Source organism: Rattus norvegicus, chromosome 18 (assembly GCF_021556685.1).
Source record: "Rattus norvegicus strain SHRSP/BbbUtx chromosome 18, alternate assembly SHRSP_T2T, whole genome shotgun sequence".
NCBI classification, from domain to species: Eukaryota; Metazoa; Chordata; class Mammalia; order Rodentia; family Muridae; genus Rattus; species Rattus norvegicus.
Window position 1 is genome coordinate 50,473,489 of NC_141551.1, and position 144,179 is coordinate 50,617,667.

At 41.5% G+C, this 144,179-nt stretch overlaps 2 long non-coding RNA genes across 6 annotated transcripts; one reads left to right on the top strand and one right to left on the bottom strand.

Annotated features, from left to right (window-relative positions):
- Positions 1–5,841: 5,841 nt before the first annotated feature.
- LOC134483025 (uncharacterized) lies at positions 5,842–82,019 on the bottom strand. Of its 5 annotated transcripts, XR_015642552.1 has the most exons (7): positions 27,842–27,860; positions 23,600–24,060; positions 17,135–17,327; positions 12,472–12,583; positions 8,717–8,920; positions 7,081–7,437; positions 5,842–6,995 (listed from the first exon to the last, which is right to left on the bottom strand). It is a non-coding gene; the product is annotated as an uncharacterized LOC134483025 (long non-coding RNA). The 5 variants fall into 5 exon arrangements; XR_015642555.1 differs by lacking the exons at positions 8,717–8,920; positions 23,600–24,060; positions 27,842–27,860 and adding exons at positions 81,216–81,299; positions 81,750–82,019; XR_015642554.1 differs by lacking the exons at positions 8,717–8,920; positions 17,135–17,327; positions 27,842–27,860 and adding exons at positions 81,216–81,299; positions 81,750–81,988.
- Positions 82,020–82,129: 110 nt separating this feature from the next.
- Positions 82,130–99,878, top strand: LOC147999797 (uncharacterized). Its single transcript, XR_015642556.1, has 3 exons — positions 82,130–82,241; positions 82,518–83,071; positions 99,497–99,878. It is a non-coding gene; the product is annotated as an uncharacterized LOC147999797 (long non-coding RNA).
- The last annotated feature ends 44,301 nt before the right edge of the window (positions 99,879–144,179 follow it).

Consider the following 144,179-nt stretch of genomic DNA (forward strand, 5'->3'; position numbering starts at 1 on the left):
TAGAAGCTGTAGCATTTCCTTTTGACCTATTACCCAACTGTCAAACCACTAGGACACTCAGTAATTACTTCCTACCCCTGCTCTGACACCTCGTGCAACTGGACAGAATCACGCAGGCATTTAAAACCCTGTTCTCTGAAAATCCTTTAACCAAATGATGTCTTTGGGTTGCACATTGCTGGGATAAAAATTCAAGGAGAAACAGGAAGTCATGTTAAAATACCTGCCTGGCAGGTTTTCAGCAAGACTGAAAGGAGGTGAAAAGTTTCCAAACATTAATTAAAATGTCCATTTCTACTTCTTTTCTAAACTGTTGAGAAAATAGGATGCATCAAGCTTATTTCTGATATTGCAAAATGTAAAAGTCTTTCATTTAACAATGCTATTAGGTCAGAAGTTATTGGCTCGTAATGACTTATGTGGCTTGAGAATGGAAGCAACATACTATTTTTCAGTGGAAAGAAGAAAGTTCACGTAGAAGCTGATTAAAATCCCCACAACCGTCATCAATGAAATCCTAAAGGGCAGAAGACAAGTGCTGCTGATGTTGGAAGCCTTTCGTATTGCAGACAAAGATGCAATTTTTAACAAATATCCACTCACATATATTCACAAACGCTGATCTTGTTGATAGTTTTATCTTTAAGCTTATACTCCCTTTCCTTTTGTTCTTTGTGTTCTGACACTATAATATTCTGATAATTGCTACCTATATTGTTAAGGTTGCTCCCCCTTCTGAGGATAGGGGAAATTAAATGATCCCCCAGAGAGAGACTTTGGAGACTAGATAGAGATCTGATGTTTTAAACTCCAGTCACCTTCATGCTCTTCATTTATCTGTGCTCATATGTGGTTTTCCTTCTTACTGAGTCAGAAACTGGCAGAGTGGGTCTTAAACGAAGGATACTCTTTGACCTCTGAACTGACTGCTCAGAGGTTGACTTGCGAACGAAAGTAATCCACTCTGCTCAGTTAATTTGAAAATTTCAGAAACAGAGGCATTATTTTAGTAAAACAGTGTCTCTCATTTGTATGTACTGGATTTGCACTGAAATTGTCTCCAAATTAGATCCAAGTGGGTGCCCTTGTTTTGCTTCGTTTGTGAACCCCGAAAGACCATCAAGGAGCCAATTCCGATGCCATCGCACTAGGGTTATTCATTTACAAGCCGGAGCTTGGGCTACGCCGCCATCTCTGGCGCAGCAGAATGGGAGGCTGAAGCCCCAAGCTCTCGGCCGGACAATGTTTTATAGAAAATGGTAAGCAATCGAGGGGGGTTCTAGCCTGGCACATATCTGACTGGGGGGCCACTATGGAGTTTTATTGACCTTTAACATAATTGACTGGTGCTGGGAGCCAAATCAGAAACTTAACTACCGTTTTCCTCCGGATTGGTGGTTGCTAGGAAGTGAAGTGTCAGGGGCAGGCTTGCAACCTGGAAGTGTTTTGAGTAACCCAGAAACTGGCGCTAGACAGTGACTGGTTGAGGAGTCTCCTAGAACTGGTGTTAGATGCCAGCTCGTTAGTTAATTCGAGTTCAGTCTTAGGTCAGGTTTTCTAAGAAGGAATCCGAACCCAAGATCTGGTCTCTTGCTATATATTTTCACTTTCTTGTAAGCCCCCCAAAAGCATCTGGCTTTGTTTGCCTTCGTCCCTGGATTGTTAACCATGTTTCAGGGATGTTCACAAAGCAGCTTGTGTGAGGAGAAGTTGAGACATCCTCAGCTGTAACATCATCCGGCTGTCTGTAAGAGAAAGCAACCTTGCAGCGCTCTAAGTCCTTAGTTTACTTCTTTGCATATTCAAATGAGCCTCATTCATCTTTACATATTCAAATGAGCCTCGTTCATCTTCCCTTGTATGCTTGGTCTTGTTCTTAGCGGTTCCTCTCCACAGGTTTCACGAGCACAGCACCCACCACGATGCCCAAGTACCCTCACTGTACAACTCCTAAGACTTGACTCATTTCCCATCCTCACTCACTATGTATATTTTTCCCTCTTTCTGTTTTTGACATAGGATCTCTGGCTGGAACTTGCAATGTAGACCAGGCTGGCTTCAAACTCAGAGATCCACCTGCATCTGCGTACCAAGTGCTGGGATTAAAGGCGCGTCCCCTGGTATCTGACTCCTTTTCCTTTAAAAAGAAAAAAAAAGTTGTGTGTGTGTTGTGTGTGCTGTGTGTATATGGGCATAAGTATGAGCCATTGTTGTTGGAAAAGCTCACCCCTAAGTCCACTTTCAGTTACTTAGGGACAGCAGGCCATGTCCTCATCAGTCTTGAAAATGCAACACACTTTTTCAGTCTCCATGAGTCTGGTGTTCTCTCTGTGTAGACACTCTTCTAAAGAGCCAGTAGCTTCTCATTTCCACCCTCTTTACCTTCCACCCTGGGTCAGAGTCAACCTCTAAGTACCCCTCTCGTCGAGTAATCCACTCACGTGAAACACCATGCAGGGTGTGCCTCTGCAGTGTTCCTTAGTCCCCATCTGCCAAGGAACTTTCTGCTGCTTAAATCATATCCATAGTGGGCTTGTGGAGACTGGAGGACAACTTTTAGAATTTGTTTACACATTTTACTGTTTGCCTGTGTGGAGGCAGACTCTTATCTCTGCAGCATACTCAAGGCTATCTGTCCCTTGACCTTCTAGGTCCTTGTTCTAGCTCTGCCCCCAAGTCTTGGTAGGAGTGCTGGAATTAGAGTGTCACAATATCCAGCCTTTAATGTGGATTCTTGGGACCACATCCGGGTTTCCAGACTTGGATGGCAGGTTCTGTGCCATCATCTTAGCCCCAGCCCCAGCCCCAGCCCCAGCCCCAGCCTTCTTTGGTCTCAATTCATGATTCCCCTGCTTCAGCCTCCCACGTACTGGAGTCATAGACCTAAGCCTCATGCCTGGTTCTGTACTGGCCTTCATCCGTAAAACAGTTTAAAATGGTTCCTATCTCGTAGGGTTGGTGCGGAAGCATAAATGAGTTAAGAGGTTCAGAAATGCGCCAGTTCATGGGAGGAGCGCAGTGCGTGGAGGAAGAGCCTTCATTAGCTCAGTGATTAGCTTGCATGAGAATCAGCTGGAAGCATGGCTAACACTCTGATTACTGGGCCCTGTCGCCCCCTAAGTTTCTGATTAAATAAGTCTAGATGTGGCCAAGTGCTGCTGCTGCCGCTGTTGCTAATTCTGGGATTGAGCGCGGCCTTCACTTAATGCTTTCAATGGCTGTGGCCTTGCTGGGAGAATGCTTTCTCATTTCTGTTTATAGATGATTGGTGTTGGCTGGGTGCAGCTCTCAGCCCGGGCAGAGCTGTCAAGAGTGGGAAGTCTGATTTCTCTTAACTCAAGCAGGCACAGAAGTTTCTGATTTATTTCTGGCTATAATCAATACCTCGAGGCAAGGGGGTGCTCTTAGCCAGCAGGAAGTCTAGAAGAGTAGAAAGACAGAAGCTTCTGTTCTAAATTCAGAAGCAATCTCTATTCCACTACAGGCATTCTCCGATATCCGGGGAGGTGGGGAGTGGGAGGGGACCGGTTCCAGGAACCGCCCCCATTTCTCTGGTGCCCACATCTGCTGATGTTCAAGTTCCTTCTACAAAACAGCAGTGTTTGTATACAATGCACACACATCCTCCCTGATACTTTAAATCACTTCTAAATTATTTAAATACCTTACACAATGCAAATACTGTATACACTGTTATCTCACTCCGTTGTATTTTGACAGAAAGAGTTCGGGCTTGTTCAACAGAGATGCGATTCTTCTTCTGAGTGTTTTCCATCTCTGCTGGCTTGAGTCTGTGCATGGCAAAGAAGGCAGCGCAGAGCTGAACACCGGCCTCCTGGACCCTTCAGTGCAACCCTCATGAAATGCTAAGAATTCGGGTAGAGAATGAAATGCTAATATTCAGTTAGAGACCCCACTTATTCTTGCATGGGAGGTGGATTTAATATAAATCATACTATATGCGTTAGAAGCAAGCAATTTTTTTTGGGGGGGTTCTCTTTATTGGACCAGGTTTGTGTTAAGTGAATGTGTTAAATGTTTAAATACCCAAAATTGTTTTCTGTCCTTTGTCCCTTTTGTAAATCATGCACTAATCCTAAAGTAGCATAGGAGAGGTAAAACTGTATTCTTTTCTTCCTTTCTTTCTTTCTTTCTCTCTTCTTCTTTCTTTCTTTCTTTTTTTTTCTTTCTTTTTTCCAATGCACGGTTTCTCTGCATAGTCCTTTCTGTCCTGGAATTCGCTTGTAGACTGGGCTGGCCTCGGACTCCCAGAGATCTGCCTGCTTCTGCCTCCTGTGTACTGGAATTAAAAGCATGCACCACCACACCCAGCTAAACCTCCCCCTTCAAGATAACTGGAAATTAACTGACAAATGGCAAACAATCAAGTAAAAGGAGACTTGCGGAATCGAGCACAAGGTCTTCACGGAACAGCTGTGAAAATCAAGCCATGCATGACAAAGGCTAACAAATCAACCCCTTAAAGTCTGAAAACTTGTTCAGAAAGGATGAAATGGTGCTTTGAGTTCCTGAAGGGAGTACATGGGGTGGGGTGGGGGGGTTGACTTGGAAATATATGCAGTCAAGTTTGTGTCTCAAGCGTTGTTTCTAGTCCTAAGAGGTTGCCCCTTCCAGGTAAGGAGACGGAACCGTCTTTACAAAGGTAAAGATATTCTCTCTGTTTTAGGCAGCAGAGAGAACACCAAGGTATACTTCCTGTTCCAGTAGCTTCTCAACTTCTTCTTTTTTTTTTTTTTTTTTGGTTCTTTTTTTCGGAGCTGGGGACCGAACCCAGGGCCTTGCGCTTCCTAGGTAAGCGCTCTACCACTGAGCTAAATCCCCAGCCCCGCTTCTCAACTTCTATCAGCTAAAAATAATCCTGCTGGATGGCATTTGTGGGACAATTCTCTGTTGCCTTCAACAAGTTTTGTTTTTTTGTTAAATTTTAAATCAGACACATTTCGGTGTGTTTGCAAGACCACCTGGGCATTTTGTTTCAAGGTGGGCTCTGATTCAGCAGGTCTGGATTGGAGACTTGACATCCCCAACTTCTAAGCCAGGATCATATCTGGGAATCTCTGGAAATCGTATTGGGGGAACTGGTTGTTAGATCCCACAGCTCAGAGATATTAACTCTGACACATTCTTACCTTCCAGGTAACCCTAAGCTTGGGTCAACTTTTGTGTATTTTTTTTTTTTTTTTGGAGCCCAGGATAAATAAGAGCTTTCTCTGACATGCACCAGTTTTCAATTCAAGTAAACATTATTCTCAGGAGAATAAAGTTCTGCACAGACTCTTGGAAATAAAGGGGGTCTTTTCTTGTTGAGCTCCTTAGCAAAAATCACAGAACAAACCTTTGGAAGTGAGAATGTGATGTCATCCACTAACATTTATGGAACGGTGTCTCTGCTTCAAGGACTGAGCGCACAGCTATTATTTCATTTAAATATTTAACTTAAGCTGTAATGGCTTTACTAAATACCATTTTTGAAGCCCAGGTTTAACAGCTTGTGATTCTTGGCTTTAAATACGGTGTGCCTAATTTCTAATGTACCAAATAATGTCAATTTCACTTCATCTCCCTCACTTTCCGCCTCCCCTCCAAGGAATGAGGGTTAGAAATGAACATCTTTGTTCATGAAAATGACTGCTTGAAGAAAAACAATTAAGATCTTACACATGGGAAGCAAAAGCGCATCTGATGAAAGTGAAGAGAAATTTGAATTATGATTTACTGCTTATGAAAATGACTTTGTTTATGAAATGGAGTTTGGCAATCGCGCTCAATGAATATAGTAATTTAAGCCAATTTTGCATTAAGAATGAGTCATAATAAGAATTCTCTATTGTGACATTGTGAGAGTTTAATGGCCATTTGTTTTACAGCAAGTTTCTGAAAGAATTGGTCAAGTACCAGAAGCTCAGTGATGACACATGGCTCACGAGGAATTGCTTTGAACGAAAACACTCCTTTTTGTTTTTGAAACAAATTTGTGTAAACACGAGATCTATTCCAGTATCTGTAAGTCACACTCTTTGACCAGAAACTTCAAAGGGCCAGCTATGCCTTTTAGGTCATTCTTTTTTTTTTTTTTTTTTTTTTTCCGGAGCTGGGGACCGAACCCAGGGCCTTGCGCTCGCTAGGCAAGCGCTCTACCGCTGAGCTAAATCCCCAACCCTAGGTCATTCTTTAACTAAGTTAAATCACTTCCTGTGTACTTATTGCGTGTGTGCATGGATGCACAGGTGTGTGCACACGTCAGAAGACAGCTTCTAGGAGTCACTTCTGGAAGTCAGGGCTTGGGGCTCGATGATAGGCACCTTTACCCGCTACCCCACCGTCAGTCTCATTTCTAAGCTGTATCCGTGTGTCTTCTAGGGCAGCAGAGTTAGACAGTGCGTTATTGCTGCATCTTGAGCTCCATGTTTTTCTTAAGCCAACAGTGAGATGTGGGTTGGTTCAGGATTTGTAGCTCTTCAGTCCAGTCATAAAAATATGAGCTTTTTCTTTCTGTGAGTCCTTCTTTAATGATGTGGAGTTGTCTAAATGTTTCTCGTAGATCCTCCTCAGAGTTTTACTGCAGTTCTTCCAATAAATGGAAGACCTTCATCTCAAACAATCAGAAATCCACATTGATTTACAAATGTTACTGCTATTGTAATTGTCCTGGCCTAGTTTCAAGAAATGTTATCTATGACCCGAATCACAAAAAATCAATGAACACACAAACTGATGTTGCCCATTTTCAGGAAAGAGTAAGATGGCAGTCAATTTTTCAATTGTAAGGCGTGTGTCTTCATTTGATTAAATAGTTCTAGAGTTGCGTTTCCGGATTAAAAAAGCAATCAGCTGGGGAAGGGCACTCATTCATTTCTGAGTTTGTCACTCTTCTGACTCGGCTGCCTAACTTGTTTTACGTAGATAAACATGCATCATCTCTAGGGCTTGATCCAAATCACACAGGACTGGATGTTCACACAGTTTTGTAGGCTCTGTTAAAAAAAAGATACATTTATTTATTTATTTATTTATTTATTTATTTATTTATTTATTTATTTTTACTCTTCTAAGACTTACAAAGAGAGATGGCCAAAGAAGCTTGGCGTTGGGGATACTCTGTAGTTGAGATGTAGATGATGAGTCTGATGGACTCTGATGGTAAATCCACCTCTGGACATAGCAAAACAGGGGCAGGAAGCTCAAGTAACCCACACGCTCATCTGAGTCTGACTGACTTGCGTGTGGCTTATGGAATTCATTTTGTTGTATGGAGCAAGCCCCGTGCTGTGGAAAGCTTTCAACTCCTCCGGATGTGCTGGTAAAAGGTCTTTCCTCAGCACTCAGCAGAGAATCTTGTGGACTCATCCACCACACGGTCAATTCGATGCTTCCCAAAGCACTACCACAGCAATCTGATTCCTTGAGTAATCATTCCTAGGGTTTTCCAAAACAGCATCCAAAATAAGTTTTAAAACAGTTATCTTGCTGTTTAATCTATTAGCCAAGATGAAGATTTTTTTTAAAAAAACCGAATTGTTCACATTTATGAATAATTAAGCAATAATACAGGTAAGCATATACACAAGCAAATTCATAGCAAGAAAAAAAATCAATCAAACAAACACACAAAAAAGCAAGGGATGGGGGAAATCCAAAGGCCTTATAGGACGCTCCACAAAGGAAAAAAAACCCCGAGGTCCTTTAGGATGTTCCACAGCATGGAGAAGGTGTGGGTGTGCAGTTTCAGCAGCAGACACCATCTCAGTAGAGAGAAGACATCCCTAAGAAAGCGAAGAGAAGATTTCCACCTTCAGAGTAGGTTCTCAGGAAGGGCCACACAGGGAGGCTCAGTCAGAGCAGCAGGTGAAGGCTACAGCATTAAAAGCAAGGTCTTCAGCATCAAAATCAAACTGTGGTCTCTAGACTGGGCAGTCTCACCCAGAACCCATTAGATAAGCAAATTATCAGGCTCCACCTTGCCCTCCCACCTGAGGCGCAGGCTGTTTCCAGAAACCAATACTAACGCTCCTGGTCTCAATTAACCTAAACCATGCATTTCCCGAAAGAATGGGAAGGCAGGTTAAGATTAAGAAGGGAACTCTAAGTTAGCTAGGACGGCTAGAAAATAAACGGGAAGCTGGGAAGTCTGTCTGTGTAGCACAGTGTCTTAATCGGCGTGGCCTATATAAATTATAACATTGGCTGCTGCATTCTAAAGCTGCTCATGATTAGACATTTGGCATCTTCATTTTTATGCTACGGCCTATTAATTTGCACCAATATGCCATGGTGAGCCCACCTTAAATTGTTTAATAATCAACTTAATGCTTTCATTTTATCGTAGTGAAAGCTAATTTAATGATTATTAGTTAGTAATAGTCAGAGGAAAACCCCAACTTTCAGTTACAGGAAATCCAATGCAAACCCAGCCACGTTATGAACACCCATCAGATATAAGGAGAGTCCTTCCGTGTGAATGGATGTGGCTGTTTGTAGAAAGTTGTCAGTGGGAGTACCCTTTCTCAGACATCATTTCAAACAAATCCACCAGCTTGCAGTGGAGTTAGTTAACAGAGAGGAAGGGACCCAAAGGAGGGGGCAGTGAAGGAGAAAAGAGTGGCTCTTGTGAAGGATGAGTGACGGAGCGGGAAGACAAAGTGATGAGGAGAGACAGAAGGAAGAAATACGCAGCTGGGAAGTATAAAAAACACACCTCAAAAGTCGGACAGCGGAGAGGTTAGCGCTGCCACTGGGCTGCCCGGCTCAGTAGGTAATGAGTGTCACCCAGCAGGTCCTGCTACGATCTGCTCTGTGCCTCTGGGCACAAGCTGACTGTAATACCACTGGACGGCTGCCCTGTAAGTGTTTTCTTAAGTCTGAAATCTTGGCACTTTTTACATGCCCATCCATAAGAAACCTGCAGAGTGAGAAACACACAGCAACATGGACTTGTGGAACCCCGTGTGTGAAGCGAGAGTGTTTACATAAGTCTTACACAATTTGACAATAACGCAATTTGACAGAAGAGACAGGTTTGATGAAATGTCTGAGCCTTTTTTCCCCCCCCCTTTTTGGCATTATTGTTGAGTGGGTAGAACAGAACCATGGGAAAGCCGAGAGCTGGCTCCGGTTCCTGGCTCTGTGGCTGAAATCCTGTGATTCAGGGCAAGAGACATGGCTTCAGCCCGAAATTATTACGGAACCGACTGGGGGAAGAGTGGTGCGAGGGTTTGCAGGAGCTCCAGTCTTCTGGGGTTTCAGACAGCAGCCAAGCCACACGCGCCTCAGCCAGTCTCCTCAGGTCAGGTTGTAAAAAGAGAGCTTTTGATGCCCAAACCTTAAATGGTGTTAGTGTTGGAGCCATGCTGGGCAGCTGGACAAGGAAGTAGGACAGAGGTTTGGGAGAATGTGATAAGAAAGGGCGGTGCTCCCTTTGGAAATCCGTCAGACTGTGGAATCAGTGCCTGAATGCATTAGGCAAGCTTCAAGGGCCTGGAGCCAGGAAAGAGGTTCAGAATTAGAAGGGACACGAGAGTTCTATCATCAGCAGAGGTAGTGGGGGTAAGCTCTGACAGAGGGTCAGGGTCAAGGGTGCAGAGGACAAAATGGCAGTCATCACCGACAGCTTCCCAGTGCTCTTGGTGGGCCACTTACACAGCCAGCGATGTCACTGTCTTCTTACAGGATGCACAAAGGCACTGGTGAAACAAGACTCTCTGGTTACAGAGGAGGGAACCGAGACACGGAAGTTAAGAAGATATCCCCAGGCCACGGCTCAAAAACTGAACATGATGCCACACCATGGACATTTTGCAGGAATGGAAGCAGAAAGGGATGGGTAGTGTTATGCTTTAGATGAAAAAAAGTGCAGGTGTTGGCTTATGGGTAACCACTGCAACCAGAACCGTTCCTCCCTGCATCCTTCCCGGCATCACAAAATGTAGACGGCTACAGGAGTTGCCATAACTTTCATTCTGGAGAAACACAGTTTCACTCTCTATTTCCCTGCTCTAGGGAGAGTAGAACCTGGGTGTTCCTCCAGGGGCTAAAGGCATAGGACAACTGGCTTTGATCCCTGAATGGGACGTTGGCTTGGGTAACATTATAGAATGACAGACATAAATAAACTCTGTTTTATTTACAGAAAACAAAGAGGAAAGTAATTATTAATATACGTGAACCAAGTAGTCTTCCAAATTTGGTAAAATCAACAAGTTGAAGCTATTTATTACAAAATGTAGATACCAACATTATCACACTTGCTCTTCTCTCTCTCTCTCTCTCTCTCTCTCTCTCTCTGACACACACACACACTCACACACACACACACACCACACACACACACACAGAGAGAGAGAGAGAGAGAGAGAGAGAGAGAGAAACACACATCCTAAAAGTCTAAGATTAAATTTGAAAAACCTCATTTCAATAATGTAATGTTCTTTTAGTTAAACTTTATTTAAATGTATAGAATGTATTCTTAAGTGTGTATGTGTGTGCCCACTTGTATTTTGTGCACCTTGCACATGTGTGCTGCCTATAGAAGCCAGAAGAGGACATTGGGTCCCTTGGGGCTAGAGTTATTATAGTCAGTTATGAGCCACCAAGTGGATGCTGGGAATCCACTCTGATTTCGAATCCATCCCTCTGACTCTGTCAAGCTCTATTTTAAGAAGAACAAGGTGGTGGTTAATCTTGAGGACTAGCACTTCAGTGTACAGATGAATGTCTTTCTTCTTCCAGAAAGCTTACTACCTGAGATGAATTGATGAATTGGTGCCCTAATTTTCTTCTCAACTGTGTCAGTTGGAAAACCTTAAGGCTTTTAAAAATAAATCTTAATTTCTCCTTAAATTTTCTTTAACTGGGTTAAATTTTCTTTAACCACACCTTGAAGAGTGAACTTTAAAAACAGTGCTTCTAATTTTGGATTTGGTCCTGAAGCAGCATAAACACCATAGTGTAAGCTTTGCAAACCACAGTTCTCAGCTGCTCGGTGCTTAGACTTGATAATCGCATCCTTAGTGCCCTCGTTTCACAGATGAGGAAACTGGAAAGTAATCCAGTCTCATAGGATAGAAATCTGGGAAGCCAGAGACAAAGCTATATTTTATATTGCCCAACACTCTCGCTCTGTTCTTTTTAGTTGTGGGAAGTTTTCCTGACTATTCCTGGAGTTTTCCCCCCTTGTGTACAAAATGAACACCCACATTCAGCTTTCTTCCAAAAAAAAAAAAAAATAACAGGAAGCAGAAGAGTTGAAAACAAGGATTCAAAGAGGTATTTGTGCACAGTTGCTCTTAGCAACAAGATTTCCCAAAGTCAAAAAAGAGAAGCAACTCAAGTACTTATAGATACACAGTGAACAAACAAAGTAGGGTGGGCACACACTGTGGGACGTTCAGCTTTTAAAAGAAAGGGCTTTCTAATGCACACCACAACACACATGAACCTTGAAGGCAAACCTAGTTCAATAAATCAATCAGGAGAGGATAAATACCAGCCATGTGATTCCACTTACAGACTAGTCCGCCTCACAGAGACAGGAAGTAAAAGTGTAGCCTGGGGAGAAGGCAGGGGCGCCAAGTCCAAGTTGCTATTTAGCGAGTAGAGAAGGTGAAGACTGTCTAGTGGTTTGGAGGTAGGTGGCGGTGCTGGGTGATAGTTAAAGAGGACACATTTGTTAATTTTGCTCACTTCTTCAATAAAAACAGCATGTAAAAATAACTTAGGAAAAGAAGGGTTTATTTCTGTCACAGTCTGAAGACCTAGAGCATCATGGTAGGGAAGGAGGATGGACGGACAGACAGACAGACACACAGACACACTTGCTTGTTCATACCTGCTCAGACCAGGAAACAGCGGTAAATTTTTACAAGCAACTTTTCCCCTTGGTATTCACTCCAGGACTCTACCTGACCTACTTTCAAGCCTGGGTTTTCCTTCATTGATTAAGCCACTCTCGAGATGCCCTCCTAGTGCTACATCTAGGCAATTCCAAACCCCCTTAACTTGACAACCAAGATTGGCCGGTGAAGATGGTAAATTGTATGCTATGTTTATTTTACCACTGCGCTGTTCTGTTTTGGTTTTGAACATGGGGGGAAAAAATCTGTTTTCCCTGAAGGTTTGAAGACTAATTGTCTCATTGTTCTTTTTTTCTTTTTGTATGTGAGTATGCTGTCTTCAGACACAGCATCAGATCTCATTACAGATAATTGTGGGCTACTATGTGGTTGCTGCGAATTGAACTCAGAACCTCTGGAAGAGCAGTCAGTGTTCTCTTACACGGAGCTATCTCTTCAGGCCCCTTCCTATGCTTTATAGCAGGCTTTCACGGAAACGATGGTTTTAGCATATGAGGTAACCTAAAGGTAGAACACACTCTTGCTCCATCCTGTAATTTTACATTTCAGATTTATCAATCTACTTGATAAAAAAGCAGAAGTCAGTAGAGTATTTACTTACTTCAGAGGACTGATGATGTGAGAGATAAGAACACAAGATCTTATCGGATCGAGAAGCATTCTCTAAATCCATTTTGGACAAAGACCGTTAAGATGCCTGTTAACGTCCCCAGCTCCGAAAAAAAGAACCAAAAAAAAAAAAAAAAAAAAAGATGCCTGTTAACAATGACTCAAAGCAAAGAACGGTGAACCCTGGTGCTTACAGTGGAGAATAAGCATTTTGGAATCCTAGCAGGAAGACTGGAGTCTAAACTCTCAAACTTAAAACTGTATTCTGCTGAGAGAATCATTTTTTATGATATGCTTACTGCCTTGGCCTATCAATCTATAAGCATGGGTGATTCATTTTTATACAAAAAAAGCAGTAAAAGCTATTAAACCAGTATTTCTATTTATGTTAAAAACTGGATAACTTCTGTCTGGAGTTACTGAGAGGATCACTGTGAATATCAATAAGTTGTCATTTTTATTTTGGGTGGAATAACTTATAGACATTTTCTTTCTTTTTAAATTAAAACAGTTATTTTATTTATGCATATTAGTGTTTCATTTGCACATTTGTCTGTGTGCTATGTGTGTGCCTGGTGCCTGTGGAGGCCAGAATTAGGTATCAGATCCTTTGGAGTTGGGGTTACAGAGAGTTGTGAGTGGCTTTGTGGGTACTGGAAACAAATCTGTGTCCTCTGGAAGAGCAGTCAGTGTTTTTAACTTCTGAGTCATTCCTCCTACCTCTGAAATTTTTCTAATGATTAACAATATTTTGAGAAATTTCATATTAATCAAATGTTTAGATTTTCACAATTTGGTTTTATATGTTAAGACTCCATCAACTCTTTCCACAAACGTTAAGAACGTATGACCGGGGGTTGGAGAGATGGCTCAGCGGTTAAGAGCACTGCTCTTCCAAAAGTCCTGAGTTCAATTCCCAGCAACCACATGGTGGCTTACAGCCATCTGTAACGGGATCTGATGCCCTCTTCTGGTGTGTCTAAAGATAGCTACAGTGTACTCATATAAATAAAGTAAATTAAAAAAAAAAAGAACTTATGACCTATCTAAAAGTCTTATCTTGGGCTTAAACAATTTTTAACTGTTGCTGGCCCTGGAGATAATCTGTGTGTTTTTTGGAAGAAGGGGTTGTTCCTCACTCATAAACATTATCCTCAAAAGTGACGACAAACTGCTAATTCCAGGATTGTTGTCCTTGTTAATGTGGGAGTTGGGAATTGCCTGATTGTCAGATGTCAAACCATGTTTGATATCTAAATAACCCCTATAATACCCTTATAAAGAAGGTCTGTACTGGACAGAGTAGTGGAGGCCCTGACAAGATAGGAGAAATATGTTACTGGGTTATCTTTGTTAGAACTCTTTTTTTTTAAATCATAAGATCTGGGCAAAACAGAAGGTTAAATAAAACGAACAATGGTACTATAGGGATAAACAAGGAACAAAACAATTTAAAACAGTAGAAACCACCTTTCAACTCTCTTTCATCTTTTACAGGACCCTTGTCCTCACCCCATTAGATTGCTTCAGGCAGCTGTCTGTTTTTCAGGTTCATCTGTGTCTACCTTGTGCTTCTTTACAGACATGGATACTTGTGTCTGCATTGGTCGACTGTTGCCAAGCATGTGTCTTTATGTTCACGTCATTTTCAAATAGGCATTGATGACCTTAGTTGGAGAATTGAGTGCAGATTTTTAAAAAGCAACTTCTAGAATTTGTCAATGATAGTCCTTCTTTACCCTTCTGCACTCAGGGAGATAGAAGATGGTGCTGACGGCTTGCCTGCCTTTTCATTTCTACTTTTCGGCCTCTTTGCTCTAAAAACTCTACAGCCTCTACAATCTTTTGCAACTGGAAGTAACCCAGGACACTTAGGATCACTATTATAGAACTGAAAAGTGCTAGTAGAGATTGTTGACACATTGGAAAGTGTCTCAACTTGTTACTCCCTCTGCTCCCAGTCTTTCCCTTTTCCTCCCTCAAGATTGAACTATGGAGTGGCCATCTTGGAGTCCCAAGGAGATGAACCCACCTAAAGGCCACACACAGCAGAGAGATAAAAAGCCTACCCAGTTCTTGGGAGGCATAGCAGTCACTCTAGTCAGCTTACCCCTAGACTCCTTGTTATAACTATGATAATAGATTAATAATAGCCTAAAGTTGTTTAAAACTTCTCTTCTTGGCTTCCCATTCATAGGAATGTTTGAAAGCAGAAATTTCAGAAGCAAAGAAACACTAGAGCCTGTAATGAATGGTATATCCCTGGGCTAACTTGCTTAATTATGAGGATGTTTAGTTAATATACAAATTATGAAGCTTGAAATAATTGGCTCTGATCACCATCCTCATTATTCTCATTAAAGAGATTTTTATTCAGTATTCATTTGCACAAGGAAATCTGCTCAGCTGTTTACCTGGTGAATGGCTTTCTACGCAGGGAAGGTTCTCCCAGGCTGGGAGATCATTGAGGAAATGAATGAGTTTTCTCCAAGCTGCTACTAAATATTGGAGTTATTTGCATCAGTATCATAACAAATTCTCCAAATAAGAAGTTATTTATGAAGATTCAGTATTATTTAATATCCATGTAAAACAAACTTAAAGCTGTCACCTCATTACATCTTTTATAGTAATGTCATTTTTACTCTAAGTCCTGTGTAATTTCTTGAGGGAGGATAGAAAATGACACAGTTGTGGTTAGCAAGCTGGGGAATTTCTTCTCACTGTGGGCAAGCCCATGGGTGGTTCTCATTGTAGGTATCATCTGTTCCATTTGTTGAAACAGAAAAAAGAGACTGACAGCAGCTTTGTACACAAAGAACAGAGCCCCTTCGTGTATACCCACAGCACCTGGGCAGCTGCAGGAGTTCACGTCTATTTAGTCTCAGTGAGTATAGCATTGAGGGAGTTGACTGTCCACTCTTTGCAATGTATCCCTGTCTCAAGGACAAGGGCTTGAAGCCTTTTCTGTATTTATCAGAAGAAGCATATAGTAAAAGATTATTATTATTATTGTTATTATTATTATTATTATTAGTAGTAGTAGTAGTAGTAGTAGTAGTAGTTGTAACTTTTTCTTTTTTGCTGAAATTTCAAGCATTAAGCCACAGAACTGATAGTGATGACATGAGTTGTCTCTGTTTGCATAGTTTCTGGAATCTGTGTTCAGGCTCACTGGAGGGAGAGAGATGTGATTGCTCTCATGGCCTTCTGCTTGGCATTCCTTGTCCCCAGCCTTTTTCTTTTGCTGACTTACTCATTTAATTTTGGGCACCATTTTTCATTAGTTTGTGTAAATGTTGACTGATCAATACATCTGGGGCATTATATAAATCTGTCTTTGTTCTTAGTCTGCATTAGTTCAGATTAGTTTCCTTGTAAACAGCACTGAACTCTCAGATAACAGTTGTATAAATGATAAAAAATTGTTTATTTCTTCATTAAGTAAACTAGCCACAGAGGTCAGAAATAAAGGACTAGCAGGAATCTTTCGAGTTTCCTGATTTTTCTGATCCACTGTCTCTAAGAGAGGGTCTTTGTTTTCATGTTCGAAGTCCGAGGCGAAAAGGGGAGCTCATTTCCAGCCTTGTAAGGAACTGTTCAGTAAATACTACAAACAATTTGGTTCTGTGTCATTAACCAGATCTTCACATGGTCACATCTAACTTCAAGAGAGGCTGAAAAATACAGTCCCGTGTCTGGGCTCCTGGACCAGACTCTAGACAAGAAGAGAGTGACTATGGGGCCCAAATTAACTGTCCCTGCTGTCATTTGCAAAGAACTGTAAAAGAGGGTATAGCTACTTGTGAATGTGCTGGTTTCTGACATATGGGCTATAACTTTTGTCCCATTTAGCACCTGAAATGCTTTCTCCTCTTCCTGGAGGCTATATGGGAGCCAGATGGTGGCTAGTTATCAGCCACAGGGGTTTATAATTTCTCTCCTGCTTTGCTTGTTTGTTTGTTTTTTGTTTTTGATTCTATGGACAAAGGACAGGCTCCTGTTTACCTTATTTTGCTTCTAGACTCCATTTTTTGCAGTGAAATGGCTTTCCAGTAGGACTTGCCTGGCTTTCCTTGTTTATTGTTGAAGAATAGGGTGTGTTTCAAGTGTAAAGCCCACCTTAGGACAAAAACCAATTGCCTGATCATACCACATGTTAAAGAACTTTGATTTCCATTTGGAGATAGAATTTTAAAAGTCTCACAGCTGTGAAAGCAGTTAGAAAAAAATCAAAAAGTTCTTCTCAAACCTTCTGCTTCTGTAAACAATGTTACTTCAGGGCTTATCATGGCAGTGATTGGGCACTGGACCCTGTTTTGTGTTACTTGGAACAATGCTATCCTTTTGTACTCTACCCAAGAACGAGAATAACAAAAGATTGTCATGATGCCCAAGAACTCATTAGTGAGAAGTCATAAAAGCTTAACCATTAGATAATTTTAGTTGTAACTTCTTGAGGTCTCCTAACAGGAGATTTTTTTTAATATATTTGAAATATTTATTAGCAGAAGTTCCATTCGTAGGAAGGCTTTGGGCACAGATTACGATGTGATTTTCAAAATAAAAACAGTATCTACCTATCATATGAAAAAAAGGAGATCCTTTGCTCTGATTTACGTTTCAGGAGAATTGTGGCAGCATAATTTGTTTACCTTGGACATTTAGATGAAATAACACCACAATGGTCAGAGTGGATTTGTTGTCTCCAATGATTGTAAGTCCTTCTGCTCCACTGTAAAGACCACAGAATACTGAAGACAGCACAGTACCACAGAATAGAGAGATGTTAGCAACTGCTCAGTGATTCCCATATGACTCTTCTTTAATTCAACTCAATTTAGCACACTGCAATAAATCAATGGAATTCAATTTAATTAAACCCTGATCAATTATATGGTGGAAGCATAAGGAGAAGCTGCTTCTACTGGGGAAAGTATATATGGATGCTCACAAGAGAGGCGCGTGAGTCACACTGTTTAAATGCCAAGGTGCTTGACATGAGACGCAGTTAAACCTGCATCCTAGTGTTTGCCTGACTTTAATTGGATTTGCAGAAGGTGTTCCCGAAACACCCTCAGGAGATGATGCCTGGCACCTACACATCATCCTCCACGAAGGTGAAATCTGAGATGATTATTTACAGGGAAAAAAGTATGACATCAAAACTTTATCTGTGCACTTCAAATATGAGATATAAATTAATGTTTCTGTCATTGGGGAGGGAATTTTCTTTCCTCCTCCTCCTCCTCCTCCTCCCTTCTTTTCTTTTTCTTCTTGTATCTCATGTTTTTCTGTATCCCTGGAGTAATTTATAATGACTGTATTATTTAATCTATTATAAAACTACAAGCACAGCGAATGACATTTGGCCTTTGATGAATCTGGGCATTGAATTAACAATGTCTTAGAAGTTGTTCATGGCTCCTTCTTAATGTTTTACCTTGTTCATTTTTTCCCTCTTTATTCAATTTTCTTTGAAAACTAAAAAGTCCCATTAAGTATAATGGATGTAATAAAATTTGGGGTTTAGTCCCAAAGTAAGAAGAGTTGAATTTATTATGATTTTTAGACAAAATGTCACCCTGGGCCACTGGATTCCCTCAAGACTGCTGACGTGAGGTACCTGCAACTTGTCCCTTGCTTGGGATTTTGGGATGATGACACTTGGTATGGCCTTGAAAAATTTTTTCAGTCTTGTTCATTTCAGTGGTTACTTTGGGTGGAGAGAGTGACTTAAGGAAACCTTTCTGTTGTGATAGAAAGAATATCGCAAGGGCTCAGCGAGGGGGAGTGGGGAATGAAGGCAGGCTTTCTGACTGTTGATGCTATTGCGGGATAAAGAAGCAGGGTGGCAGTAGCTTTGAGTTGGTGAGAGTTGCTAAGTAGCTCTCTTAGCCTCAGGTGACATATCTGCAAATAACAGGGTTGGGATTGTCTCTCAGGAAAAAAAAATGCTATGAGGATAAATTGAGGCAATGGATGAAAGTGTTTTTGCATAATACTGAGCTCAAAAGAGGCAGCAGCAGAGGTCAGCTAAAGACGATTGTTAATTACAACTTTTCATTCAATAGCAGTGGAGTCCTTTGCATGTGTTGTGTATATCTGTGTGTGTCTTCTGTATGTGCCTATGCTCTTGTATGCATGTGTGGGGCAGTCAACACTGAATGCCTTCCTCTACTACAATTTTATTTTACATTTTCCAAATAAGTGCTTCCCTTAAACTTGAGGCTCACAAATTGTGCCAGACTGACTGGCCAGCAATTCCCAGGGATCTTCCTGTCTCCCATCTCCCCATGGATTACAGGCCTCTACCACTACTCCTTATTTGTAACTGCTAGGGATCTGAACATAGGTTCTAATGCTCGTTCAGTAAACACTTTACCAACTGAGCTATCTCCCCATGCCCTACGAGAGATCATTAAGGTCAATATTTTCCTTGGCCCCCTCTCATCTGCTTTAATATTTTCCTGTTGAAAACTATGAACATACCAGATAAAAAATGTTGTGGTGGGTAGAGACAAGGGACAAAAGAATTTTACACATGCTGAGTTCCAAGTAGAGAGTCAGTGGATGTCAGCTAAGGACACTAAACTAAGACACTAACTATTGTACAATAGTTCAAAAACTGGTTTAAAAGTGCATATTAACTTGCTTATATTTTTCGGATAACAGAGTCAACCTGGGTCCGGGTCTCAGACATCAAGTGTTGAGAGGAAACATCACAGAGACACAGCTAATGAAGGAATACCAGTTCCTCAACAATCCTCCTCCCACAGGCTGTATGTTTCATGTAGCTAGTTACACCTTTTCCTGAGCCTGTTTACTGTGCAGGTTGTAATTGCTCTCAAAATTATAAAATATAATTAACATTTATTCAGCCAATAAAGAATCAAGTTGAAAATGAACTGGTTTCGATGAAAACTAAGTTAAAAGTGTTAGAAATACATGACGGCACAGCTCTGTTATAAAGAAATTTGACCAAGTACAGAGGATTCAACTATGAATATTGGAAGAGAATCTCCTCGACATCTAGAAGGGTTTTTGTTCTCAGACGCGAGGTGGAGTTTGAGTGTAATTTCATAGATGGTATTCTGGCTGAGCTGTAGCTCAGTGGTAGAGCACTTGCCTAGGTTAGGCAAGGCTATCAGTCCTATCCTCAGCACTTCAAAGAAAAGAGTCAGTGTAGAAGTCCATGATTTTAGCTCTACATAGCACCACCACCACCCTCCCCACGAAGGGAAAATAACTCTACAAACCCATGGAATAACTATGCTGCATTTGGGGGTGATTTTCTGACCTGAGTTTTAAAACAACCTGAGGCTTCACTGACAGGGCTTGGCTTCCCATTTCCGGGCCTTAAAGTCTTCAGTCCGGCATCGCTCTTGTCCTTGATCCCACTTCAAGACTTGGGAAATGTTGGTACTTTTAAATTTGATTCTGCTTGTATTTCAGGTAGTATTTACCTAGTGGAATTGAATAAGCCACCAGTTTTACTGTCTATGGTTTGGCACACTTAAGTTTGTCCTGTTTCTGGAATTCCCAGATGTCGTTCTCTCTGCTTAACCTTTTTGCAGAGGGTCAGCTCCGCTAAAGCTGAGCATTTAGTTCTCACGAATACGGATGTGAATGGAGATGAATGTGCGCGTTTTCACATGCATGACTGTGAATGGAGAAAACCATGTGTGTTTGTTACTTTTTGTCACTGTGACCAAAATATCTGAAAGAAACAAGGAAGGCAAACACTATTTTGGCTCCCGATTTGGTCCCTGGTCATTTGTCCCAGTCTGCTGAGGCAGGTGTCATGGGCTTGGGAGAACTGCTCACTTTCTGGCCAATGGAAACCATAAAGGAGAAGGCAGGCACACCATTGACACTTTTTGGCTGTCTCCATTTTGTCCTGTGCAGGTCACTAACCCCTGAAACAGTGCCAGACACTTTCATGCTGGTTTCCTTTCTTAGTTAATCCTCTCTGGAATCCACTCCACAGACACACCCAGAGGTGTGCCTCATCCTTTCCTAAGCACTCCTAACTCCAATCGAGTTGACAACTAGGATTAACTATCACAATAGTCAACACGCAAATATGTCCTGTGACAGGAGATAATAAACATCCTTGGGAAAGGATAAAGCTCCGAAAAATAAGATAAAAATAAATAAATCAATAAAGAGACCAGAGTGCACGGAGAGTAACTTGTTAGGAAGAGTGGTTTAGACAAAGTGACGTTTCAGTGTAGTCTACACTGAGAAATGGGCACTCCAGACCTCTGAGCAAGAGCTCTCTAGAAAGTATCCCATAGACTGGGAAGCTTGAAGGGAGGTCAGCCTTTGTCTCTGGAGGACAGGCTGAGAGATGAGTGTGGCTGAGGTTCAGAAGTGAGAGCAGGGGCTAGAACTTTGACAGCGCAAGGGACTTTATAGTCTTTCACCAGAATATTTGGAAGTGCCAGCGAAGTCGGTGTATGTATGTATGTATGTATGTATGTATGTATGTATGTATACACACACAACCCATATATAGATATATAGATATAGATGTAGATATAGATATAGATATAGACATAGATATAGATATTCCAGGCTGACCTTGAACTTCTGACCTTCCCATCTCTACCTCTTTAGTGCTGGGATAACAGCCATGCATCACCATACCTGGTTTATGAACAACAGGGGTTTGAACCCAGTTCCCTGTGCATATATTAAGAAAGCATAATGCCAACTGAGCTAACTCCATCCTGAGTCCACTTTGCTTGCATTTTGAACTCCTTCTTCCTTTTGTGTAGAGATTAGCTAGCAGGGAAATCAGGATAGGAATCAAAATGTTTACTTATTTTTTTTAACATAAATTTTAAGTGGCACATGGTTGATATCTCTTACTCTTCCCCTACAAGTAAATATTAATAACGTAAGGGCAAGGTTCATGTTTACTTTGTAGTCACTTTTTTCCCAAAGCACCTACCCGCTGGGCACATGAGAGTGGTTAGTAAATATCTGTTTATGACAGGAAACAGAGGTACACCATTGTGAGGGGTTTGAGTCTGTGTGTGAAGGGAGCGGGTGTCAGGAAACTGTTGTGTGGAGGAAAAGGAGAGGTTGAGAGCCCTTACCACTCACTGAGGATCTGGACTGAGTGTCTGGCTCCTGGTGGATACAAGTTTTGCACTATGACTGGTTCCTGGTAGATGTGAGACTTGCACCAGGCCTTGGATTCAGCCTGAAATAAATCGGAAGCTAGTTTGATATTTTTCCAGTGACTGTAAAAATGCCAGTGCTGGATGGGAACTCTCTGTGTCTGGCATCCTTTAAACTTGGGCTGTCCCAGTGTTTTTGGCAGGGTGTGACTCTGGGGGCTTCCCTAATTTCAACACTGCAAGCTCTTGGGGAAAAGAGAGCTGAGGTATTAAAGGAAAGGGTTCTTCAGCATAAGAAACAGATGTAGTAGCCTTTGCTCTGGCTTCTTCCTGTGGGTCATTTTCCTGTTAACACAGAGTTTGTGGACATTCTCATTTCTGATAAGAACAAAATAAAATGTTGCTTACAGACCTATTTCCTCTCCTCGCCTCCAGATCCCCAAGTTTTGCTTATCATGAAACCTTGCAGCTGCTTCTCGATTGGTCTCACGTGGTGCGTATTGCTGGGGCTCTGTGTGTTGCTACCAGCATAGTGGAAGCGTCAGCTCTGTCCTCCCAAGGGTAGCTCCAGTCACAGCATTGTTACCATCCCTCCTGCTACCACTGCTGTGATCCTCGTGGTTGTGTGCTTGATGCTTATAGAAGCAATTTGCATCATGCTGTGCTATGGGGAAGCCTCTTACATATGCATTATTTAATAGTAACCCCCACCCCATGCTGGAGTCCAGCAGCCTCCAGCACAGGTTACCTGAGCAGACACACATGTCATGCTCAGAAGTAAAGATGCACTCCTGGTCCAAAGACCTGTGTGCAGGGAGGAGAGAGAGGGGAAACTGTGATCAGGATGTAATATATGAGAGAAGAATAAAGAATGAAATAAAACAAAATAAAATAAAAACGAGGGAAAGCCCTGTATGATCTGAGCTCTTCGTTAGAAAAGACTTTTGTATAGTAGTTAATTAAGAGCACAAACATAAGAATGAAAACATCCCCATCTGGTCCTTGGAAGGCTCCCTTCCCCAGTGTAGGAGAATGCTAGGGCGTTGAGGTGGGAGTGGGTGGGCAGAAGTGGGAGCATCCTCATAGAAGCAGGGAGCACGGGGAGGGAGTTTGGGGGGGAAGGGGGATAACATTTGAAATGTAAATACATAAAAGATCCAAGAAAAATAAAATTAAAAAAAGAAAAATCCCCATTGTTCTCCGAATCCACTATGCCCATAGAAGTCCAAGCGCTTAACGTGTGTGGATTGATCATCAGAACTATGGGCTCAGAAAAATGGCAAGCCATGCTTTCTTCCAGCCTCTTTATAGCTCATGTTTAGTCTCGAGAAAGCTCGGACAGCTTTGGCAAAATGGTGACTTAAGTGGATTTTAGGAATATGTTCATGCTGCCTTCTCGTTGCACACGTAACCCGGCTTCACCACTCACGGACCAAGAGGTTAATGGGATCTGACTGAAAATTGACTGCACTATGCTGTCTAAGTTACACGTGAAATCGGCCACACTACCTCACCCAGGCACGGTGCTCAGGCTGAGTGAAACATTCTCTGATAATTAAGAGGATTAAGGTGGTGATGATGGCGAAGCTAGGCATATCAGGTCAGCGGACATCATTAACCGGAATTGGAGAAAATCTCAGAAATTTCAGGACAAAAAGAAAATTCTAAACTAGATAAATAAAAGACTCACTGGAGATATGTATAAAACACGGAATTTGTTGCACCATAGTTAATGACTTGAGTCCTGCCCAGTACCCCTGAGGCCACTAGCATCAACTGTAATTATCTTTGAATTTCTCTCCAGCTCCTGCTGCGTGTGGTGCGACTGTACTGACTTCGGTGCTTTCTATTGCTCAAAATCCTGGCTTATTTAGAGCTTGTTAATGGCATCATCTAGTTTTTAATTGGTCAGCTGTCAAAAAGTTCGAAAATATGAATAATCTCTCCCTGAGCAAAATCGGAACCTCTTCGGATCCAACCTGAATTTACCGTGCAAAGGAGACAGAAGCCGTCCAATGAATGGGAGGCACCCGGGCCTCGACAACTCAAAGGCATCCATCCTCCGTCTACCCAGTTCTTCATCATCGGGGTGATCAGCCTGTCACTGTCCATATGCTGCCTGAGGCAAAGGGTTAGTGCTGCTGAGGGTGACATACCCCGCAGCTGCAGCTGTGGCCGTTATCGGTGAGTCACATTGCATTTGTGCTTTGTCTTGGGTAGATGGATGGAAGGGACAACAGGCCACCATTAAGCCTCTTGGTGAGACTTGCTGAATACAGCGATGAAAATCTGACCAGCGTGGCCATTAAAATCTGAGCTGTTACAATCTTCCATCTGTGCACCCTTGACTGCATCCTTCTGTTTCCCAAGTCTTCATGCATAGAACTACTCATGGGGTTATGTTCCACATAAGTCTTCCCTTTCTCTGGGTGAGGCAGACGTTGCTGAAGCTTAAGGACAGAGAAAGAGAAAGGCATTATAAAACGTATGTAACAAAAGCTACCAAAGAAAAGGACTTAGGGGGATTTCATTTAAATGATAATATAATAAAGAGAAACACAAGAAGACGAGAAACATGAAAAAGAATACCAAACAGCCAGGAACAAAACTGGCAGAGCAATTCACACCAGGCAGAAAGTGGAAAAACATGAGGAGGTCAAGCTCAATAGGCTGACTCCTCCCATGAGGCCCAGCAATTCAGGCTTTAGGTTTATTCCCAACGGAACTAGATACGTGGTGAGACAGGGATTGACTCTACACAGGCAATAAGGACAAGGGACCCTGGTAAATCACAAGCCAGTTATGTAGCCTAGAAACTAGAAAGAGAAGTGATGTCATTAGCAGTCTACGAAACATCTAAAAGGGGTTGGGGGAGAGTGGACAAACATGACCACTCCCCTGATTGGAGAATGAATACATGATCACCTCTCTTGTTGAGTCAAGGTGAATAGCAAAGGGTGTGCAAGTCACTCACTGGGTCAGCCAGTGATATGTTGGCCTCCATTGGATTCCCATCCTAAGACTTACAAAGGCCAGTGGCAGGAAACGAACCAGAATCCCTTGTCTTGGGACAATTTTCCCTCAGGAGCTTTTCCTGAATAAAAATAACATCCTCTATACTTGCTTACTTACCCACCTTTCTTATTCATATTGATCCTGAGACAATAAACTGAGAAGCCAGTGACTCAGGGTGACTTTGGTGACATTTGATTATCTGATACCTTAAGCTCCCTCAGTTAAGCTCACTAGAACCAAGCGATTCTCCATCATTCTAAGAAAAAAACCCACCTCAGTGTCCAGGAAAGAACTGCATGGGGATGGAGAGATGGCCTACTCATTGAGTGCACACTGTTTTTCCCACATTAGGTGGCTCACAAATGTTCTGTGTTCCCATGTCCCGGCCTCTGGACAGCTCTACCCTGCTCCTTAAACACACATGTACACTTTAAAATAAATATATTTTGTTGTGATGTTTTGGAGACAGGGTTTCTCTGTATAGTTTTATAGACCAATCTGGTCTTGAATTCAGAGATCTGCCTGCTTCTGCCTCTTAAGTGCTGGGGCTAAAGGCGTGTGACACTACACCCAGCTTAACCGTGCATTTCAAATATAAAATGTGATGCCTGGAACCCGTTCTGACAGAGCTGCTACATAGAAGTACTATATTATTCCCGTGAGCTTTTCCAGATCTTCAATATGGATGGGTCCATCACTGTGTCTGAGACATAGGCCCGTGGTAAAGGAAAAGGGAAACTCAGAAGTACAGGCAAGGATATTGGAGGCAGAAGATGTAGGAGAAAAAGCAACAGGAAGGCCTCTCAGTTTTAAAAGGTTCGGGGAGCTGGAAGATCAGCTCACTAATCAAAGTATCATTTGCTCTTTCAGAGGACCTAGGTTTGGCTCCCAACAGGATGTCTGGGAAACTTCAGTTCCAGGGCATCCGACACTCTCTTCTGACCTCAGAGGGCCCTGGGTACATACATTTTCCACATTCATACATTTATGCAAAACCTCTATACACATAACACATCTAAAATAATTTAAAACAAAAAAGCTTGAGATGTAATTAAGGAGATAGAGTGCTGCCTTATGTCCCAGCATGACCTAAAGCCAGGGGAGGAGACACATGCTCTTTCTGTCAGCACTGGGGAGGTGGGGCAGAAGATCACAAGTTCAAGGTCATCCTCAGCGGAGTGCTAAGTTCTCTGCCAGTTTCCAGGGTATGAGAGCAAGGCAGTGTGTGGGGGTGGGAGGGCAGGGAACAAAATGGCTCAGGGAACAGGTACAGAATTCAGGCAACCCAACTCAGTGTCTATTGGTGTAGAAACTTACTGGGAGATCTTGAAATGGTACTAGCAACACAGGCAGCTCTTCCCAACAGATCTGTAACTCACACAGAGTCTGTACCAGTCCCTGTGAGGGGACTATCTTACTATCTTACTGTCGTACTATCGATTTTATTGTCTTCTTTGCTACCTTTCTCTTTTCCTTCAAAACTTTAGCATTGTGTGATTTTTAAATGACATGTCCCCTCTAAACCTAACATCTTAATAAAGTCATTTCTCTTTGCTTCAGAGTTTATTCCATCTAAATTCCCATGTTTGGGCATGGTTCAGCGTGCAAAAACACGTCTACCAAGCCTGAGGACCTGAGCTCAATGCCTTGGATCTGCATGGTTGAAGGAGAAGAACCAAGTCCTCTAAGTTGCCTCGTGACCTCTGCATAGTTTTTGAGACAGTATCTCTCGCTGGTTTTGAACTTTCCAAATGAGCTAGGTGACTGGGCAACCAGACCCAAAGGTTTACCTAGCTTTGACTCCCTTGTATACCACCCAGAAAGGCTTTTTTAAAAATGTGGAGTTTGGGGACTGCACTCTGATTAAAATAAGACAAATTAGAATAAATAAACAAAAACTCAATAATTTTCTCCAAGTGTTCAAATAACTCAATGACAATAAGAAAAAGATATCTTAGAGTGGAATGAAAATGAAATTAATTCTCAATATTTTCTAAGTAAAATATCTTTTTAACTCTTATATCACACAACCCATGTGTGCTGTGCTACCGATCACAATAAGTTGTGCATAAAAAACAAGGGCTTAGTAATTGCCCTTCTATGTACATACACCAAGGCATTGAAAGCAGAGATGCAAACAGCCCGGTGTCCTCCGGCAATCCTAAAACCGCTCTTCATGATAACTGAGTGAAAACGGGACAAACTCCCACGAGCCGATGAGGAGATAACACACCGTGGGAGGATAGCCAACCTCAGAGAAGAAATGGAGTTTCAGTACAGGCTACAACACAGCTCAATCTCGGTAACAACGAGCTAAGTGAAAGGGAGGCACAGAACGACTAACCAACATCGATTTCATTTCTATGTGGGCCTACTTTGGAGTCTGTAGAGACAGGAAGTAGAACAGAGATGAGTGGCACCTAGAGGGACGGGTTCACAGGGAGTGTTTACCTGGTGTTTAGGCTACACACGTTACAGATATGTGAAGATAAACATATCCATATCTAGTTTTTATGGAATCATGGGAAAGTTGTCCCCACTGGGTCTTCTTATAGCTTTGCTACAGTAAAGAAAGCATGCTGTTCCGTTCCTAGGTCTCTCTGTCTCTGTGTCTCTCTCTCTCTCTCTCTCTCTCTCTCTCTGTCTCTGTCTCTCTCTCTCTCTCTCTGTCTGTCTCTTTCTCTTTCTCTTTCTCTCTCTCTCTGTCTCTTTCTCTCCCCTAGACCAAAGATCAGGTCCATATGGTGTCTTGATAACCCCATCACTGTGAAGTGTCTGAGCTGTTCTAGGCAGCGCCATATTTCCTTCCAGCGGGGGTAGTGGGGTGGTTGGGGGTGGGGATACATTGCTCAGCCATTCCAATGTTTTTTCTGTTTTCCTTTCCACATAACATAAAGTTTGATTGACTCACATGAAATTGTACAAGTTATTAAAAATCAAGAAGCTACGACCATCAGGCAGAGGCAAGATTTCCTGGTCACCCCCGCCCCAGCCGCCATTCTCCGGTATTACTTTCCTTTGAAAGATGAGGTTCCCTTATAATAAAAATGAAATGTAACTCTCTCAACCCTGCTTTTAAAGAAACGATTTCTGGCTATGGCTAAAGAGGCTACACATAACCACAAAATAGCAGCAGCTCAGAAACTTCAGAAGGGGGAAGGGTAGAGGCCAAACTTTTCCTTACAAGGCGCCCCTTCCCCAACCATGAGCACTGACCCACAGTTGCCGTTATCTCGCGTGTACAGACAGAACTGCTCTGAACGTTGTTGCAGTCAAGGATCTAAGGCTTCTCAGCATGGTAGACTTTTAATATTTTAAATTTGCTTTTAATTTTTACCGTGATGATTTTTTTATTATTACCATCCTAGCATTTTGTTGTTGTTGGTTTATTGTTTCTGGGTGGAATCCTTTGAAGTGAAGTGAAATTGTAGTCATCAGACACCCTTTAATCTTTCCCTTTCTCTCCTGCTCACTCTGGCAGCTTCTCTTTTCTTTCCATCATGCCCAAAGCCAGATAACACTTTCCTGCTGAGAAAATTTTAAAGCCACCACCCAGCTCTAGCAAATGAGGGCTGTCATGGTTTGGGGATGAGAAAATCTACTGCAGCTCTCCCAGATCTAGAGTTGATAGCGGGTAATTGACAGCCGGAAGGACTTGGTCTCCTGGCAGAGTCAGAAGGAGGGTGAGCCCTGTGGGCTTCATTTGGGCAGAGATAAAACAGGTTTTCATTTGGTACTCACAGAGAGAGCATAATTAACCTTTTAGAAGTTTAAGGATGATCAAATTGTTATTCATTTTGCAAATGAGAAGAGAGAGCTTTCTTTCCTGCCAACAAAATGCCAGCGCAGATTTCAAGGTCACTGGATGATCTCTTTGAGGAAAAGAAAGACACACAGACACACAGACACACAGACACACACACACACACAGAGAGAGAGAGAGAGAGAGAGAGAGAGAGAGAGAGAGAGAAAGAGAGAGATCACATTAAAGCACTCAGGGATGGAACAGAACAAATGGTTTCTTTTCCTTTGCTCCACACTAACAATCAGTGCTAATGCTTAGCACACATCTACTTGGGCATTCTGAAGAACAATGGCACTAACCTGTCAGAAAACGAGTATAAGCCTCCAAGCGGCACTGGCAATGTGTTGGTATGTTGATGTTTTTTTATAGGTTAGAAGGTAGGGCATTTTTTGATATAAACACATTTGTATGATGGCCGGTATAACATTGCTACCATTCGAGAACTCGGCCTTGCCAACGGCAAAGGGCCAGGGCTTTAAATGTTTGTTTGTTTGTTTGTTTTGTTTTGTTAGCTGTTAAGTCAGTGCTGGGCAGGACTAGATGAGGCTCTCTTGAGATGGCTGTGGGCTATGCAATGGTTGTTAGGTGAACGACCTTGCTTTGTAGCTGTGTTCTTTCCCATATCACATACACTTCATCTACTGAACTCAGTATGGGGAAGAAACGTTCAATGGCTATTTCCATTAAAAGGAAGGAAGGAAGGAGGAAAGAAAGAAAGAAAGAAAGAAAGAGAAAGAAAGAAAGAGAAATGCACTCACAAAACACATACATGCACTATAAAATCTATGATAATTTAAAAAAAACTGTACTAAAATACGAAGAATTATTATATGTGATGTCACAGAGCTGTATCGGCATTATTTATGTTTTGACTCATTTGTCTCAGTATTCTATGCATTCCTTTATCAGTTTATCCTTCCACCCACATATGCATCCACCCATCTATCTTTCTTCTGTATCAGCGTTTTCTCTGAGTCCTAGTGAGCACGGGGTATGATATGTCCACATCTCCATCTCTATAGGATTATTATATTATTGTAGTTATAAATCACTTAAGAATAAATGTGGACGTATTTACTTTCTATTGGCTGGGTGTGTATGTCCTAAGCTACTGATACCCACTCAGAACAGCAATAACCACGAGACAATGAAAAGACTGAAATTCAAACAGTCCACGGTAAACTTTCATTCCTATTTTACCAATGCTCCACAATCATGCACTTCGGAGCAAATGTACTGCGGTTAAGAGAGAATTCGAAATTATATTTGATTTTTACTCTTTATGAAAACTAATGGATAAGATTCTCAACCTTAACGTTTGTCTTTCACAATATGTTTTCAAGAGATTGTGCCCTTCATTCTATAGCGACTTCCTCAGTTTGACATTTGATTATAACATGATTCAAGATGCATGTTCTCCCCGCTCAATCACACAAGGTTGGTAGTGTTTGTGTCCTTGTCACTGTGTGAAACTAGGGTCCTTGAGCTAGGGAGGGTGGAGAGCTACACAGGTAAGCTCTTGGCTGCTCCCTTATATTTAATGAGTGCATTTTAAGAGACACCTTTTATTGTATTGTTATCTTTGGCCTCAGATGAGCATTCAGAAGCACATTGTAGACAACACCGATGTCTTTCCCTTTCTACTTTTTTTTTTTTTAATTTTTTCCAATGCTGGGGCCATTGAGCTCGGGGTCCCACACTTGGTAAGCCAGTATTCTACCCCGGAGCAACATTCCTGCATTCAGGATTCCTTACATAGTTAAAATTAAAAAGAAATCTTGACCAAACTAAACATAGCAGAGTTATAGCTTTCCCACACTGTGTATCGTTCAGTCCTGGGCAGAATCAAGCAGAGCCTTTCTCCTCTACCAGCCTATCCAAAATGGAATTATTTCCTGACAAAGCAAGCAAGGAATAGTCTTCACACATAGGCTGACTGTGAGAGAAGATGACTGGCAGGCAAAGAAATGTTAAAGGGGATAAGGAACGAAATAGAAATAAGGAAATTGAATAGCAAGAACTCCGGATGGCAGTTTACAGGGCCTCAGTATGGCGCAGCTTGGATTTCCCTTTCCAGCCTTCACCAGCTCCTCCAGCGTTAGTTCCCTCCCCCGCAGTTATTTCCCACTTCCGCCTATTGTTGTCCTTCTTAGCAGGAGGTGGTGTCTTCCTGCAGGAAACACGCTTAATTAATTTGAGACAGAGTTTATTATCGGCTTCCTTAAATTGTCTAGTCATGCCATTACCAAGAATATGTTAAAAAGTCAGTATTATCCCAGATAGACTGAGAGATGACAAACCAGGGAAAATAAAGCCAGACTGCTTGCTAGCTATAGGCTTCAGCCACGAAACGAACCCAGTGCTCAGGGAAAACATAACTCTCCTTGGCACCAAGACAGGAGGGAAATTCTCCAGCATGGAGAAGACACTTTGCCACGAAATAAATCGTGCTCCTGACCACATCCTTCCAGGAAAGTAGTAAATGTACGACGGGGCTGATTCCTTGTCACTGTGGTCCATTGCCTCATGCCAAGGACAAAAGGAGCCAGCCAGTTAGTGACAACTCTTTTGAACAGTCTTGTTTATTCCAAGGTTAACTTGGAGGATACTGAAGGCATTATTTTCAAATGTGCTCTTAATCTCCTCAAGTCGTGTCCTCAGTTCTGTCAGATGGGAATGACAGAGCTTCCTCCCTGATGGCAGGCAGGGCTGAATGAGGTGAACCCACTGAAACCACACAGCAGTGCTGGAAGAAGAGGAGAGCAGGTGGGAGTTGTTCGCTTTTCATTTTCAGGGAGAAATTATAATTGAATGTTTAATCAAAGCTCCAAATAGATCATGTTCACAATAATTTACTTGCGAAAATTTTTAAGCAGTTTTGCTAGGCTGCCACCTTGGCACATCACTGCAAAACTGCCTGGCTTTGTATAATTCCTCTCTCTCTCTCTCTCTCTCTCTCTCTCTCTCTCTCGTGTGTGTGTGTGTGTGTGTGTGTGTGTGTGTGTGTGTGTGTGGTCTTTCTACTAAACTAAGCAAAGGAAGACGTAAAATTCATACCTGGGAACCATAGTGAGTTTTCCACTTAGGGTTAACTCTAACCCGGTTAACTGTTGGCACTGGTAATAGAAAACAGACTTCCTGAGCAGCTGCCAAAGGCTGGGCTATGAAAGCCCAGAACCATCTGGGAACTTGCTAGAAATGCTCACCCTTGGTGCTCCCCTAGATCTTCCCAGCCAGGAGCTCTGGAGTGGAGACTCTATACTCAGTGTCACTGCAGGTGACTGGTCCTTTCTAGCATTTGAAAGCCACTGCTCTGTTCCAACTGAGTAACAAGGTCAATCATCAGCAATTGTCCCTTTTGACAAAACGTCTTGTGTTCATGGAAAGAAAGGAGGCCACCATACCTACTGGGTCACACCATTTTAAATTAAGAAAAAAATGAGATCACCCTATTTGCATCTCTAATATATCTTAGTTTCAACATTAGACTTGGCCAATAGTATCCCTCCCTGGACTGCTTTTAATATCAGTTTGGCTTAATACTGGTTTCAATTTGCAAGATGGAAGAAAACTACAAATGGTTCTTCGAAAGCACCCTCCATTATCGTCAGCCAATAGTGCTCAACCCCTTCCTTTTGTCTGCTGCCCAGAGTAAAGAATAAAAATTCAAACAAGAATATTCATGTTCGCCTGGCTGGCTCATTGGGTATACTTAAAACTTCTTCTTTATTCTTGAAAATTTCAGTCATGCATACAATGACATATGATCTTATCTACTCCTACTTTCTTCTTTAAATTTTCCCCTTGTTCTCCCAACATATCATCCTCCCAACCTAATGACATACATACATAAATGCATACATATACACATGCTAAATTAAGTATGTACACTTATATTTATATATTCTGCTAAGTCTATGTGATGTCCCTATTGCACGGATGTGGAAGCATCCACACAAGCAAAAGAAACCTGCCAGTGGCAAATAGCTTTAATAATGAACAGTTCTCCCATCCTCAGCAGGTATCCACTGCCAATAAGGTTTAGTGTTGGGTAGACCCTGGAAATCATCTACTACATGTAGGTTGGATTTGGGCTGGCTTGATCTTCTCTAGATATCATACAGGTAACCATAGCTGCTATGAGTTCATGTTTAAATTAGCCATGCCATATCCAGAGAACAGCATTTCAAAGCACTCCTGCCTATCTGTTGCCTCTTACATTCTTTCTGCCTTTTCTCCTACCATGTTTCCTGAGCTCTGATGGCAGAAAGGCTAATAACGATTTCCCAGCCATAACAAATACTCTGTCCCTTATTTTCGCCCATTGACTAGCTCATCGGGTACACTTAAAAAAGATGGACATTGGCTCATAATCTTGCATGAAGTAGCAAGAAGCAGAGAACTGTAGGGAGCCATGAAAGTCTTGAGTGAACGTTTGACACGGGCAAAAGCCCCCAATGCCTCAGACCCATGGGAGTGGCTTCACTGGGGGAGGATCAAATGAAATTAGCAAAGCCTTCTTCTGGTCTGAGTGTGAAGGTTGACAGTGTGTGCAAACAATAGCATCCACAGCTCCCTAGTTCTGGGTGACTCCAACCCAAGACTCTTCCTCCATAGCAGTGACTCTCAACTTTCCTCATGCTGAGACCCTTGGATACAGTTCTACATATTATGCTGACCCCCAACCATACCGTTATTTTCGTTGTTACTTCACAACTGTAATTTTGCTTCTGTTATAAATTGTATTGTAAGGTTCTGATATGCAGGTTATCTAACAGGTGAACCCTGTATAAAGGCCATTTGGCTCTCAAAGGGGTTGAGACAAGTTGAGAGCTATTGCTCCACAGAGAATCTTCTACAATGCTTTATAAGCCCTTCTTCCTCTGCTGTATATACGAAATGTGAGGAGGTTCTGTTACTGCTTACTTGGTACAGCTTCAGCAGAGAGAGCATAGCCCACCTGACCTCAGCTTTTCTGTGTGTGTTTCAGTTTTCTACAGCCCCAGTCAGAATGAGGTTTCTAGACTCAAGTATAGCCGGACAGGGCAGAGAAATACAAATTCTTTTCAGTTAGCCATCAATGTCCAATAGTAAATTTTAGGACAAACAGATTACTTTTAATTTTAAATTTGCCTCATTTAGTCAAATGTCATATCCATTTCAAGAAGGAAGAGTGAACTCGCTAGTATTTTCTGGCTTGCAGCAAGCTTTTAGGGCTTTCCATTTTGAAAAACTTAGTTTTTACAATATGAAAATTATAGCCGGAGTGACATTTAAACCTTTGCTTTTCATAGCATTTCACACTTACACCATTTTAAAAGACAGCTATTAACATTTACAAAAATCTTTCAGAAACCAAATGTTCTAACATGCAGAATTCCAATTATACTGTGTAAGAGGGTTATCAACCATTCTTCTACAAGAATCCTTTGAAGTGTCTGGTATTAAACCAAGAGCTAAAATGTCAGTTGCACATAGACAATAAATTAGGGTTTATAAAATCTTGTAAGATTTATTTAATATTACAATTTTGACCTTTAGGTTGCCTTTACCATAGCTTACGTCTGTCTCCCTCCCTATCACCATCTCTCTCTCTCTCTCTCTCTCTCTCTCTCTCTCTTTCTCCCTCCCTCTCTCTCTGCTACCCTGCTGTCTCTTTCTCATCTTGCATGTATGCTATACACAATTATGTGACCTTTTCATGCTGTGAGAATTCTGTCCATGTCACCTATCTCTCTAGTTCCTGAACTCCTCCTATTTAGAGAAACAAAACCGTGGTATATGGTGCCCACGTCTATACAGAGCACACTAATGGGGTCATCAGTAACATGCTACCCTTCTTTTGCTGGAGCAGGAAGTCCTTCCTTTGGGATGGATCTTGAAGACAAACTAGATAGAGGCTATACAGACACCTCTCAGAACTCTTAGCTAATGAGCAAGAAGGATGGAAGGTGGGGTTATCTCACACACAAAACTGCAATTTCGAATGAGATTGACTAAAATGGTAAGCAAAAACAGAAACAAAACAAAACAAAACAAAAAACCCCCATCAGATAAAATTGTCATTATCCCCATTGAGGAAAACAAAAACGGAAGTTTCCTTAAAGAACTCTCATCAGTGTTGGGTGCCATGTTTCCCACATCTTATAGGAGATGTCTGCAAAGTGTGTACATCACTAAGGACTTTTTCCAGAAGTGTAGAAAATGTAGAAGAGAGACAGGAGATATTAGAATGCAGGCGTCAAGAGGCAATCATCTTGATCTTTTCTAGTTGTTGGTAACTGGGAATTACATTCTGTCTTCCACATACTACAAAGTAGCTTGGATTTGAGTAGTTCATTTGTAAGAATGCTTCTAATTCAACCTAATTACCTCTCCTCCCCTCCCCTCCCCTCCCCTCCCCTCCCCTCCCCTCCCCTCCCCTCTCCTCCCCCTTCCCCTCCCTCTCCTCCCCCTCCCTCTCCTCCCCTCCCCTCCCTGCTTCCTCCCCTCCTTCTTTCTTTACTTTAGTGAAGATAGGATCTCACATAGTCCAGGCCTCACACTTACCATGTAGCCTAGGCTGAAGCTGGTCTTGAACTCCTGACCCTTCTGCCTTTACTTCCCATGTGCCTGAGTGCTATGCTTACAAGGTTTGCCGCTATGCTCGGATTTTTTTCCTTTTAAAAGAGTTGCTTTCTTTTTAATTGTGTCTGTGTCCGCATGTGGTATGGCAGGTGAGTGCTGGTGCCTCAGAGGCCCTGGAACTAGAATTACAGGTACTTTTGAACTGTATGAGTACTGGAACTTAATTCGAATATTCTGCATCTCTTGGCCCAAATTTTAAATTAATTAATTAATTAATTTCTGTAAGTAAGTTTTAATAATGTCAGAAAATACTTATATAGACCAGACTTCACTCTAAATGCTTTATGTATCCAGTGCTCAGAAGGACTGAGATTTACAGGTGAGTAACCAAGTATGGGAAAGCATATGGAATTTGCTTACAACCAAACAATAGAGACATAATTTGTAGCACAGCAGTGTGTCTCTGCAGTCCTTGTACTACTAATGTTTTCCTTCTGAGAGATGCCCCTAGTCAGGAAGATCGAGGATACTAAGCAAGTCTATTAACTTTGTAAAGTGTTTTTTAAAAAACAGAAATGGGAAGTTACAAATGACCCGAAGGACAGCCTCATACTCAAAACTTTATAGCTGTCACTTTGTCACCTGCTTTCGAAGGCGACTATGTGTTGGAGCCAAGAGCAACAAGCCAACTCTAACAGTGAGGTATTGCCTCAGTAAGTGGTTTTCTTCACCCAACTGCCAAGTCAGAAGCCTGGGACCAACATGCCGTTAGTTGATACATGATTCACTTTTGCGGCAGATCGGACCCTTTTCTATAATTTTGTCAAAAAACACATTGCAATGCATGGTGAGAGCGCATTTATCTAGGATAAATTGATGCACACAGGACATCAGCCCGAAGGAGGGTGACTTGTGCTGTTTAGAATATTGTGACAATTTTGGTACAAATCCATTCTTATTTACCGGAAACAACTGCATGGTGGAAAGACTTTTTTTTTTTAATTAACTTGAGTATTTCTTATTTACATTTCGAATGTTATTCTCTTTCCCGGTTTTTGGGCAAACATCCCCCTAATCCCTCCCCCTCCCCTTCATTATGGGTGTTCCCCTCCCCGCTCCCTCCCTTGCCGTCCTCCCCCCAACAATCACGTTCACTGGGGGTTCAAGACTTCCTATTCTCAGGGAATGGATTTCTTCTGTGAAGTCACATCCCATATAATCAAATTTTAGCATAACTAAAGAATTGGGTCATGTTCTTGGAGTTCATCGCAGGACACTTGGCACACAACCGCAAGATGTGCACAACACACATAGCTACCATCTGTCTGTTGTACACACTGAGATCTGCAGAGCAGGTCTGCCGTCATAGACTCTCATATGCCTCCACCTGGGTCTCCTATACATTTCACACACTGGTAACAAATACTTCACGCATGAATGGGGCAGCTTTGTGAAAGCCACCCATTGTATGTTGTCATGGCAGCTGAAGGGGATCAGATATACTACGTTGAGATATGTCCCTTTAAACAAAGATTCTTTTGAACTGGAGATGCTTTGTAAACTGAAGCAAACACAGGGAATTCTTGGCACCGCCCTGGTCTGCATAAAAGCAGGACATAGGTTTCCCTTTTATTAAAGAAAGTCTGGTTTTGTGCTAGGATTGTTCACTTGTAAATGGATCCTTCAGTGCTGTGAAGAAAGAGTTACTCAGGAGATAACACATCACTCAAGAGGACGCAATTCTGTATAACAAGGCTTACTACGCAATGCATTCCCTACATGTATACTCCTCACACTCTGTACCGGCTGGTTTTGTGTGTCAACTTGACACAAGCAGGAGTTAGCACAGAGAAAGGAGCCTCAGTGGAGGAAATGCCTCCATGAGATTCAGCTCTAAGACATTTTCTCTATTAGTGATGAAGTGGGGAGGGCCCATTGTGGGTGGTGCTGTCCCTGGGTTGGTGGTCTTGGGTTCTACAAGAGAGCAAGCTGAGCAAACCAGGGGAAGCAAGCCAGTAAGACCACCTCCAGTAAGACCACCTCTGTGGTCTCTGCATCAGCTCCTGCTTCCTGATCTGTTTGAGTTCCAGTCCTGACTTTCTTTGATAATGAACAGCATTGTGGAAGTGTAAGCTGAGTAAACCCTTTCCTCCCCAACTTGCTTCTTGGTGGTGATGTTTATGCAGGAATAGAAACCCTGACTAAGACACCGCCCTATAATTTCCTGAACAAAACACCAATGGCTTATGCTCTAAGATCAAGAATCGACAAATGGGATCTCATAAAACTGCAAAGCTTCTGTAAGGCAAAGGACACTGTGGTTAGGACAAAACGGCAACCAACAGATTGGGAAAAGATCTTTACCAATCCTATAACAGATAGAGGCCTTATATCCAAAATATACAAAGAACTCAAGAAGTTAGACCGCAGGGAAACAAATAACCCTATTAAAAAATGGGGTTCAGAGCTAAACAAAGAATTCACAGCTGAGGAATGCCGAATGGCTGAGAAACACCTAAAGAAATGTTCAACATCTTTAGTCATAAGGGAAATGCAAATCAAAACAACCCTGAGATTTCACCTCACACCAGTGAGAATGGCTAAGATCAAAAACTCAGGGGACAGCAGATGCTGGCGAGGATGTGGAGAAAGAGGAACACTCCTCCATTGTTGGTGGGATTGCAGACTGGTAAAACCATTCTGGAAATCAGTCTGGAGGTCCCTCAGAAAATTGGACATTGAACTGCCTGAGGATCCAGCCATACCTCTCTTGGGCATATACCCAAAAGATGCCTCAACATATAAAAGAGACACGTGCTCCACTATGTTCATCGCAGCCTTATTTATAATAGCCAGAAACTGGAAAGAACCCAGATGCCCTTCAACAGAGGAATGGATACAGAAAATGTGGTACATCTACACAATGGAATATTACTCAGCTATCAAAAACAACGAGTTTATGAAATTCGTAGGCAAATGGTTGGAACTGGAAAATATCATCCTGAGTGAGCTAACCCACTCACAGAAAGACATACATGGTATGCACTCATTGATAAGTGGCTATTAGCCCAAATGCTTGAATTACCCTAGATCCCTAGAACAAAGGAAACTCAAGACGGATGATCAAAATGTGAATGCTTCACTCCTTCTTTAAATGAGGAAAAAGAATACCCTTGGCAGGGAAGGGAGAGGCAAAGATTAAAACAGAGACTGAAGGAACACCCATTCAGAGCCTGCCCCACAGGTGGCCCATACATATACAGCCACCCAATTAGACAAGATGGATGAAGCAAAGAAGTGCAGACCGACAGGAGCCGGATGTAGATCGCTCCTGAGAGACACAGCCAGAATACAGCAAATACAGAGGCGAATGCCAGCAGCAAACCACTGAACTGAGAATAGGATCCCCGTTGAAGGAATCAGAGAAAGAACTGGAAGAGCTTGAAGGTGCTCGAGACCCCAAAAGTACAACAATGTCAAGCAACCAGAGCTTCCAGGGACTAAGCCACTACCTAAAGACTATACATGGACTGACCCTGGACTCTGACCTCATAGGTAGCAATGAATATCCTAGTAAGAGCACCAGTGGAAGGGGAAGCCCTGGGTCCTGCTAAGACTGAACCCCCAGTGAACTAGACTATGCGGGGAGGGTGGCAATGGGGGGAGGTTTGGGAGGGGAACACCCATAAGGAAGGGGAGGGGGGAGGGTGATGTTTGTCCGGAAACCGGGAAAGGGAATAACACTTGAAATGTATATAAGAAATACTCAAGTTAATAAAAAAAAAAAAAAAGAAAAAAAAAGAAAAAAAAAATTCCCAAGCAAAAAAAAAAAAAGACACCGCCCTATAACTTAGCATTCACTGAAGCCCAGCCCTCTGCCCTTGCTTTGTCTTTTTTCCACATTTTATTGCTCTCTGTTTACCACGTGGTATAGGATCCTCCAGGTCTAAGGGCCTCTTTGGAGCTTTTCACTGTTCCCTCACATTAGCCTCATCCATGCGCTTATGAAATCAACATTTCCCCCCCAGTGACTCTGTCACTTATCCATTTAATTCACAGCCTTCAGTCACAGAGTGGAAGAGGACTCCCCTTAAGGGTAAATTCCATCATGTTCTAGAAACTTCTACCTGTGCAGCTGAGTACCTTCCATCCTTCGATAAGAGCAGTAGCAGCTGTCTGTCGTATTCTGCAGCTTCTCTGAGGAAACCATTCACAAAGAAATGAAGATGGATTAAGTATATGTCACATAAATATGAACAACACTCGGAAGAGTTAACCCCTTAATGACTCTAGGGATGTTTCAGCCAGTTCGAAGGTTCAGAGGAGAGTTTTTTTTATAGTTTTGTTTATGTATTAGAAACACTAAAACTAAGGAGGAGATGGTGGCCAAACTGGTCATTTTCACAATGGGAAAGACAGTCAACTGAACTAACTGCTGCTGTACAGGATCGCACACCAACAGACAGAAACAGTTTCGCAATGTTACCACTTCTGGGGACTCTTCAGAATTATTAAATAGTACAGGGAGTGAGAAATGAGAATCAGATATCCCAGAGAGGTATCTGGGCATGCCTTCCACCCCAGTCTCCTCCTTCCGTCACACTTTACCATATCACTTCCCACCTGTATTGGTACAAAAGCTTCCTCCCTAGTCTGTCTGCTTCTGGAATCATCTCCCTCCAGTCGGAGCTGTGTGCTGTTACCAGTTTAATCTTCTTTTAGTTCCGAGATTATTACAATCCCTTTTAAAAACCACTAACGGCTTCCTGCTGCCTGTAGATAATATTTGGAAGCTCTAATCTGGTCCACTAGGATTTAGCCACAGATTGTCAGGGTTTCCAGTTTGCAAATTACAAAGCACAAAACAAAACAATAACAACAACAGTAAAACCTCTTGTTGGTTTAAAGAAAAAAAATGGATTTGAGAAGGTGATATTATACAAATCACAGACTTGCAAGGAGGGCAACAGAAACAGGCTGGGAAGCTTGTCAATAGAGCTAGTACTCAAAAACAGGCCATCAACTAGTTGGACAAGGACCTCAGTGCTTCTGCCCCAGGTAGCTAGCACTGAAGCAGTCACCATAGCTACTGCCTTGTGCTGGAGGCATGGTGCTAGTGTCACGTGTACTCAGTTCTGTAAATGGTACCTGTACCACACAGTTCAAGGGATGCTTTCTGCCTGGTTTCTTGCATCAGGGGCTTCCTATTGAAACTCAAGGTAATGGAATTTCAGATCATTGCCCATGACCTACTGCAAGGAATGTTGGGAAGGTAATTGGCTCCATCTTTAAGAATTTCATGGGATATTTTTTTTATACATGTATCATGTTTTTATTTCACCTGTCACTACCTTCCATTATCCCCCCCCCCCACCATCCCCTGTTGCTGGTAGCCCTTCCCCCACTTGCCCCCTTCTCCTTTTGTGACACTTAAGCTCCTTCACTTTCTCCTGTTCCTTTCTCTGGTTCAAAGGTGAAAGGAATCTGGGAAGTCCTTACAGTCAAAGGGAAGAGATTGAAGATGCACAGTAAATGATAAATATTCAGGAGAGCCATCCTAACTTAATATTTTGCTGGTAACAACCTGTCATACAAAAAAAAAAAGCAAAAACAAAAATCCTTAATACTAAAAGAAATGAACAAAATTAAATAAATAGACAACCTCCCCCCACCCCGCCCCAACAAACTGTCAGTCTTTGTTTAGTTTAGCAAACATGTAATGGTTCCCATATGCTAAGCTCTCTACTAGGCAGTGAAAATAGAGCATGAGTCAGTATTCCTATGAGATTTTAGCCTGGGTTGGACAGTCACAAAGTGTGTGCTACAGCAGTGTAAGCATAGCTAGCTTTGGGAATGCCTGCATTAGCTGGGTGGTGACAGACAGTGCTTCTGCCATCACAGGGGCAGGTTCCCCTTCTAGGTGTATCTCCTATTCTGCTCATCTATGTAACCATGTGGTGTGTGCTTTCCACCCACACTGTATTTTTTACACCTTTCTACTGGCATGTCCCCTGCCTACCTGGCTTGTGGACCTACCTTTAGACTCTGCCTGGATCTTTCTTTGTGACTTTGTGCAAGTGGGGTGTTCTCTTCCTGGAGCCCATCTCCTCCGGCAAGGCCTCTGCTGACCTACTGCTCGGCTGCAGCTCTGATCAGTGATGTTTAGCTGCCTCTGCTACTAGCTTCATTTCCGATGTGCAGTCTGAGCAACCTGTAAGTGGCATTGACCTGTCTCTGGCCTCTAGCCATTGTGTGTGTGTGTGTGTGTGTGTGTGTGTGTGTGTGTTTACTGATCTTCTGTTTCCTTCCTACATATTTTGGTAGTTTTATTTGACTGTCTTGGTCAAATAATAAATGATAGCTATTTTTTTTTTCTGGCCACAATTGGGTGTGCACAGGAGCATACATCGATGTACAAGTGCATGACATTTCAAGTTCTTAAAGCATCATCTGGGTGAAGCCTAAACTATGCATATTGTCATGGACCAGCAGAACAGCTACATGCTGGCCCAGAAATAGATTTTTCTTTTCCTGTCCACTTCTGAACCTACCAGTAGGGAAACCACAAAGCATGGATGGACAGTTTGAGCTTTGGCATTGCAGAATTGGTGTTGCATGGCTAGCCTTGTGTCTTTCTCTCCTGTAACTTGTGAGTTCCCAGAGGCAAGTGTCTCTGATTCATTATGGAAGGACTCAAAATCTCCATCAAACGGTCTCCAGCTCAACAAACAGATGTCGAATACATAAATAATTGAAATAAATGGTCTTCTTACTAATAAAGCAGTTGGCAGCTTGGCTTTCACAGGACGACTTGACCTACTTAGTACTTTCATGACATACACGGTCTCAACAGCTATCTGACTGCCTTCCAAGGGCGGAAGTGGATGGCAGGTGTGGGTTCTGGCCTGTTGGTTTGCTGGCAGGTAATAGTAAAGAGTGCTGGTGTGGGGAAGAGAGACTCAGCAGCACACTGGCTTCCATGCCTTATTTATGTGGGTTTTTATGAGACTAGTTTACCCAGTAGAAATACAACTATGACTTCATAATGGTTGCTTCTTTTTTTTCTTTTTCTTTCTTTCTTTTTTTTTTTTTTTGGAGCTGGGGACTGAACCCAGGGTCTTGTGCTTGCTAGGCAAACGCTCTACCACTGAGCTAAATCCCCAACCCCATGGTTGCTTCTTGAAATGTGCTGTCACTGCCTCAATCCATAGGAAGATGTGCCTTCCACCCACTGTTTAAACACAAAGTATTCACCTATTCATGTTCATAGAGCAAGCATGTTAGTTGTAGTAGAAATTTGATTTATTTCTGCATCCTCAATATCTGTAAAGGTATTAATTCCAAGAACCCATGCTGATACCAGAATCAGAGACTATCTAAAGGTCTTGTATAAAATGGTATGATATTTATATTAACTTATACATACCTTCTTTAAACCACCTATAACCACTTAAAACATGACACATATGTAATTGCTACCTGAATCATTGTTACACAGTATTGTCTGGGGAATTATGAGCAAAAAAATACTATATCTGTTTAGTACCAATACTTCCCCCTGCCTAATTTTTTTTTTTTCGGAGCTGAGGACCAAACCCAGGGCCTTGCGCTTGCTAGGCAAGCGCTCTACCACTGAGCTAAATCCCCAACCCCACCCCCCACCCTCCCCCGCCTAATTTTAATCTGAGGTTGATGGAAGCACAAACCAGATAATAGAAACAGAACCTATAAAATGGAGTAGAAGCAATGGAGGTGGAAGTGAAGAGAGTTGACTCCTCCGTTATGGTGATAGTGACCGTTGGGGGCCACAGGCCTACATATTTCAACAAATTGAACTTTGCGGTTTCAATAGAGCTTGCCCTGCTGCTCTTGGCTCTCCTTTGCCCAATGCTGTGGTTTGAATGAGAATAGCTTCTGAGACCAATGTGTTTGAATACTTGGTCCCCAGTTGGTGGGACTGTTTAGGAAGGATTGGTGTTGCCAAGTCACCTGGGGCCAGTTTTGAGGTTTCAAATAACATTCCCAGTGTGCTCTCTGCCTCTTCCTCATGAATAGAAGTGTGAGCCCCTGCTGGTCCAGCTGCCCTGCTCCTGTCACCTGCTTCCCACTATCTCTTCCCTGCCATCAAGGACTCTAACCCTTTGGGAGTAGAAGCCACATTAAATGCTTTCATTCATAAGTTGCCCTGGTTTGGGTGTTTTATCACAGAAATAGAAAAGTGTCGCCTCGAGTGTCAGTTTTCTGATTCATTCTGTGTGGAACTTTCTACCTTAAACATGTATCTAAGAGTGCTGTCAGATTGCCTGTTAGAATCATTTATTAGTCCTTAGTCTTCAACACCAACATTGTTTAAGTCATGGGAAGCATTCAATCAACTTTTAGTGAATCGGTCAAAGTGAAAACCACCACAAATTGGTGTCATAATAGAATCAGAAGGTCAAACGTCCCCCCAGTACTGCTCTTATTCCCTTTCCTCAAAGACCGATGCTTTCCTCTTCATCACTGCACAGGGAATGTCTGGAGCTTCTGATTTATTTATTCTGACCCAGAGGCTCACACTGTAGCCCAGGTTGGTCTCGAACTCGGTCTCCCTGCCTCCATCCCACAGGAACAGCACTACTAACGCACACCAGTGCAACCAGTCTCCTCAAACTCCTCCTTCTGCCCGGCAACTCCTTCCCAAAGCAGCTCACTTATTTACATTAAGAAGTGTAACTTTTTGGCTTGCTCGTTCCTTCTCTCCTCTTTACACACGCGAGCCTGTCTTCCACATGAGATTCTGAGCCCATTCCTTATCTCGGAAGAGACACTGCTTCTTACATTATCCATTCTGCTGTATCTGCAGTTTCCAGCCGGCCCACATCCTCTCCAGCTATGGCACCTTCTGTTTCCTTCCTCCCGTTGGTTGTCACATTCTTTGATGAATGGCTGCACTCTCTTGCCTTATGGTTGTTTGCAACTCTCTATGGTAGGGACTGCGTCTGTTTTTGCCAATGTAGCAGCAAACAGCTCCATGGCTAAACTCAGCAGATATCTTCTCGTCCTTATTTCCATCCCCCTTTCTGACACATTTCAGCCTCTGCAGAACTGTCTCCAGTCTTTGATTCTCAGCACCATCGTCTCTCTTACCCTGTCATCGCTCTTCCTGTCTCTCCAAATCTCTGCCTTTGTCTAGATTACTTTTTGTTTAACTGCGTACCAGTTGGTACCCTTCATCTTTTGCCTCTTTTCCTTTCTCCCCATAACATATGCTCCCTAGAAAAATCACAGCATGTGAAGCTCTCACAGTTTAACTCCGGACTTTCCTACCTGACTCAGTCAGAAGGTTTTTTTTCCATATTAAAGTCCATCTACCAAAGTGGCAAACCATAGGGTGGCAGTTCAGAGTACACGCGTTTTTCTGTTCCCCAAGAACATGCTACCTATTGCCTGCAATGTCAATTTCTGTTTACTTATCTTCCCCCAAATAGAATGGAAGATTTTGCCAGTTCTTGTGCCCTGGCAAGTGCCTGGCACAGAAGAGGTATTTCAGTGTTTGGTGAAAGAAGGAAAATATGAGCTCTCTACTTGAACTAGTCTGGAGATTGACAGTAGATCTTGTTCATCCAGGTTTGTGCTGTTGATTTGAGATTCTGGCCCACTTCCTCCACCCCACCAGCTCCATTCTGCTAGCTAAGGCTGCCCTAGTTCTCGGGAACACCTGTACCGTGTTTCCAGCTGTTTTCCCCAGTGCTCCCTCTTCCTGCCATTCATCAAACACACGTTCATGTGCCACTAAGTACACCTGTGAGACATACGGTTCTATTTTCTTGTTCCTGTAGTCTACTGCTCAGATTCGATTATAACACAAACAACATACTCAAAGATGCATGTGTCTCATATGTATACATCTAAAGTGGTTTTTGTAATAGTTAGACACCAAGATGACCCAAATGTTCTCACAACACCCTGTGTGTCTCCATGGTGCAAGAAGATTGGTCTCTGAGACCAGAATTTGACAGATGCAATGAGGAACTGCTGCCAGCCTCAGGTTATAAAAACAAGGCAGCTCTCTCTTTTCTCTCCCTCTGCACCGAATGCCCCCCTCATTTGTAGGTGAAGTTTCCTTCCATGGAGAGACTCACACGAGAGTAAACTGGGGTCTTTGACTGACAGCTCCTTGAGTTTAGAAGTAGATCCACAGCCTCACACCCCTGCCAACCAGTCTTAGAGAAAAACTTTGACAGTAGACCTATGAGAAAATGGGAAGACCCACAAAATCGCAACAGGATGGCTGTCCGTCAGACACTGCCACAAAATGACGATTTTTTGTTGTCTGAAGCTGTTAGGCTATGGGTAATATTGTATACAATAGTAGTATACAATGCTCAGAACCTGTGCACTTCTCCACATCTCCTCGTATCCTGTCGTATGTCTGAGCCTCACCTGATCTGTCCTCACACAGCACCAGAGGACACGAATATTGACATCCGCCATTTTCCTCAGGATGTCCTCCCATCCTAACCACCCTTTCTACCTGTATCCTCTAGTCAGCATCTTCACTTCCGTAAAGCCTAGCTGGCCACACCTCCTAGTTGGGGGAGGGCCTTCTTGTCTGAAGAACTTACACAGCTACATTTGCTCTTTTTCTGCATGTAGCTGCTCTTGTCTGGGATGTCTCCATCTGAGTGGTTGTCTCACTCTGGGAACTGATTCACCCGGTGTAGAGAACATAGAAATGTCTGTTGAATGACATCATTATTCTTAGACACTGTATTGCTATCCCTTAGCAGGTTGGCTTTTGTCCTTATGCTTTCTCCCTTATGCTGAACAGGGGAAGCATCTGGATTTCACCATCTGTGCCTAGTTGTTGGCCTTCTCATCTGCTTCAGGGTCCTGTCTTCAGTGATGAGGCTTCCAAGATTGGTTCCTGGACAGTAATGGCTTCCACAGTTCTTTGATTTCCTTGACCACTCTGAAGAAGTGGGACACCTTGTGATTCCATGGTCTCATCATTTCCACAGTCACACATGAAGAATAGAGCTTTCCTACTGAGCCTTAGACTTGGGTTTTAATTTTTCAAACTATTTGAAAGTCTAAATAAACTTCCCCCTGCAAGCTTCCCTTTCATCAACTTCCACGACTCACTTCTTAACAGGAAGATGCTAATACTTGAAAATGATTATACGAATGAGCAAACGAATTCGCTTTGCTTTTGGCTCCAGCACTGTATTTGAAGTGAAAGCAACTGCATCCAATTCTTTTTCCACCTCAGTTGTGAAATTAAGGTACATATTTTATTTTATAGTTCTGCAGGGGAATGGGGAAACTGCCAGAGTAAATGGGAAATCGGATCAAGAAAAGGACATTAAAAAAAAGACCATATACATGGGAATGGGTGAGGAGATTTCTTCAGTGTTTGCGTCAGGCATTTGGTGCTTAAAGAGCAGCATATAACAAGCCTATTTTTCAAGAAAAATCTACTTAGCCAGACTTGTAAAGAGGTGAGTGTGAAAATCACTCTCGGTACTTTGAAGGAATTAAATTTGAGGTACCAGATGGTGACTGGGACTCGCATGGCTTCAATTAATATGGAGGGGATAAAGCACATTTTATGGCAAAATATTTAAATTTTCCTATTTGTGTGTCATGTCAGTGGACCAATGCCTCAAGCTTAAAAAAAATGAAAAACTACAAAGAGAGCGGGAAAAGAAAACAGACTGTAAGGCCATGTTTGCAAAAGACAAACCTGACAAAGGCCATCTCAAACACACCTATAATTACCAACCTAAAGATTGCTTAGAACTTAGCAACTAGAATACAAAACATACAGCAAAATGGGCAACAGATGTGAACATATGTCATCCCAAAATACGTATAATGAGAGCATGAATATGTATATGCAACAGACACACACAGTTATATATACTGTAGACCTACATATGAGTCAACCAACAATAATCTATCAGCATACACCCAGGAGAGTGGCCAAAACCTAACTGATAGTACCAACAGGGAGACCTCTTAGAGCTCATGAACTGGCGTGAGCTCTTCTGCCGATAGGAAGGCAAAGTGGTAGGTCCCTTGGAAAATGCAGCACTTGGAGGCTAGTGTGGTCATTTTGTTCAAAGCTAGTGATGTTCTAGTTGGAGGAGCCAGCAGTCATATTCTTTGATATTTAATGAAAACTTGAGTCTAATAACAAACCTGCATACAGGTATTGTAGGAGTTCATAATTGTCAATACTTGGAAGGACCTAAAAGGTCCTTCAATAAATGCATAAAGATGAAGGTCATGCCTTTATATTACAAGGTGTTTTGGGCATGAAAAGAAGGAGATTAAGCTATAAGGTAGAACATTAACTTCTTCTAGGGATGAGCCTCCTTATTTGGTTGTCTGGTGCTGGCCGCAAATACACCACAAATAAGAGAGATTCACCAGGTTATACTTACATGGTTTTGTATATATGCATCCATACATATGCATATGCATAACAATGATAATCAAAGAAAAGGCAGCTATCGATTTTAGTGTGAAGGGACATAGGAGTTGTTCAAGCGATGGTAGCTGGGATTGGAGGGACAAGAGAAAGTGATATAATTATTTCAATTAAAAGCATAGTTTAAAAGTCTCTGAAAAAAGAAGGTAGAGTAATGTTAATTACTAATCTAAACAGGTGTACAATGCACAATTCCAATACGTGGCATGCTGGAGAAGGCAAAACTATTGAGGAAATTTACAAGAAAAATCTATCAGTGCTTGTCATAGGCTGGGATGAGGTATTCTCCATGATAGAGCACAGAAGATATTTTAGTGGTAGGATAATATTCTGTATGATAATAAAATAGCTTTTAGACATTAGTACACCTATCAAAAGTCAGAGAAAAATCTGGGTTGGGTAATGTTGGTGTAATCCCAGAACTTGGAAGGCTGATGCACAAGGATCTGGAACTTGAAGCCTACCTTGACTATGTAACAAGTCTCAGGTCAGTGTGACTCTGTCTCAAAAATCCCTAAACCCAAACCTAAATAAAAACAGAATATTCAATATCAAGAATGAACCCTGGTGAGGTTGTGGATTTCTGGTATAAGTTCATCAGTGGTAACAAAAGTGCTACATTGAGTGGTTTATTGATACCCAATATTGATTTAATATTATTGATTGATTGATTGATGCTAAAAGCACTACTGAGGGTTAGGCTGGTGAGATGTAAAGAATCTTTCCACCAAGGTTGATGAGATTGACAGCCGGAGTTCAACCTCTTGGATTCATTTGGCGAAAGAAGAGAACTGATTCCTGCAAGTTGTTGGATGAAGGCATAGTGCAAGCTACACCCCACCCTGATCTCCCCATAACAGATATATAAATGAAAAGAGATTAAAGCAAGAAAAGGGAAAAAATGGAGCTGGCATAGAGACCAGTGATATATGGAATGCTTGCCTAGCAAGTACAAGGCTCTTGATTTGATCCCCAGCATGGTCACTGCTCCTTTGAAGAAAAGAAGAAAACAAGTCGAACACACCAGAAACAAGAAAACACACCAGAAAAGAGGGTAAAGGATTGATTTTCATTCGCTTGAAAGTTGTCAGAATATGGAGCTGGACAGCCAGTTTGCTTCTCAGCACTCACATGAGGGCTCACAAGTGCCTGTAACTCCAACTCCAGGGGAGCCAACATTCTTTTCTGGATGCTTTGAGCACTTCCACTCACTTGCACATGCACACAAACAGAGACCGATAGACAGACAGACAGACAGACAGACAGACACACACACACACACACACTTTAATAATTGTGCCAATGTGGTAGTGCACCCAGGAGGGAGAATCAGGAGGATTTTTGTGAGTTTGAGGCCAGTCTAGTCGACATAGCAAGTTCCATGCCAGTCAAGCCTACAGAGTGAAATTTTGTCTCACATAAAAGAAAATAAGCATTTTCCTCTTAATTTGCTTTTATTTTTTTAAGGAAACACTAATATAATCTAGTCTCATTTATTGAGAACACAAGTGTTTGGGTCATGGACTTTCCATTTGTTAGGTTATATTTCCTGCTTCCGTTTTACTTGTCTTTTTTTTTTTTTAACCTCTGTATTTATCAAGTCTTTACCTCACCTTGCCCTTTCCCCAAATAATTTGTTTCTCTGAATATATTTAAATTGTGTATCAAGTACATTACTATTTTATTTTTATTCATCATCATATTTATTTGTTTTTTTGTTTATTTATTTATATTTTTATATTTTGAGACAGGGTTTATATGTCTGTGTAGTCCTGGCTGTCTTAGAATTAGCTCAATAGATCAGGCTATCTCTTAAACTCAGAGATCTGCCTCCTGAGTTTTGAGATTAAAGATATATGTCACCACTGCCTGGGTCTTACTTTATTTCAGGTTTTTGAGACAGAGTTTCTCTGTGTAACAGCCCTGGAGGTTACCAGACTCTGCCTCCTGAGTGCTGGGACTAAACTAAAAGCACCACCATTCCTGGCTATGTTATTATATTTTACATATAAAAATTTTGATAATTTTATACATGGTACTGTACTTTCATCATTCCTATCTCTCTTTCTCTCCAATTCCTCTTGTGCCCTCTATCTCCATGAATTTCTGACATTTTTCCTTTTATATATATATATATTACTAATAGTATTATTTAGTATTTTTATATATTACTATACTAAATAGTACTAATATTAATAAATGCATATATACTAAATATGTAAAATAAAGGAATTAATATTATATATATTTGAGTTCATTTAGTAATGCTCATATGTATATGTGCAAATATGTATATATATTTCCATATGTGTATATATATAAAGAGAGATTGAGCACTTGGTATTGTATAATCTATCAAGGGGGCTCATGCCTGGAGAAGACTAATTCCCCCTCTATCAACAGACATTAATCACCGCACCCTATTAATCTTAGACTGAGGCTCCATGAACTGTGCTCTGTCGGCTTGGGCATGTCTACTGCTCAAGTCTTGTTTACACAACCATACTGTTGAGATTTCATTAGCGCAGCTCCCCTTTTATGTCTGGAAGACACAGTCTAGTAGCAGTTATCTTGGTTCTTTGGCTCTTACAATTTTTCTGTCCCGTTTTCTACGATTTTGCCTTACAGTGGTGTAGCCACTGTATTGTGAGTGTATCAATCGCCATTGAAAACGCCACTATCAGTTGTTCTTGGCATGTTGACCAATTGTGCTGTTCTGTAATTATTCTATATCTAAAGCCAGCATCTTCGCTGAAGGATGAGAGCTACACTTACCTGTGCATAAAAGGATAGACATTTAGGATGAAGTTGGGAACTACACTGGCTAGCGAGAATAGCAATAATGGGTATTCTTTTCGGGTCTATGACCTTACCAGCCACTGGTAATTGGCTAGGTTTACCGTATTAAGCATAATTCTTTTCTAATTGACTAAGTTTACCATACAAGGCATAACTTTCTCCCTGAGTTGTTCATAAATCCAATTAGATAGCTGTTGGCTATTGCCAAGATATGAGTCCACTACTGTACCCTGTTGTATATTTCCTGTGCTTGTCATTGCCATAGTTCAAGTCCTTAAATACTGGGTAGGATTATTGACTGCTTTCCTCCCTTGGCAGTGATTGGATTTCTTTTGGAGTAGGTATTTTTCAGGTATGTGTGTGTATTTTATTTTATTATCATATAATTTTTGGTGTAATTTACCCCATCAGTTTTATCTCTCCTCCATTTTTATAAAAGTTATTTTTATTTAGTTTTCATTTTATGTATTGAAGTATTTAGTCTGCATGCATGACGAGCACTATGTGGGTGTCTGGTACTTGTAGAGATTAGAAGACAATGTCAGTTTTCCTGAAATTGGAGTTAAAAGTAGCTATCAACAGTCACATGGATGCTAGAAACTGGACCTGGCTCCTCTTCTTAAACCCTGAGCTATCTCGTTAGTCCTGCCTTCCATCCTTTCCCCCAGCCCCAAACCTAGGAAGTCTCTCAGTAAAGGATGAAAGCAGGAGTTGAGTGATCCAGTTCATTTCTGACACTTTTGCTGTATTTTTGGTTCAGATCCTGAGGGTGTGTTTTCGTCTCACTTCCCCACCTCCGTATGACCCAGCAGGAGGTATGATCCTTTTAAATAAAAATCGTAGCTGCAGGGTTTTGCTATGACCTCTCCGCTAGCATCTCATCTTACTCCAGATAAAATACAGTTCTAACTGAGGGGTGTTGCGTCTCATGACTGTAACCCTAGCACTTGAGAGGCAGACACAGGAAGATCAGGAATGCTAATCCAGCATTAGCGCCACAGTGAGACTGATATCATCCAGGTCTACAGGAGAGAAGAAAGAAAACAAAAACAGCACAACCAAGAATACCCAGAGTCCTCAAAACAGTCTTTACATCATACACTGGAGTCAACTCAGCTCCCTGGAAACACCCTCGCTGACCTTGTTTGTGGGACTGTATGGCACCTTTTTGCCCTGTAGTTTTATTTATAGCACCTATACCCTGCCCCCAATATACTAGAACCCCTTCTAGAAGGTAAACACTATGAGAACAGGAACTACATATCCTTATAAAAATACCAGCCTTATGATACAAATCATATGTCAGAATTCACAGTTAAATGCCCTATACGATAAATTAAAGTATGATACAGAGTTGTATAGCCATGGCTACAGTCTAACTTTATAGTTCTGTCATTGTGTACAAGAGAAATTCTGCCAAAAGTGTAACACAGGACAATCAGGAGTTAGAGGACTGACTGGGTTACACACCTAGACAATCTACACACACACACACACACACACACACACACACACACAGAGACATGGAGGGTAGAGACAGAGACAGAGAGAGACAAAGACACAGAGAGACAGAGACAGAGACAGAGAGAAGCACTTCTTCGCCATCACCTCCCATGTCCCTGTTCTCTCTAGCCTTTGGCAACACTCATCTTTGTATCTATTTATTCTTGCCCGTCACTTACACATTTACTGTAAATGGAATAGCACAGCATGTGGTCTTTGTCACCTTTCATTTCTTGTTATGCTTCAGGGTTCATCTGTACTATAGTAGTGTGCGTTGATATTTTGTCACCGCAATATCCCATAATAGCTTATGCCATATTTTGTTTATTCACCACTTTATAGGCCCTGCATTGATTTCCGTTCCTTTGGCTACTATGAATAATATTGCCATGAACATTCATGTACAAGTCCCTGTGTGGGTGATTCTTTTCAATTCTCATAGGTAGACACATTGATGGCAATTTCTGGGTTATATAGCCATCCTATTCTTAATCAGTTGACAAACCAGAACATCATTTTTCATAGTGGTTATAAGAATTTAAGTTTCTAGTCTGGAGTATAGCTAAATGGTATACTATCTACCATGCATGTGACCATGAGGTGACTCCCACAATATTTCCTTTCTTTCCCAGTAACATGCTGACTGAGGGTTCCACGTTCTCTACAACCCTAGCAACATTTAAAATTTTCTAGCAATCCTAATACCCCACTGGTGTAAAATAGTGGTATTTCACTGTGGGCTTGTTTTCCATTCCTCTGCTAAATAAGCATACCAAGATATCTTTTCTCCTGCTTATGGGCCATTTGTATTTCTTTGCTGGAGAAACACCTATTCCAATCTTTATCTGATGTTTGCACTAGGTCATTTTCCCATTTATCATTGATTTGTACGATGTCTTTATACATTCTAGGCATGTTACTTCTCAGGTATATGATTTACATCATTTTCCTCCCTTTCTTTTTCTTTTAGAAGCAGGGTTTTATCTGTGGTTCTGATGCCTAGAACTTGCTGTATAGACCAGGCTGCCCTTCAGCTCACAGAGAACAAATCACTTGTCTCTGTCTCCTGAGTACTGGAATTAGAGGCTTATGACACCATACCTAGCTTCCCCCCTCCCCCTCTCCCTCACCTTCTCCCCCTTCTTCTTCCTCTTCCTCCTCTTCTTCTTTGTTTGTATTTTTTTCTTTGTTTATATTTTGAGACCAAATTTCTCCATGTAGTTATAGCTGTCCTGGAACTATGTAGACCAGGTTGGCCTTGAAGTTACAGAGATCCATCTGTCTTTGCCTCCCAAGTGCTGGGATTAAAGACATGCATTATCACCACCTGGCTCTTTAGGTTTTTGTGGAACATTTTATATATTTCACTTATATTATATACAAGTTTTAAATTTTGACTGTATATAGTATTCTTTTTTTGTCTCTGATATATATGAAATACACACACACACACACACACACACACACACACACACACACACAGATACACACCTGAAACCATCAACTAATCCAGGATCAGAAAGTTTCACATGTATGTTTTCTACTAAGTTTCATACTTTAGCCTTAGAATTCGCTTGTTTAGTTTGTTTTCAGATAAGATGCTTCTGTATCCTTGGATCTTCCCAAACTCCTGGGCTTGTATGCACGCTTTGCAGTTGTTGGAATTATAAGCATGTACCACCATAGTTTTCTCTCTGGTCTGCTTTCGAATAGTTTTTGCATGTGATATGGATTCATTCTTTCTTTTTATATTGCATATCTAGTTGTCCAGTACTGAATTGGACAGTGCTGAAAAGACTGCTCTCTCATCACAGAATATTTTGGGTGCCTTTTTGGAAGTAACTGGCTTTAACTGTGAGGGCTAACCTCTTCAGCACCTCTAACCATATGTCCATGTCTGTCCTACCCTTTTAAAAAAAATTATGTGCTCATGTGAGTCTTGCTATATATTTATGTTTAGTACCTGAGGGCTTGTGTCTCTGCAGGTCTGAAGAGGGAGGGAGGACATCAGATTGCCTAAAACTGGAACTACAAGTGGTTGTTATATACCCAGTGTGGGTGCTGGGACCTGAACTGGGGTACTCTGCAAGAGCCACATGTGTTTGTAACTGCTGAACCATCTCTCCAACCTTTCTATCTTGTCTTCATGACTAAGCTTTGTAGTAGGTTTTGACACTGAGAAGAAATCTTCTAACTTTGTTCTCTCCAAAGATTATTTTTTTTTGTCCTAAAGTCTCTTGAGTTTCCATATGAATTTTGTGACTTGCTTGTCAGTTTCTGCAAGATGTCAGCTGAGATTTTTCTGGGGTGTATAGCTCATTTTAACAAGTTCAGTTGTGAGCAGGTATTTGCGGAATAAATGAATCTAAGCAAAGACACAAGTGACAACCACACATGGAGATGAAGGCAGGGATCAAGAATGGATCTCGATTGCTCTTTCATGAGAACTTGCTCTCTTTTGTGATACATGTTTTAGATTTACAGTTATTTAAAGTTTTTTCCCAATGGAATTTTGTCCCAAGATTCTCACAGATAACTATAATAGTGTCATCTTCACGACATTCAGAATTATAGAGACCTGTAGGTATCACTATGAAGAATTTTCTAGATTGGCTTAGTTGAGGTGGGAAAATCAACCCTTGATGTGTTCAGCATCATTCTAAGGGCCAGGGTTTTGTATGAAGAAAAAGCCAGCTGACTGCTACCATTTCTCTCTCTCTCTCTCTCTCTCTCTCTCTCTCTCTCTCTCTCTCTCTCTCTCCTTTTCTCCCTCACTGTGATCAGCCACCCATGTTCCTGTTGCCATGTTACTTTCTCCCCATGATGAACTGTATACCCTGGAACTATGAGTCATAATAAACTTGTTCTCCCTTAAGTTGCAAAACTAAATCGTTCTAAAACAGTTCTAAAACAGCCCTGCAGTTACCTTCTCTGCTTGTGTTGCATAGATGACGTCACAGTGCTATCTTGGCTTGGTTAGGACTCAACAATTGTGAAGATCTCATCTTTAATTTAGTACATGGAATAAAAACAAGCAATAGTTGAATCTGAAAATTGGCACTATTATCAATATTACCTTTCAGATAGACATTTGCTTATGAATGAACGAATCCATCTTCTGCAGGAATCAGAATGTGGACATTGTTACGTTTTTAATTAATTAATTGTGTCCGTTGTTTGAAGGTCCATGTTCTGTGTGCCAAATGAGAATGTTAGATGTCCTGCTCACTCTGCCACTCTCTGCTTTATTTCTTTGAGACAGGGTCTCTCACTGAACTTAGAACTAGGCTAGAGGCCAGTCATTTACAGTGATCCTTCTGTGTCTGACCCTTTTCCTCCCTCAGGGCTGGGGTTACATGTGTATGTGATCACATGCACCATTTTTACCTATTTTATGGAGACTCACACTTGGGTCCTAATGCATGTGCAGCAGGCACTCTTACACCAGAGCTATCTCCCAGCCCCTAGACTGTTACTTTATCTCATAGGTTGTATTATAACAAGGAAATCTTGAAATGGGTAAATATCTACGGCACATTGAATGAACTCACTCTTGTTTCATTGGTTCGCAAACTCCCTGCTCAACATCTCTTAGGAAGGAGAAAGAGGTAGTTAGTGGAATAAACAAGTGTGTAACCTCCAAGCTGACATACTCTGGGTTTAAGACTCAACTCTGTTTCCTGACTGTAGGTTTGTGATTACCTTGAGTACAGGGATATGTGAATATGTCTGTAATTCTGTGTAAAGTGTCTAGAATTGTTAAAGTACTCTATTTTTGTCTTAAGTAAACTAGGGGAAATCTAATTAAAACCTGTAACGACATGTGTCTTGCCATTACCCGAATGCTCAATTCCCTAACTTGATCTCCTGGCTCTGTCTTTTCTCAGTCTCAGTCAGTACCACCTTGTAACCACATTTCCACCACTGATGCCAAAGAAAATCAGCCCATCAAATACTCAAGGGTCAATAAAACCTGAAAAAAAATGAGTTTACTTACCTCACAGTATTGGACCATATTTCCAACATCTGGCTCTAGTGAGGGTTGCCTTGCTGCCTGACACTCACGTAGGATAGCACCATGGCAGAAGTTTATGTAACACACACACACACACACACACACACACACACACACACACACACACTCGGATAAGAACTCAGCGGACAGGAATGGAGCAGGTTTGCTCTTTTATAACAACTTCATTCCTGAAGAACAATTGGGGTCCCCTAAGAGTTACATTAATCCCTTCCAATGTACAGTCCCGTACCTAATGACGCCCCATCTATATCCGGCATCTTAAAGGTCTTAACACATTGTTAATGTCAGCACACTGGGAGCCAATCTTCCAGTTCATGAACCCTCTGTAAGGGTCTCCTTAGAGTCAGTACAGAACACACCCAGACACCAAGTTCTCAGCACAAAGGAGATTTATAACCCAAGAGGGTCAAGGAAAAGGCAGCGCTACCTTTGGGTTAGGCAAAGGCAGACAACAGGTGTTTTCAGGAGTGAGTTTTTTAAGGAGCAAAACGTAGAGGTCTGTATCAGGATGAGTTGGTAAGTTCTAATTGAATTGCTGGATCTCAGTGTTTCCACGGTGATCAGTCTCTTGATTGAGTCAGCAGTCAAAATAAGGACATGGACATTGGGGGTGGGGGGTGGACTTTAGGAATGGAGTGTAATGTTTTATCAGGGGGGAGGGAAAGGGCAAAATCTGTGGGAACCAGCTTTGCCATACTTGGGCCTGTTAAAGAAGCTTTCATTTTTCAACCAAACAATATCACAAGCACTAAATACATTACTGTTGAAAAACTGACAGAGCAGTGACAATATATGTCACTTAGACAACATCTCTGTGCAAGAAACACTTATAAGCAACCGCAATTTGGTGTATCTCAGTTTGGTGCCACCACCACCACCGCCAACAACAACAACAACAACAACAACTCAGGAATTTGGGGCTCAAGAGATAAGTGATTAAGAGTACTTGCTGCTCCTACAAATGACCCAGCTTCACTACTCATGCCCACATGACAGCTTCTGTCAGACTAAACGTCTTTTTCCAGGGCATCTGAAATCTTGTTCTAGTTTCCCTGGGCATCAGGCATGCATCTGGTGCACATACATGCATGCAGGCAAAGAACACTCAGACATTTAAAGTTAAATCTTTAAAAAAAAAAATCAGGAGTGCTTTGCTTTGGTTTGCAATTTATAGACCCCGGTGAATAAGTCAATGAGCTACAGCTGACAGCAACTACTCAAGGAACATGGAGTGCTAAAAAGTTCGTAGAATTTGATTCTTTTCAGTCCAGTAACCAGAAGCATTTGATCTTTTATTACTGAATATGGTTGCTGTAAAAAGAATTGAAATGTCCTAAGTATTCAGGGTTGAATGACCACCAGTGCTTTCTATTTTCCCTGTTCAAACAGCCTTAACTTTATGTTGTGTATAATAATCTCTTAGCACGTTCAGGTTTTATAAAGAAAACGCGTATTTTTTTTCCCTTACTGTGTGAAAATGGTCCTTTTAAAGTGCCTATTTCAACAGAATGAACTTCTCTTCACATCATAGCTCTTTTTTATTAACAATTTTTTTAAGATTGGTCTTCTGTTTTGCATAGGTTAAATAAGTCAGACAAAAGTAACACAGAGGAATTTATTATTATTATTGTTATTATTATTATTATTATTATTATTATTAAGAACAGAAAATGTGGTTTTCTTCCAAACTCTGACTCTCATTGACAGATGTCCTGAAACCAGATTCTGTGGGCTCCCCAGAGCACCCTTGGGATCAGTGCTTAGCCATGCCTTAGAAACAGTCCCACTGGGTTAGAACAGCAACTCCATAATTCAGCAGGATGAGTCCACCCCATCCCCGTAATTAGCACAGTGTGGAGGTTAAATTGCAGTGTCTCCTCCTACTTCCTATCATTAGATTACTTCAGGACATTTCCTTAGACTATCACAGAATCAAGGGCACCGAGTTATAAAAACAAAACTCCCTCAGAAGTAAGAGAGACTGTTCTAGGGGGAAAGCAGTCTGGGTCAGGACGCCATTGATTTACACTCAGGAAAAATTAGTTCCAGTTTTATTTTCAAATATCTTGGAATCTGTTCCTTTGAGGGGAAAAAAGTTGCTTTATGGAGAGCAAATTAATGCTTTGAAAAATTACTTCCATTTGCTATGTCGTGGTTAACTGGGAAAATACATTTAGTTACCAGTGAGTCCCAGTAAAATGTGTGTCGTCAATGTCTTTGGCTATAAAGAGAAAAGTAGAGACAGAGGTGTGACTGCTGTTGTACTGAGCCAGATGGGTCTTGAAGTTCATAGTGGGAAATAATATTTATTTGATTTTTAAAAAAATTTGATGGAAGTGTCTCGAAGAAGGTGGGAATTAGAGAAATATAGAGCAGAGAATCTGCTTTTCCTCTCCTGCCCCAGAGAAACTGATCCCACGATGGCTAATCTTTCACTAGGAAACTCTTCCCTGACTAGGTAACTGGGCAACATGTTTATAATGTCTTAGCTACCAGAGTTGATCCAACAGACTAATTTCCACAGTGAACTTGAGACCTGGAAAAGGCTTAACCTAAGTATAGATCTGCCCATGAGTCTCTCGGGTAGTGGTTTCCCCTTGCCTCTGAGACTTTATTACCCTACATGGATTTTAGGAGAGGCACAGTGAGAACCAGTGCCTTAGCCCAGTATACCTGAGAGGGAGACAAAAGGGCATTCTTAACAGTGACAGGAATAATATGGCAAGCCTGGATTTGGAGAAAATTGTATATGAAAGGCTGACCACTATGAGATCATTTATCTTGTGTTAGTAGGAAATGAATGGCTTACTTTACATGATCTTTTCAAAATCTCTCCCCCAGATCAAGATTGATCCCAGAGACCCTAACATGCTTGGCAAGTGCTCCTGCACTGGGATATGTCACCAGCCTCTTAAGAATGAATCTGAAGTCCAGGTTACAACGCAACCTGGTATCCATTCTCTGAGGGGAGTGGAGGTGTGGATCTTTAGGGATAAGACTCTTTCTTTCTGTCCTTCTCTAACCATTTTAGTCACCGTTCAGTTGCTGTCATGTAAACACCATGACTGAGCCTTCAAGTGGGGGTATGCACACTTTTCATGTAAGTAGCTCTAACCTTAGTTTCAGAAGGTTAGTCATCATGAGCATGACAGAAGGCATGGCCCTGGAGAAGTAACTAAGAGCTAAGAACCCAAACCCCAGACAGGAGATAGTAAGAAAGTGCGACAAGGTGTGGCCTGGGCTTCTGATCCCTCCAAGCTTACTCCCAGTGACATATCTCCTTCAACAAGGATACAAGTCTCATTCCTTCTCAGTCTACTGACTGAGACATTCAAGCTCATGAGCTCATAGGGGCCATTCTCATCCCAGTCACCACAGTAACACTTTAGACTGACAGATGGACAGACAGACTCAGGGACCCATTCCCATACATGTATGCGTATAAAAGCTGAACTACCAAAAGAGCTAAAGTTACCTTTTGGGGGTGTTTTAGTTTGTAGGTGACAGTGATAAGTTAAATTACATGTTAGTCCAATACTTTATGGAAGGCAAGAAGACTGTGTACTAACTGTATTATGAAACTACCTAATGGTAGAATAAAGCCTTGGGGTTTTGTTTTGTTTTGTTTTGTTTTTTAAACTTCATATTCTTCACTTTTATGGTCTTCCAACTACCCACTTTCTCAAGCGATAAATACTAAGATGGTTTCAAATCCATAATGGTCAGAGCCAACCTCTTTATTTGGGCAAGAAACCATTTCCTTACACTGCATTTCAAGGAAGTCCAGTGAAGCTCTGGCTCGTTTGGGAGTGTCTGGGGAGATGTGTGAATATGAACAGGGCATCTCTGATTCAATCCTGGCATCTCTGGCATCTATTTAGATGCCGCACACAAACAGAGTCTGTCTTGCCCCATGCAGCCCCTCTATGGCTCTAGGAATATGCGACAGCCCTTGTGTTTAATATGCAGGCTTAGTAGAAGAACAGATTCGATGCAGTTCAACTTTCATAACCTCCAGTTTACTGCTGAACACTGTGACTTTTTAGAGCTGACAAGGAAATCAGATTGGACGGCTCAGGGCATACAGCTTCACAATGTGTATAATCCTGGCTTTGCAACTGAGGAAAATCAATGAGGGGAGCATTGATCTCCTTGCAAACTCAGTTAGCTCAGAATCTCTCTGCCAGGGATTTGGGTATTCAAGTCACTCAGTGGCACAACATGTTTTCAAACCCAGCTCTTATGGGGTAGCGGCGTTCTAGACTCACCTCTCTCCTCTTACACAGGCATAACCGTGTCCTCTGGATAGAAATAGGACTCAGCACACCCACAGCTCAGTCTCTGTTTGCTCAAGGCAAAGTGAAATAGCCTGCATATCAGTGACATTGCACTGTGTCACCCAGTGCAGAATAATGGGAGTATGAGTCACTTCAGGAAAATATTTCCTTCAGCTAGATGGATTGGATCTGGGTTCTTTGGCCAATTTGTTCTTGATTTTATTCTTTCATCAAGGAAGCAAATGTGATCAAGAAATTACCTGAAAGCCCCGCAACAGACAAACACTTCAGTGCAGATACACACCGAAATGAAAAATATCACATAGCCAAATATAGTGTGTATAAAAATATGTATTTCAATATTTCATGCTTGTTAGTGGAAATATTTTTACAACATGTCTCCCAAGTGCAGAAAATAAATCAAGCCTTTAAAAAGAGACTGCAGATGATTCATTTAGTGCTGTCATAATATGGTGTTTTCTTTAATGAAAATTTATATCATTTTTCCTGGACTCGGTGGAATAAATTTATACTGAAAGGTGGGGGAGAGTGATAAGTTCAGAATGAAACACAACCAACATTTGACAAGCCAGGAATGGACTGACACCTCTGTTTTTCTAGGAGCCTCCATGTTCAAGCTGTCGTTAATGATGTAGATATAGAACTGGTGGCCTTTGGCAGAGACACAGCACTTTCAGATGAGCCTCACAGACACCACAGCCACAAGGAGCCACATCCAGATAACTGGGACAGAAGCAAGCTCAGCCATGAGCGGCATCAGGAGGAGGGAACTGGAGCTAACAACTGGCTAAGTGATATAGTTGCTGCTTGTCAAGCGTGAAGGTATTAGGGAGGACCCCAGAACCCATTCAAAAAGCCTAAGGTAACAGCCGACTTCTGTAACTCTAGTGGGGGTGGGAGGTGGCAGTGGAGGTAGGAGAATTCTAGACATTCTTTGGCTGGTCATCCTGGTCAAGTCTATGAACTTCTAGATCATTGAGAGCTAGTCTCAATAAATAAAGGTGGAGAGGCTGGAGATTTGGCCGGGTAGTTAAGAGCATGAACCCAGAGGAGTTGGGTTCAATTCCTAGCACCTACATTAGTTGGGGCACAATCACTTGTAACTCTGGCTCCAGGGAAGTCTGACTTTTGCAATCATCCACTTGAACATGCCCTCGAACAGATCACTCACCCCCATATAAACACGCTCGTGTGTACACACACACACACACACACACACACACACACACACATACTTAAAAATAATAAAAAGAAAATAAAATAAGATAGAAACATGCTAAGGAACTTTGGATCTCCATACTCTTCTGCATACATACATAAACACCACACACACACACACACACACACACACACACACACACACACACATGCACATATCACACATACCAACCCCCACACACACATCATGCACACAGATATATACACAGACACATATATCATACATATAGATACACAATGAATGTATAGCTCTACATATATGTATGTAGTGTTTGTGTGATTTACAGTCCTAGAATATGAAGCAACAGCCCATAATAAACGAAGAATGAGAACACTAGTTAGGACTAGAAAGACGATAGACCTCATGGCACAGGCCGGTAAACTTGGGAGACTAAGGCAGGAAAATCACAAGTTCAAGGTCTGCCTGGGCCACTGTGTGAGATACCAGCCAGGATGATTTCAGGAGAGCCTGTCTCAAAATAAAAAGTAAAACTAGGGCTGAGGTATAGCTCAGTATTCAAGTGCTCTGTTAGTACGCTCAGCCCCTAAAATTATAATTGTGGGGAGATGTCGCGCCCACCTCGTCCGGCAAGGAAGACGCAACATGGTCGAATTCTTCTCAACATCCTTTATTGCAGGACCACCTCATTGCTGATACGGGGACCTCGAGCGGTAAAAAAAAGCGCTCTCCTTATATACTCAGCAGACTGAGGCTATGCTAATTGTCCTTCAGGGATTGGCGGAGCATGAATCCCTCATTAGCATATTAACATGAAGATCAGCCTAAATCTCAAGGATAAAGGCTGAGGAAGCAAAAGGCAGAAGTAAATTGACCACTGCCCAGGTGTGGCCCAGGTGTGGCCCAGGTGTGGCCCAGGTGTGGCCCAGGTGTGGCCCAGGTGTGGCCCAGGTGTGGCCCAGGTGTGGCCCAGGTGTGGCCCAGGTGTGGCCCAGGTGTGGCCCAGGTGTGGCCCAGGTGTGGCGGTTCCACATGCATCAGCCGGGCTCAGCAGAGGACATGCAGTGTTACTACTTGGTCTTTTCTTCCTGTGCTGTCAATACATGGGAGAGGCCTCCGTCCATCAATCCCATGACTTTATGGCAGTAATCTTAATTGTATCCAATATGGTTCCCTACTGGGAGAGGGTGGGTTTTTAATGGGTTTGAAGTGAAGAGCTATGTCAAAGTATGATGTTTGACTTTTCAAAAAATCTACTTTGGAACACCAAATAAAATCTTAAATTATTTAGTGTTCTATCACCCAAGGTTCAAGAGGAAGAAAAGAAGTCCAGTAATTTGAACATGGAACATTAATTATCAAGTATCCCTAATTATGGAAGGAGCAGGACTTATATGTGTGGGCAGGCAGAACAAAAGAATATTCTAAGGAAGTGTGTGTGGTGGTGCACACTGGGAATCTTAGCATTTAGGAATGGGAAAGCCAGCGAAGAATGCTTATGAGTTTAAGGACAGCCTTGGCTATGAGACCCTGTGACCCTGTTTGTTTTTTTTTTTTTTTTATCAAATCATTCTCTCTTTAAGAAGTAGCGATTCCATGCATAAAAGGCTGGATATGTGGTTCAGTAGCAAATCCCTTGCTGACCATGCATTTGGCCCTCAGTTTGATCCCAGAACCATGTTTAAAAAAAGGAAAGAAGAAAGAAAGGAAGGAAGGAAGGAAGGAAGGAAGGAAGGAAGAAAGAAAGAAAGAAAGAAAGAAAGAAAGAAAGAAAGAAAGAAAGGAAGAAAGACATGCCTGATTGTCACTGCCCCCAAGAAGAGTTGAGAAAGTAAGATTTCTGGCAAGGCATGGCCTTAGTGGCTGATGGAACTTGCTAGGAATCTATTCTATACTAAGCTGCCTCATTGGGGATTCTTGTATGCAAAATCTCCAGAGGTGAGTTCTGGGAAGCTGCCACAGGAGACTCGCCTGGAGAATCTGTCATCCTAAGGGCTGGAGAAGGTGCTTTTGCTGTAGTCGATAAAGACTGGAGAAAACAGAATACTCAAAAGCAGCAAGAACTCCTGAACTAAGACCCAGAGCCATTCTCCTGCTGTGTACCCAGTGCCTTCTCCAAAGTTAGTCACCATTTTTTTTTTTTTATTTAAGAAGAGGGAAAATAAAGGGCTCAGATCCATTATCAATGAGCAAGCAAAAAAGCTGAGGTTGAAAAGTGAGTTCCTTAGCTGACTCAAGGATAGATTTAGAAACCATTACAACTCTTGTGTTGAGACTTTGAACGATTGAGTTATGCTTTGTGTTCATACACATGCATACTCTCGTGTGTGCAGTCATGTGTGTGTGGTGTGTTTGTACGGTGTGTGTGTGTGTGTGTTATCTGTGGTGTGTGTGTGTGTGGTGTGTGTTTGAATGTGTTTGGTGTTATCTGTGGTGTGTGTGTGCATGTGTATGTGTGTGTGGTGTGTTTGTATGGTGTGTGTGTATGTTATCTGTGGTGTGTGTGTGTGTATGTGTGTGTGTGTGGTGTGTTTGAATGTGTTTGGTGTTATCTGTGGTGTGTGTGTGTATGTGTATGTGTGTGTGGTGTGTTTGTATGGTGTGTGTGTGTGTTGTGTTTGTATGGTGTGTGTTATCTGTGGGGTGTGTGTGTGTGTGCATGTGTGTGTGTGTGTGTGTGTTGGGGTGCATTTTAATTTCTGTAAAATCTTTGTGAGAAACTACTTAGAATCACACATGTGATTTTAAATGTCTACATCAGCCCAAGATTGTAATATGCCTGCTATGCTGAGCTTCTTTGGGAGGTTGAGTCAAGATGGTCACCATCAAGGGAAGCCTGGGTTACATAGTGAGTCCCTGTGTTAAATCAGAACCACAAAACAGTTGTCATAAAACATTTCTCAGAATATATGACTCTATTCTGCCATACCCAGAGGGAAAACTCTTGGCATCGTAGAATTCAGTTATAAACAGTGGGTAACTGTTATTAGCTTCCAGAATACTTAGGTTCAAATTCTAAGCCAGCCCCATGCTGTGAAATCCTGGGCAGTTCATCTCCCACCTAGACCTTCACTTGGGTCTTCTACTTCACAAGTCCATTGTGCAAACTAAATCGCTAACATGGTAAAACATTTCGAACCCTTTCATGGAATGTGCTAAGAGCTGGGATGTTAGCTATTAATGGTCTTTGAATTGTCATTTGCACACTTTATTATAAACACATAATTACTACTTTTCAAAGGACATGCTTTCTTTCAGTGTAAGGAAAACAGAGCACACAAAGAAACAATTACAGAATAAAACCTTTTTTCCCCCTCAAGACCTTTCCTTTTGCTGCTTCCTGCCTCCCAGTCTGCATTGCTGTTTTCTGGGATGCTCTGCCCAGAAGGTACCCTCTCAGAGGCCTTTTTTGGCCCCTCTGTTTAAGGCTAATGGTGACTTTTGTTGTGTAACTATGGACTTATCTTTTCTTCTCTTGTCCTAAACACATTCTGAAGCTCTTATTTATCTTTGGATTTGTTCTCTGTCTCCTCCACCATAACATAAACTGTATTTCTCATCCGAGTTTCTGGTGTCTGAAAACATGGCACATTGAAGACAGCTGGTTGTGTTTGAATGGCTCAAGGGCAAAGTAGTGTAGCGCACTATGTTGAGGACAGCGGAGGGTGCACAAAAGTGTGGTGCTGTGAACACAGGAAATGGCATAAATAGAAGACCTTGGAATGGAGAGGGAAATATGCTCACACACTTTGGAATTATATCATTCATGAACACAATTATTTTTTAATCAGCGAAAAGTCCCCTGGGCCCCCCCACCCAGGACATTGGTACTTGTGTTACTAGAACACTAAGTGGATATCTAAAAAAATCAGCACCTATACCTGTGAACAGAGAGTTGGAACTCCCTTGGCAATCCTTGTGACTTGTTGAAAATGGCCTGAAACTGAGCAAGTAATGACCTCTCTACTTCTTTCCTACCCAAGTCACTCTGGTGCATCTGATCAGATCCAGGGTAATGGCAGACTTCAAAAGAGGTTAGGGTCAGCTCTGCAGGGCACAGAGAAAGAAGAGGGAAAGTGCCTGTGAGCACAAAGGCCATCGAATCTGAATACACATCCCTCTGAAGCCACAAAGCCTGCGAAATGTGACAGCGATTAGTTTTGGGTTAGGATTGCTCTGGTAGGCCTGCACTGTCAGGCAGGCATTTAAATGACCAGAACTTGTAGCAAAGAATATGCAAGTAAAAGTACACTGCACCCATGCACCTTCTCCCAAGAAGTTTAAGTGCAATGGTTCAAACCTCGAGTTATCACGATGATTTGGAGCAGGGAACCTGCAGCTTGTGTAAGTTGCTTTCGGTGAGCACCTTGTCTATGTTGTCTATGTTCGGTGAGCACCTTGTTCCATGTTCAATCCGTATCTAATCACACTGGGGGAAACTTAAACTTAATCCTGAATTTGATACCATACCTTCGTAATGCTTTTCAGACAGAAAGTATGATAATAGGCATATGCTAATACGGCAAATCATCCACCCCACCCTTAAGAATCAACCTTAAAGGAAGTAACACGAGTCATCAGCAATTAGTACCCCAATCTTGGCTCAACTAAGTTGAGGAGTCTAGCGTAGAATGGGACCCTCAACAGGATCAGTGGACAGGGAGGGAGGGAGGGAAGAAGAGAGAGAGAGAGAGAGAGAGAGAGAGAGAGAGAGATATTTTAACTTGTAATCACTGCTAAACAATATCTACCTGAACTATACCCTCTTGCCTTCAAGGCTACATTTAGAGTTTCCAGAAGTCATAACATCCCATTCTGTAAAGTCTATTTTTATAATAATAAGGTTTTATAATCATGGAAACATGGTAACAGGCTCTCTGAAAAAAAAATTAAATGTGAGATGTAGCATTTCCAATTATACCCACAATGCAATGTGCAGGAAGTCTCTAGGACTTACTTGTACAACTGAATGTTTACACTAATTGTAATTCCCCTGCTCTTTCAAGAATAAAAGTGCTGGGAGGACTTGTTCAAAACCAGTCCCAGCAATGTTTGCTGTTTGTCAAAGAAAAACAATAGAATCTCTGGTGAGGCTGCAAATTCTAGAGAATTGTTGGCCATCTCCTGTCAGTGTCTAATCGTGTAAGGAGTCAGTGGTTAGGGGTATTTGGCTGAGTTTAAAACTAACAAATTCTTTGGAGATCTTTGACCTTGGATGTATTAGTTACAGGGAAAAATACTTTTCCCTGTTTTCTAGAAAAAAAAGGAAATTATTCGAGTCCCAAAATGTTCATCTTGGCTTTCCCTCACAGGCAATGTAAAAAGTCAACAACTTTATAACAACCAGAACATGGGGCTATTCTTATTGTAGGAAGATAAAATTTATCAGTATGAAAACATACATATGTATAACCCTACCCCACTCCTATCTGTGCTGGAGAGTGAACCCAGGACCCGGTACATGCCAGCTACTCTGTCACTGACTAACTCCCACATATGAATACATTTTTTTCATACAAACTGATACTGTAGTGAGAGCACTGCTCCCCCTGACCCCGAAGCATGCATATATATGGGCAGTATACTTTGATCACCCACACTGATTTCGAGCAACTTACAAAGTATGAAGTCAGTACACAGTCATTAAGAGCAGTGAATTGGTTTCTTTTATTTCTTCCTTTTAGTACACACCAGAGTGTGTTTTAACCTTCCATTACTGTTCACTTAATTAGGAAAAATGACCCCGAATTCCTTTTACATACTGTACTATTCATCAGCAAATGTAAGAAGGTCCTTGGCATACAAGGGTTGGGTTTGGCTTTTCACAAATCTTGCCTGAACAGAGCCATATGAATTCCAATTATTTTTATCCACTGAGAAGTTTAAATTAGGGCCTTTATGCATAGGGCAACACAAGGCTTTCAGACCCTCTGAAGAAACTGAATGTGTTATTTAAATAACCGACCTTAGAGATGCAGCCAGGGTATTGCTACCATCATTTTCATCAGCTGCTGCTGTTTCCAGTCTTTAAAACAACACCAGCTTCTAATGAGGGAGAGAAGAACCTCCCTAGACTCCAATCAATGTCCAGTTTCGAACTTTCTCTGAGTTTCTTGTGTGGTCACCTGTTACTGCTGTCCGAAGACCCACAGGGCAGGTTTCGAAGCCCTGAATGGATGCCTGCTACAGTTTGACACTCCAAGGTGCTGTAAAAACAGAGCTCCATTTCTTAGGAGAAAACAATCTGCTACAGCACAGCCCCTTGAAACCATCCAATTTGATCTCTGATTCCTGTTGAGATCCGTATTACATCATGCTCTATTTTTGGCTTCTTACATTAATCAAGAACCTATGCCATTTATTAAACAGCTTCCTGGAGCAGAGGCATTTACCATGCAGAGAGGGCAGCAAGCAGCTGACAAACTCCAGGAGGGTAGACTCCATCTGAGTAATTTCAAGAGGGATTTCAAGTGACTGTTGGCTTCTTTATCTCTTGGTGACCTGACCGTGGAATGGAGTTGTCTTCTTGGGGAAATAAAATCGGGAGCCTTGGTTCGGCTACAGAGTGGGTACTGTGTCCCAGGCCAGTAGTCTTTCCGGAGCTGTTGATGAGTTTGACCTTTGCAAGAACTGCACAGAGCCCTGATTTTTACAGTTAACCTTTGCAAGTCGGAACCCCTCTGTGAAACTTCCCCACAGCCCAGGGAAGCTCAAATCCAGACACATACACATTTCATGAAAGAACAATTTCAAGCAGGCACATGCACACGCATTCTCAGAGGATGAAGACATCGAAGCCGCTTCCAATTATTTGCCAACTGTGTTTTTCCAAGCATTTATAGCCATCTTCCTCTGGAGCGAGAAAAGGGAGAGTCCTCAGCACTCGATACCCCTGGATTTAAATGCACGAGTTACTCTCTAGTACCCCTTTTATAGAAATGGGTGGCAGGAAAGGAAATTATATGTATTCAGCATTTGCGAAGAGTCACTGAAGCCATTTTCCTACTGTTAAGTAACAGTCAAGTGTATGTGTTGGGGAAAAGGGTAGCTATGACATTAATAGCTTCAATTTTTGCCAGAAATAAAAAAGGAAAGTCATTTTGATGTGATGCTGTCTCAGATGTGTCCTTTCCCCCAAACCTACTGAATCTTCACTACAAATGTAGGAAACTTAGAAGATTATGAAATAACTCTGGTAGTATTCATTTTAATGTTGTTGTCACAAATTCACTGTACACAGTGATAGTTTTCTTTCTTTTAAAATATTTATGAACTTATTTAGGCATACGTATGTGTACCACATCTGTACGGAAGCTTGTGGGAGGTCAAAAGAGGGCATCAGATCCCCTGGAAATGAAATTATAAGAAGCTGAGCGCTGCCAGGTTGGTGTCAAGAACCAACCTGCACAATAGCAGCAAATGTACTTAACCCCTCAGCCATCTCCTCGGGGCCTGTTGGAGTTTCTCCGCACCCACCCCTCATCTCACAGGCTTACTAACCAAGCGAGCAGCAGCGTATGTTGTCACTAGGGTAAGTTCACTTGTTACTATGGATAGAAAACCAAATTCCAAAGAGCTTAAAGAGGATGTCAGTGGTGGTATGGTCATCAGTAGTTGAAGCATGTTAACCCTTTCCTTTCTGTGATGGCAGTGAGGGCTCTGACAACAGAGTTAAGGAAAACTAACTTCCAAAGGCACTTGATCTGTCTTTACAGCCCCTAGTCCTGCAGCTGCCTGCTTTCTGTATTCATTTAGAATCCCTGTCAATGTGTAGGACAACCCTGATGAACAACCCCCACCTTAGAAATGACCCAGCCGTTCAGAAACATTTTTGCCTGCCAACTGATCTCCTATGGGGAGATGGGGAGGAAGAGCAGGAGGTGGAGGAGGAGGAGGAGGAGGAGGAGGAGGAGGAGGAGGAGGAGGAGGAAGAGAGGGTACTTCTAGATCCTCCTTTTAGAGGTGAGAATTGGGAAAGGAGGATACACCACAAAATATTGAACAAAGAACTAATAACTGCCAAGGTCATTCATGGACCCATCTGCTCACCTCCCCATGGATGAGACAGAGAAACTACATAGGAGCAGTTAGTGAGATGCACCAGCCTGGGGTGAGCATGCGCACTGGGGACATTGCAGCAAGTGCTGAGAATACAAATTCCAGGTCTGGCTACAAATAACTCTGAGCAGAGACCGGGTGTGAAGAACTGTATGAGAAATGTACAAGGCAAATGGGAATTCAGGAATTGGAGGGGTTATTTCTGGCTGAGGCGGCAGGGACGGCTTTGTGTCCCGGTGATGGGGCCCGTGATGGATGAGCAGAACTCAGCCAAAGTTCCAGTTCTCAGAAGTGAGGCTAATATATCACTGCCCCTTTGATTCCAGCTTTAGGATCGAAAGGTTTTGGAGAGGCATTTAAGATTCCAGTCACGTTTGTAAAGTGAGGTCAAATGTACAAAGCTTTGCTACTGTGTACAGCTGCCTCACAACTAGTGTATCCTGAGCCATTCTATTACATCATGGCTCCTTTAAAAAAATGAATATTCTACAAAAGAGATGTACAATATCACTCTCCATTTGAGGAAATACATTCAGAAAAGACAGTCTCTTGCTCTCATGAGTAAAGGAGAAACTAATTCAGCATCTTCCAACAGAGTGCTAAAAGAATGCTCAGCAAGACTGTGTTTAGAGAGCTCCATTGATTATCGGGGCAGGCAAATGTGGAGAATCTTCTACATTAGGAAGAAGCTATTTTCGGAATGTGAACCAATCAATCAGTATATTTAGCCCCTCCCGCCCTGCCACCACCACACACACTCAGAGTTTTCATACATAAAAAAATACTTTGGGGTGAGGGCTACCGGGACCCTTCTTTTGTTTCAGCCAACTATGGTTGGCTTTGTGTTCAAGTAAGGGGACAGCTGCCCAAACGACAGAATGTAGCCTGGTTTGACATGGCAGAAAGGGGGGAAAGATGCGTGTAGATGGTGAAGACTGGTCTTATGGAATGGGAATTGATCCGCCTCAGAGAAAGCCAGAGGATCATCCCTTCTGTTTCCTGGCCAACCGTGGACTAGCTCTTCAGAGCGCCTTGGGTCCTTAGAATAGTAATTGTTCAGATTTTTGGTTACCACAGGAGATTATTCCTTAAAGCCTGATGCATTGTTTTCGCCTTAAATGACGACTTCTAAGAAGTTGGTATGAGCAACTTTTTTTTTTCCTTCAAAGCAAAGCTAATGCTTGGACCTCAGCGGGAAAGTGACTTTAATTAATTCGAGAAGACCTTTCCATTGAGAAGCAAAGCACCGCCCTAGGCGCCTTAGTCCCTTTCCCCTCTGCTCTTCAGGAGGTGTAAAAGTTGCCTACATTCTCGACAGTGAGTGTGGTTTTTAAGCAAAGAAGAACAAAACAAACAAGGGAGCAGAGAGAGAGAGAGAGAGAGAGAGAGAGAGAGAGAGAGAGAGAGAGAGAGAGAGAGAGAGTCGTGTTTGCAGTCTATTAACCTTTGTAGTATAACAATATCTAAGCCAGAATAGGGAATCTTCCATCACAATAAAATGTGACTAAAGACCTCATCAATACTCATTTAGCAAATGCTTCGCAGTACACCATCATTTTCAAATACTTAGGACTTTCATTATTTCTTATTTCAGTGACCATGTTACCAAAAAAAAATTAAGAGCAATGGGATTAGGTTTGCCATTTGTCATTTGTTGGGACTAGAAGTCTGCTCGGACACGTGTGCACTCATACCCAGCGCTTAATGCTTCCAGTAATTATACAGATCATGCAGGGTCTGTTGATTGGTGGGAGAAAAAAAATCTTTATTAACTGCTCAGAAATAGTTAATTCTTCATTAGTCAGAGCCCTACATTAGAGGCTGCTGCCGTGAACCACGGATTAGAGTTTATGATAGTAATAACCTTTCTGAAAAAACATTCGTTACTATACTTAATGACCAGATTTTAGTGCATTAACCTTCCCGGGGAGGTCAACTAACAAAATGGATGTTAACTGCTTGTAACAACCAATTCCTCTGAAATTAATATTTAGATGCCTTTGGTGTCAAAAAACCTTCCTTCCATATCAGGGCATTAAAAAACACTTCTGAATTATTAATAGCAAGCAGAATGCAATGCCTGAAAGATTTCCATTCCAGGGCTCTTTTACCTCAGCCTCTTCCTATTGAGAGAGCTTTGCTGCAGGAAGAAGGGAGGCATTCAGGGAAATGAGGTCTCAAAAATGCATGTGGGTCAACAGTGCGGGGCAGTTTGGAAAAGGTCACACTTTAAGTTCAACAGAAATAAACATAATACGAGTGTGAAAGGCAGCAGAGAGCACTCTGGGAGCCTGGCAGAGACAAACTCCCCGCTAGGCCCCAGGCTTCACAGCGACAGCCCTATCACCACCTGTCAGGAGCTCCTTAACGACATTTTTGCATCTCCCCTTCTGCAACTGACCTCCTGACTGGGCTCCCGCCCCTCCCCCTCCTTCAATTGGAAACAAACCACATTTGTGTCAAAACAACTTCTGAACTATTTCCTTCCCAAGCAACCCCAGAATATAAAACATGTTCTGAATAGCTGCCCCAGTCCCTGGAGGAATTTTATGATTTCGTTACTGCCGCACAGCATGTTCGGCTGCTTGGCCGAGGTAGCCTTGAGTCCCTGCCAAACAATGAAGCAACACTATTATTAGCCTTCCCATTCAACAGCGACAAAACAGCCCATGTTTCTATTTTCAGATGGCTTTCTTCTGGTGCAATAGATATGCAGAAACCCGAACCTCAGGCCAGGACTCGACCGGCAGGACTAGGCAGTTATCTATTGCCAAAACACGGTGGCCCGAAGGGGAAAATGTTTTAATGGAAGTATTTTTAGGCAGAGGTCAAATGCAGATAAGCTGTCACAGCTCTGCCTGCCAAAAACCTTGGCTGGTTTATCCTAATTCTGTTGAGGTTGGGTTAAGCACCCCTGACGTGTCTACCACGAGAAATCTGCAACGTTTGATGATTTTATTAGACCTCAATGCCGTTATATGTGGGACTCGATCATTGAACCAGCCCCAACTTGGTTGGAGAGCAGTACCTGTAAAAAAATCATGCAATGGGGGTCTAGAGAGAGGCTCAGGAGTTCAGAGCACTGGATGCTCTTCCCGAAGAGTTCCGATCCCAGCTCCCATGTCCAGGACCCCGTAACTTCAGCTTCGAGGAATCTTACTCGTCCTGGGCCTCTGCACCTGCGTGCTCATGTACCCTGCCTCCTTGCACTTAATAGAATCTTACAAAAAATGCATTCATAAAAAGGCTTTAGCCTTCTGATATTCTCAGAGACAAGCCACCAGTTATGAATCCAGAAAGGCCGGAAGATAAATAAATATTCTACGTTGGTGTTTTTCTAGTGGCTACTTACGAAATACTAAAAATCCCGTGTAGACAGAGATCATTACAATATTGGGTCTGCTTTCATTAGTAAATAAGATTTTCCAGTTGATCATTTATCGGAGGCAAATTCTGTGTAAAAGTGATTTTACTTTAGCTAGGTTTTTTTATTGCTATGGGAACAGTTATGGCTGCACCACCATACGTCCATTATTATTCTTAGAGTAGCTGGGTTTTCTCTTGTGTGCAGTGTTGGAAGAAATGAAGATTTACAAATGAGAAACAGAGACTCCTTTCACAGTGTGGGAGATTTCACATATTTAACTTCAGAATCTCATTTAATGATCCATCTCTCTTTTTTAAGGATAATGTTTCTAAGACAAAGTGTTACTGTTTTAAACTCCGCTTTGGAGAACTTTCCATACTTCTTCCTGAATCAGTCTACAGAACACATAGATTTCCAGTATTCTTGTGAACCATTTTGAAATCTGCTATATGGATATTTTTAAGCAATATTCTTCTCTCTGGACTTTTTTTTTTTTCAATTACACTGCAACAAACATGCCTTATATAACGCTAGCCAAACTGTGTAGGAAAAATTGTGAGACAAGATTTATAAAGAAGATTAATTGTTTTTCCAAAAGGTGTCTGCAATTTGCAACTCCCCTTGAAGGTGTATTTGAATGTTCAGTTCTCATTTTCTTAATGACAGACACAGATGTTTTGTTTTAACCACTGAATATCTACAAATAAATGTTGTATTAGTTGCCTATTTTTGATTAATAATGAACTATTATTTCCCTTGTTTATTGAGCACTTAGCATCACTCATGAATAAGTGGATTTAGTCACTTATTTTAGAATAAAGTGTTTAATTTCTGCATATATATATGTATATATATTTAAATAGCCAGGTCTGGTAGTGTATTCCTGTAATCTCAGCTCCCATGGGGCTGGCTGACACGGGAAGAAGATTTTGACCTCAAAGCTGACCTGGCTCACAGCATAAAACCTTATCTCAAAAAACTGAAAATCACAAAAGAGGACCAACAGGAACAATTCATAAATTGAAAGGGGCGGGGGGGGGGAGGCAACACTGCTTTTGTTTTTCAGATATCTTTCCCTAGGGAAACAAAAAAAAAATGACTTTGACCAAGAGTGCTGAGAGAAAGATCTCTCCCCAAATATAAAACTGAAATATGATTTGTTGATATTCCCTCTCCCTCCATCCCTATTCTTTACAGAAATATCAGTGATAGGCTGCTTGGAGCAGCGTTAAGAAATAAAATACAGTTATTGCCTTGTCTGCTTTATCTCCAAAGTGATAGGAGTTCTGGAAGCTATTTAACTGTCCTGTGAATCATTAACTTTATAATGTTTTGAGAAGAATATGTTATTTCCTCCGCTTCTTGTGAATATGGATCCTCTGTTGGCCGAGAGGGACACAGGTGTTGTACCTGCATGACGGGTAGAGTTTAAATCAGGATTTGAGTGCTGTGGACTTAATGAACTTTCACGCACCATCCCCTGAAAAGCCTTTTATGGTCTCTGTTGGCTCCATATGGTATTCTGAGGAGCTTACACTTCTCTTTAAGTGCTTCTATATCAGACAACAAGAGCAAAGCTGAAACAAAGTGAGTCATCTGGTTCTGTCTTTGCTTTCCCGGCATGAGATAATGTAGAGGTGTTAATTGCAAGACTTCACCGAGTCTTGGCTAATAACAGTGTGCAAACAAATGCATGTCAGGCTCAGCCGCAGAAAAGCTTCTACTAATAAGGTAAAACTAGCAATTAGCGCTGACAATGAAGTAATACTTTCCGTTGAATATTCATTAATGGAGTCTTGTTTGGGATAAGGGAGGCTTCGGATTGTCCAGATGGAAACCCAGAATAGGAAGCCTGGTCATTCCCTTTCAGTGAATTCAACCCTACTTGGTGAGCAGGCACATTGAATTCATCCCCTTTTGTACTGATGCAATGACCCTCTGCTTCAAAGGCAGAGCCGTGACGGACACTAAGACTCCTCAATTGGTGACCACAGCATAATTGGGTACAAATTGAATTCCCAGAAAAAGAAAAAAAACTAGAGCGGTTATAGCACATCATTGATAATGTGCTCCAAACACATTTTCTTTTTTTAAAAAAATAAATTGTTCGCTGCGGTTCTAAGATTGTAGAAAGAATGAAGGAGACGCACTCACTAGCCAAAATCCTAACACCTCTGGTTCTGTCTTACTCTTCTCTCTTTTCTAGAAGGCAGCTTGACAAGTGTGAGAAAGCAGGATGCACCTTTGTCCCTGGTTCCTGTCATAAAGCACCTAAAATCTCCATGCTCGAAATCCATTGATGTGTACCAGAGGCATCTTTGATAACTCCTGAGTAGATGCTAATGAGATGACTGAGAGTAGATCCTAAGACAGTGTCACGATGGGGCCAGTCAACAGAGCGAGCCAGTGATTAGAGGACTCCACACAGGAGCTTCCAGCCCCACTCTTTGTTTCCTGGGAAGGGGAGAGCAACCTCTTCTTGAATGGCAAGATTTGAGCAGTCTGAACACATGGAGATGTGGAAAAGACAATTCTCCCAAAGAGGGCATGAAAGCTGCACCTGCCCCATATCACATGTGGGAACCTCATTCTTCTATCTTTTCATGTAGCTTGATCTGTGTCCAACGTAATAGACATTATTACAACATGTTTTCCTCAGCAATGTGCTGTCCTATCAGAAGTATGACGGGGAGCTCCTCAGCTGCTCAACACACACACACACACACACATACACACACACACACACACATACATACACACACACACACACACTCACACACACACACACACACACACACACACACACACACACACACACACACACACACACACAGAGGGAGAGAGAGAGAGCAGCCTGATTTCCCATTGGCATTGCAAGAAGGGGAACTGTCTTACAGGACTGAGTCCCTGACCTGTAGAACCTGACATGCTCTCTCCTGGTGGACAGAATAGGTAGTGACCAGAATCAATGGGTTATAGGATACATATTTGGTGTCCCCAGAAGAATTCCTTGTTATAGGGGACACTTCTCATATATCTGATTACACAAGTGTTCATAGTTTGATTTTTCCTTTCACATTTTTCTTGGAGCACATCTCTCAGAGGGTAGACAAGCTTGCCGCAGTGGCAGCACCAGGCCTTGGTGGTTCTGTTAAACAGAGCATTATTACCTTTGAAACGTGATAGCAAATTGCAATACGTGGATGATGTCTGCCTTTTTAGAATGTATTGGAACATACGCTCATATGAAGGACTTTACAGCCAAAAGCACACTATTTAGGCTGTCTTTAATGGGTTTATATGTGTGCAAAAGGACTTTCTTTCTTTCTTTCTTTCTTTCTTTCTTTCTTTCTTTCTTTCTTTCTCCCTCCCTCCCTTCCTTCCTTTCTTTCTAAGATGGAAGGATAAAAGTTATTTCAAAGGCTAAACTCTCAGAGTTAAAATTTTAGAATGATCATGACTGCCATAAATAAAACCATCTGCTGCTTTCTATTCGTTCTATCTCTTTGTGTGTGTGTGTGTGTGTGTGTGTGTACACGCACAAATGCATGTGCCCATTATATGTGCATATTTACCCTCTGAGGCCAGAGGAGGACATGGGTGTCATGTTGTATCATTCTCTGTTTCATTCCCTGAGACAGGACCTCTCACTGAACTGGAGCTAGGCTAGCAGCCGGTAAGCCCAATAAGGCTCCTATCTTTGTTCCTCCCAAGTGCTGGTGTTACAGGTGAATGGGCTCACACACAGCTTTCTACATAGGTGCTGATGATTCGAACTTGGAATCTTATTTGTACAGGAAGCCCTTTTACCCACGGGTACATCTCCTAGACTGTCTCCACCACCCTGTCTTTGGCTTTAACCGTTTTGACTTCCAAAATCGTGGTTCGGTGGAAGTGGTTTGGGGTTCAGATTAAGAAACAAACCACAGAGTCAGATATCTTTGCCGTTAATATGGTCACATGACACACTTCTGCTCAATGGCACATAAGAGGAAGTTACTTAACGCTGCTAAAAATAGGAGAGGTGCGGTTAGTGGCTCATTTTGTTCTGTCTTATCTGTCCTTATAGTCACTGGTGCCATCTAGCCATTTTATAGTGGACCAAGAAAAGCGAAGAGAATAATAGAGCCCTCGTGTGCACTTCCAACGTTGCATCTACCACATGTGTTATTCACACCATGGATTTTCTATCTTTGTTTTGCACAGTCAAATGTAATTCCTTTTGTTTTCTTCTGGTTTTTCTCCTTCCTTCCTTCCTTCCTTCCTTCCTTCCTTCCTTCCTTCCTTCCTTCCTTCCTTTCCTCCTTCCTCCCCTTTTTCCCTTCCTTCTTTGTTTTGAGACATGGTCTCACTATTAGCCCTGGCTGTCCTGGAGCTCACTATGTAGACCATCTCAAAGTCACAGAGACCCTGCCTGTGAGCTTGCATGCCAGGTGCCGGGATTAAAGGCATCCGCCACTGTGCCCAGCGTCTAGTATACTTCTTAACTGGAATAGAATGTGGTATCAACATTAATATGGGTTTGTAGAGGACAAGGGCTTCCAGTAAGGATATTAAAAGTGAATCTGTTTAACAGAATTGGTGGGAGGATGAAGGCAGACAGTCTTGTGTGCACTAAACTGAGAAAATCATTGTTGCAGCCCAGGAAGGCAGTCTACTGACATTCAGATGTGGAGTGCCTACATTGCTGTTTCTAAGAAGAATGCTGTAAAAAAAAAGAGGCTGAACCTATTTACAAGATACACAACTGACAAACAGTTGTGGAAGAGAACACTGTACTGCTATAAAAGAGACTTAGACCTATATTGAGGTTACATAAGTTCTATACTGAAATTAGATAAGAATTCCCAAATCTGTAGAGTTTTATGAACCCTTTATAAGTTGGACTTGTTTGGATCTGAAACAATACTCAGTATGAAGTTAGTGGGCAGATAGTTTGTTCTCTCTCTCTCCTCTCTCTCTCTCTCTCTCTCTCTCTCTCTCTCTCTCTCTCTCTCTCTCTCTCTCTGTCTCTGTCTCTCTGAGACAGGGTTTCTTTGTGTAGCCCTGACTGTGGTAGAACTTGCTATGATAGAACTTGCTCTGTGTATCAGGCTGGCCTCAAACACAGATATCCATCTGCCTCTGTCTCCTGAGTGCAGGGATTAAAAGCCTGTGCCATCTCTACCTGGGGAGATTGTTTTCTCTTAAATAACATGCTAGACTCAGAGGTAGGCTGGACTAGGCCAGCCGAGGGATTCAGGTTGGCTTTGGAACTTATTGCTTCTTAGTCTCCAAAGGGTTCTCCATGTTACTGTGATTCAAGATGACTTTTAGTTCTTGGACATTCATTATGCCTGTCAAAGTGGGGAGAGGAAGGGAGGGAAACACTCTTATCAGCTTCATACTCTAGAAGCTGAATATATGATTTCTACATATCTCATTTGGCTCACCATATTGTTAATGATGTCACAGCTTCTAGCACTGCTGGAGGTGGGAAAGGACGGATACTATGTCTTACGGTGTTTAAAACTGACTACTCCCCTGGCAGAGATGCTAGCAATCATTGTAAGTTGGGATAACTGGGACTCTGGAAATGATGTTATTAAGTACGTCACTTCCACATGTCAGTTCTGGACCTCCACCTGACCCTCTGTCTTTCCTTATTGTGTCCTTCCTGAAACATGTCCTCTGAGGTCCTTTATCTCTTTCGGGGAACTGCTTCTCAAAGGAGCCTATCCCCATCAAACAGTGAAGAGTTACCTGTATGAAAACAAGACTAGAGTTGATCCAAACCTGGAGCTCAGATGAGTTTTATTTCAAATTTCTGACTTCCTCTAAAGCCCCACCCCCTCTATGAAGATGATAGCCTCCATTCTTGTGATGCCCCTCTACATATGTCTGAGAGTAACTTTAATAAGATGACAATATGTTACTTTCATGTTTACATAATTGAAACAAAGGAAGTAATGGTGTTGAGAACCTGAAATCTTGGTTGCCTATGAAAGCAGTGTTGGGAACGGCAGAACCTTTTAGAGGTAGAACCTAGCAGAAGGTGAAAGGCTATGTGAGAACAGGTGATAGAAACTGGCAAGCCATTTTAGGATAGGAGACAGTGAAAGTAAACACGTTTTCCTTGATCAAAAGCAGGGTTTAACCTCAGTTGTGTCAGCCCATCTGTCCTTAACCAGAGGTATCAGAGGGGTTTAAGCCAAAATGCTTTTGGTTCTGTCCTAGCTAGTGGCCAGGGAAGCTGGTGTGTGTGTGTGTGTGTGTGTGTGTGTGTGTGTGTGTGTGTATGTTTTATTATTATGTCTTTTCTCCTTGCCTGGAATCTATATGTGTTGAGAACTAAGCTGAAACTTGATTGACAAGTTCACCCCTTTCTGTCCCTCTACCAGAAAGCCTTATTAACTCCCAGATGGAGACCCTCAATGGCGTGCCATTTCCTGCTCCCGATACCCAGGAGCTCCGCCTTCTGTCTCTTAAGCTCCCACCCTCAGAACCTATGATAACATTCCTCTCAACTCATTCCTCCATTTTCTGAGTTTCAGTCTTTGAATCCATGAGAAAAAATCCCAGAGACCACAGACTTAGGTGAAGTTTTGGGTAACTATGAGTGTCTGACACCCTAACTCCTGAGTTAAAGCTCACCTGAATATAGAAAGAAAACTTCTGTGGGACTCAAGGACACCTCCCTTTTCCTGTATCAAGATTATTAGTGATACTGACCTTGCCTTTGGAGTAGATTTCTCCAGTTCTTCTGAGACCTCAGCTAGTTTTTGTGGCGTTGGGCTGTTGTCAAACAGTAAGACTAGCCCCTTCAGGTTTCTAGTGCCCTATCTTGATATTCAATCTCTTTAATCTCCTTCACGTGTTCTGCCATTGTTTTGGTTAAGCCATGTGTCTGTGAGTCACTAGCTCCACACATGATTTAACCTTATACTCTTGGATTGCAACACTGTGTGATAAACAAACCTTTTAAATAATGACGATGACGACGATGACCACAATGATGGTGATGATAAAATATTTAACTTTAGGCCTTCTGTTTTAGAAAAGTCAACTGAACCAAAGAAAATAAATTTCAGTAGAACCAATGTACTGTCTGATCTAAGGGGCATCTCTCTGAGAGTTTATTACTTATTTTTTGTTTTAACTTTTATTTAGTTATTAATTTATTTAATATATAGTACAGATTACATATTGTATACTACAGATGGTTGTGAGCTGTCATGTGGGTGCCTGGGAATTAAACTTGGATCCTCTGGAAGAGCAGCCAGTGCTCCTAACCACTGAGCATCTAGCTAGTTCCTTTATTATATCTCAAAAGACGTGCTTTGCTAACTCAGTAATCAAGGAGTGAGCATGACACTTGTCAAATGATTATAATTCACTGTTGGTTATTAAATGGGAATAGTTTTGTGTCTTTGTAGATTTTAATTTCATTTCCTAGTTGGAGAAGCAATCTGAATAGTGGGAACTCTTCCTAAATATACACTTTGAGCAAAAAGATAGGCAACAATTAATTTTTCTTTAATAACCACACTGTACAAAAGATGCTCACTCAATCATTATGTGAACATGATGTTTATCAATAATATTAATATATCATATTACTATGCTATCAGAAAGTATTAATTACCTTTCTGTTACTTTGACAAAATACCTGATAGGCAACTTTCAGGTAGGAAGGGGTTATTTTGACGCCCACATTGAAGATACTGTTATAATGGGGAAGGCATCCTGAAGGGCACATCAAGATACTGGTTACACTGTATTTGCAGTTAGAAGTCAATCAGAATTGCTGGTGTGTGTGCAGCTTAATTCTTACATTTACTTAGTCCAGGACCCTAGCCCATAGAATGGTACTGCTCACAATTAGGGTCTTTACATCTCAATCTCTCCAATCTGAAGACTCTTCTATAGATATGCCAAGAATTTTTTTCCATAGGAATTCTATATACTGTCAGGTGAGCAAAGTGTCCTAACTAGAACAATGGTTAAGTGCAGTATAAAATTTAATTTCTTTTTTTAAAAAAAGCATCATTAAAAAGAAGAAGTTGCAAAATATCCAAGACATAATATTAAGTTTAAAATGATTATATATATATATAAAGTCCATATATATATATATATAAAGTCCATTTGTGTAATGGTAAGAAAATGGTGACATATCCCTAAAATTTCATAGACTTGGAAGTTTCTGGAAGGTTCCTGGTGTAAAGAAACAAAGACTGGACTTCTACTTTATAACCTTTGTTCCCTTTGGCCTGCTACTTTGTAACCTGTTTTGGTTGGAGACTTGCTTCTCCAACCACAGTCTTACCTAAAATTTGTACTAGTTTAAATAGAAAAAGAAAGATTAAAAGCTACACAACCAACCAACCAAACCAACAAACAAAAACCGCAGAGAGTTGAAGAGATAGCTTGCGGGTCGGAGAGATGGCTCAGTGGTTAAGAGCCCTGGCTGGTCTGGCAGGGGACCCAGATTCAGTTGCAGGCACCCCCATGGTGACTTACCCAGGGCCATCTGATGTCCTCTTCTGACCTCTACATCACGCACATATGTAATGCACATGTGATATGCAGCCAAAATGCTCACACCTAAAATAATAACATAAATGAAGATACAGTGAGATCCACAAAGAGCAGTTTAGTTTCAATGTACACTGTCCTTAAGGACTGGCTCGCAGGGAGCATGCAGTGTGAGGAATTACTGAAGGGCTCTCTAAATCCAGTCCTGCTTCTTAATTCCTTTATTGATCAGGAGCCCATTTTAGAAAAGTATTGCCTATTTGATTATTTACTTAAATAACATGTAACCTGATATTTATTTTTAAAATCTATTCTCTTTGCCCATTGCAAAAGAATATATGATCTCTTGGGAATCTAATTCCGCAGAAATTATTTTCTTTCTTAGAAACTTAACTCGCAGGAAGGATTTCAAAGTTTAATATGAAAGTTCATGCTTCTCAGCAAGAGGCTGAGGGAAAATGAGAAGTTCTCTCTCTCTCTCTCTCTCTCTCTCTCTCTCTCTCTCTCCAAGTCCAATACCGTTTCAGATAATGACGTGTCCTCTGCCAGATCTGTCAAAGAAGTCAGCGGCGGCCCCACACCTCCCCTGCAAGGCAAACAACGGACTAAGGAACTGGATGCTTTTTCTGGCAACCTAGAAAAAAAATTAAATTTCCATTTCATGAAAGGAAAAGTGTTAAATCAAACAGATTTGGGTGTGAAATAAGTATATGGTAAATAAAACTTCTGCAGATGTTAAGAGAGTCCATTCAGAGAGCGTGACAGTGGCCTGGAGAGACGATGGCATGCAAATGGTTGGCTCTGTGGGACGCTGTAGGAGGGAGGGTGTAACTTCTGTGGCCTGTGTACGTTTCCCTGCCAGGGCGCACTACGAATGTTTATTTCACAGGAAGTTAAATATACACATTCTGGTTAGCAAACCCAGCTACCTGTGTGTCCCAGGCTCACTGCGTTTGAGTCAGATGAGCAAACCCAGCCATCCTGCATCTGCCTGTTCAAAGCCCATTGTAGGTAAGCCAAGAAAGCGAATGCAGCCATGCTCTGACCTGAGTGTCCGGGCCTACTGCAGGTGCAACAGAAGACAGGAATGCTGTGCGTGGGTGTTTCAGCGTCTAGCGGGGGCAGTAGGTCTCTTGTTGTGGCGATCATTCACAAGGAACAAGCTTTGTGTTGACATAACACCACATTATTCACTTCAGTCCTTCAGGGATTGAGTGCTAGCTGTGTTATATAGACTTCTCCATGCTAATGTGATCAAATGATTTTTAAAATCTAATTTGCAAACAGGGAAAGAGCGAGATTTGCTGGCTAATAATAGCACTTGTCACTGATGAAGAACCCACTACAAATTCCCCAATGCACAGCCGTTCTGTCTGAACTGCATGTGGAGCCTGAATACATAGAATTACTAATTCCAGTTTATAGCAGAAGAAACTGAGACTATAGACAGCTTTGCATTGAGCTGGAAATCAAGCCTGCCTCAACTGAACCCCAAAGCCGTTGAATAACTGAGTCATATAAGGCCTGTGATCCCAATGAAGGGAAATAGAGACAGGGAAGGGAGCTGGGGTAAATCTTCAAAATCTCCCGCCCCATCCCAGCAACACTTACAAAAGAAAAGAGACAAAAGATGAGTGTGTGTCCTATATGGAACTGGCTCTGTATCCCTCTGAAGAAGTACCTTACCAGCTAAGCTCCCATCTATCCTGCCAAGCTGGGATCGTCAGAGCAGACTGGCAGAATGAATGGTTTAAAAGAGATGCCATCAACCAAAGAACTGCTTATGGAAAGATGCCCCAAATCTGGGTCCAAGTCCTCCTGCTCATTTTATCTCACAGAAGGTAGGTACTGCTGTCTGTCACCGTAATGCATGGCTACACTATTTGGGAAAACCACAGTTCTAATTAGATGAGCAAATAAATGTTCATTTCAATTTATTAATATAGCTGTAGGCCGTGTTACAATTCATCTCTGGGTTCTGAGACCAATCCATCTCGAGCTGGGAATCATTGTGGGGAAGTCACGGGTTTTAATAATGGATAAAGGCGGTGAATTATTCAAGCAGAAGGGAGCAAGCTTCACTCACGTCTTTAATTAACTGTGAGATGCTGGGCCGTCTCTGGTTTCCAAGTTTATCTGCATCAGAACTGTGGAACTTTCCTGAGCCATGGCTATGTCACGTTCAGGCCCATGCTGAGGTATCTGGAGGTAACTGGGGGTATCACACTGTCGCTGTCCTTTTATATTCTGCATTCTTCCTCTACTTAAACCTTACTTTTATGCAGCTCCTTGAAGCAATGAACACCTTTCTCGATAAAATCAACACTTTCATCCCACTGCACCTCAGAATAAGATTTCGACGTGTGAACATTCGAAATATTTCAATCCTGACATACATTTGGGATTTACTCGGTAAAGCAGAAATCCAGTTCTGGTTACTTCAGCTCACTGAACTGGGTTTAAAACAGTTTTTATTTTATTTTAGCTGCTTTAAATGACAGTGTAAAAACTTTTCAGTCTTCATTTGATGGGGCCTCAAACAAACTAAACCCACTGAGTGTGACTCGTATCCTTCCTGTGGGGCAAGGATGATATTCACAGACTTTGCCAAGTGCTCAAGGGGTTCCAGTAACTTGGAGCTGCCCAGAGCTGCCCACTAAGCCAACATGGCTTCACCTGGACCTTCAGAAGGGGGAAATATGAGTTGATAGACTGCCTCAGTGTAAATCAGTAATTTTGCTGTGAACACGTTAATAACATGCTTAGATAATTGATTCTCCTTCTCTGGATGATCTATTTTGCTATTACCTGCTACCATGAAAGTTTAAAAAAAAAGAAGTGCGCATGAACATTTATACAGCAATTTAGGCTGTGACAAGAGAATTTTTCTTTCAATTTTGTCACACTAGAGAGAAGGGAAGGATCCAGGGGCAGTCTGCGCTCACCACGTCTGGCTGAAATGGAATCACTATTTCTATAAATCAAAAGTCATGTTAAAAGCTCCGTGAAGCAAACAATGATGTATATGAATTAGCAGCCAGACAGGAGTCAATGCGAATCAAAGCAGCTTTACAAAGGTATTGACCTGCTCAGCTCTTCCTTAGGATGAATACATTTAAGCCTTTATCCCCTGGGCATTGTTGACCCAAATGAATCTATTCACTTTGAAACCAGACCTTAGTTGTGGCTAGAAATAAAATTGTATACACTGACCCAAATAGAATTTTTCCCCCAACTGGGCAACTCTGGATGTGGCCTGCAAACAACATTTGTTTTTTCCTGTGTAGCCATGTCCCAAAATTTGGAATCTCTCAGGCTATCAATGCAAATCTAATTTCTAAGAACTTGGCCCAATCCAATTGTGTGGATATCACAATTAATTTGTTTTCTTGTAGTCTTGGTTTAAATAGTCCTCAAGAGGCTGATTTCAGGGTAAGGGAGTGTTTGTTAACTTGAGAGTTTTACAAGGTAGCCCAGGCTGGCCTTGGACTGGAGAGCCTCCTACCCCAGCTTCTTGAGTGTTGCTGGAATTATGGGACTATAGTAAAGTGACTGACTCCATGTATATCAGTATCATGAATCTACTCTTCCACTGGACATTGATTATGTCATTATAAGCCATTCACACAGGCATTCTGTAAGAATTTACTGAATTAGTTAAAGCACACAAACATCCGATTATAAGGAAGTGACTATGAAAGTCAGGATGCCTATTTCTACAAAATCCCAGGTATCATTAAACATAAAGGGAAGCCATTTGATAAAATTTTGGTCATTCTGGTAGTCAGAGAGGGGTTCTTTGTGTCTCTTCTCTTCAAGGATATCACAAGCATCTAACTATATTTTTCCAAAGGGCCCATTGCAAATGACCTGGTCACGGCACTTAACATAGGGACTAGTGCTTATTAGAAAGACCATTGAGAACGTGGAAGTTATTCGTCTCTTACAGCCCATGAAAAGAGAGAATTGTAAATTAAAATGTCTACATAGGTTCAACAGTGCTCTTTCAGCCCTCCCCTCCCTTTGTCATGGAATAGTATTCAAGTGTGGGACGTTTCTCTCAAACATGTGTAAATCACACATTTAACCATGCTATATCCAGGAGCCCCAAACCAAAAGGACCAGACAGAGGAGGCAAAGGGGCATTCAACAGTGCTCTCGCAGTTTGTTAATGAAACATTTACTCAAGCAGTTTATATGGTTATAATAAAAGGGGGGCCCCCTCTTTCATGGCACCCTTTCATTTCCTAGCAGAATCTTTAAGAGGATTAATGGGGGAAGGTTGAGCTTATCCGTTGAGTCTCAGGATTGGTAATGCAGAGTTCTTAATAGATTGCCTCTGGATTTAGGATTACTGTGGTGCACATTCCTGCAGGCTTTCAATAGAATAGAAAGCAGTTTGTTTGCCCTCCTTCCAGGAGAAGGGCTATTGACTCTGAGATGAAATGACCCAAGACTCAGAATTTGTTCCAACCATTCCCTCCCATTTCTGACATTCCAAACCCTTGTGTATCTTGGACTCATATGCACACATTCTATCACTGGGGCGATGCAGATGAATTACCCATGCAAGTTTAATCACAACCAAGAGATGATTACAGTGTTCATCCGAAAGATCTGGTCTGCATAAAGGGAAATCTCCCAGAAGGCAGGGGTAGTTTTTAGAAGCCGTGCATTCTCCGTCCTTTTTCTGAAGCATTTCCTGGCAGTTCAGATGAACCAGGTATGCTGTGGGACACCAGAAATGAATTAAGTCGCCCTTTTCTTTTCCTGAGGAAGTTAGAGGCAGCCTTTGTTACCTATCTTCGAAGGAGTACAGTATGGATGGACCATGCTGCTTCCGTCCCGTGACTTCACGCTATTTTTAGCACAAGGAAGATGTTAGTTGTAACAGTGTACAATGGGCTAATCAGCCATAATGGAGCTCACACAGTTCCCCTTCACATGACGCTTATTATGTGACTTGAATGTAAACAGCTCTCTGCTCTGACAAAGATGGCAGTTTGCCATGATGGGATTCAGTCTTCCCTAAAGCTCAGCAAACATTGAATAGTAACAAGCCCAGAGATTCTGAAAAAAAAAAAAAAAAGACCAAAAACCCAAAAAGCCAACATTGTTTGAATTTATGTCATTTGCAGCCTTAGATAAAATTAATTTTTTTTTTTGGCGTTTCTACCCTTTCCTTCCTGTCTTCCTCCTCAAATTAGAGAGCATTCACACATGCCTGCTATCTGTGCATGAGAAATTATTCCTATTATTTCCCACCCACATTGAAAGAATCAACAAATCACATTTGTGTAAAGTCTTGAATGGCGACATCCCTCTGCATTTTACAGCCATTGTGAACTACGCGGAACTTGAGGCAATGACACCATGCTCGATCACAGAGAACCGAAGTCACTTGAAACCATGACAGAGACAGCCATATTGAAAATCACAACCAACGCCAGAGACAAGCTTATTGTTTTATCATTTCGTGTGTACCATTAGCAGATTCAATAGTTTGCTCTCAAAACAGATTTAGACCCATTTACTATAAAGCGAGTTATGGATGGCACGGCTTCCTGTGTTATTGTCGTCTCATGATTTCCAGCTACCGAGGTTTATTTTAAGTATTGTAAAATATGTATCACAGTGGCCCATCCACATAGTAAAAAATAATCTACTGGTATAAGGCCATTTATAGAAAAACTGACTGACAAGGACCCTCCCAGCCCAGGGCCACTCCTGGATGAAGATTTTCACCTTTTTAACCATTCCACTTCTTGTTTCTCTCTGGAGATTGCTTTTTGAATTCTAAGTAATAAGTTTACAGTTACATTTCTTCTTGGATTTATTCAACAAAGATTTATTGGATGCCTATTGTCATTCTATACTGTTCTTAGACCAAGACAACAGTGCAACAAAATAGATAAAAGTCCCCATCCTTGGAGTTCCCCATCTATTGTAGCAGTAAGGAAGGGAAATAGTAAACAATGTATATGAATAATTTATGTTCTATAAAAAAGCAAACGTGACTGTAGAAGAAATGAAACATGTGGAACAGGAGTCTGTGTTAACATAAGGTAGTTTCTGGGGATGTGCTTCAGTTGGTAGACTGTTTGCCTAACATACAACAAAGCCCTGGGTTCAGTCCCAGAAGGGCATAGAATGGAAATGTTGGCACATGTGTAATTCCAGTCCTCAGGAGAAGGCAGGAGGATCAGAAGAACATGAACTGAGACAGAAGTTAGTTCTCCAGAATCTTGGTCCTCCTCCCACCTTGAGGCATGCTCACCAAAGCAGGAAAGCCTTGTGGCTCATGAGGACACCCCTCACCCCTTTCTTCCACATATCAAATTGAAACTTGCAAAAATATTGAGATTAAGATGCCTATCATCTAAGGCCCTTCTTGAATGGTGCTCAGAGGTTGAGGAGAATATCAGGGAGATTTGAGCAGATAATACACTTAACCATACTGAAAATTTGTTGCATGGAAGGAAGACTAAGTAGGGTAAAGAGTGGAAGCAGATCATTTTAACGTCTTTATGGTGATGGAGGCATCCTAGTCAAAACAGACTAGGGGGTCACAGGAGTACGGGACTTAGTGACACTCCAGGATGCAGGGATGATTGTGTGCTTTTCTGATACACTGTAATACTTTACAGAATATTTGAGAATGTTTTTGTTTGTTTGTTTGTTTGCTTGTTTGTTGAGTGGGTACTATTAACATGATAAAATAGGCCATGAAGGTAATGAGATTCATATCAAAAATTTGGCTATAGTAATGTTAAATTCAATATTCCTTTGAGTCACTGATAAGTTGAGTTACAGTTTAGAGACAGGAGAAGTCTAGATTTCATGTTTACATTTTGATCATCAGTCTGGGTGTAGTGGCACACACCTTTAATCCCAGTACTTGGGAACCAAAAGCAAGTGGATCTCTAATGTCAAGGTCTGCCTGGTTACAGAGTGAGTTCCAGGACAGCTAGGGCTATGTAGAGAGAGTCTGTCTCAAAACAAAGAACATTTTGATCACTAGAATTAGTACATGGTACTACTGTCACGAGTAGATAAACTCCATCAGGCTGAAAGGAGAAATCCAAAGTGTCATGACATGCTCCCACATTACGAGTGTCTGATGGAAAGGCCTACCAGGAGTACTAATAAATGAGAACGGTAGAATAAAAGGGATGAAGTCAAGCTAACTGTGCATGCCTGCCTTCTATGATTCCCAAAAATATAGCCTTAATAGAGAAGAATTATGACTGAAAATGGAGATCCTACTGCAAAGTTGAAGCTAACAGTAGCAGGATCACTCATGTAGAAAATCTAAAATAGAATTGATATGGTTGTCACCCTAGTAGTAATAATCTTGGGAAGAGAAGCATTTTAAACAATGTAAGGCAGATCTATAATGTTGATTCAAGCCAGGATGTGAATTGTAAGAGAAGTAAACTCAAACTTATTTTAGCAAGCAGGCGAACAAATGAAATAAGTAAATCTGCACGTGGTGTTAGCTCTTTGTTATCTGTTGTTCCAGTGCTGGATAATTTTTTAGTAAGCTTGGCACAGGCTAGAGTGATTTGGGAGAGAGAACCTCAATGAAGAAACTGCCACCATCCAGATTGCCTTCAGGCAAGCCTATGGGGCAATTTCTTGAGGGAGGACCCAACTCATTTTGGGTAGCCCTGGGAAGGTAGTCTCCTGATGTGTAAAAAAGCAGGCAAGGTGGCTGAAGAGATGGCTGAGTGGTTAAGGCTATATAATATTCTTGCTAATGGCCTGAATTTGATTCCCAGGACTCATAACAGGTGACTTATAACTGCCTGAAACCCCAGCTCCAGGGGGACCTGACACCTCTGACCTCTGCGGGGACTTGCATTCATGTGCACATGCCTGCCCCCATTTACACATAATTAAGCAACATAATTTAACAAAGAAAACCAAAAGAATAAGAGATCAGGCAGAAGAGCCACAAGGGACAAGCCAGTAAACAGTGTCCCTTCATATTCTCTATTTCAGTTCCTGCCTTCAGGTTCCTACCTTGAATGTCTTCATTGAAGGGATATGACTTGAGATATTATAAGAAGAAATAACCCCTTTCTCCTTGAGTTGATTTGAGCCATGGTGTTGTATCATAGCAATAGAAACCCCAACTAAATAGCCCTGTAACCAATCACCCCATAATGCAGTGACTGAAAACTACAAACAAGGATCACAATCTTGGTTCATTTGAATCAGGAATCTGTGAATTGGTTTTGCAGAATGTCTTTTCCTTCCACTCTCTTAGGCATTCATTCTCTTCACTAGGATTCCTGTCATCGTTGAGCTCCAACTGGAACATTTGATCCCAGGCCCAGTCCTGTGGTTGCTAACAAACTTCAGTTCCTAGCAGGCTGCTGACTTGAGAGATCTGGCTCTCTGACCTCAGCTCATTTCTGCAGTACATGATTCTAACTGTCATACTGCCAACAGCAAAGTATCTGTGGATATTTTTAGTATCAGAATGGGAAGAATGTTCCAGCCTAAAAATAAGGGAACCTTGCATCATGCCATAGGTCCTGCTTTACAGGAAGTAGACAGTGACACGCTGGTAAAATGTGCAAATCTTATTGAATGGACATATGTCCTAGAGAGGAAACATGAAAGAATCTGGGATAGAACAGGGAAATGAGAAGTTAAAAAAAGCCTTAACCTTGCGCTATCAAGAGGATCAGTGGGCAAAGACACCAAGCCTAAGGACCCCAATTTAATTCCCAGGACTCCTATGGTAGAAAGGGAAATCAGCTCTTTTGAACTGTCTTCTGATCTTACCATGCACACCTGGAATGGGAGTTACAGACAATTGTGAGCAGCCATGTGGGTGCTTGGAACTGAACCGGGTCTTCTGCAAGAGCAGCCAGGGCTCCTAACTGCTGAGCCATCTCTCCATCCCCTAGCCTAAGAATTATTAACAACTCTAGTTTGAAAGATGAAGAGTCTGCAAAAAAATGTCTCAGGGCTGGGGAGATGGCTTAGTTGGTAAAATTGCTTGACATATAGACATGGCGACCTGAGCTCAATCCTCAGCACCCATATGAGAAAGCTGTGCATATAATTCCAAAGCAGTATAATAAAATGTTGTGAGACCCCTCCTACTTCATTAGTAGGTATATTAAAAAAAAGTGTGATTGTTTGAAAATGCTTGGTCCAGGGAGTGGCACTATTACAAGGTGTGGCTTTGTTGGAATAGGTGTTTCACTCAGGGCATGGGCTTAAGACCCTCGTCCTAGCTGCCTGGAAGTCAGTATTTTCGTAGCAGCCTTCAGATGAAGAGGTAGATCTCTCAGGTCTTCCTGTACCATGCCTGCCTGGATGTTGCCATGCTCCCAACTTAATGACAATAAACTGAACCTCTGAACCTGTAAGCCAGCCCCAATTAAATGTTCTTATAAGAGTTGCCTTGGTCATGGTGTCTGTTCGCAGCAGTAAAACCCTAACTAAGACACTCAGCTTTATGACCTACTACATAATCATTGCGCTGCCATGTGGTTATATTGTCTTCAACAATAACCAGCAATATACTAGAAACTGGTTTTGGCTGAGATATTACTGTTGTTGCTGTTGTTGTTGTTGTTGACACAGGGTCCACTGTATAGCTTTGTTGGCCTGGAACTCATATGTATACCAGCCTAGTACACAGAGATCTGTGTGGCTGCAAGTTTGCCTCAACAAGCCACTCAGGGGAGGCAAAACAGAGTGATAGGGTCCCCAGCCAATGTCCTCCCAGATGAGAAAGAGTGAGGTCTGGGACTGATATTGTGGTTCTTTTAGCTGAGGACCGCAGAGAGTTGGAAACAGTGATCCTTGGGTCCATGCTTCCCCTAGAGTAGCAGGCAGGAAGAGGATGGTGGAGCCCACAATGGGACAGAGTTTGGGTCCAAGTGAGTGCTCAGAGCATGGGGAGACTGAACGAGTGAAGAAATCTCTGGGAGATTTTGGCAAGGTTCTTTACTATGAAGGCCTTCCCCCACCCACTTTCACCCATCCTTGATGAAGGAGACAGTCCTTGCTTGTCCAAACTGCTTTATTTTATGTCATATGTGAATGCAAATGTGTTACTCAGGGTGAACCAGGAATTAAATACCTTTTGTGTGAAGAAATGCTCAGGAAGGGCATCTCATTAGCTAAACACTTGGGGCCTATCCAGGTACCTCATTAGCATGGAGAACTCCAAGGTTTTATGCTATGTGACCAGTTGTCATGGCCCTCTCCGCGAGATGTCATGGTTACCTGTTCCAGGGCAGATAGAGCTTGGCAGGGAGCGCATTCCATGCCCACTGTTCTCAATTCTGAGATTCCCTGGGGTTGTGAACCTGCTTCAACCTTATCAGTTCTTCTGTCTGGTGGCACGGTCCATGCCCCACAGAGATCTGCCTTCCTCTGCCTCCCAAGTGTTGGCATTAAAGGCATATGCTAGGCTGAGATATTATTTATTTATACAACAAATAGCATGGGCCTTTCTAAATTTAGAAATCTAAATTATGATTTTATTACCCAGGCTTGCTATAAACTATATAGTACTTAATTTTTCACCATTGACAGGGCTAATTCATTCTGACAGATTTTAGGTTCAAGTGACAGGACTCCCAAGCAAATTCTGAAGTTGGCATACATTTTTTTTTCCTGCATTTCATCCCTTTCACAGCTGGAAGTTGTTTGAAGTGTCTGGAATATGAGAAATGCTGGGATAACAGTATTTCTAGGTGCTATGTGAATTGGTGAGCACTGTGATGTCATCTATGTAATGGATCAATTTGATGTTCTTTAGAAAGCCTAAGCAATCTCTTCAGGCTGCATCATGAGAGAGGGCAAAAGAGAGTTCAGTTCTTGACAATAGTGTAAACGCATACGAATTTCCTTTCTGTGTAAGTATAAACTATTTTTTTAAATCTTAATTGACTCAGAAAATAATGAGTGCTAGTTTCAAAGCAGAGATAAATGGGTGGGGTGCCTATTTAATATATTAAAGAGGACCCTGGCTACCAGTTCTCCTGGCTTCCCTCATTCCCTCCCTGTCACAGGGCTGTACAGGCTGCATACCTTGCCCCTCCCCTAAACTTCTCCAGCTCAGGGTATGGGCTGCCCTGTATAATTCAACCAGTTTGGTTACCCTTCTTCTTTGAACCTGTGGGCCTGCCTCCTCCTGTATGCTGTGCATGGTTCCCCTGTTCTCCCGTCTCCCTTCCCCTCCCCTTCTCCTCATCCGGCACAGCCCAGTCTGCTCATGTCCAATCCGGACTGTCCAGATGTCCCCGCCTCTGACTGTGCTCTCCCACATATCCATAATGAACTTTCTCCTCTATCCTACCTAGGAACAGTCATTTCCTTTCTTATTTCTTTTTTTTTCTTTCATTAAATGAGTTCTCTATATCTATAACTATAGACTACATAGCTGGAATGATATTACGTCCCCTTAGCAATGACAGTGCAAAATTGATTAGCAATTGTGGTTGGTCAACATCTGCCTGGAGATTTCATCAGTCTTTCTCAAGAAGTAACTTAGAGTCTGTAAGAGAGTGATTAGTGACAGGCGGAGATATGAAGGAGTTCATCATCCTTAGATTCTTTCTGTAAGAATGACAGTGAGTTGCGATGCAAATAAGAGAGAAGAATTAGACAGGTGACTCAGGGCAGGGCCCCAAACACGCCAGTTACAGAAATGTCCCTGGGTTTGGCCTGGCTTTAGGTCAAAACCCCCTTGAAAATATTGTGGCCTCTAATCACTGTTATCTAAATGATTTTAAGGTACTTTCTGCAGAGGGGACAACTCTCCAGTTCGGTTAGCCTGACCAGGCACCACTCCTCAAGGAAGCAGGTTTACATTAAGTCATGCTAAAGAGAATGGGAGGAATGCTACATCCTTTATTGAGATGATGTGCTTTTCCTTCTCAGAATCTCTGCCCTTAGTGCAATTATTTCAGAGCCACCATAAGGTGCTGTTGAGTCTGCCCATCTCTCTGAGTCCTGACTCAGAAAGTATAACTTACCCTTTTTCTATTCTTCCTCCTTTTCCTCCTCCTCCTCTGCCTCTTCCTCCTCCTTCTCCTCATCGTATTCTTCAAATACTGCCATACTTAACAATATTTTCTCTGGTGCTTTGGGATGTTTGTACTCTTTTGCAGAATCTCCCCTCCCTACCATGTGGCTCCCTTCAATACTAACTTTACTCAAATAGCCTCTCTCTCTCTCTCTCTCTCTCTCTCTCTCTCTCTCTCTCTCTCTTTCTCTCTCTCCCCTTCTCTCTCCCGCTTTCTCTAGTATTCCTTCTTAGAGCAGTTGCCTATATTTAGAATTTGATATGGTGGGATTTTTCTTTTAAAATTTAACAAAAACAAACACTAATATTTGACATTTTATTTCCTTGGATAAGATTTTGTTGCTGTTTTTCCCCCAATATAAGGAGGATTTTCGTCTCACACAGCTACCCAAAGTGCTCTGAGCTCTACCACTGAGCTATAGGTATAACTTTAGGTGTTTTTGATTTATTATCCTGACTAGAGTTGATAGCTAGACTAAGTATCATCCATTTGGCCTTCCACATCAATGGCTATTGCCCCACAGGCAAATGACTCAGGGTTTTGTTTTGTTTTCTTAGTAGGAAATTGGCTATCAAGTAGTCTTGTAAACATAGACTACATTGTGTAGCTGTACTTTGCAGAGAACTTCCTTATTTCTTGATTCATAGATAACCTCCCTCTACCAAGAAAAGCCACCGATGTTCTGTGTTTTCAAGTATCACTTGGACTCTAACTATTCTTGCAAGGTGTCTGGCTAGTCCTCTTACCGTGTTAATATATTCACTTGAATAAATGGCCACAGTTCCCTTTGGGGAGACACTAAACAGTGCTGTGTATATTTGTGAGTCTTATAGGGACTTCTCTTGTAGGACTCAACTACATTTTGGTCGTTGGGTTTGGATTTATGATCTTGACTAGGCAGACTTGATAGTGGGTCGTTTAAGACCCTCCCGTTTGTCCTACCACGTCAATAGCTCTTGTGCTATAAGCAAATGACTCACTGTTGGTTTTTGAAATCGCCTCTGAATACACAATGGCTTGGTTCAGGAACTGGACAAGTGGTCATGATGTATTTACGGAGGCAACTGGTCTCCAGCTCTTCTGCTTAAAAAGAATCATTGAGAGAAGTCCTGTGTTGGGTGCACATGGCTATGCTATTTATTGCCTTGTTCGGTCATTGGCTAAGGATGAACCCCCCACCCCACTCCACCCCACCCCCACACACATACAGAATAAAGACAAAATCAGACAAAAGCAAAAGTAGAGGCTGTCATCTATTACATTTTTGGTCAGAGGATTGCGCGTCCTTTCTGTAAAGGCAATCTGAGCTACACACTTCAGTGTCTGCCAAACAGCCACAGATTTGTAAATATTCCCTAAACACAAAAGTCTCAAAACAAATTTGAAAATGTGAAAGTAAGAGCAAAGAAATATAAAGGGTTAACATTTTAAATTCATACATTGTTGATACTTTCACATCATAGTACCAGTCTCTAACAAAAATGAGACATTCTATTATTAACAAATAAAATACGTAACCTGTCTATGTCACCTAGAATAAGCACTGAAATTGAAAAAATAAAACAAACTGATGGACATGAAACACACCCATACACATACACACACACCCCACACACCACAACCTAAAAATTATCAACCTTACAAGAAATCAGAGCAATGCACAGTGAAACAATAAATAAATATTAGTGTCTATTGCATTTCCAGGTTTTTGAGTTAAACATTTTAGTTTGCGTAAATGAATGCTGTTAGTGCTCTCATGCACATCTAGCAGAAATGTAAATTCATATTGCTACAAAAATAAATTTATCATAAAGTTTTAGGACTTACTCGAAACCAGTCCTTTACAGAATAATTCTACATCAAGAGTCTATCATAAGCAAATAATCAGAAATGGGGAAGGTTTGTGCGAATTTATGACTTATATATGAATATATTAATCTTAGTTTTATTTGTATATAAATAAAAAATGAAAAGCAACCACCCTCCCATAGTAGAAAGAGTTATATAAATTACATCATGTCTGTATGACGATGTAGTATACAAGCATTAAATGAAAGAGTGTGATGAGCTTTTAGTGCCAAGAGATGATGTTGATGGAAGAGGAAACGAACGTAAATCCATGGTGTATATGTTATCACCTCATGTATGAACAATTTCAAAGAAATGCATATGAAAAATATGACAAAATACAAACCTTAACTAGGGTGTCTTTGACTGAGTTTATTGTCTTTTTCTTCTGTCCTAAATGAATATTGCTAACAACTCCCTGTGGCCTTGGTGTGTTGTGTGCTTTTCTGCCTCTGTCTCTTCCTCAGTTCCCACCCGCCTTCACTGTGAGGTGAGTGGGTTTTTCTGGCTAGGCGTCTGCAGTGTGATTCTGTGCCAAGCTAGTTCAACCTGATATCAGATGTGGAGGACCCAATCTCCCACAAGATTCCTCTCATTTCATGCTGTTACAAGTTCTTAGGTTCCAAGTCATCTGGCCTTCTGATCAACTGGTTACAAATGTGAGGGTTCTCTCTACCTTCTTGGATTGTCTAATTTCCTAGAATGGCTCATAGAATTCGAGATAGTGTTATATTTAGGGTGACACTTTTCCTAAAAAAGGGTACATATCAAGACCAATGAAGAGATTTGTAGGTTGAGATCTGAGACAGTCCTTAACAAGAGCATGCCATGTCCCCTGGGTAAGTTCCCCTCCCAATGCACTGTGATTTGTCATCCATCTGGATGATCACTTGAGCTTCAGGTATCCATAGGTTTGTTGGGATTTCATCCTATGGATTTGACTGATGAAACCTTGGCCACATGACTGAAACCAGTCTTTGGTTTCTTCTTTCTTCTTCTGGGGTTAGGAAGTAAAGATGATTACACACAGTTTAAACCTCAAACTCTTTATACAAACAGTTGGTCTCCTGAGCATGGCCCACTCCAGTCCTAATTCTAGTTAGAGGCTCAGTATAGATTAAATTCATCAGTATAAATTAGATATGGAAAGAGGGACCTGCCATCAAAACTAAGTCACTTATCACTTGGGAAATTCTAAGATTTTAGAGGCATTTCCCCAGGAACCAAGGGAAAAAACCTAGCCACCTCTTTATCTATCTATCTATCTATCTATCTATCTATCTATCTATCTATCTATCTATCTATCTATCTATCTATCTATCTATCTATCCATCCATCCATCTATCTCTCTATCCATCCATCTATCTATCTATCTATCTATCTATCTATCTATCTATCTATCTATCTATCTATCTATCTATCTATCTATCTCTCTCTGCTCTGCTGTCCTTACACAAAGACTAGTACGTGTGCCAGATTGACAGTGGTGCCGCTGTGTGTCTGAAAGTTCAGCCCTACCGGTTATTAAGTAAATTATACAGTGTATTGCTATTTTCATTTTTAGTTTCAGGATGTTTGAACATTAGCTTTTAAAACATCACAATGTCTTCTCTTCAGCTCCTAAAAGAACTAGATATTTGTTTCTAAGCTGAGTGGTCAGTTCTCTCTAGTTGGCATGTTTGTGTGCCCAAGCCCAATATATCCCTACTTATTAGTTGAATCCCCAGGATCTAGTCTGTAGAAGTAATCAGATCATGAGAGTACCTTTCTAGTAAATAACTCATGCCCTTTAAAAAGCTTAAGGGAGGGGTTGCAGAGATATCTCAGTGGTTAAGAACACTGGCTATTCTTGCAGAGGACCTGGGTTCAATTCCCATCACCAACAAGGCAGTTTACCACTCTCTGTAACTCCAGTTCCAATGAATCAGGTACCCTCACACCAATATACATGTAGGCAAAACACCAATGAACATAAAAATAAAATCAAATAAGAAGCTAAAAATAAAAATCCAGTGACCCTTCCCACTACCCCAAAAAAGGAAGAGAACTTTCACCTGGCACCAAACCTATTTGTTTGTTACCTCCAGAACTCTAAGCAATAATGTATTTTATGGTAGAGAAATCATATCATCTTAAGAATTTTGTTAAGCAGCCTGAATGGACTGACATGCCATTTCTTGGTATTTTCATAATTGTGGTAGATTTTTATTCTTCACATTAATTATTATTGAATATACTTTGAAGTTCGTTTTGTATTTTCCTGTACTTGAAGCTAGCTCTTAGGAAACAGGAATTTCTGGATTCTGCTCAACAGGTATAATGAAGAATTATTTGATGCCTAAATTATTGAATGTATACTCTCTCTGAAAGTCATATTGGAACAAGTAGACATGCAGGTGTGAATCGTGGGAACTAGACCCCACTTCCAGGAGACTCAATCTAAGAAAGATGCTTTTATATGGAAGGTTCAGAATAAGTAACTCCACAGAGAGTGAGAGTAGATAAACATTTATTAAGGGCTGGGAAGAGGAGCAGATGAGGCGTACTGCTAGCTATTTTAGAAGTTTTATAATATTCTATAAATTAACTCTGGTCATAGTCACAAGGCTGTGAGAATGTACTTAAAACTGTTGAGTTTCTCATGTTAAATGTAGAAATTACATCGTTCAGTTTTAACTCAGTAAAGCCATCTGTAAAAAGACAATAATACTTGACACAGGACGTTTGAATGAGGGTGTGGACATAGCAGGGGCTTGATTTCTTTGAAGATCAGACTGATAAAACTTGCAGGAAACTGGATGAGAGGCACCAGAGAGTGTGAAAAGGAGGTGCTAACACCATGCATTTTTAACCTGCCTGCCATAAAGGGTGGAGCTGTTAATGGACTTGAGGAAGTCATGGAGGAACTTTGAACTTGAAGATTGCTGGAGGGGCCAGGTCACAGAAGAAAACCAAATGCCCCCCTTTAAATATGTTAATAAACTTGCTTCAACCTTGGCTCAGAAATTGTGGTGGTGTACTTGTTCTCTCCCTGTAGGATAAATACAGCCACGATTTCACTCATTTTCTATTTGCAAAGACTCATGTGTGGTCTTCAGGCCCACTGTGGTCTACTACTGGATCAGCAAGGGCCTCTCAAGCGCTTCCCATTCTATGCTGATCTTATCCTTACCCTCCACTGCCACCACTAAAACTGCTCTTCTTCAAGCATCTCTGGTTTCAGTAAGTTATTTATGTATCTACCACAAGCCAGAATCTTTCTTTATACTCCTCTCTACAGGATCACTGAATTCTGAGGATTTTATTTTCTACAATACCCCCTAAAGTCTCCATTCTATGCATTTTCATCAATGAGTTTGACATCCATTTTCACTGTCAGCTTAACTGGATTTAGAGTCACAGTGGAAATGCATCTCAGAGTATACCCATGAGGGTATTTCCAGAAATGTTTAACTGAAGAGAGATGACCCACCCTGAATGTGGGTGGCACTGTTGATGGGGTAAGGACTCAGACTGGATGCAAAAAAGCAGTGAACTGAGCATCAGCATTATCTCTTTCTGTGTCTTGTTGGTAAACAGAAGGTAACTAATCGCCTCCAGCTCATGCTACTGTGTCCTTCCCACCACAGTGAACCAGACCCTGGCACTGGGAACCCCTTCCTTCCTTAACTTGCTTTTGTCAGGTATTTCATCACTGCTGGAAGACAGGTATCTGACACAGTGAGCAATGTGACCCCATTCCCATCGTGTGACCATTCACAAAGCAGGCACATGTTCAATCAGCACTGAACCTGATTGAGCTGGAGTGTAACAGTCCCCACACATAGAGAATTTCTTTCCTCAAGGTACTGCCACCCACTTTTCTTTGTTTTCTACATCCTCTTTCTTTGAAATCCAACCATCTGTCCATGTTAATTCTCTTAGTCTGGAGCTCAGTTCATTTGCCAGCTCAAACATTTCAAAAATTGCTTCTCACCCATGAATTTAAGATCACACACCTACAAGCAGCATAAGTCAATGATTACAAAGTAAAACCTGTCTCCATGCTCAGTATTACAGTGCTCATTATAGAATTCTGTTCTTCCCAGAAACTCAGAATAGGATCTCATTTGTAAATGGAGTCTAGGGTCTTTGGAGATGTTACTAAATAAAAATGAGATACTAGAGTGGATCTTCACCTAATTTTGGAAGAGAAAATATCATGTGACATTCTAGTCAGACATTGTCAAGAGCACCAAGGATTAACAGCTTCCTTCCCACCAAGGCTCGGTAATGGGGGTAAATTGGGAGGATATTCTACAAGTTTCAGAGGAAGTATGGCCCTAACTAGCACCTTAATTTTTGAATTTTATTCAGAAACACCAGAAAGTAAATTTCCATCAAGACTGTGAAACTCTGAAACCACTGTGGTGGTGTGAATATGCTTGGCCCAGGAGAAGTGGCAATATTCAGAGGTGTGACCTTGGGGTAGGCGTGCCCTTGTTGGAGGAAGTGCATCACTGTGAGGAGTGGGCTTTGAGGTCCCATGCTCAAGCTCCACCCAAATGTGGAAGGGAACATCCTCCTAGCTGCCTGAAGAAGACAGTCTCCTTCTGGTTGCCTTTGGATCAAGATGTAAAACTGTTGGCTCATCCAGCACCATGTCTGTCTGCATGCTGCCATGCTTCCCAGCATGATGATGGATTGAACCTCTAGAACTGTAAGAAGCCCCAATTAAACGTTGTCCTTTACAAGTGTTGCCTTGATCATGGTGTCTGTTTATAGCAATGAAACCCTAACTAAGGCAGAAACTAATACAACTATCTAATTTAGTCCTTAAAAAAAAACACTAAAATCAAATATTGTTAATAAGTGGTTCCCCAGTTCCTCTTCTCTCAGTTCCTGATGACCATAGACCTACATTATAATTTCTTCAGTTCTGCCATAAACCACATTTATTCATTTCCCTGTCTTTATTTTTGGATCCTTTCTGCATCACGTTTCTCTGCATTATACCAGTTTATATGTCATTTATTCCCTACAGCACTGGCTCCAGATGAGAGCAGAGACTGTGCCTCAGATGACTCCTGCTCTTAGCATATATGGGGCATGCATAACAGGCTTTCTGGGTGATGAAGGGTCACCCCCTTTATCATTTATTCTCTCTTGTCTGCCTCAAGGCCTGGTTTCTAACTCATAGAGTTCTGAAATCATCTTGACTTTTGACATGTAAAATATGAATGGGCCCAGTGATACACACTTCAATAATCTGTGATCGAGATTGTATTTAAGAAATTATTCTGTGTATGGAGCCAGACTCTTAGCAGCATAAAATAATTCCCACGAGAAAGTGTAAGTGGTAAAAATTGTAAAGGCATAAGCACAATTTACTTTAGGAATACAGCATACTGAGAAAGACTTTCCAAGACATGGAGTTTTAAGAGAAGACAAATGATGCTGCTTGAAATTGTGACTTGACAAGTAAGTAAACCATGAATCATCCCAATGCTAGTAACTGGAACAATGGAGAACAGGTTCTGTAAAGAGATGTCACATTGTTTTCAGTGAAACAGGTCTTGGCCAATCATGGGTATGCTTGGTGAATGTTGGAACATGAAAACAATTCACATTATCTGAAAGGGTAGACACCTTTGTTTCTGATTTACTTAATTTTTAAAGACAACATGTTTTGGGGGAAAAAGATAGCTCAGATTAGTCAAAACATCATGTACCATTGCAGGAAACCACCATATAAACAGATATAGTATTTAAAACATTGCTTAGTGTGCAAAGATATGCATAATCGACTGAAAGTACTCCAGACATTCCTCAGCTTTGTGCATTAGCATTGCCCTGCATTTACAAATGAGCCTTTTCTTGGTAGGATGAAACTACTTTCCTGTAGATATGTCCTGATAGTCCCTGACACGGCAAGGCCAAGTCGTCTCTTTCCACCTGTATATGTTCCCTATTCCATATTAGGCAGAGCACAGCAAGAATTCTATCTTATAATGTCGGCTAAGGCATGACGGTCAAGCAATAGGAAATAGCAATACTGAATCTACTGGTTTTGTTCCCAAAACTGTAAGTGTTATGTGGACAGATAACTTGTTTTATTCACTGTTATTCCTCAATGTCTATGACAAGTCCTAGAATGTAGCAAGTCCTCAGCTAAGAGTTTTCTTAATAAATCAGGGAGCAATCCATTGCACTTTCAAAGACATTGCAAATATTATTCTATTAGTTGTCACCATGGTTTCCATCTGTTCTGACTTACATTCTAATACTTTTGTTAGTTTGAATTATATAAACACAAGACAAAAGACTTCTATTAATTTGCATTATATAAACTCAAGATAAAGACTTCTCAGAAGAATCACCTCTGAAGGCCAGGAGTAATGATGCTGTATGCAGTTCCAGCATTTGGGGAATTGTGGAAGGTGAATTGTGAGTTTGAGGCCAGCCTGAGCTACATAATGATTTCAAGGCTAGCCTGATCTAAACAGTGAGACTGTCTCAAACTTTTTGTCGAAGTGCTGAGAATTAAGAATAGGCTATATTAATTCATTAAGATAGGTCTATCATAGGATCCCACTAGACTGCCCTTCCTGAGTAAAAGCATGGACTTGAATAATGTCTTAGTTACAGTTTAATTGCAGTGAAGAGACACCATGACTAAGGCAACTCTTATAAAGGACAATATTTAACTGGGGCTGGTTTACAGTTGCAGAGGTTCAGTCCATTATCATCGTGGTGGGAGTCATGGCAACATGCAGGCAGACTGGTCATGGAAGAGCTTCAAATTCTAGACCTTGATCCAAAGGCAGTCAGGAGAAGGCTATCCTCAGCCAATAGCCAGGAGGAGGGTCTCTTCCACCTGGGTGGAACTTAAGCATAGGACCTCAAAGGCCACCCCACAGTGATGTACTTTATCCAGCAAGGCCACACCTCTCCAGCAAGGCCACATCTCCTACTAGTGCCACTTCCCATGGGCCAAGCATGTTCAAATCACCACAGATAGGTGAACTCCTCTGCATTGAGAAGCAGCCCTATTAAGGAACACACACACCTGTCAAACTGTAAAAGCAAAAGAATAATCTCTATAAAACTCTGCAATAAAAGGGGTTGCTTATTTTTCATAAGAAATAACAGCCGTCCTCCCTTTAGAGATCCCTGTAGCTCCTTCCTCAGATCTTGTCCTTTTGCATTTATTATGCAGCATCTAAATATACTTAATTTAAAAATGAGCAAGCATTTTATTTTATTAGAGTGTGTGTGTTGCAGGATATAGCATCTCACAGTTGTGTGTGGAGGTCGGAGGGCGGCTCTCATGAGTCTGTTTTCTCCTCTAACCTTATTGTGAGGAAGGGTCTCTGCCACACAACAGACTGGTTGATCCTTAAGCTTCCATGCAAGACCTCTGTTTCTATCCCTACTTCACAGAAGGATGCCAAGATGACAGAAGCACTTCACTGCCTCTGGCTTTTTATGTGTTTGGGAATTAAAATCAGGTCATCATTCTTGCATGGCAAGTGCTTTTACCTTCTGAATCTAGGGCTAGATATTTGCAACCTCTTCTCCCAGGCCTGAATAGTCACTGGAAGAAGTGAGACAGGTGCGCAACAACTCTGAGAGTTTCCTGACAGTACATGTCTGCACACCACTTCCTTCTATTTGAAGCAAAACGTCCAAGCCCTGTACAATTTCAGAAGATCTTATTTAGTATTTTCTATCCCAAGCAATATCCCTTCAGCGAGTTTCTGGATGCTATTTATCATACAGAGGTTTCGGGTCCAAGCATATCACTATCTGGAAGTGGGAAGGGAGGAGCGATGGAGGACTCAGAGCTAGCCTAGATTTCACAAGCGCCACAGAATCATCCTTATGATAAAACTGTTTATTCTTAAATATGTCCTCTCACCTCTAATTTACCCTGAGAGGCCAATCTCCTTGGTTCTCTGAGTTCAAAGGCTGTGACAGTATTGTGGAGGATTAAATGTTTGTCCCTTCTGTGATTCATGTTGAAATTTAATTAAGGGAATAGGACTTTTTTTTTTTTTTTGAGGCATTAGGCTTTTAGAGTGGGGTTGATGCTAACTAAGGATGGATGCCTTTGGTCTTTCCTGGTCTTTCCTGGCTGTTCTGTATGTTGATTCAGCAAAAAGTCACCTACAGGTTTGTTTCTGTGTCATGGACAGGCCTCCAGAACTGTGAGCCAATCCTTTTCCGTGTTCTGTTATAGCCTCAGCCAAAGCATAAAGACAGGTAGATGCCAGGGGGTGAAGGGGACAGTGCCAAGAAAGTGATGGGGGCCACTTGAATCCTGATGTCAGCAAAACATTATAGGGAGAGGTCAGTTCAGAAGTCTTCTCTTCACCTACCCACCCCCAAAGATATGTACTTGGGTAAGGCAATTTCTAAGCCTTAGGGGAGTCATGGGACCTGTGCATAGACATCCTATCAGGGATGTCTGCAACAGTTGCTTGAATATTTTAACAATATTTAAAGTATTCTTGCAAACAAGGTACTGTCATGATCCCACATTTACAAACATGGGGTTGAATTCTGTTTATAAGATCACACTCTTTATGAGAGGAAAAACCCATGTGGTACAATTTAAAATAAGCATTTGAAAAACTCAGTGGATCAAAGAAAGCCTCGGTCACATTGCTCCTGTAATGAAGCAATGACCCCCTTGGTGATGAGCAGAGGAAGAGGTGTTGGACTATACGTTTAATTATAGGAGAAACATTTAGACAGGCAAGTAAGTGTTCATGCACAGTTTTATTTCACAAGACAGAGATGACAATATTAGATTCTGTTGTCTTTTGGAAATTCTAATTTTGAATAAGTTATTTTTTCAGAACCTTGAACACTCTGTAAATATATATATTTAAAAGACTGCATGAGGCCAGGAGGATGGTTTAGAGGTAAAGAACACTGGATCCTCTTGTAGATAACCTGGATACAGACCTTAGCACCCACCTGGTGGCTCCCAGTGTAACTTTAATCATAGAGGGCATCTGATGCTTTTTTCTGGCCTCTGTGGGCACCGGGAAAACATCTGGTACACACATACTTACGTATAGGCAAAACATGCATGCATAGGAAATTTAAAAATATAAAACGTTTTGATAAAGAGTAATGTTTTCCCATACTATATTCTTTGAAACAAACAAAACAAAATCTTCCTTTTCTTATAGAAATAAGGTAAATAAAACAAAATGAGCTATTTCTGAAAAACTCAGGTCTCAGTCCCTCTAGATGCATAGAACCTGTCAGGGCTAGGTTGAAGGCTGGGTATGTGATGCTGCATGTGGCTGGAAAAAGGATGACTTTTTCTCTTTCTTCTTGATGGAGAAGTCCATGGAAAGAATTTGTGCCTGCAAGAACTTGTTGCTCTAAATGACACTTCATTTCTTTGTAGCTCAGTAGATGAGTGCTTATATCTCGTGGTTCATGTAGCCATGTACCAGCCCCAGTGTTTAGAAACGAAAAACTGTGAGTGCAATTCATCCTTTAGTGCATAAATGTTCTATGAAGAGTGGAACTTTGCATTTGGATGTTCATTCCTATTAAAATATCGCTATCTTGATAACAGGTTAAGAAATACTCCCCTCCCACTGCCCTTTCATATTTAGCCTCCATAAAACAGCTTAATGTGTGTAGTAGATGTAGAAAGTGAGGAGAAATGAAAGAGTAAGATTGTGCTATGTTGTGTAGCTCCCAAAGAGCTTGTGAGAACGTCATCATCTTTCTGTGGCATGACTAGCAAGACCCACCTGTAAATCTGCTTAATGGCCAGATCATGGGGAACGAGAGCGATCTTCAATTTTGCAGCAACACAAGTTACCTCAGAGGTCACTGAGGGATCAAATTAAGCAGAAGGGTAGAGTGTAATGGAATAACCAGGGGTTGATGGAGACGGCTAAGCAAAACATAGGGCAGCAAACTCAAGTCTCATTTGGTCTCTTCTCTGGGAGATGAGAGAAAGTGCTTTTTACCAGGCAAGTCAAAGGAACTGACTGAAAATGAAAATTTTCTACTTTTAAAAAATGTTCCTGAGTGGTAAATCCTTATCACTTTAAGGTACCATGTATTTCAGACACAGAGCCCAGACACTTGATCTAGAACTGAACCGAAGGCCTCATCCCTGCGGACCAATTTTCATGGTATCAGATAGGGCCATGCGATGTTCCAAAGGAGAAAAGCAATTACAGTTCTATCTAGTTATGATGCCTGTGAGCTACAACGATGACCATCATGTGACAATAACCCTAATGGAGCAGTAGTAGCATGTATACCTTGGAGGTAATTAATAGCACCACAGCTATTGGACTTAAGACCTACCCAACAAGGTCAAAATAATTTCTAAACTGAAAGGACAGAGGGCATTGCCAAAGAGGGGGCAGAAAGGTTGTAAAAGCCAGAGAGTTTTGGAGTTTGGTATGAGATTATGTGTCCTAGTACTACCAGAAAATAACACCCATGTCTCACCAACATGACTTGCCTAAGCATGAGTTGAGCAAAGGCAACAGTAGACCAAGTGGAAGGGAAAAAGCCCATGGGGCCTCTACTAATAACTACAGGCAGCCTAGGAATTCTGGGAGTGGGAGAAGTAGTCTTCTCTAGGGAAGATCTCACCTATTGGTTATCCAACCAAATAGTCTGGTGGGTGCACATGTGAATGACATTGTTCAGACTGAGCAGATTGTGCTTGGGAACATGTATATGTGTATATGTATATATGTGTACACATATGGGAATATGAGGGGTCAAGTCTTTGTGTGGTTTCCTGAGAGTTGACAGAATGTGAAAGATGTTCCTTCCATTAGGTTATCCTGGAAAATGTCAACTCCTTTGTAGAAACACTGTCATCTGAACTCGAAACTTAAACTAGAATGAAAAGAATCTTAGCTGGTAGACTTGTCCATATGTGCAAGATCACAACCTTGTTCTCTCTTAGAAAATTTTGGGAGGATGAAAGAAATTCCAGGAAAGTGTCAACATTTCCTGCTACTTGTATCAAGACAGTGGTTGGCCTCTGTTTAGTCATTTCTTTGGACTGTTTGGGCTGAGGAAGTTTCAATCCTCAGATGAGTTTACAAAGATTCCTACACTTGACGGAAATGGTACAAGCAAAGTTATCTTGCTTGTGGCAAGCATACCTATCTGCTTCCCATACGGTTCCTATACTCAAGGATACCCTCAACTCCTCTGACTCCACAGACATTGTACATTCATATTGTGCTGAACATGTGGGTTCAGTCAGGACTGTTTTGAACACTCAAAACAAGGTGAATTTTAAGATTCCTTATCTTTGTGGCATTGTAGGCTGCTTCTGGAAGTCCACTTAGAATGAGTCCATCATAGCATATAAAAGGACTTGTTTGTGGTTATAATAGAGAAAGGGGTAACACTGGAGGATTAAATTGAAAATCATTATCCCATTGGACTACTGCCAATGAGTAAGTTTTCAAAAACCCATCTTTTACAAGAAAACAACTCCGTCTTATGTAACTAAAGGAGGAAAGTGTGTTCTATGAAGACACTGAAAACCAGACATTCATTTTAAGGAGCTTTTCCACCCTTGACTAAAATAGTAGTATTTCTGGAAAATTTTCCAAAATAATGAAGAAAAATAATAAAATACAAAGTAATACAATCGAACTAAAAATAGGTCTGTTTTGGTTTTAGAAAAGCCTTAGCTATTTATAGTATTTCATAGGTCGATGACCTGAAGAATTTTAACAGTATTAAAACAAAAGCCCAAGGGAAATGCCATATCCAGGTTCACTTCCTGGCCTCTTCTTGATGGCATTTCCAGGTATGCAGGTAGCCACACTGAGAAACAGAACTCTATTTTTCTAGCCATCAACTGTTCTCTGAACCAGCAGGGTGAAAGACAGCTGGAAGGTGTAAATTGCTAGACTGTTGGTCAAAGAGCGAAGAGAAACATCTGTTAAAAGACAACATTAAAAACATATTGTACTTGCAGATATAAAGTTGCCTCCAAACAAATTAATTCCTAATTTCTAATTTTTCCCCTTGGCTTTTTGGAGACAGGGTCTCTCCATATACTTCTGGCTATTCAGGAACTTGCTCTGTAGACTAATCAGGCTTCAAACTCAGAGACCCATCTACTTCTGCCTCCTGAGTTCTTGAATTAAAGGCATGTGCCTCTCAACAAATTTTTAATTTCTAGTAATTATCCTTTACACATTCTTAGAAGAATTGAAGTGTTTAGACCAATAAATATGGTCAGCTTGTCTCATTGATTTTGTTGCTATGGTTAATGCTTGTTTACGTTGTTTTACTGCTTTTGTTTTTAAACATGATTATAGAGTTTACATATTTTTGAGTGGTTATAAGGCCATTAATTTGTATATGATTGGATTTCTATATTTTTTGTGTACTTCCTTAAGTATAGCAATTTTAAAGGAAGACTGATGTGGGTTGAATGAAAATGAATTGCAAATACTCATATGTTTGAATTCTTTTTTTTTTTTTTTTTTTTGCCGGAGCTGAGGACTGAACCCAGAGCCTTGCGCTTGCTAGGCAAGCGCTCTACCACTGAGCTAAATCCCCAACCCCATATATTTGAATTCTTAATCCCTAGTTGATGGAGCTGTATTAGGATGATTAGGAGCTATGGTGTTGTTGGAGAAAGTATGTTGTTGGGGATGGGCTTGAGTTTTTTAAAACAAACCCATGCCAAGCCCAGGATCTCTGTCTCTCTGTCTCTCTGTCTCTCTGTCTCTCTGTCTCTCTGTCTCTCTGTCTCTCTGTCTCTCTGTCTCTCTGTCTCTCTGTCTCTCTGTCTCTCTGTTCCTCTCTCTCTCTCTCTCTCTCTCTCTCTCTCTCTCTCTCTCTCCGCCTTCAACTTGTTGATCAGATGTAGGCTCTTAGCTACTGCTCCATCACCAGGCCTGCTTGCCTGCTGCCTGGCTACCTGCCATGATGGTCATGGACTCACCCTCTGATACTGTAAGCAAGTCTACAATTGGATGCTTTGTTTTTATAAGTTTCGGTGGCATGGTGTTTCTTCACAGAAATAGAAAAGTAACTGAGACACCAGGTATTGGCAGATAATAATGAATATCTATCATCTATCTATCTATCTATCTATCTATCTATCTATCTATCATCTATCTATCATCTATCTACGAGAGAGGGGGTGTAGGGAGAAAGAAACTGTGCATGCTTAGTGTTCTTATAGTATGTCATACATTCTGCACCATTGGTTTTATTCAATGATCTCTTAGATCTCATAGATCATATGTACAATCAATCATTCCACCTTAAAAGACAAAATGTAAGCCCCAAGAATGTAGCTCATCCCTAAAACATCTGCATAAGGCCCTGTGTTCAAAATTCCCAACACCCATTCAGAAAGAAAGAACAAAAGAAGGAACAAAAGAGAGAGAGAACAGAAAGAAAGGAAGGAAAAAAGAAAGAAAGAAAGAAAGAAAGAAAGTAGGAAAGGAGGGAGGGAGGGAGGGAGGGAGGGAGGGAGAGAGAGAGAGAGAGAGAGAGAGAGAGAGAGAGAGAGAGAGAGACCCAAACCCAGTCAGGACTGATTGTGATTTGGAATTTGAACTCAGTAGTCATTACCCTTTATTACCTTCTCTCTGTTAAGCTTCTGTAATCCTGGCACTCTGAAAACTGTGACAAGAGATTTGCTGCCATCAGCCTGAAATCACCTTGGGTGACATAGAGAGTTCTGGGCCAATCTAAACTACATATTGAAACTCTAAAAGACATAAAACTATTCTGTGCACCAACTTTGAATATATTCCTCTTTAAGAAACATGCAGAAGGAATGTCATTGATACTCTGTCTGCTAACTTCTAATATAAAAAAATTCAAGAACCTTCAACTTCAACTAAGATTCATCACCAGGTAAAGTAATTGTCTGCATAACATCAGCAACTAAAACCCCGGATATTTTTCTCTTTCTTTCAGGTTATACTGCCCAAGGGCCCAAGGTGTTCAATTTTCATCATAATTCATTTGGCAGGTCTGACAAAGATAGTTTAGTCATCTGGTCTACCAAAATATTTTTTAGCATCAGGGTACAAACTTGATTTGGATCCAGAAATAAATGGCTCTCCAAAGGCTTCCTGGTAGTTTAATGATGTGATTTACCAACTGAAGATAGTAAGACTTAATTTTACTGAAACAGAAGCCCATTTTTAAATGCTCACATGTCCCTAAATTGTGTATAACAAATTTCATTGCAGTCAATTCAATGATATTTAGAATGTTTACCATCAGTCTTTTAGCCATAGGATTTATTGATGGTTCAACATTATTGTCTTTTTTAAATGTAAATAACAACTTAAAATATGGGTCATGTATCTTGGACTTAGTTTAAAATGGCCTATATTCAATCATTTTGGAATAATAATAGCTTATACTTTAGTCACAAAGTTTACAGCCACATCTTGTTTATCCAGAATCACTGAGAACAGAAATGTTCCATAAAAATAAAAAAAAATAGTTCTTTTATATATTTATTTTTACATGTATTTATTTTGTGGGGTGTAGGTTGATGTCATTATGCAGGTGAAGGCAGGTACAGGATAGAACGAGGCTTGTCATTGGGTGAGAAGGAAGTATGGGCAGGAGAAAAGTTTTGGAGAGGCAGAGGAGGCTGGAGTGAAGAGGAAGAGGGAGCTGAGAGAATATGGCAATGGACGTTCCTTTCTGCACATATTACATGTTGTTATGACTATTCTTAAGGGATGGAGGTGTATAGGATTTTGTGTTGTCTTGATGGGCAAATTATATCTTATCAATTGGATCAGAGGATATTGTGTAATGTGTTTTTCATGTGGCGACTTAATTGAGTTCAAGAGAGGCTATGGTGGCTGGATGCACTCAGTCCTCCACAAAATTGGGATGTGTATGCCTGGCATGGTGGAAACTAGACAAGAGAGCTGTGAGGGAAGGCAGCATGGCCTGACAGTTTCTGCGTTGGAATGGCCCACACACTACAGTTCAGAAAGTAGATGGTGGAGTCCCTGTGGTAAATTAATGCTAATTCCAATGGCCTGCTGGAGCCAGAACTAACAAGAGAGTGAGACTGCCAGGAATGTGTGGGAATGGTTACGCTGCTCTTTTATTTTTACCCCCAAAGTGGGGGTGAGGTGGGGGTGTTGTGTATGTGTATGAGCACATCACAATGTATATAGAGGTCAGAGAACAACTTTCGAAGCTGGTTCTTTTTTTCAGCCATCTGATTTCTGGAGGCCTCCAGGGTGCTCTTGGATCTCGCTTCCCTGTTCTTACAGGTAGACCCTGAGCCATCAACCCTAATTGTGACCTTAATCTTCTATTCCACTTGGATTTAGAGATTTAACCTATATAGTCAACATCAATGGTATTTTTCTTACTGAGCCATGCTGATGGCTCAAGACGTTCCATTTAGGGACATTTTCTTTCTTTCTTTCTTTTTTTTTAAAGATTTATTTATTTATTATATATAAGTACACTGTAGCTGTCTTCAGATACACTAGAAGAGGGCATCGGATCTCTTTTACAGATGGTTGTGAGCCACCATGTGGTTGCTGGGAATTGAACTCATGACCTCTGGAAGAGCAGTCGGGTGCTCTTAACCGCTGAGCCATCTCTCCAGCCCCCTAGGGACATTTTCTATACTACCTTAATGTCTCAAACTTTTTTCTTTAAAATATATTCATCTCTACTCCTTCTTGTTACATTGGATCAATGACACAAATTCAACATCCTAATGATTTCAAGTTTCTCTGTATTTACCTTTTAAAAAATTAGCAACAAATAAATAATAGATAAATGTAAATAATGATATATACCAAATCATAAACAATAAATAAATAAGAAATTAAAATATGAAATTAAAAATTAATGAACCACTGAAGAAAGTCTCACTTTCATCCTTAACACTCCAGAGACAAAAGATACTGTCTTTATTCTGCCTTCTGGGTTTACACACAAGGAAACTCTCTAGGGTTTTAAATACTTGATCCTCCTTTCCCTTCCCTCTGCATTCTGGGATTACAAGCATGTAGCCCTTTGCCCTGGTGACACAATGGTGGTAAGCAAACATTCTAACCAACCCAGTTATATCCTCAACCCTGCTTTGCCTTTTTCATAGTGGATAAACTTTCTTCTCTTTTGCTTTAGAAACATATTTTTACTTTTAGTTCACCTAGAAGTCAACTACAGAGAACATAGATCCTCCCTCCTATACTTTATTGACTTACAGTTCCATGTGGCAATGTGGTGTGCTGAGTGGTGACCCAACCTTCCATCCCCCATCCCCCAAATATGTCCCTCTCCCTATATCCAGAGCATGTTAATGTTACTTTTGTTAGAAAAAAAGACCATTGGAGACACTAGAAGTTCACGAAAGGATATATTCGTTCTGAAAGTATCAAGTAGCCCTTGATGCTGAAGACAGGTCTCTAGACCTTTATACCTCAGAGATACAGAGAAAGAAATGTGAAAACATAGGCAGAGACAAAGAGATTAAGTTACAAGCGAAGAATTGACAATTGTCACTGAAAGAAAGTGGAAGAGGCAAGAAGCAGAATTCCTTCCGATCCTCCATTAGTTCTTGGATTTTGTATTTCTGGCTTCCAGAATTATAAGAAAATTAATTTCTTCCACGTTAAACATTTATGCATATACTGCCACTATCCACTGGAACCCAACCTCGGAGTGCTGTGCCAAAAGATTCCAGGTGATGTAGAAGGGCTAGTTGGCAATTGATACGCAATCAATAATGATTTTTGTTTTTAAATACAAGGGCTCTTGTAGCCCAGGGCTGACCTCAGATGGGCTATATCGCCTGAATTCCTGAACGACGTCCAGAGTGCTGAGATTGCAGGCTACTCTACCACATCCACTTTGTGTGGTGCTAGGGTTCAAACCCAGGACCTTGATCATACTATGGAAGCACTCAACCAACTGAGTCATATTCCCAAAGTTTTTTTTTTTCTAAACAATTTTATGTTTTAGTGTTACTTTTCCAGGTACTGAGAAAGGCAATGTTCTCTGGTGTCCGCCAGCAGGCCTTGAATGCGCCGTAGTCAGTTCCTAACTCCTGCTCGTCATCAAACTCTCTGTGTCTTTTGTTTTATTTTTACGGACTTATATTAGTTGTCTCACTATTGTGACAAAGGCCTGACAAAATAAACTTACAGAAGGAAGGCTTTATTTCTGCTGCCAGTTCCAGGGTTTAGGACTTCATGGCAGGAAGTCTTTTTGGCACAAGCTGGACACAGCTGGTCATATTGCATGCACAGTCAAGAAACAGAGAGAGACGGGGTTGGGGATTTAGCTCAGTGGTAGAGCGCTTGCCTAGCGAGCACAAGGCCCTGGGTTCCATCTCCAGCTCTGGGGAAAAAAAGAAAAGAAAAAGAAAAAGAAACACAGAGAGAAATTCTTTATGGTATGTTGGCCCTCTCTGACGACCACTTCATAGGGAGCTGGCCCACCTGTGGCATTGGGGTTTTTCTTCAACAACCACATGGCTTTGGGGAACTCACCTTTTAATTTATGCAAAGTGCTCTTTTCAAAATCTTTAAGCTGCAAATTTTACTATCCTTCTACATGGTTTACACATCCAGAAGCCACTGAGGAGTCTGCATTATAAATGAGACCCTTTTAGGGGCACGACCTTTGAAGGTCTATTGCAAGGACCATTGAAAGACCAGGACAGTTGGTCTTGGGTGTTTAAGGCAATACTTAAAAATAGAAATGCCAACAAAGCCCTTTATAGCGTAAAATAATATATGTCATCACTTGTGTCAATTATTTTGTCAAAGAGCAATGTTTGACACAAACTCATGCTTGCAGGATACTTCCTCATTTAGCCCTCCATAAGCCACAGACATTTTCTATGTCCAGTGTCCTCATCCCAGACTGCAGCTGCTACAAAGCTACTGCTCATCTCCCCAACCTTAGTCTCTCTGGGACTAGTTTGTGATGTTTAGCCTGGCTTAGGTTCAAGGGACCAAGTCTTTTCTGTAGTCTGCCGTTCTTGCCATTGAAGGTATCTTCTTGTTTCACTGCAGGCTCCTGACTAGCATCATGTCCTTTGCCTCCTTGGAACCAATGGCTTCTGAAAGGGGCAAGCTTGGACTGACTTGGTTGTATGTCTTCTCATCCTTCATCTAGAGCATACAAATGCCCTTTCAGTAGGAAGGTGCACTGTCCCATACAAGATGGGCAAAGGTGTGTACACTAAGATCAGCTCCAGTGGGGAGTTTCAGCCCTTGTTGTAACTCTAATCCTTCTGAATTCTGCTAGACCTTGTATTGGGGGAAAGGATTGTGCTATGGAACTTGTTCGGGGGAGATAGGAACAAACGTCAGCTCACACCAGACCAGGCACAATGGATGGAATGAAGAAACAACGTAATCCATTAGTGCATGTATTGGAGCTATTTATGGGAATATATATATATTCCCATATATATATATTCCCATATATATTCACATATCTATATATAGTCCCACATATATATTCCCATATATATATTCCCATATATATATTCCCATATATATATTTTTTTCCAAGCCAACTTTATTCAACAGACTGTACTTTAGTCTGGGTGAGAACTCATGCAACTTTCATCTATTTTCTGAGTGCACAGAAAGCAAGCTGCTCTCTGCCTTCCATTTCAATTTGGAGAAAACAAACCTAGAAGACAGGGTCAGATATAATGAATGAAAATTCATTTTAACTTGATCTTTGTTAAAACTAAAGGCAAATGGGAAAGCGATGTAATTACATCTTACTTCAAAACGTAATGGGATTAAGGTTTTAATTTTTCTTTTTTCTTTTTTTCTTTTTTTTTTTTTTACTAATTTCATATGTATTTAAATAACATGTCGCCAACAACAATCACAAACCTCCAGAGTCTAGAAGCTGTAAGTGACTTTTTCTACACGCTGTCTGTAATGAGGGACAGTTTCGACCTGAAACTGGACTCTGGACTTCCAACCAAATACTCTTTTTTCTTCTAACAAGCATTTTTTTGCAGGCGTGCCAACCTTCTGGGGCATGAGATATCTGCCCAGAGCTTGACAAGCCAAGGGGTGAATTAGCGAATACACTCTAGTGCTATCAAAGACTCATATAAGCAGTTCATCAGCTACCAGCCAAGTGGCAAATTGGGATTGACTGGGAGTGCAGAGCAGCTGCCGGCTGTGAAGTAGTTGCCCAAAAACACTTGGCTTTCCCCCACATAGTCTTTAAGAGAGCCATCTCAGAAGCAGACCAGCTTTCAATGCCCAAACCAACGAAGCTGAAAGCAGGCTCGCTCCTAGTTGGATTTCTCTTGATTGTATCAGGATCTCTAGTCATCCCTGAGACCATGAGAGTGAGTCTGGCATAGAGCCTCATGGTTACTGCTGAGGCCACAATGCCTGGACATCAAAGATTAGAGAAGAGTTGTGTGCACTGTCACATCTGCATTCCTCAAGATAGCTGAGTGTTTTTGAAACTAAACAAAGGCACCATTGTTATAGGGATGGTCTTGTGGAGTGATCTGGGCTTATGAAGAGGTCTATGGACGTAGAACAAAAGAAATGAGACACGTGCTACCAGAGTAGAGCTAGTATCATGGCCACAGGCAGGGAAGAGGCTTACGGGTCTTTCAAAGTGGACAAACGCTGGCCTGCAGCTAGGTGATGCTTCTGCCATTCTGTAGCACCTTGATTTCTCTGTTTGGGTCTCATAAGAACCAAGTTGGGGACCTGCTTTGAGGTCACTTATGGCACAGAAAAGCAAGGTTAAATTCTGCCATTGTTAGTGGCAATACTCTGGCTTTCCCCTAGTCAATTTAAAAGCATATTTCAGGCAGATACCCTATGGAGACATATAGGTTTTCCTTGACCAATTGGACCATCCTCATTTTGGTTCTCCACAGCACCCCAAACATCCTTAAAAGTGCTTATTCCCTTCCATGCAAAATGGTGGGAGAAGTTTCCATCAAGGGGGCATCTGGCTTGTTTTGCCAGTGTGATTCTTTCTAGGGGGATATTGGCTTTTGTGGTAGTGATGGGTAACAAATATGATATCCCAAAGACTGAGGCTAGAACTCTACTAACAGAGCTACTCCCCACCCCTTCTGTTTATTTTATGATAACACAATCCTATAGCCTCCTTTTGCACAGTCCATGCCAGGCATCTCTGAGCTGGGCCAGGGTAAATACAGATTCAGCCTTGTGGGTCCCTTGCACAGATTTCAATATTTGTATCTGTCATGCAATTAAGAATGCCGTTGTTTCTTCTGTAATTTTCTCATCTTAAACATCAGGGTATGTTGGAGCCCACACTGTTAGGGCATCAAAATCTTTCCCGTGTGTGTGTGTGTGTGTGTGTGTGTGTGTGTGTGTGTGTGTGTGTGTGTATGTAATCTATTGAAATTAGTGGGATTATACAATAGACTGTTAATGACCCCCAAACCCATGTATGGATGCTCCAGATCCAATGGGATGGTACTTGTCATAAGTCATCAATATCCTTATAAAAGAGACCTCCCTGACCACTGTGGCCACATTGGACTGAGGAGTCAGACAGGAAACAAATAGGAAGAGGCAGGCTCTTACCCCGTGTCTAATCTGCTAGTACTTCCATCCTGGATGTCCCAACCTCTGGAACTCTGTTGTTTGTCCTCCATTCAGTCTGTGGGATTCTGATATAGCAGCATAAACTAAGACTATACAGTGGATACTGGCTGGAGACTCGCCTAAATTTATAAGTGGTTTCATCTAAAGATCTAAAGAACATCTTTACCCAGGAGGTTAGATGGATCTCCAGGAAAGTTTTCTAATTGGTTGTGTTAAATTTCATTTTAACTCAGCTCCTGAGATAAAGTGGATCTCTTATTAAAATGAGTGAGAAAACAGCATTGTCATCGCTCAACAAACCTTCAAACTATTCTACTCTCTTCTAATGTCTTGTGGATTCTTGTCTATTACACACCCTTCAATGTCTTCTCTGGACTCAAATCCAGGGGCAATCTTGGAGAAGAGTTACATACCTAACACAAGTGTGCTTTGTGAAGGCTAAATACGTAAAAGAAGAGCTGGCTGCAGGCCTCAGATTCTATTCAAGTACTTCAAAACCCAAAGAAAACACAACATAGCACATCAGAACAAACAATACCAACCTGAAGGAGACGACACCGTAACAAACATCGCTCACTCATTACCTGACATCCATTTCTTCTCAGACAAGACACATCACTGACAAGTGTTGACAGTGTGGGTGAAAGACACTTTTTCTCCTGTCACCCTAGGTTCTCTGGATAGAAGCCTACCAATTAGGCAAACAAAATAAAGATTAACACAAGGAAAACAGGACTGGGGAGAAGAAAGAAAAGCATACCAATTCGATATTAGTTATACTAATACCTGGATGTTTCCTGTGATGCAGGAGCCTTCGAAGGTTAATGATGAGTGAAAGAAATGATCAAGCATGAACTTTTGAGACAGAGTCTCATTATGTAACCCAGGATGCCACTGAACTTGTTATTTTCCTGGCCCAATCTCCCCAGTACAAGGATTACACATGTGAATGCTCATGTTTATGCCAGATTGGATAAAGAACAGAAAGTTGTGGGAAATTGTGGCAGGACAAGAGAGCTGAGCTGATGGGAATAACTAGAAGCTTAGCAAGTCCTGTCCTGAGTTCCCACATCCCCAGCATCCCTCCAGCTTCAGAGATGATACGTTATCCTTCCATTCTCCGGCCTATTTACACGTAGGGACAGCTCTCTCATGAAGGGCTTATGGCTTGCTTCAGGAGAAGAGAGATAGGTCAGAGAGGCCTCTCATTGCCTCCTGTTGTTCAAACCCCTTTAGTTTCAAATACCTCATATCTTGAGATCCACATTCTAGGAAATCACGTTTTTGAACACTGTCAACAGATAAGAGGGATTACTTGAAACTCTCTGAGTCCTTTATTCTGGCTACAGCTTTAGAAGCAGCTATAAAACCTTTTCTTTTTTCAATCAATCAAGTAACAAAATATATACCTACGACTCTCAAAGAAGACAAGGCAAGGTAAACAAATAGCCAGGTGTTCCTTGACTAAATAAGAAATTCCAATTCGCCTAGTTGGTTAAATTTCCCTGAGGTGAAAAGTTTCAGAGCACAAAGCAATTGTCTTTCCTCATCCGTATAGGAACTCTCTCTGCTAAGTTTTTGGTGTCAATACTTACATTATCCTTTTTCTTTGTAACCCTAATAAGAATAATTGCCACATGTAATTTTCGGTCATCAGGATTTGAACTATCAAGCCTCGAAATGTTTTGCGCCAGTGCCGTTCTATTCTAAGTAGGTATCCTTGGTGCCTTCGTTCTTCTTCTCACCCTGAAAAGTTGTGAGAATCACAAAAAGTTGTGTAGTTAAGACAGTACTTTCTGTTCAATTATTCTGGAGTCAATTATTCTGTACTTTGCTGTTTTGATAGGATTTTAAAAAAGTGAGTGAGGATGATATCTTTGGCAGGCCCATGCCAAGGTGCGCCCCTGAGAAATTAGGTCACGCATTCAGGACATTTTATTCTTCAGACGTAAAGATCCATGAAATAATCTCAAGGGTTTGTTTTGAGGGAAAATGTTGTCAAGACCTGTCTCCCTACATTACCCATGTAATTACTGCTTCACGAGATGCTAGCAATCACATGCTCTACAAAACCATAAGGGTCATTTTTGCATTCAGTTTCAGGACAAATTGACATTCTGTGGCTGTAAGGCGAGTTAACTTCCTGTCTGTGATTACCAACCTTGATTGTCAACTTGATTTGAGTGAGAGATGCCTGGATCATAGTGTGAAGAAATTCCTAAAGAGTTTCCACCTGCTCACACTCACTCGTGGCCAATGCTTAGCTACCAACCAATCAGGTGAGTCTACCTTCCTTCCAAGTTGGGCTGTAAAAGCCCCTTACTCACAGCGCTAAGGTGGAGACTTCTGAATCTCTAGTTCTTAGGGCTGCACTGATTCGTGAATCCTCATGAGCTTTCAAATAGCCTCCTATGTCAGTGTTGTCTAAAGCTTTTGTCTTATGGTCTTAAAAACCAAACTGTATCCTAATGCTTATTAAAACAATGATGCAGAAATTGGTCTTACCTCTGAGTGACTCTGGATACAAGGCTTGGGTGCCCCGGGGACAGGAGAACAGAAGGTGGAAAGGGGTCAGGCAGTTATAGAGTGGAGATCCGGTTCTACAAACAGCAGTTCTGAAAATGTCCTCACTCAGTAGCTTTTGTTCTTGCTGAAGGCCAGGAACGCCAGAAGGAAGTTGTGGTTCCAAATCGTTCTCATCTCTTCCTGTAAATGAGCATCTGTTCATGACAACTGCATCACCAAAACTGAGAGACACTTGTCTTCACCTTGGCTGACCACCTTCCCCTGCCTCACTGAAATCTCCATCCTAAGTCCTGTGAGAAGCCATGAGTCCTACGACTACTGTCTCTGTGGTAACCCCTTTTCTGGGATTCCTCACTCCTGTAGTTTGGAGCTCTCCCTTCTCTCAAGCTCCCACCTTCTCCATAGTAAACTGCTTTCTGGAACTCACTCTGTTTCCCATGAATTTTCCAGATATAATCTCAGAGTCACCTGATTCAGTGGAAGGGTTGTTTGACCATAAACTCCTAGTACCCTAACTCCTGAGTGACAGCCCACATGGAGGGGTGAGAGGAGAGGCCTTGTATCACTCTCAGAGGCCTCTGTGTCTCCCCGGTTCAGGGGAGTACAGCTCGGAGAGAGATGATTGAGGGGGCCGTGAGGGAGGAGGCACACTACAGTTGCTGTGGTTGCAACGAAAATCTTGCAAGATCAATCTAACTGGAATGTTGCTGAAATTCTGCCAAGGTGATAGAAGTCATCTGAGAGATAGTGTTAAAGTGGGTGAGGAATTCTGGGTATTTATGGTACAGTGGCAGTAAAGGCTCATTTAGGGCAAAATGGCTTCCTTCTGATCAAGAGAATGGAATTCCGGCCAGGGGGGAGCCCTACCATTCCAGTTGTGTAGGTTAATCATCCCCCCAGGGTGGCAGATTCACCTGAAGCCATCCTAAGGAGAAGGGAGGAATAATTATCCCCCTAATGAGATAATGGGCTTTTCCTTCACTGAATTGCTGCTCTTTGTGTAGCCTTTTAAAGAGCCTCAGGGATGCAGCTTTGTAAGTCCGCCCAGTGTTTGTAACCACCCAGAAAGTGTAACTTTTCCTTTTCGTCCATCTCTTTCCTAAACATGCTTTCCCTAACACTTTGGACTTCACTATTTCTCACCCCCCCCACACACACAAACACACACCTACCCCTGCTATGTGGCTGCCTACCACTCTGTTCTGCTGCCGATCTCCCTGCTAGCCTAACTCAAAGGCAGGTTTCATTCATTCTTTCCTCATTTCCTTCCCTCAGCAGCTGCCAAGGACATACTGCTTGCCTGCCCTTGGATTTTCTTTTAAATTCTCCAAAAAAAAAAAGTCTTTATGCTTCCCTTTTAGTCTGTTTGTGGTTGTTTGTTTGTTGGCTTGCTTGTTTAAACCAGATTTAGACCCCTAAGAAGGGTTTTGATTTCCCCAATATCAGCTAGCTATTGAAGGTCAGAGATGTTGCCTGAATGGATCTGAGTGGATTCTTGCTAAAGCCAGGGTTTGGGGAGGACACACACAAGGACAGGTTTTTTTTTTTTTTTTTTTATTAACTTGAGTATTTCTTATATACATTTCGAGTGTTATTCCCTTTCCCGGTTTCCGGGCAAACATCCTCCTCCCCCCCTCCCCTTTCTTATCGGTGTTCCCCTCCCCATCCTCCCCCCATTGCCGCCTTCCCCCCAACAATCTAGTTCACTGGGGGTTCAGTCTTAGCAGGACCCAGGGCTTCCCCTTCCACTGGTGCTCTTACTAGGATATTCATTGCTACCTATGAGGTCAGAGTCCAGGGTCAGTTCATGTATAGTCTTTAGGTAGTGGCTTAGTCCCTGGAAGCTCTGGTTGCTTGGCATTGTTGTACATATGGGGTCTCGAGCCCCTTCAAGCTCTTCCAGTTCTTTCTCTGATTCCATCAACGGGGGTCCTATTCTCAGTTCAGTGGTTTGCTGCTGGCATTCGCCTCTGTATTTGCTGTATTCTGGCTGTGTCTCTCAGGAGCGATCTACATCCGGCTCCTGTCGGCCTTCACTTCTTTGCTTCATCTATCTTGTCTAATTGGATGGCTGTATATGTGTGGGCCACTTGTGGGGCAGGCTCTGAATGGGTGTTCCTTCTGTGTCTGTTTTAATCTTTGCCTCTCTATTCCCTGCCACGGGTATTCTTATTCCCCTTTTAAAGGAGGAGTGAAGCATTCACATTTTGATCATCCGTCTTGAGTTTCATTTGTTCTAGGCATCTAGGGTAATTCAAGCTTTTGGGCTAATATCACCTTATCAATGAATGCATACCATGTGTGTTTTTCTGTGATTGGGTTACCTCACTTAGGATGATATTTTCCAGTTCCAACCATTTGCCTACGAATTTCATAAAGTCATTGTTTTTGATAGCTGAGTAACATTCCGTTGTGTAGATGTACCACATTTTCTGTATCCATTCCTCTGTTGAAGGGCATCTGGGTTCTTTCCAGCTTCTGGCTATTATAAATAAGGCTGCAATGAACATAGTGGAGCACGTGTCTTTTTTATATGTTGGGGCATCTTGTGGGTATATGCCCAAGAGAGGTATAGCTGGATCCTCAGGCAGTTCAATGTCCAATTTTCTGAGGAACCTCCAGACTGATTTCCAGAATGGTTGTACCAGTCTGCAATCCCAGCAACAATGGAGGAGTGTTCCTCTTTCTCGACATCCTCGCCAGCATCTGTTGTCCCCTGAGTTTTTGATCTTAGCCATTCTCACTGGTGTGAGGTGAAATCTCAGGGTTGTTTTTGATTTGCATTTCCCTTATGACTAAAGATGTTGAACATTTCTTTAGGTGTTTCTCAGCCATTCAGCATTCCTCAGCTGTGAATTCTTTGTTTAGCTCTGAACCCCATTTTTTAATAGGGTTATTTGTCTCCCTGCGGTCTAACTTCTTGAGTTCTTTGTATATTTTGGATATAAGGCCTCTATCTGTTGTAGGATTGGTAAAGATCTTTTCCCAATCTGTTGGTTGCCGTTTTGAAGGACAGGGTTTAATTAAAAACAAAGCATGCAGGAGCCCGACCTAGTCAAGCAGAGAGCCTTTGCATTATTACATGCATCGGGAGTTTATTTTCGCAGCGCTAGGTGATGGAACCTAGAGTCTTGCTACTTACCAGGCAAGTGCTATCCCACAGAGCCACACGCCATTGATGCTTTTTAAAATATAAATTTGTTTGTGTCTGTGACAAATTCTGGGTATTTCTCAGAAACCAGAGCACTATAAAGAAACATCCATGCATGGCTGTTGAGATCAGGCTATGCCCTACCCTAAGTTACTACATATTGTATGGATGGATGTCTTTTAGGTCGTGCACTGTACTAGGAAACCCCACTTCACGAGGTAGCTTTTGAGTCGGTAGCTCATGGGTGGAGGCAAAAACTATACCATCTGTCCAGCATCCTCCAGCACGGACTGAGAGATGATTTATTCCTGAAATACACAGTGAGCCACCCTATAAATCTATGGAATAGAATTGAAACTGTGGGAACATGTGGGCATATAGTCCAGCCCCAAGAATTTACTAGGCACACTAGACCAAGGAACAAGGGTAACTCATTTACCTGATCAATAAAGTGGTGGATATCCAACATGAAAATCATGACTGAACATTTCATACCTGGAGTCTCCAAACAAGGACTCCCTGACTCCTGTACCCTCCAGATGTTGACACATTCTACCGGGCACTTCCTGCCTGTCCATTTGCACCTGGAACAGATTTACTGTCTCAAGCTCCTGATTGTTTTCTTGATCACATTCAGCCTTCAACCCTTCTGATGAATCCTGTACCTTCTCTCACAGACCAGATTCCAACAGTTCCAGGCCCAGTCCCCACTGGAGACTGGTCTGGTTTGTCCCCCTATCAATACATACTTTCTCAGCCCACTTGGAAAAGTATGAATTCTGCTGTCGTTCTTTGGCAAGCATCCATCCACTACCTCATGCACACACAAATAGGTGTGTGTGTGTGTGTGTGTGTGTGTGTGTGTGTGTGTGTGTGTGTGTGTGTGTGTATTTACTCCATAGTGTGGGAAGTAAAAGACAATACTAGTAACTAAGATTGGAATAAAGAGTCTCGATTCACCTCAGCGAGGCTACAGAGCACTGACACTGCTAATCCTAGTGAATGTATTGTTGTTCAGTGAAATTCTGACACTGTGGAAAGACACACGTTTGTCTGTGTTTCTGCCATAGGGTTCTCACAGCAGTGGCTTTTATGTATTTATTTTTATTGGTATTGGAACTTCCTCACCTTGATATAATGAACGGGTATCACTCCCAATGTTAAGAAACCTCTTCAATTGTAAATTATATATAATGATCCCAGCAACAACCTCCCAGGAAAACCTTTCGCCCCAGCCCTCACTTCTGTCTTCTCGCCTCTCATTTCTCATTCCTTATAATATCTGGACACTGCTAGAAGCCTACCATCATACAACAAGGAGTTTGAGATGACGGGAGTGAGAAAATGGATTCCCAGAAAATGACTCTTCTCCTCCCGGCCCAGACAGGACAGGGTGTGAGTTACTGGAGGAGTTGGGTGATTAAAAAAACTTTCCCTGTGGCTAGAATGTTTGTTTAGAAAGCAAGGAGAATTATCAGATAAACCCCTTAACCTGCTTGTGACTCTTGTAATGTAAACGGTACAAGCAATAAAGTGGCCAGCTGACGGCCTCTTACAGGACCGATCAAGCCAAGTGATTCCTTTTATATTCATTTACACAAGAAAGCAAACCTTTCTTTCCCAGTTCCTGACACACACTGCCTCAGCACAGCCTGTCAATTGTTTATTGGGTTGAGGAGAATGCCAGGGGTGGGAGGTGCCAGCCTCAGTCTCTGTTTTCCCTGGAAGCTTCTTAGGAAGCCATCTCAGCTTTTAAATGTGGCAAAACTCCTGTTGGGATTTACATAGAAGGAAGAATTGATTCTCTCTGGGTCATAAGAATTTCTGTATCTCCTCATTATTATTCCAAAAATGATTTTGCCTTCTCTTTACCCGGGAGGACTTGACTCAAACTGTATTTAATTTTTAAGTGGGCATACAGAATAATGCAAAACAAAACAAGTGCTTTACAGCAAGAACAAAAGCGCACAGACCCACAGACCCAATACCCTATCTTATTTGAAATTCCTGGAAGCATTCTAGGAAATGAGGTGGTGAATGTTAGTTGCAGACAAGGAAAGTGGGGGCAAAGGGAGGGAGGGAGGTGTTGGGGGAGGTAGAGAGAGTGGGGAAGGGACGGAAGGAGAGAGAAAGAGACAGAGACAGATAGAGATTTGTTAGGTAATTTTTGAGAGGCAGATACACTTCCAGGATATATATTTTTTTTTCTTGGGGGGGGGGGATACTTTTTTTCCTCGCTTTTCATCTCCTTCACACACTGGCCGAGGCAAACAAGGTGAACAGATGTGCTCAAAGAATTAACTCTGGCCCAGGGAACATGGGGAGGAAATATTTCCTTTGAAATAGCCACCTTTAAATTCCATTAGTTCAATCTGATAGAGAGGGATCTGGGCAAGGAAATGATTTAAGCAGCCAGGCTGTTTGTCCAGACACGGAGCCCTTTTGTCATATGAAAAACCTGAAGACAAATTGAATATTTCTCCCATAAACTGGCAAGAGTTTAACATCCTGGCTTGAAGGAGACAACCACATTTGTTTTACTGTTAATAAATTCACCTAAGTAAGGATTTTTCTTTCGCCACTAAGTCCCCTGCCCCCTCCCCACTCGTTCAGAACAGCTCCACAGTCGCCACGTCTGTGTAAAACCAACTCTCCCCACGGAAAAAGCTGCATAACCAGTCAAAGAACAAGGCTGTGGGATTAGCACATTATGAAGAATAAAGAGAGGCCTTCAGCTTGCTGTCATGTGCGATATTTATCACATTCTTCATGACTGGCTCTAATAACAGCACCGAGATAGAACAAGCTTGATGAATTTTACAAGCACAAGTCTAAGGAATCCAGGAGACCAAACCCACTTCACTTGCAGATTTTATTAGTCTTTAAAAAAAAAAGTATGTGTGTGTGTGTGTGTGTGTGTGTGTGTGTAGGGGTGGGGGGCCTATTGCTACAAAAGTAGGCTTGGATTTTGTCTGTTATGCTAATGTATTCATAGAAGAAGCTGGTGCTGAAGGCGGGTCTCCAATTAAGACAAATGAGTCACATTGAATTTCTCCCCCAGGGCACAGCAGGGGTGCTGGCAAAATCTACTTTATTCTTTGCTGTCAGGACTGAACTCGAAACAAAAGCATGAAAATTCAACACATCCACTTACAGAATAATAAAGGCTGTTGTTTAAAGCGTGAAGAGTTTTGGCACCCTTCTGGGGCCGGCTGCAGATCGTTCTTCCTCTCTATGGCTAGCACGCCATCGCTCTTGGAAATTAAAGATGTACTTGGTCGGTTAACAGCTGAGAGGAAAGCAGCCTGAAACTCAATTAGATTTTGTATTAAGCAAATAAATCAGGACTGACTGATATTGGCTAAACGAAAATGCATTACGGGCTGACAGTAATTCTAATTTGATTGACAAATATACGTGTTGTGTTATTAAGCTAAATGAATGATAAGAATCCTTTTCTTTTTTTTTTTTAAGTTTGAGAATTTTGTTCTAGCAAACAATTCTTCTCTTTGAACTTGGGAGGAACAGAAAACAGACCCCATCTACCACTTGGTATTGCTTCTCTTCTGCCCTGGAACACAAGGAATCTGTTTTCTGTTCCTGGCAAAGAGTTGGAGACAAAATGAGTTTGCTGAAAGTCATTTGTTTTCATCCAGCTAGAGTTAGGGCAAGGTAACTTACTAATCGGCACACTATTTGCCTGCCGGAATGGAGCACAGCCAAGACACCTTTTATTAGTCACTTGGAAAGCAGGGAGCTGCACAGGCCTCCTTGTGTCTTCAGGGCTCTGAGGCACACAGAGCTTTTCTGCATGAGAGCACTTTGAGGTTCAAGTTTAAGAATGAAGATTTCAACCAAATTTTCTAAAGCCTTGTGGCAGGTGTGTGTGTGTGTGTGTGCGTGTGTGTGTGTGTGTGTGTGTGTTTGTGTTTGAGAGAGAGAGAGAGAGACAGAGACATGTAGAGACACACAGAGAGAAAGAGACAGAGTAGGATTTATAAAGACAGGGTGGGGTGTGTAAAGACAGGGTGAGGTATGTAAAGACAGGGTGGTGTGTGTGTGTGTGTGTGTGTGTGTGTGTGCTTGTGTGTGTGAGAGAGAGAAAGACAGACACAGAGAGACAGAGAGAGAAATGATGGTGTGTGTATGTGTGTGTGTGTTTGTGTGTGTGTGTGTGTGTGTGTGTGTGTGCATGTGCACATGTGTATGTGTATGTTTAAACTACTACTTCAAAGTGCAAAGGTGCTATTGTGTAGTGGATAAGCAAGAGTAGAGTTTGGAGAGTTTGTTATGTTATATAATGTATTTTTTTTTCTTTGTTGTTAACATTTCCAACCTAATATGGAGAACAGGAGAGGGAATCTGGTCAGGCAGTGCAGGGCAGGGATGTTGAAGGCAGCAGATCTGCCTCTCCTCTTGTTTTTGTTAGACGTTGGAAATATTCTTGGTTCTGTCCTGCCCAGAGAGACTGCACTACCTACTCTGGCTTCTTGCCCCCTTCCTTTTCTTTTCTCACCACCCAGAGCTGCTCCCCTGCACGAAAGATATAGCAGAGGCATCACTGCACCCAAGAGGTCAGCAGAGCCCTTATGGATAGGCTGACTAGACTGACTCAGCTCTCTGTGCCTCAGCCCAGATTCTGCCTTAAGCCCTTTAGAAAGTCCAGAATCAGACAGTTAGATGGCAACCCTTCTATCGGGCCCGCCCTTGCTATGCAGGAGCTCTGTTTTGCTTGATTTCTCTTAAGCTCTCTTCTGTAGATTTATAATAATTTTCCCTCTTTGTCTGTGAAACTCATCCTTTGGGTTCAAGGGACAAGGAACTCAGAAGTCACTGGTCTTAATGACTTGAGTAGCTGTTGATGTCTGGAACCTTAGTTCCCAGAGTGATGTTCCCCTGAGAGAAAGCTTCCATCACTCTTATTAAGGAACCTCTAATTTGTCTGTATCACTTACAGACCTGTGCGTCATCACATTCAGCACAGTGATAGACTCCTAAACACCAACCTTTCCTTTGTAATATTTTCCATTCTCTTCATCTTTTCCTTTTACCTACCAGATTAATGGTTCGTCATTTCCTTCCTTCCTTCCTTCCTTCCTTCCTTCCTTCCTTCCTTCCTTCCTTCCTCCCTTCCTCCTCCTTCCTTCCTTCCACCCTTCCTATCTTCCTTCCTTCCTTTTTTCTTTCTTTCTCCCTGCCTTCCTTTCTTCCTTCTTTTCTTCCTTTCTTCCCTCTCCTCCTCATCATTCTCCTCTCGCTCTCTGTGTCCATGGTGTACACATGTTTGTGTGTGTATGAGCATGTACAAGTCAATGTCCAGGATCTTCCTCTGCTATCTTGTCATGAGCCAGGATCTCTCAGTGACCAGAGAGTTCATTGTTTCAGTTTTAGTCTGACTAGTCAGCCAGTCCTGGGAAAACTGTCTCACTGTCTCCTCCCAGCACAGTGCTGCTGTGTCAAGTTTTTATGTGAGCGCTGGTAACCCAGACTCAGGTTCTCACACATGCACAGCCAGCAGTTTACCACAGAAGCCGTCTGCCCAGATGTTCACCATTACCTTCCAATGGTCGTCCCATTCCCACTGCCCCCTACATTTCCTTCCTGGTTCCACTTGCCACATTTTGCTCTGGAGGGATGCCAGGAATTGTCTTTCTTCCCCTAGAGACCTACCCATTGGCTACACCTCACGGGAAATCCCCTCTGCCTTTGCTAGACACCTTCACCTCAGTCTGTTTTTCATCCAGCCTATGTGGGAGTCAGCTAAGGCTCTTGGCCAAAATAACTTCCCTTGATACCCAGTTCCTAATATTCCTCCACATACCAATCCACAATAGGGTTCACTGACATGGAGAGAAAGGAGGGGCATGGCAGAATGAGGCTTCATGCACATCTATGAGCAGTTTCGTCCATTCTCAGAAGAAACTCTACTGCAAGCCTTTGAAGAATTTGCTGTTTCATGTCTTTCTGCTCTTCTGTCCCTCCCCCTAGCCCTCCATCGCTGCCCATTGCTCCTTGGGTTTTGGTCTCTCTCTTTCTAAGCGCTCTTATCTGATAGGACATTCTCTGTCATGTACTGTGGGCATAGAAAAACTTTGTTCTGTGACATTGATAGTGTTAAGGTCAAACTATCCCAAAACATGGCTCCTCGGTTTACTGGAGATTTTCAGCTGAAATAATTTGATAAACAAGATGGATAGGGAGTTATGGGGATCTTGCCCTTGCTTCCCATCTCGGGATCTCTGTCAGAAGATCTCAGATATACACAGGACATGGTGTAAACAGGAAGGATACTATGACACACTCTCAGGGGTGAGAGTGGACAAAGCCTAGAGAGACCTTTGAGCCAACCTACATCTTAATCATTCAAACAATATCTCCCACCTTTCTCCCCACTTTCCCTGAAAGTCCCAGGTAATCCCTGCTCTGCTTTCTACATCTAAATATAGCTGTTCTAGGCATATGAGACACATGTAACTGCGCGATGTAGGCTTCTTCAAGAATGCCTTATTTTATTGTTGTTATATAATAGTACTGCTGTCAAGACTCATTCTTATTTGGGGTATGCGTCAGAATTTCAATTATTTCTTTAGGGCTAAAAATATCCCCCTGTTTATGCATGTTACTGTGGTAGAACATTCTTTGAAACCCTTTCGTTTTACAAACATTTTCATGTTTGATTTCTGCTATAAACATATATTAGTTTGAGAACTTTAGCAAAATGCTTTGGATGTAGGAGTTTCCTAATAGTTGGGGTTTTGTATTTTGGCAAACATGTGGGATGTCTATTAGCAGGTCCACTAGCTTTGATGTCTTGGATTCCTTGTTATTGTTTGCTATTAATTTATTTATTTTAAAACAGGGTCTCCTGCAGCTCATGGAGCTTGTTTTAATACCAAGTTGTTTATGTTTTTACTAAAGGGTTGTCTAGACTCCTTCCATGTTTGAGGTATTAACTCCATATCGAAATTTTCTCTTCTGTTCTTACATTGTTCTTTCCCTCTGTTGATTTTATCTACTCCTCTGCAAACGATTTTTATTCTTATTCATTCCTGTCTGACTCCGCCTTTTTTTGTTTTGTCCGTGTGTTTCCTAATATCACTCGACAGATATCAACAGACTCTCTTCCCTTTGCTATTTTCACAGAATCAGATATTAAATTTAATTCCGTAATCCACTTTGACTTTAATTTGTACATGGAATGAGATAAGAGTCCTGGCATCTGAAGTATGCAGATTTTTACCAATAATCCCTTTTAAGTCTTTTTAAAGGGAGCATTCTACATTCTCTTAGTTTTTCTCCTCTGTTGCTGCAGATGCTTTAATGGGCTGGAACCCTCTCGAAGTATTTTGCTATGTGGTTAGTTGGCTGTCTTCTGTCCACCAGGGTCTGTTTGTTTGTTTGTTTGTTTGTTTGTTTGATGAGGATGGGAAAAAAAGACTGGTTCTCTGTATTCTACCACTTCAGAGACAGCTCCTGCTAGGAGAGCCTGGGGGAAGTGTAGTTCCACACTAAGGACTGGTTTTGTTTTTTCTCTAAGAATATAACCTAATCTTTAAGTAAGAAAATTTTGTTGCTGGCTAACAATTAAGTCATTTTTATTCTTTAGGAACCACTAGTCTTCCAAGATAGATCTGAAAATACAAAAGGATTTTTTTCACAATAATCTGATTTTTATAGCAAATTACTAAGTAAGAAAAAATGGCTTGCAAAATTTATGAAGTTTACTACCTAGGGCAGTTTATAGGTAAAAAGAATAGATCTCCATGTTAACATTTAGCGCGTGCGCACGGGGGCACACACACACACACACACACACACACACACACACACACACACACCACCACACACACACACACCATTAATTAATTAACTAGCTAATTAACTTGGGGCCACCAAGATGGCTCAGTGGATACAAGGCTTGTGGCTAAGCCTAGCAATCTGAGTTTGAGTCTTGGGACTCACGTGGTAGAGGAGAGAACTGACTTCTACAAGTTGTGTTTCTTCTCCAGTCAAATAACTAAATTTAATGGAAAATAAAAATTTTCAGTCTTATTAGCCTATACATAAAAACGATTTCAACCTAACTTAAAAATAAAAAGCCCACATGTTTAATTTATCATTGACTATTTATTTACTTATTTATTTATCTGAAACGCTTTCTAGAGGCAGCAAAGAATTCACATTGGATTAAAATCTCTGGGTCTAGGTAAGTAATTTCAGATTTTGGTCAAAGATAAGACTTATCCAATTTTCCTCTAAAATGCACATTAGAAATTGAAGAGTTTGCTCATGATGAAAATCCTTATTTTCTTCCATGTGGAACTAAACTTGCTTACAAGTCACAGCTAAAGGAAAACACAGAGAGCATCCTGATTGGCTACCCTGTCTTTTCACCTGGCCATTACACATGCCTACAGACCGCATCTATGTGTACAGTACCCTGTCCCAGCCAGGAAGTGATATCTCAGAACAAGCTTTAAAAAAAAAACAAAAAAACAATACTCCATTTTCTGGAGTTTGTGCTGAAGCCAAGGCAAAATTTAGGTGTGTTCTCTTTCCTAACGGAACTCTATGATTCACAAAACCAAGTCTGTAAACGTCAGTTTACAATGTGACCAGGGCATTGGATTCAACACCACTGCAAAATATTACATTTGACAAGAGGAATGCTGGCTTCGGTGGAACGCTTGCCAGCGACTCTTGCAATTACCAGGCAAGGCAACTGGTAATGAATTCTTTTAAGGTGGAATTCAAGTCTCGAGATTGAATGTTGCCCATTATTGGAGTTCAAAGGCAACTATCTCTAGAATTGTTCTTTTAATGCTTGTTGGATGGTTTTCCTTGTTCTTTTCTTGTAGGCACACAATTGTTGTCTTGATCTTGCGATAAAAAGAGCTTCTGTGAGTCTTTGTAGTAAGCCCAGTTGGCTTGGTAACATGGCTGTAGTCAGAATTCCAAAGTGGGGAAACAAAGACTTAGAAATTACTGGCTGAGAAACAGCTTGTTCTGGACTGTGGGAATCTTTCCTTGGCTTGTGGAACCAATGGAATCTTCATTAGCTCCTCATTCACCCAGAAACAGCCCCCCAGCCACCCCCACCCCCTTCTACACACACACACACACACACACACACACACACACACACACACAGTTTTTTGCCCTTTTGTATTTTTCCAAACTAGAGCTTTAACCACAAGAAAAATAAAATAATGTGGTCAGTTCTTCTGTAATCAGTTCCTACCAAAATTCCGCATGTGCTAGAATCTTCTTCGAGGCATAGTTCCAAAAGAACAGCCCCACGTTATTCAATCGTACATTTCTTTCCATAAAGAGGGTGAGTCAAAGGGTAAGACTTTACTTACAGGGTGGGGAGAGAAACCCAAGTGGCTGCCTTTAGGCCTAATTGAATGGTGACTGCTATGTCTTCCTTCTTTCTTTGTGGAGTAGTCTCCCCCTGCCCCTACCCCCAACTTTATTGAACAAATAATACCAGAGCAAAGTGACCATTTTAAACAATTACACCTAAACCATTCAGTCTGAACTGGGCAGAATTTAGTTAGATTAATTTGACTCAGGAAGGCCTCATAGCAGAATGAGAAAACAATACTTTAAAATATTTTTTTCCCTACTGACACTGAGGGTGTCCTTAGCACACTATGTCAGGAATTTTCCTTTGTGTCTCTAAATAATGCAAGATGAACTCAGCAGTGTTCACATAAATACTCCCGAATCACACTGCAGCTCTCTCAGCAGGGAGTCACGGAAGGATGGGAACCCTGGATAAAATGTTTTAAAAAGCAAAAACCTTTCAAGTCTCAAAAAAAAAAAAAAAAAAAAAAAAAGGGCAGGACAATCATAGAAACAGCAGCTCGACCTCAGCAAACCAGGAAACTGACTGGTGGGTGCTTTCTGAATGGACTTTTCTTTCTCTTCTTTCCTGCAATTGTTTGAGGAGAAATAGAATAGAAACTGTGAGAGAGGAAGCTGAGAAATGGGAGGAACTGAAGGATTCTAAGTAGTGCTGGCTGAATGAGAAAAAGTCTAAAGAAAGTTTGTGTGTGCCTTCAGGCTCGCCCATAAGCTGGGTGTTCTGGGTGCAAACGGGTGTTGTTTCCAAAGTTTCTACAATATTTGCTGAAATCTGACGGAAGATTCTAGCCAATGTTGCCAGGAAGACACACAACCGAAGGTCATTTTGTTTCCTCCATAATCCTTGTCATCTCCTAAATATTCTCCTGAAATTCACAGATCCTTACTATTGTGTCACAGAAATTTAATGTGGTGTAGGCTCCAGAGGCAGAGCTTACAGCCTTTAAAGAACAGTTCATGGCTCAATGCAAGCAGGGAAAGCAATGATGAAGGAGGTGGGGGTGGAAATCACACTGTTTCCCTTTAGTGGGTGTGATCCTAATGGCTCTGATGATTGTCTAGGCACTCAGTCTACACCGGAACACCACCCAACAGATAAATGGTCTTTGCCACATCTACCTTTTCTTTTCTGCCTCCCTTCCTAGGGGACTTTCATTTGTTTTTAATTGTGTAGGTACTTGTTAAATTCTGTTTTGATTACTTTCTGAAAATAGGTAGCAAGAAAGACATTGCAAGAAAATGCATCATACATACAAAAAGTTTAATTAATTAATATTTGGCTTGCGTTTGTTCCTTGAGACAAGGTATCTTTTTGTTTTGTTTTTGGAGACAGGATTTCTCTGTGTAGCCTGGCTATCCCGGAACTTGCTCTGTAGACCAGGCTGGTTTCAAAGTCACAAAGATCTGCCTGCCTATGACTGCCCAGTGCTTGCACTAAAGATGAACACTGCCATTGCCTGACTTGAGACAAAGTTTTTTTTTTTTTTTTTTTTTAGTAGCACAAGTGGACCAAGATTTGCTGCTGTAATCAGGCCAGCCTCAAATTTGCACTGAACTCCCTGCCCCAGGCTGCCAAGGATTTATTAGGCTTGCAGGTGCCATACCGTGTATCCTTAGTAAAGTTCCTTGGCTCAGTCTTCTAGCCACCTTACAGTGCTTCCTTTTTTTTTTTTTTTTTTTGGTTCATTTTTTCGGAGCTGGGGACCGAACCCAGGGCCTTGCGCTTCCTAGGTAAGCGCTCTACCACTGAGCTAAATCCCCAGCCCCTGAGCTAAATCCACAGCCCCAAGTGCTTCCTTTTTTTTATTGTAGCTCTAAACATTGGACATACTTTCATATTGATTTAATTACATATTTTTTCTATTAGAATATAAAATGATAAGATCTGTTTTGTTAACAGAACTATTTCCCCTACTGAGAACATGTTCATGCAAGTGCTGTAGATGAGAAACAATATTGGTTGCACGAGTGAATGATTACTCTTAAACATAGGCAAACATTTAATAAAAGATCAGACATCACTCTTTGAATCAAAGAAAATTCAACAACTCTTGATTTTGTTTTATCACGGATCGGTCTCCAGAGATTACTTGATTTGTTTTTATAATCTTGGAAAGTAGACCACACTCTGAGGAAATCAAAAATGCTAACACATAGGAGGACGTACAGGATTTTAGTTGCCTTATACATTCAAACCTGTCTACCCTTTGAGGGGCAACTTGGTTCCCCCAGTGTGGAAGAAACATTTGCTAGCCTGTCCAAGGCCCATTCTTGAATCCTGCTTTAAACCAGCTAAATATTTTATTAGTTTCCGAACTTGTTTCATGATTTAAATATGATCCATCAGTATATTTATTTCATTTTTATGTGAGAATGATAACTGTGCCTACTTTTGAACTTTCTTATTAACCAATCTGGAAATATACTTCTCAATTGAATAAGTCATATTTTGTCAAAGTCTGTCTTTGGTGTGCTCACTATACAGCCGGTTACTCCTTGAATATGTTTGTTCTGTACATGAACTAATATCTGAGAAATACAAAGACATATCAGTAAAGGAGAGAGAGTGAGAGGGAGGGGGGAAGAGGGAGGAAGAAGAGGAAGAATAAAAAGAACCAAAAGAAACATCATCATCATCATCATCATACTATACTTACTACTACTACTACTACTACTACTACTACTACTACTACTACTACTACTACTATTATCAGGATAAGAAAGCATTCTGGATACATTGGACATTAAGCCCTAAAGAGTGTGTGGTGCAGACATTGCCTTAGAAGAGATTCTTTTTTTTTTTTTTTTTTTTTGGTTCTTTTTTTCGGAGCTGGGGACCGAACCCAGGGCCTTGTGCTTCCTAGGTAAGCGCTCTACCACTGAGCTAAATCCCCAGACCCCAGAAGAGATTCTTTATTCAAGAATCCTGAATCAATATCTACTCTAAGATGCTGTTTATATTCACAGACCATGGCCAATTAGGTTTGATGCTTATTTAGAACTCTCAAATTGAGAAAAATCTTTGGATTTAGGAGTATTAGAAAATAATTGAAACGGATCAGTCAGGCAGTAGAATCAGTCAAGAGTTAAAAAACAAAAATTTATGCAAGGAGAAATATTTTGTAGAGTAAATGTTCTTTGAAGGTCTGATGGGTAATAAGAAATAGATGTATTCTAGCTTAAGCAGCATGTTCTAATGTTAGTAGGAAGGGATATAGGTGTGGGTCCTGTGAAGATGATGTTGAAACCATCCAATGAAATATTCATATTCATTCAGAATTCATTTCAGTAGATCTGATTCCCAAATGCCTGGGTGTGGTAAGAACACAGGAAAAGGCATGTTCCATTGAAGATATGCAATGTTCAATTGACTGGACAGAGTAGAAAATGGTTACAAAAACCCTAAGACAACCAAATTTCTTGTCATTGACCATACCAGCTATTGCTGTTGATTCGATTTTGCCACCATGCCATGAGCAGCCATAAGGGACAGACAGAAGCTGTAACCTCAGGAAGGGACTTTACCCCTAGGACTGATGGCCACAAGAGGGTCTTGCATGGCTAAGAACCAGGAGTGCGTCTTCACTTGTATTTGTTGCTCATAGGTGTATTATTGTTCTCCAGTCAGAAGCAACTGGCTAACATGAAATGAAGTAGATTTTTATATGTTTAATTTTACTTTATGAATATGTGTCTTGCCTGGATGTATTTATATGTGTGTACTACACACATACCTAGCTCCCAGAGAGACAGCAGAAAGCACTGGATCTTCAAGAACTTGAGATTCTTATTAAAGAATTCAGTAGTACTGATGTTGTTGTTGTTTTTTTTAATCCAAGAATATATAGAAGAAAACACAACACACACACATTTTCAGGATTGCATTTTGTAAGATTTTAGGCTAGGCTTAACCATCTGTGAGTACAGAGACGAGACATGTCCAACCCAGAAACATGGCAAACAACATATTTGACTTTAAATAGATAGAACTGTTCTGAGTATTGTGTGGAATGGGTAAGCAAATCTGTTGATCTCCCTGTGGTACAATATTGAGAAATCGTTTCTGTGACTAATAAGTGAAGTAGGTAAGAAGCATTGAAACACAGCCACAAACAAGCTTGCCTGTGACAGAGGTATTCTCGGGTAGCCATGGTGAGACCGGGAAGAACAACTTCTTGAGCACATTTGTCACAAGGGTTTTACCAATTTAAATTTGTTTCATACCCACCTATACCCATTTTAATAGTTGGTTCATTGTCTTTGTCATGTTTATCCCATTAACATTTAATAAACCTTCCAGCAGAAAAGAAGGTCAAGTTAAAACGTTGGACTAACGAGAAAATCAATAGACAACACAAAGCTAAGCTGTGGCATGATTTAATACCTTTTGAGAAGAGATTGCACAATATAAGGCTGGCTGCATATAGGCACATTATATAAGTAGGTACCTAATCTCTAAATTGATATGAACATACACAGATGCCATGCCCTCTGCTCCTGAATGTATGTATCTGACTTTCAAAAGACCCAGCCACCATGTGCTGTAACAAACGTTCCCAGATCACTCCAGTTCTGTCTTCAGCCTTTTGATTCATTTCAGGCAATTAGCTTTAACATCCATCCAAGTTCTGTGGCCGACACACTGCTCAAAAAGAAAATGAAAACTGCAGTAATACTGTATAAAATGATTTGTTCCTCAAAGACAGTTTTGGTGCTGTTTGAATCTTTCCATACTAACTTTGAAATTGTAACTTAAAACTCAGAAATCTAAAGGCCTGGCTGCATCAAGAGACACCCCCAAGAACATGTATCACAAAACCTGTAAAGAAGCTGGGGTGATGACTCAGAAATTAAGAACACTGACTGCTCTTGCAGAGGGCCTAGATTTAATTCCCAGAGCCCATATGGTAGTCACAACCACCTTTACTCTTATTAAAGGTTCTATCTATTTAAAGTCAAATATGTTGTTTGCCATGTTTCCGGGTTGGACATGTCTCTGTACTCACAGATGGTTAAGCCTAGCCTAAATCTCACAAAACGCAATCCTGAAAATGTGTGTGTGTGTGTGTGTGTGTGTGTGTGTGTGTTGTGTTTTTTTTCTATATATTCTTGAATTAAAGAAAAAGGCATCAGTTCTACTGGGTAGTAACAGCACACACACCTCTATTCACAGCCTAGGTGCAGGCAAGCAGTGCTCTGTGAGTTCCAGGCCAGTCTGGTCTACAGAGAGAGAGTTTCAGGACAGCCAGGGCTACATAGAGGAAAGCTGTCTCCAAAGGAAGAAGAAAGGAGAAGGAGGAGGAGGAGGAGAGGGAGGAGGAGAAAAAGAAGAAGAAGAAGAAGAAGAAGAAGAAGAAGAAGAAGAAGAAGAAGAAGAAGAAGAAGAAGAAGAAGAAGAAAGAAAGAAAGAAAGAAAGAAAGAAAGAAAGGAAGAAAACAACCCCCAAAACAAAACAAAAGGTATCAGTATTTGTCCTTAAGCTCCTATCAAGCTCCATCTTTTTCACTCAGAATTAGAGAAGCAACAATCCCTTGCATCTCTGATAGGAACATTCTTGCTTTCTCACTGAAGCCCTTCTGCAAATGGATTCACAAGCACAGATCTACGAAGCTTTGCTTCCTTGTGGAAAATGATTTAGAAGATGTTTCCCTGAATCACTGCTTGTTATTGTAGTCAATTTAATTAGCTGACTAATGACAATATCAGTTCACAATCAAAGTAGTCAAAAATACCGAATTCAGTAATTAGACCATATAATTTTTTACAGCTCAGTTTGATAGTGGAAAAGCACTGTGATTTCAGCCAATTTTCTTCAAATAGTGTACTCTATTCAAAATTAGGAATTCCATGGTGTGTTCTTGTGACATTTAAAGCTGGAGATGGAGTATTTAGGTTAGAAAGCATAGTTCCCTCCTGTACTCCATGTGAAATTGCTTGTAAGGAAGGCAGACTACATTGTAAATTCACTTCCCCACCAACCGTTCTGAGAGCCTGACATTCACTCTTTGTCACCAGAGTTCCATTCCCTAAGAGACACCACACGGACTGTAACACAGGAAAGCAATTCATCTCCATTGGGTAATTTTAATGATTCTATAATTATAGAAAGCTATGTTTCCCTCCTCTCTCAACTCAAATACTCATTGGCATTTTAATGCTAAGACAAAAGGGGGGAAAAAGGGAAGAGATTTTCTGTATTTTCATTTTAAGAATGTCATATTAACAGAATCTACAAAGCAAACACAGATAATGTTACCGGTGTGATATGACACATGGTGTAACCAGTGGCTGTGCAAAATCCCAGCCCGCAAGCACTAAACTAGGCTAATTTCATCTTTCCCAGCTGCCTGCCTTTCAATTCTTTATCTCAGCTATCAGGATTGAATAAATTTCATCTCCCACACTACAAGTAATGAGCAGGCAATGACTTATGAAACACAGAGACCGAGTTAAGACAGAATTAGAATACAATTTTAATGAGGCAGAGAGGCAAAAGTGGATGTGTTACTCCTTTGACAGACTTGGCAAAATATCCAATATTATTTCAAATGCTCTTTCCGTTCTACAAAGAAACTGTCAAATATTAAAATAAAAATGAAAAAAATCCAACACCCAGTGCTCTGAAGAATTCTTTAGGGGTAGATTGTTAAATGTGATCATAAGCTAAAAAATATATATATTTAGAGGTGTCGTTTACGAGGTAGAGCAAATGTGACTTAATATACAAACATGTTAATGTAAACACTCCCTGGAAAGCAACTTTGGTTTCTCTGGAAAGGTAACCAAAGGGGAAAATCAAGAATGGACAAGTGTTTTCTTTGTTCCATTTAGTTGGAATGTCATGAAATAATATTATTTTTGGCTTCATCCTCTTCTGGAAACAAAATGAAATAAGATGGTGTAACAATAAGATAAACTCCACGTGCTTTCCTTTCTATTACTTTTAATGACTACAGCAGGAAAGAGGCCCATGGTCTTTGGCCAAAACAAGGTTGCATCAAAAAAATAAATGCGTTCATGTTCACATCAAAAGAAAAAAAAAATCAGCGCCCAGGGATGTGGTAGCTCTTGCCTTGAATCTTAGCATTCAGGCTGCAGAGGCAAGCGGATCTCTGTGAGTTTGAAGCCAACCTGATTTCTACTGTGTGTTCCAGGTCAAGTGGGACTACACAGTGAGATACTGTTAAATAAATGAACAAAATAATACCACTTGGGGTGGCTAAATGGATGACGGGTAAAGTCTCTTGCCACTGAGGGTAAGAAGCTGAGTTCCATTCTTAGGAGCGAACTGACTCCACAAAGTTGTTCTCTGATGTCTACATGAATGTCTCAGCGCTCACACATGTGTGTACCTCCACTGATCTTCATAACTAAGTAAATAAATGTAAGAATATATTTTTTAAAAGAAATTATGGATCACTTGTTCGATAAAATTTGAGAGCCATAAAATAATGACTAGAATACCAGACTCCTGGCTTATCAGACAAGGAGAGCTACTGAGTCGGGAACCCTGCTCAGTGACTTAGGAAAGCTGCGGTCATTCATTGACTAAAACCCATTCTTCCAGACATCCGCCATTAGTAAAGGGAGTCCTCTCTTCCTTCCTCTCCCTCCCTTCTTCCCCTCCTTTCCCTTCCCTGCTTCCTGTTCTCCCCCCCCCCAACCATCACTCAGTTTTAGTCTATCAGAGATTACTTCCTGTTGGTCTTTCTAGTGCATAAAACATCTGCGATTTGCTTCAGGCACTCAGTATTTATAGGGAGGCTCACAGCAGGTGCCTCTTAGAGAAAAAGTCCCTGTGAGCATGAGTGCTCGAGGGTTATGGGTCATGCTGCACTGGCTACTGGGTCAGCATGTACCTAACTGATAAACCGTGTTTGTCTGGTTGGCTAAACTTTTTATGAAGTGATAAACGTATCTGCCTTTCTTTTAAAAGATATTTGTGTGCTTTCAAAGCTATATGTAGATAACCATTTCTGTAAACAAATCACGCACACACACACACACACACACACACACACACACACACACACACACACACAAAACCCTAGTTGTTTCTCTGTTGTGAGGCTCTGCCCTGAGGCTCCCAGGCCCCAAATTCACTTCCTTGACTTTGAAGTCTGGGTCCCTTAAAGTGGAATGAAATTTCCTGGACAACAAACAATGCTGGGAAACCTTGGTTTTGAAAAAACAAATTTGACCGCATGAGACCTGTAAACATAGTTTGCTTTTAACACCCAGTAATGCTGACCAAAAGAGGTGTTTTGCATTTCCTCATAAATGCCCCATTCTGTAAATAACACAGAAACCCAGTTGAAGGGATTTTAATGGGGTTGGTTACAGTTTGTGAACATTTCCAACTTTCTCCTCCCCCCCAACCCTGACCCCTAGAGAGTTATTCCCCAGCACCATTTCCCTGGAACATCAGAGTTGGCTCAGTCAGAATCTTCACCGTTTTCTGTCCGTCCACATACCTCCTTCAGCGCCTCTAGTAACCTCCTGTGAAAACTCTGCCGAGGACAGACTGAGCGTTTGAAAACTGTTCCCAAGTGTGGCAAGCCAGTCACATTTGGTGTTTTTAACACAATCCTTTTGGAAGGCCCAATTAAACTGGTTAAAAATATGTAACATTTATTATATTGCATATAAACGATTTGACTTTGGAATATGAGTTGCTAGTTTATAAAAGAATGTCCAAAGGAAATGAAATGTGAGGCTGCTATTGTCTCCCGTGCTGTTCCCTGACTAAACATGGGTGGGGAAGCTCACATTATTGATTTCTGTCCACTCAAGATTACTTAAGTCATAGGTAAGGTAAAAGGAAGCCGGCTTTCAATATCACAGATACCAGTAAGGGAAGATGAGCTATGTTACTGCTGTAATCTACAGTTTTAAGACTCTGTTCAAAAGAGGTGAACTTCACACAGGCTCTGGGCTCAGAGCATGGCAAACAGTTTCACCCTTGTGACTTCCTCACCTGTCCACCAGACCACCCATCCATTCTACATCAACTCTTTCCACTTCCTGTTTCACTTACTTTCCTTTGATTTATTTGAGGCATGGTCTCATGTGGCCCAGGCCAGCCAGGAACTCAGGTGGTAACCAAGGACATCTTTGACCTTTTTATTCTTCTGAATGCTAGGAGTACAGGTTTATGCCTCTTCACCTGGTTTATGTGGGGTTGGGATAGAACCAAAGGATTTGTGCACACTGGGGGAGCACTGTACTAACACACACACACACACACACACACACACACACACACACACACGCACACACACACACACACCTGAGGCATCTTAAGCCTTTAAATTTTTAGTGATTCTCTGGTATTAGCCATATTCAGATGGTTGTGTGGCAAATTTGCAATCTTTTTAATTCAATAAAACCGAGATTCTAAACTTTTCTGGTTATATTTTCACTTATTTAATTTAAAATTGTGTAACTATTTGTTTTTTTTCTTTTCTTCCTTACTTTTCCTTTCTTTCTTCCTCCCTCCCCTTCCTTCCTTCCTTCCTTCCTCTCTTTCTTTCTTCCTTCCTTCCTTTCTTTCTTTCTTTCTTTCTTCCTCCCTCCCCTTCCTTCCTTCCTCTCTTTCTTTCTTTCTTTCTTTCTTTCTTTCTTTCTTCCTTCCTTCCTTTCTTTCTTTCTTTCTTTCTTTTGTCTCAGATATGAAAATGAAGGATGACTTCAAACTCCTCTATAGCCCAGGCTAGCCTGGAGCTCTTGACCCTCTTACTTAGCCTTCCTATACCGGGACTATAGGCGTGTGCTGCCTTACCTGATTGCCGGTAGTTGTTAGTTTTGGTCTCGTTTCACATGTGGTGGTACAGCCCTATGCTTCTGATAATTATTACACTCTCTCTATGAAACAACTATTTCTCATCAAAAACACCTATGTTCACAAATGTGGTACATAAACTGCTCATTTTCTGCTACACATAACATTAATGGTGAGTAATCACCCAGAAAATAGGGAGCTTAAGGCTCATCCTCCACTCTAAGATGCTGGCTGAATATGTTTAAACCTTGAGCTCTGATTCTGTTACAAATGGAGGAGGCAGAGTGTCTAAAGATGTTTCTCCAGGAAGCTGGCGATTACATTGGAGACAACTAGATTACACGCAGTTCGCACACAAAGTGACCCCCACAATACTATCTGGATAATTGGGGTCAAAGTGATTTTTTTGGCATCTAATCTACCACTTCTCCGCCTCATTTGGGATGTTTAGACACAGTCATACCATCATAGGAGGGAGGCTTATGTTACTTGAGGGAGCTACGACTTAGTACATTAATTGTCACACAACTAGCATATCTGATGTCACGATGTCAAAAGGAGTTGACACTGAAGAGAAGGCAAGTTTTCTCGAAGTCCTGGTCTCTGAGATGGGAATGGACCTCCTTGGTACATGGCCATAGCATTGGGAGAACAAACATAAATATAAATCCTTAGCTCTTCCTTCACGAGGCCACAGTCCAGTTCACCTGATAAATGAATATTCATTTACGTTATATGTGAAACCAGGGTCAAAGTGCTTGGCATTACTAATGCTTTTCCTCCTAGTGATCACTAAATGCTTTTGTTTCATATTTATTCCCCATTTATAAATAGAATTTTTTTAAAGATGTGTTTCTCTCTCTCTCTCTTTCTCTCTCTCTCTCTCTCTCTCTCTCTCTGTGTGTGTGTGTGTGTGTGTGTCTAGAGAGAGAGAGAGAGAGCAGTGAATAGCTGAGGGAATCGATTCATTCCCTGTAACATATGAGTCCCAGGAATTAAACTCAGGTCACGAAAGCTTGGTGGCAATATCTTTGACTCACTGAGCCATCTCAGCAGCCCATATTGTGTTTCTTAAAGTCCAATCATTTTGACAAGTGAAGGTCACTTTACTTCAAACCCCCCAAAATGTTCTTGTCCCTAGAAGGCTGAGACATGATTAATATTTTGTCAAGAAGAACCTCACGAAGGATGAAGTCTTTCTCAGATGAAATGAAAGGCATGTTCCACGGTGTACCATGAAAGCGACTATGTGTCCTCCATGGAGTTGAGGACCAGCTGCCAGCTTCCTTGCAGTGTGAACCCTTGACTGAAGCCTCGGCTGTGATCCAGGGTTTGAAAGCAAGCTTGAAAATGGCTTTCAGAGCTGGCAAAACCAAGCTAGAGGAGCGACAATCACTCTTCACCTGGGCGGATTGTTGTGGGGAATGTCACCACAAAGACAGGAGATGATGACAAAGGAGGCTTTCCTGGGATGGCCCTGAAGTCAAATGGTAACTCCACATTGAGACTGTCCTTTTTATCCTTTGGCTTAAAGACAAATCATGCCATTAAAAGCAAAACAAATAGAAGACCATTTCTTTCTGAAGTTAGCTTCATCTCTGTAAGTGGATTTTATTTGGCAGATGGTATTAATTAGACATAGACATACCTTTTCAACATCTCTTGTCATGGTAGGAGTAAGTGACAGAGACGGCTGTGTCAAACACAGTGATGCTGCCCAGCTTTAAATTAAAGAGCCTTTGTCACCTGTTCAGTCATTTCTCCCCTGAGAGAGTGGCCCATTTCCTTTTGTAGTCTTAGCTACGGAACACGTAAACATTTTTTTTTCTATTTATCCCCATCTCTTTCACTAACCTTAGTAATTAAGAAAAACTGTGTATAAGGCAATTTTATTGTGTGTTACAGTGCAGCAAAGCTGTTGACAGATCCTCAGGGGTCCCTCAGAGGTGTGCACTCTTGGACATGGGGGCCATAATCACTACTACACGATGGGGCCTGGGTTGAATCCTGGACATCAGATAGGCCCTAATAGCTGGCCACAAGACAACAGTCCATCTGCACACACACTAGCTCCCCAAGTCCAGAGGCATTAACTCAGCACTGTGCCGAGTGTGCCATGAGGTCTTAGACCATTAATGGGACAGTGGTGCTCCCCTGACAGAGAACCAGGCAGAGGGCAGCATATTCTTCTCAGCCATTAAGCACAGTCTTGAAGAGATGGCCCCTAGTGGACTCTGAGACAGATTGGGAAGACAGACAGGAGATATGCAGTGTTGCTTTTGAAAATTCATCTTGGCAAATTCAAAGTACTCTGCACCTTCCTTTTAACCTCAGAGTCCCTCTCTAGGTGTGGACTGGGTAGTTAAATAGCATTTATTTAGTGACCCAAGATGAAGATGATGAATTTCCAAAGACACTGTTGTTTTAATAAAGGTGAGCGGCACAGCACGTGATGTGTCAAGGTGCCTGTCTGGAGGATAATTTTGAATTAAGTGCAGTGTAAGCTAATCTGCTAACCCTAGTTTCTGCTCCTTTTGAACACCGATGGCCGTCCATGGCATATAGATTAGCAATCTTGCTGACATTATTAGATAGTTCTTTCTGTTAGTTGGTACCTCGCAGAACAACCCTTGCAGGGGGCTTCATGTCACTATTTACATTCTGCTCCTTGGAGCTTCTGAAGATTCTGAGCCTTTCAGAAAGATGAGTCTCTTCCTTCCTGCTTCGGATTTGCTGGCAATCGGCCTGCTAACAGTGCACTGCTCAGCCAAAGATGGAGTGCTAGTCTAGAGGGACTCAAAATGGCTCTGTCATTTTCTAGATGACAGCCCCTATTTTCCACTGGCTTTGGCACATGTGCTATCATTCATCTCTGTCAAGAAGACACTTGTTTATCTGGTGGCTAGAAACACTTTTGTTAGAGACATGTGACCGGAGTTCATCAGTCTTCCGAGAGAGTTGTTGATTTTGTTAACCTAAGTTTAAACTCCACTGTGGCTTTCTGGGATGGCATCTATTTTTATTAGATATTGTCATGATTACTTACAGCATTTTCAAAGCACAGAAAAACTTCAGAAAAGGCAAGTTTGTTAGCTGATGGAGTGAAATAGAAGGAAGGCCATAGCACGGTGGAGTGTGTTTGCTAGTTTCATTTTGTTTATGGCCATACTTAATTAAGAAATAAATGACTTTCTAAAAAGGATAGCAGTGGAAAATAAAACAAGATTTGATGGGCAGGTAGGATGGCTCAGTGGGTAAGGGCACCTGCTGCTAAGCCAACCGTGGGCACCTAAGTTCTATCCCTTGATCTCACACGGTGAAAGGAAGCATTCTACTACTGAAGGCTGGTCTCTTACCTTTATATGAATGCTGTAGGAAGTGTGTTTGCATGTGCACACATATAACCTCCCACAGTTTCTCCATAAATAAATAAGTAAAAATATGAACAAATAAATGTAAAAATAAAAATAGAATACACTCCAATGTATGTTTAACGACAATAATGCTGTGTTTAAAACTTATGACTCAAGTTGGACATAGTGATGCGTGACTGTCATCTCAGATCTCAGGAAGCAGATGCAGGAGGATTTCTGTGAGTTTGAGGCCAG